This window comes from Ipomoea nil, unplaced genomic scaffold (genome assembly GCF_001879475.1).
Source record: "Ipomoea nil cultivar Tokyo-kokei standard unplaced genomic scaffold, Asagao_1.1 scaffold1361, whole genome shotgun sequence".
NCBI lineage: Eukaryota > Viridiplantae > Streptophyta > Magnoliopsida > Solanales > Convolvulaceae > Ipomoea > Ipomoea nil.
In genome coordinates this window covers 1762214-1883860 of record NW_017617789.1, presented here as the reverse complement: position 1 = coordinate 1883860, position 121647 = coordinate 1762214, and the positions used below count along the sequence as shown (strand labels likewise).

At 33.8% G+C, this 121647-nt stretch overlaps 11 protein-coding genes across 26 annotated transcripts; 4 read left to right on the top strand and 7 right to left on the bottom strand.

Moving 5' to 3' along the window:
- Positions 1 to 8928: 8928 nt before the first annotated feature.
- On the top strand, positions 8929 to 13748 carry LOC109185916 (MLO-like protein 6). The gene is made up of 16 exons (XM_019335898.1): positions 8929 to 9223; positions 9259 to 9389; positions 9525 to 9582; positions 9974 to 10242; positions 10449 to 10565; positions 10788 to 10848; positions 11564 to 11652; positions 11845 to 11919; positions 12004 to 12098; positions 12201 to 12250; positions 12341 to 12381; positions 12485 to 12658; positions 12749 to 12784; positions 12881 to 12948; positions 13133 to 13193; positions 13282 to 13748. The coding sequence occupies exons 2-16, from the start codon at positions 9267 to 9269 to the stop codon at positions 13648 to 13650; spliced, it is 1686 nt and encodes a 561-aa protein (XP_019191443.1). The 5' UTR covers positions 8929 to 9223; positions 9259 to 9266; the 3' UTR covers positions 13651 to 13748.
- A 15101-nt stretch (positions 13749 to 28849) lies between these two features.
- Positions 28850 to 31468, top strand: LOC109185848 (zinc finger protein JACKDAW). Of its 2 annotated transcripts, none has more exons than XM_019335798.1 (3): positions 28850 to 29559; positions 29669 to 30068; positions 30332 to 31468. In XM_019335798.1, exons 1-3 carry the CDS (start codon positions 29439 to 29441, stop codon positions 31224 to 31226), a joined length of 1416 nt encoding a protein of 471 aa, XP_019191343.1. In that variant the 5' UTR covers positions 28850 to 29438; the 3' UTR covers positions 31227 to 31468. The 2 variants fall into 2 exon arrangements, with proteins under 2 accessions (XP_019191343.1, XP_019191342.1); XM_019335797.1 differs by having other exon boundaries at positions 28852 to 29568.
- Positions 31469 to 36024: 4556 nt separating this feature from the next.
- On the top strand, positions 36025 to 39184 carry LOC109185852. 9 transcript variants are annotated; one of them, XM_019335802.1, is made up of 4 exons: positions 37037 to 37442; positions 37704 to 37757; positions 38664 to 38755; positions 38885 to 39184. In XM_019335802.1, the coding sequence occupies exons 1-4, from the start codon at positions 37343 to 37345 to the stop codon at positions 38969 to 38971; spliced, it is 333 nt and encodes a 110-aa protein (XP_019191347.1). In that variant the 5' UTR covers positions 37037 to 37342; the 3' UTR covers positions 38972 to 39184. The 9 variants fall into 9 exon arrangements, 1 of the variants encoding a protein (XP_019191347.1); XR_002055050.1 differs by lacking the exons at positions 37037 to 37442; positions 37704 to 37757 and adding exons at positions 36025 to 36409; positions 36483 to 36658 and having other exon boundaries at positions 38428 to 39184; XR_002055049.1 differs by lacking the exons at positions 37037 to 37442; positions 37704 to 37757 and adding an exon at positions 36025 to 36658 and having other exon boundaries at positions 38428 to 38755.
- A 4587-nt stretch (positions 39185 to 43771) lies between these two features.
- Positions 43772 to 47092, bottom strand: LOC109185847. The gene is made up of 9 exons (XM_019335796.1): positions 46679 to 47092; positions 46633 to 46642; positions 45611 to 46084; positions 45323 to 45497; positions 44941 to 45220; positions 44784 to 44856; positions 44615 to 44705; positions 44426 to 44505; positions 43772 to 44203 (listed from the first exon to the last, which is right to left on the bottom strand). Exons 1-9 carry the CDS (start codon positions 46735 to 46737, stop codon positions 43958 to 43960), a joined length of 1488 nt encoding a protein of 495 aa, XP_019191341.1. The 5' UTR covers positions 46738 to 47092; the 3' UTR covers positions 43772 to 43957.
- Positions 47093 to 63112: 16020 nt separating this feature from the next.
- On the bottom strand, positions 63113 to 75786 carry LOC109185849 (probable E3 ubiquitin-protein ligase LOG2). 2 transcript variants are annotated; one of them, XM_019335800.1, is made up of 4 exons: positions 75641 to 75786; positions 65202 to 65691; positions 63623 to 64121; positions 63113 to 63476 (listed from the first exon to the last, which is right to left on the bottom strand). In XM_019335800.1, the coding sequence occupies exons 2-4, from the start codon at positions 65660 to 65662 to the stop codon at positions 63360 to 63362; spliced, it is 1077 nt and encodes a 358-aa protein (XP_019191345.1). In that variant the 5' UTR covers positions 65663 to 65691; positions 75641 to 75786; the 3' UTR covers positions 63113 to 63359. The 2 variants fall into 2 exon arrangements, with proteins under 2 accessions (XP_019191345.1, XP_019191344.1); XM_019335799.1 differs by lacking the exon at positions 75641 to 75786 and having other exon boundaries at positions 65202 to 65792.
- On the bottom strand, positions 65690 to 68688 carry LOC109185790. Its single transcript, XM_019335738.1, has 9 exons — positions 68512 to 68688; positions 68463 to 68475; positions 67443 to 67916; positions 67155 to 67329; positions 66775 to 67054; positions 66597 to 66669; positions 66428 to 66518; positions 66242 to 66321; positions 65690 to 66016 (listed from the first exon to the last, which is right to left on the bottom strand). Exons 1-9 carry the CDS (start codon positions 68565 to 68567, stop codon positions 65690 to 65692), a joined length of 1569 nt encoding a protein of 522 aa, XP_019191283.1. The 5' UTR covers positions 68568 to 68688.
- On the bottom strand, positions 73039 to 75649 carry LOC109185850 (probable E3 ubiquitin-protein ligase LOG2). The gene is made up of 3 exons (XM_019335801.1): positions 75014 to 75649; positions 73536 to 74034; positions 73039 to 73388 (listed from the first exon to the last, which is right to left on the bottom strand). Exons 1-3 carry the CDS (start codon positions 75469 to 75471, stop codon positions 73272 to 73274), a joined length of 1074 nt encoding a protein of 357 aa, XP_019191346.1. The 5' UTR covers positions 75472 to 75649; the 3' UTR covers positions 73039 to 73271.
- Positions 75787 to 76384: 598 nt separating the features above from the next.
- Positions 76385 to 79582, bottom strand: LOC109185936 (pentatricopeptide repeat-containing protein At5g16420, mitochondrial-like). Of its 6 annotated transcripts, none has more exons than XM_019335927.1 (3): positions 79309 to 79582; positions 78200 to 78286; positions 76385 to 78067 (listed from the first exon to the last, which is right to left on the bottom strand). In XM_019335927.1, the coding sequence occupies exon 3, from the start codon at positions 77962 to 77964 to the stop codon at positions 76465 to 76467; it is 1500 nt and encodes a 499-aa protein (XP_019191472.1). In that variant the 5' UTR covers positions 77965 to 78067; positions 78200 to 78286; positions 79309 to 79582; the 3' UTR covers positions 76385 to 76464. The 6 variants fall into 6 exon arrangements, with proteins under 6 accessions (XP_019191472.1, XP_019191471.1, XP_019191475.1 ...); XM_019335926.1 differs by having other exon boundaries at positions 76385 to 78062; XM_019335930.1 differs by having other exon boundaries at positions 76385 to 78016.
- Positions 79583 to 86310: 6728 nt separating this feature from the next.
- On the bottom strand, positions 86311 to 92700 carry LOC109185789. The gene is made up of 3 exons (XM_019335736.1): positions 92687 to 92700; positions 91586 to 91783; positions 86311 to 86688 (listed from the first exon to the last, which is right to left on the bottom strand). The coding sequence occupies exons 1-3, from the start codon at positions 92698 to 92700 to the stop codon at positions 86535 to 86537; spliced, it is 366 nt and encodes a 121-aa protein (XP_019191281.1). The 3' UTR covers positions 86311 to 86534.
- Positions 92701 to 106877: 14177 nt separating this feature from the next.
- On the top strand, positions 106878 to 109247 carry LOC109185927 (putative serine/threonine-protein kinase). The gene is made up of 6 exons (XM_019335916.1): positions 106878 to 107123; positions 107215 to 107330; positions 107459 to 107675; positions 107780 to 108017; positions 108113 to 108263; positions 108664 to 109247. The coding sequence occupies exons 1-6, from the start codon at positions 107048 to 107050 to the stop codon at positions 109006 to 109008; spliced, it is 1143 nt and encodes a 380-aa protein (XP_019191461.1). The 5' UTR covers positions 106878 to 107047; the 3' UTR covers positions 109009 to 109247.
- Positions 109248 to 113183: 3936 nt separating this feature from the next.
- On the bottom strand, positions 113184 to 116334 carry LOC109185926 (serine/threonine-protein kinase-like protein CCR1). Its single transcript, XM_019335915.1, has one exon. The coding sequence runs from the start codon at positions 116178 to 116180 to the stop codon at positions 113871 to 113873; it is 2310 nt and encodes a 769-aa protein (XP_019191460.1). The 5' UTR covers positions 116181 to 116334; the 3' UTR covers positions 113184 to 113870.
- Between the last annotated feature and the right edge of the window lie 5313 nt (positions 116335 to 121647).

The following is a 121647-nucleotide window of genomic DNA, read 5'->3' as shown; positions in this document are numbered from 1 at the left end:
ATTCATAATTTTCTATACTGTAGATTCATAATTTCTAATTCCTGTACTATAGATTCATAATATGTACTGCGATTGTGAAGAGAGAAACGTTTTTAACAAGTGAAAAATAAAAAAAAAATTAAAACGGCATCATTTTCGTTGAAAACGACGTCGTTGTGGAACTGTACCCACCTTGCAAGGTGGGCACGATTCCACAGCATAATTTGCCCTTCTCAATCGTTATGTTGTGCAACCGTGTGCACTATGCATGGTGCACACGGTTGCAAAACGACGCCGTTTTATTGAAAAAAATCTCGTTCGAATTGTAGTTAACGTCGTTAGGCGGTTTCCTTTCGTATTCAAATAGTAGGATATATCCATAAATTCATAACTATATATCCAAGTATGGAAGGTTACGAGTTCGAGTCTCAGTGGAGGCGTTATTGGTTCTTTGTGTTTCAGTAGGTTGAGAAAGTATATGAACAGATACTACAATGTAATAGGGCCAGTAACATTCAAAAAAAAAAAAAAAAAACCACATATTCATCGTTTCATATCCATATATTCATACTTTCACAACTAGACATTTATAATTAAATAACTCAATATTCAGAATTCTTAAAGTGCTTGTTCACAGAGAACTATATTCATAATTTCAAAAATATATATCCATAACTATATATCCATAACTTCATAACTATATATCCATAACTTTGTAACTATATATTCAGAATTGCATAACTATGTATTCATAATTACACGTCGATTGGAGTTTTTGTATTAATAAATAAATAAATAAATTGATTGTAGTGGCACCGTTACTCCATCATATTAAACGGTGTCGTTTTGCAACCATGTGCACCATGCATGGTGCATACGGTTGCACAACATAATTTGCAATACTTTATATACCCACCGTCACCCCGACCCACATAAAATGATTGTTTTCAAAATTCACCCCACCCCACCAAGTGCAGGTGTTTATTACGAGTATCCACCACTTTTATTTCAAAAAACTAAATAAATAATATTAAAATTACTTGCATATAATAAAATTCATAAAATCACGAGTTATAATAAAATATAAAATAATATAAATATTCTAATATAATATTTCCTCTGTCATATTTTATATTTTGTACTTACTATGGTAAAACTAACTCTTTATTCTTCGTTTATTTTCTTTATTATTTTTCTTATTTTTAAATTTGATTTTTGTGTGTGTGTGTTTAATAGTACTTTTAGTGTAGTTTCTAAATATATAAATTTTGTATATCAATATTAAACTTAATATTAGGAAAAATTGAAATAAAAATAACTCCCGTCAAGCCTCGTTAAACGAACCAAACACATAAAACGGGACAGAGAGAGTAATTGAACTGTTAATTTTTTTTTTTAAAAAATAGTAAAAATCAACAAAAGTTATAGAAATGTTTATAATTAATTACATCCTACTACAGTACTACTTATTGGTCGGTTGGGTGAGGTCTAGGGGGTTTTGCACATGCATAAAATCTGAATCCAACCTGACTCATTGCAAATTTTATTTTTTAAGATTCAACCCGACCCACAAAACTTAACCAATCCATGAATTTTAGGAAAAAAAAAAAAAATCCTTTGTAACAAAATTATCCATTCTTTTCTTTTTTAATATAAAATTGATGTTTAACCTCTCACAACATTTGTTCAATAAATTATGCTGATCTTTGATTGGGATGAGGCTCAAACTTAAAACCTTCTTCAAGAAAAGCAACAATAAGATCATCAAATTAAACCACCAGATATATATTTGGCATTTGGCAATCACTATAATACCTAAGATGACATTATCTCGTCTAACTTTTAAGATGCAATAAATCATTGTGTGCTTTGTATGGTCAGTTTCCTAAGTTTATTTTAGCGTAAGAATTCTCAGAGTTGAGAGAGATCCAAATTCAACGAAGTCGGTGCCATTTATTTTTATATATAACGGCAAGCAATTCTAAATGATTTGGTCGTCGGAGGTTAGACTTTGAAGCCCAGCCATTAATTTCATAACAGACGACGTCAATACTATCAATCATTTTCCGACCATCTTCATCTCCTCCCTCCCGGACCACCATCCAAACGCCGTACAATGTCGAGCAGCTTGAATTGCCGTCTTATTTCTTCTCATTAAATTTGCATTGGAAATGGTGTCATATTGTTATTGTATCAATGGAAATATGTGATCATCGTACCAAGTCTACACCTATCAAGTATCAATATTATTATTTTCAAATTATACACGCAACAAATCTTAGATTATTTTTCGTGTTTAATTAAACTAATTTGAATTGTTTACTTGAAATAAATTCATGGTCTATTTGGTTAAACGTTGTTATTCAGTTTTGGTTCGTTAGATAGAAAGAGATAATTTATAATATCATGCGGTTATATATATTTACACATTATGTCTTAATTTGTTCATGAGCACTACTTTTTACATTTTCTCTTTACTGACCTATCACTTGTGAATTGTGATGAGTTTAGTTAATTCGAGGTCTTTGTAATTAGCATGTAAAAGGTCATAATACGTAGAGTATTTAATGAAGTTAAATGATATGAGATTGTGTATAATTTGCTTACATTATCCTATATATAATAAAGCCATATGGTTCTTGTGAAAATTAAATGGTGATAATTAACATTTAATTTTCACAAGACCATAATAATATTGTTAATTATAATAACAATAACAATAATAATAATTGCAATAATAATAATGATTATAATTTCCACTGACAGTTTCTAATATATATATATATATATATATATATATATATTTATTTATTTATTTATTTATTTATTTATTTATTTATATTTCAATTTCTACTGGCAAATTATTCTGTGAACGATGGTTCACATAATTGTATAGATCATGAATATCAAATACATTTTTAATATATTAAAAATACATTATTTTTATATTGAAAGTACCTTACATACATATATAATGTACCCTTAGTATATTTAAAATATACTTTTTATTGCATGCAACCCCAAAGTTCATAAGTTTGAAATTAATATATGGCATAGCTAGGCGGCCTAATATTTAAGATTGTTGATGTGCATATTGAGGACTACGGAGACAAAGATGCATTATTCGTGGATTCATCGGATACTATCCAACAACACTCTCCAACTTAATTGATGTGAAGTAGGCTTAGTAACATTAAGATTATATTCTCGAATTATTAGTTCTCATCTTTTATTGATTACACACTTAATTCGATAGTATTTGGAAGAAAAAATCAATGTTCGAACTAAGATTGTGATTTTGGTCTTTAAAGATCAATTGTATGTTGCTACATCTGGAGTTAGAAATCTCAAAGGTCTAAAAATTTTGATCCGTGGTGACTCTAAAATTGTAATTCAATTACTATTGTAGTCTACAATTTGTAGTTTACTAAATTCTTAAAAATTTGTAGTATTAAATACTATGTACTAAAATTTTAATATAGTTTAAGATTTGTAGTAATCACCCACCTTAAATATTATTTTAATTGTAAATATATTTATGTTCATAATTTTATCATAGGAATTCACACATAATAATTATTAAATAACAAAAATTTTATATATGAATAAACCTTATATAGGGTATATTTTTATAACATATTTTTCGTGCATCGCACGTGACAAATACTAGTTGAGTACATATGTATGAAACTCAAATTACATTATCTCTATCTCAAATACATACATGAATTAATTAAACATGAATGTAATAATTAGCCAATTATTATTAATTCAACTATAATGAAAAATACGATTGAATTAAACGATAAACCATTACAACGGGTCAAGTATAGAAATTAAGCACAAGGTCTCATCATAGTGTTCATCATAAATTCAAGTATTACAAGTTTAACCTTTAAATATGGAGGTAAAAGCAAAAGACACGATACAAAGAATTAAAAACATTAAGAATGTAACCTTCTATTTTACTAGACGATCTGCGAATTTGACTGTCCATACTTTAGCGAGGCAAGTTGTTTCTGTGTCAGGTTGCGGGGAGTGATTTCACTCTCCTCTTCAATTTCTTGTGAACATTCTTGGCTCTGATTTAATGCATTAAGCGTTTATACCAAAAAAAAAAAAAAAAAAAAAAAAAAAAAAAAAAAAAAAAAAAACATTAAGAATGTGAAGACCCACTTGAGTTGTGTTGAGTCTTTATTGAAGCTCCAACATCCATCCAAATTAAAGATGTGTTATCCATGTGGATGAAGATTCCCAAAGCTGCATTTGATTGTTCCTTGAAGTCTTAAATAAGAGATCGGCAAGTGGCACGACCTTTGGCACGGGTAATGTTAGGTGTACGTGTGTCAATGTTTTATTACTTTTCTTCTAAATTTGCTTTTGAAAATTGACGGCAACACTCTCCTAACACCACCCCCAACACCACCCATGTCAAGGGCGTATCAAGAGTAGTGTCAATGTCCCGAAGGATTTTTCATCTTCTTTTTTGTTGGGAAAACCAAAATCGACACTACATCTAACATGGGGCATGTTGAGGCATATATAGAAACACATATATGCAAATGAAATATTAAGTTGCATTCTCAACATGTGGCCTTCTTTGAGTTGTGAAAAAAAAAAAAAAAAAAAAAAAAAGATCAATGTTGTAATAATTTGCATATATAGAAACACATATATGCAAATGAAATATTAAGCAATTAAGCATCATAAATCAACCAAAACTAAACGAACACAAGTAATATCACCTAGTATTTGGTAGCAAGAATAAGTACATATCAGCATTTATCGAACACCTCATATATAAATCTTTGTTTGGCCCCAAGCAAAACCAAAAATAAGTAATAATTTCAATCAAAATAATAAAACTCAAGAAAATAACAAATAAGGATAAGTCACTTTCATGAGTAACACAAATACAATTAGCATGTGCAACAAGCCCTTCAAACCCTTCTTTGGTAGCAAGAATATAATAAGTGTATATTGGCACTTATCATTTCCCATAACAACTACAACAACAACAACAATAATAATAATAATAATAATAATAATAATAATAATAATAATAATAATATTAATAATAATAATAATAATAATAATAATAATAATAATAATAATAATAATAATAATAATGTGCAGTTAACTAATTAAAATTGGACATTAAATTAGTTTGATATCTAATATTTCAACAATACGGTTTCAGTACCTAAACTTTGAACTAATCGAGATTGGATGGTCATATTAAATAAAGAAAAATAATGAATTGTCGTTAAGCAAGTAGAGTGGCGAAGTGGCAATGCAGTGGATCCACAAGCCGTGCCACTTGATCAACGACGTCGTTTTTCCGAAATCAGAAAAGTTCTCTGTGCAATTATTATGATAAAAGAAAAATGGAAGCTAAACATCGAATCCTTTCGGTTGGGTATGTTACATAGAGTATTTTTAGTACAATTTATCTTTTATATGTGAATTTATTCCGTGCGTATCATCAAGTAGTAATTGTGAATTTCTTTCGTCACCCAGAAAATGTATAGCGGTAGAGAATTAGTTGAATTAAAAAGAGGAAATACTTAATTAATTAATTAGCGTGGGAAGACTAGGTCATCAATTTAATTAATCACCAGTTTAATATACATAGAATTTTTGCTTCTAATATTTGTCTCCTCTATATGTCGTTTGGTTCCTTAATTAGCATTCTGAATTTTCTAAAAATACCACATTCTATCCAACAATTCAATGTTCAAAATGTCATACATATTAACTTTTAGTGTCTTGTTTGTTCCTAACAAATCTTCCCGCACAGCAGTATGAGTCATTTAGCTTGTAATTTTTTATTTTTTTGAGTGACAATTTGGGAAATCTCGCAATCACTATCTGATGACGTGCACTGAATAAATTTCGCTTAGCTCTTATGTAATATTTCACAAATCATACCAAAGTTAAACTGCACTAAAAAGACCCAATGCAATGGGCTTAATCGAGAAGGGATTATTGGTAATAATATTTTTTTAATAAGCTCATAAAGTACTTGCTATTAATATTTGATATAGTTTGGACCGACGACAATAATGTCATTGAGTAACATCTCATTCATTATTTTGTAAGTAAATCAAGTGTGCATGTAAAACAACAGTCATACATAAAATATTTGCGGAATTGCAGGCTGTGATTATAATTATTGCACACATATATTTGACTAATTACTTCTGCATACTACATTAAAAAATTGAATATATATAATTAATTAGTTAGTATGTGATTTACAGAAAACTCCCAGCTGCTATCTAAAGGTACATTTGAGTGAAATTTATGTTGTGATTTTAGGCGCCAATAAAGAAAATCAGTTTAAGTTGTCCATATCTTATCTGTTCAGATAAAAAATGCCAATAGACTGCTTCCAGGGGAAGTCTTATCTATGGCATTATAAATCTATATGTTTCTCTATATTTTATCCATGTGAGATTATTAACATCTTGCAAAAAGATGCTAATCTACTTTAGATTAATTTGGTCGGGCCTATTCGAGAGAAACTCTTCTAGTGACCTTACTACATATACGTGGCATTTTATCTGATCTGTATTATTTTTACACTGAGTACAGTTCTACTATGGAGACTCTCAAGTTCTATTCTATCAATTATATTTATTGACGTGACAACATGAATAGGAAATTTTCATCTTGTGGTTCCAGAAAAAGTTGTTTACATCTAAGATTTATGAGAGAGATCGAAGTAAAAATTGGTAGTATAAGTAATATTTTACCTTTTAACACATTATATAGTATTACCTTACAATCTATATATTTCATAATTATGGAGTACTTGTTCAAACTAATATCTCTGGACTGGCCTTGTTTGACAAATTCAAGAAAAAGAAATCGATTTAGACAGACTTTTGTTGCATAAGATGCATGCTCTTAATTAATTATATATGGTCCAGTTAAAAGAAAAAAAGGGTACAAATTAAATGAATTATTGTGAATGAAAAACCAATTAATTAATTAACTATTGCTTGTCACGATAATCAATCCTTATATTTGTCCACAAGATCGTTGGATTTTATTGCCAAATGCAAAGCTAATTGAATGCAAATTAAATGTATTCATAGGCGATGTTTGATAAAATAGTTAGCATATAGACTAGTTTTGGCTTATTTAACCACTATTAGTTATTTGACTTGGTTTTAAAATCAATATAAGTGTTTGATTAATTAGCTTTTTATACTCCAAAATGCTAAAATTCAAAAAGCTACTCAAAGTAACTTTTTCAATTAGCTTTTTGAGAAAAAAAATATACCAAACAGATATAAGCTAATAGCTAATTTACCAAACATCTTTCTACAATCAGCTAACGTTATCAACTAGTTATACCCCTAATTAATCCAATCAGCTAACAACTAATAGGTATCAGTTAACAGCAGTTTAGTGAGGTTAATTGATCTTTCAGAAATATTATCTCATTGTAGTAATATTTTCTTTTTATTTAATTAATTTATTTATTTATTATAACATGGAAGGGAAAAAAAAAAAAGAAGTATTGAAAATTACATATAACTACTTATATAGGTAATGCCACATTTCCACTCTTATAAATTAATTAGTTAATAATAAATGGTTGATTCCGTGGGGAATATAATTAAAGATATGAAGATAAAACTAAAGGTGGCATGGCCTGGTCATGATGTATACATATACATGTTATAATAATCTAATTTAATAATTTGTATAGGTGTTAATTTTGCATGTGTAAGATCGTCTTATGCGAAACAAATAATATTGTTGTATAAAATTTATATGAAAAAAATAGATGTCTAAATTTTAAAAAGTTATGATTAAACATATTAACTTGTCGATGCAATTAAACTATAGATAATTAATTATCTAAAGGTAACCAGTAAAAAGGTTGATCGATATGTCAATATTTATCTAAAGAAATTTTCTGCATGCTGGATCTTCTACTATTCTATGTTCTTCCCAAAAAATTAATCACACCAGAACGCTTTCGAGGCCGAATCCATTTTGAATTTGATAAATGCAATCTAAAAAATTTTAAGAATACGTAAAAGTCAACCATGACTTCTCTGTGTAATTGGAAGAAGAAGTGCCAAAGTTTGGATATATATATATATATATATATATATATATATATATATATATATATATATTGTCACCTTTTAATATGAGAATCACACTTTACTATTCGGCCATTCTTTTCGAGATTATTATACACACTATTTTTTGTATGTGACGAGAGAAACCTGTAACCACTATTTGATGGTGTAAATGGAGTAAACCTTGTCTTGATACCCTAGCCTACAAAAAACCAACTAGGTCACTTTCACTAAAGGTCAAATTGTAATCTTGTAATTACTAAACCAATGACTTTGTGGTCTAGTACCATGAAGTGACTTTTCCAAATATGAGGTCATAGGTTTGAGCCCTAGTGTGGGTGATATTGACTCTTTGTGTTTCAATAGGTTGAAAACGTAGATATGAACAAATACTAAAGTAGATATGAACAGTATACTAAAATAAGTAGATATGAACAATATACTAAAGTAGATATGCACTCATACTAAAGTAAGGAGATATGAAGAGTATACTAAAGTAGATATGAACATTATACTAAAGTAGATATGAATATATAGTATACTAAAATAAGTAGATATGAACAATATACTAAAGTAGATATGCACTCATACTAAAGTAAGTAAATATGAACAGTATACTAAAGTAGATATGAACAGATATTAAAATACATATAAATTTAAATACATACCAAAGTAGATATGAACAAATACTATACCCGTCTTATTTAACGATTGGACAATTGGGTCATTGGTACAACTCACGGGTCAAACGTCATATGAAACAAATTTTCTGTTATTAATATTCTGAAATTTCCTCGGTTTACATGTTTAAGACCTGTATTATTGTCCACACCCCACCACCTCACCTCCTACGTATATGTCAACAAATACATTAGAATTCCAATTTTTTGGTTGCAGATTATTTGTTATATATCATCTTTATTTTGTCAATACCATATCGACTCCTCCATTTAATTTTCAAACCGCCATACAGTGCATTCCTATTTCCTCCGCCTTATCTTATATATTCTACGTTGTTTCTTGGATGTCTTTCTATTCCCTCACATAATGTTTGTGATCCGATCCCTAGCTACCACCTAGCCAGGTTTCACACAAACAACAACGTAGTATTTCGGCGAAACTAAGGTTGCCGGCGCGGAATATCGATCCGTGTGCATATATAGTTGTACGTGGTCGGAAAAAATGGCTGGCGGAGGTGGTGGTCGTTCCCTTGAAGAAACGCCCACTTGGGCGGTCGCCGCCGTCTGCTTTGTGCTCGTCGCTATATCCATAGTCATAGAATACGTCATTCATTTGATCGGAAAGGTTTAAAAAACACTACTATTTATTTATTTTTAAATTTTTTTACTCACATACATATTTTTAATTTCTTTTCCAATTTCCTCTACTTTTTTGTAGTGTTTAATTTATTTCATTTTTCATTATGTTATAATTGTGCAGTTGCTGCAAAAGAGAAACAAAAAGGCTTTGTATGAAGCCCTGGAAAAGATTAAAGCCGGTGAGTATAGAAAAATCATACTACTTATTTATATATATATATATATATATATATATATATATATATATATATATATATATAAGTATATATAAAATCTTATTTTGTCACATCAAATTGAACATAAATTTGAGTACTGCAAGTAACATGATTTTAATACAAGTTCGACTCCAAACAGCATATTAATTTTTCTTGTTTTGAGTTGATTAGCTATAGTTAATTTAGATTGATTTATTTCTTGTGGTCTTATACTGGTTAAGGTACTGTACACCATCAATCGAGTACTGATTGTGAATTTTCCTAGTCATTAAAAAAAAAAAACATGGAATTTAGTCTACACAACAACTTTGGTTTTTACTAACCACCATCCTCTTTTTCTTGTTGTTTTTTTCAGAGCTTATGTTACTAGGGTTTATATCGCTGCTATTAACAGTAGGGCAATCGACAATATTAAAAATATGCATATCAAAGTCCTTAGGAAACTCATGGCACCCTTGTGATAGACATGAAGAGGAGGACAAGTACGGGGGAGACACCGGCGACGGTGACGGTGACGAAGGAAGAAGAAGAAGGCTGCTTCTGGCGTTCGCCGACGACGAGTATTCAGGCGAGAGTCATCGGCGTATTTTGGCCGGCGGCGGAACTGACAAATGCGCCAAAGAGGTACGTGTGACATGACGTTTTGTTGTTATCCTTAATAGCCTTGAATGCATATATGTTTATCTTAACCTTAATTATATGAATATAAATTAATCAGATATCACTATCATTTTTTATTTAATTATTGAAAAAAAAAATTCCTTGAGAATATAATAAAGTATGAAATTAATAATTGTTTTTAAATAACATATATTATATTATTATTTCAGGGAATGGTTCCATTTATATCGGCAGACGGCATACATCAACTGCACATATTCATATTCGTTTTGGCTCTTTTCCATGTCTTATATTGTATAATCACTTTGGCATTCGGCAGACTAAAGGTCCGTTTATTAATTAGTTACATATGTTAAATTGCAGTACAGAACAGTTAATCCGCAACTGTTGTAAAGGACTTTTCGTAACTGTTGTACATCAGTCGCGGATATTATGGTCACGAAAAGCCTTGAACTTTTAGCGACTGTTGTTAATTAATTTATATATTTATTTTAATTTTGTTTAATTAGTAAACGTAGTTGAATAATTTGGTTTGGAATGGTTATCAGATGAGAAAATGGAAGGCATGGGAATCAGAAACAAAGACCTTGGAATATCAGTTCACACATGGTAATTAACGTAGGATTTACTTATTTTATTTGCCTTGGAAAACACATGCAACCTGTTAACACTTAATTGTCGAATAGGTGGAGCATAATTATCGTATTTAAAGATTACAAATTTAATTCTTTGTCAATACTGTTTGCAAACTATTATATAGGAATATGATTTATCCAGTCTAGCTACACCATTGAGTAGTGAATATTGCGGGTGAGTTTTTCTCATCATCATATATATGGAAAAATAATCAGGAATAGAAAAGTAATAGAAATTTCGTCAAGGAGACATTTTCAACAAAATAAGTTGGAAAATAAAATTTGAAAGGAAGTCAAGTCAAATTTTATTTTTTCTATTTTGGTTGATGTAAAATAAAAAAGAAAACACCTGACATATGAGGTATAATATTAAGAAAGAATAGTAGGCCGGCTAACATAGTTAATAATTTATTTTATGTTATAATAACTAGTCAAATATATATATGGCGCATTACAATATTAAATAAATGCCTAATAAAATCAGTTTGGTTGGTGTGAGTTGCTATAGTCGAAAGTTCGAATACCCTCTTATAAGAAAGAACTAATGTTATTTGTAACTTAGAAAACGACAAATACTGAGAGTAAAATAAGAAAAGAAAAAAAAAAAACTTTAGAGTAAGCATAATATACAAATTATGAGTGATTATGCCAACTAAATTGCTTTAATTTGCTACTCATCTTATTTGCAGATCCAGAAAGATTTAGGTTTGCAAGAGACACCTCATTTGGTAGAAGACACCTTAGTTTTTGGAGTCGTTCTCCCTTTCTTCTTTGGATTGTAAGACACTACTCCAAACTCCAAAACTTCTTTGTTTTTATCATTATTTTAAACATTTCCCAAGACAAAATATTAATTACAATTTTAACTTTTTTTTTTTTCAAATACTGTCAACTGAACTAGTGAGCTAAATTGATTGTGCGGGCAAATTTTAAGTTTGTTGCATGTATTAATTAATGTGGGAAATTGCAGGTGTGTTTCTTTAGACAGTTTGTGAGGTCAGTTCCTAAGGTGGATTATATGACACTACGCCATGGATTTATCATTGTAAGCTCCAAACTTTTCCAGACAGATCAGAACACATCTTTTCTGTCATTACCCTAAATAATATTTTGGTGTTTTTGTTGTTAGGCACATTTAGCTCCACAGAGTCAAATGAATTTCGATTTCCAGCAGTACATTAAGAGATCACTGGAAGAAGATTTCAAAGTTGTGGTAGGAATCAGGTGAAACAACCTTAATCCATCTGTTAATGTATGTATCTCCAGCCTTTCATGTATTAGCAGATAATAATAATAATAACTTTGTTTTCATCATTTCTACACCAGTCCACCAATATGGCTATTTGCAGTAATCTTCCTGCTTTTCAACACTCATGGTAAGAAACCAGCAGCCATTCTCATCTTTCCCATCTTTGTGAATATATGAATTCACTATTTCTGACAGCTCTCCGGCCTATAATCTGCAGGCACGCGTTCCTATCTATGGTTGCCCTTCATCCCACTCGTCGTAAGGGCTCTATATATGCTCGAGAGATGACTCTGGTCTTAAGCTGACAGTGAGACTGCACGTTTATATTTTATATATTATATGCTTGACGTTATCTGTGCAGATCATCTTGCTGGTGGGGACAAAGCTTCAGGTGATAATAACCAAGATGGGGTTGAGGATCCAAGAAAGAGGAGAGGTGGTGAAGGGAACTCCGGTGGTTCAACCGGCCGATGACCTCTTCTGGTTCAACCGCCCTCGCCTTATGCTCTACCTCATTCACTTTGTCCTTTTTCAGGTTCGATCAGACTTTTAGTTAAAACAGAACACGTTTTTCCAATTCTTTGACTGACACATAGTTATTTCGGTGTTGGTTTAACTCTCACAGAATGCATTCCAGCTTGCCTTCTTTGCATGGGCTTGGGTAAGTCAGATCATCACTTGAAACCCAGTGAATATATTTGAAATATGAACAGATTATAGATCCATCTGACTGTGAGTCTTCTGTGCATATTTGCAGTATGAATTTGGGTTGAAATCTTGCTTTCATGAGAAAACAGAAGATTTGGTTATCAGAATCTCAATGGGGTAAGTCCTTTCTGTTGAGCATATAACCATTAATGTGCAATCTAACTATCAGCTTAGGTTTTTAGGTTTTTAGTTAAATGGAGCACATGCTTCAATTTGGTATCAGAGCCAGACCAAAGGTCGTGGGTGTTAAACAAGAAATTCAGTCCATAATAACATCATTCTTGATCTTGTGTTCCCCCAGACTGCTCATTCAAGTTCTCTGCAGTTATGTCACTCTCCCCCTATACGCTTTAGTGACACAGGTGAGATTATATTCCTGGCAATCTGAAGTCTTCTGGTCTGTCTCAACTAAAAGCTTAAACTGATAGTTAAATTACGATTCCAACACAGATGGGCTCGAACATGAAGCCAACCATCTTCAACGAGAGAGTGGCGAAGGCGCTGAAGAGCTGGCACCAGACTGCAAGAAAGCAGCTAAGGCAGAAGCGGCATTCGGGTTCAGTGACGCCATTGTCGAGCAGACCAGGAACTCCATTGCACGGCACGTCTCCCATCCACCTTCTGCAATACTACAAGAGCGAGATCGATAGCGTTGGGGCTTCACCAGCCAGGGACATTGAAGATAACCTGCCATGGTTTAATCAACGCAGAGATAATAATGTTGATCAGCCTGCAGAAGAGAACAGAAATGAACTGCAGCGTGAGATTGAAATGGAATCTGCAGAGTTTTCATTTGAGAACAAGAGGGAGATCAGATGATGATAGCTAGAAATCATTAATTATTATTAGATGTTCCTGAAATCAATTGTGTACAAAATTTGAAATTCCTACTTCGACTACAACCAATATAATAAATCTTTGCCTGATCCATACATACATACATACATACACAAGTTCATACGGCCATCATCCACAATCCTTGTACAAAAATAACATTTTTTTTTATGTCGAGAAAACCCGCAACCATTACCTAGTATTCTGATAAATCATACTTATTGTACCAAATTGTTGGGTAGAGGTTTGGAGGGTCAAGTCTAGCATTTCACCTAAAGAAACATGACGCTAACTATTATGTAAGTATACAAAAATAAAAGTTATACTTTTATATTAGTTAATAGTTATAGCTTTTAAGGTAGTGATACGAGTTTGATAGGTTAGTTTGATTCACTGTCGGTTTTAGCATTTCAAGAATTTTAGTTTGTGATTAATTTGATTCGAAAAGCAATAGTTATTGTGTGGACCATAGTCCACACAACTATGTGGAAGTTATGTGGACTACAATCTAAAAATGATGTTGTTTTGCGTAATTTTTTTTCTTTCACACGACCCATTACAAAATATATTTTTATAACTCATAATGTACATTATTCTAAAGCATAATGTACATTATTTTAACTCATAAAGTACATTATCTTACCTCAAGAGTTTCATTACTCCAATACATAATGTACATTATCTAACACATAAAGTACATTATTCCAACACATAAAATTCAATAACGTCATTTTGGACCACAGTCCTAACGATAATTTGCCTTCTAAAGGTGGTTGGTTAAAATAAATTTTTAATTGAAATATGGCAAATTATTGTGTCGACCATGTCTACATAGCTGTGTGGACCATGAACGCAATATACATTTTAAAGATACTAAAAGTACATTATTTGGGTACTGAATGTACATTATTTGATCATATATTAAAAATCATGTACTTTCAAATAATATATTTTTAGTATATTAAAAATGTACTTTTTATTTATGGTTCAGATAAATGTGTGGACCATGGTCCATGAAATAATGATTGTTGAAATATGTAGCCCCTCCCCCAACACACAAAACTTAGCCCAATGTATATAATATATATTTATCTATATGAATTTAAGTCCAAAATTTATGGTTTAGCGCCTTTGGCCCAATATACTTGTGCAATTATTTTTAACTAATTTCGTTGGAAAATATAACTTTTGAATCTTTGATTAGATGAAATTCGAAATTGTACATTTCGGTTCAATAACCAATTTTAAAAACAAATTATTTGATTAAATGAATGAACAACCCTAATTTTTATGTTATATAGGGTAAAGTTATTGCGATTGGTATTACAGTTTCTATCACAAATTACCCAAGCCATTTTCAGCCATACAATATAGATGCCTTTTATATATAAGAAGAAAAAGATAGAAGGACAACCTTATCCGAGTTGGTCGAGCAGTTAGTTTGATAATTACAAAGTTTTCATATGTTAATTAAAACAAACATTAAAATAATGAAAATGAAAACATACCATATTATATATACTTGCAATTAGGCTTCTTAATATTGTTTGTTTGTGGTTGGATTGTCTCCCTTCTTCCATCATCAGCTTAATCAATTCATATCATGAACATGACACCATATTTAATATTAATTATTGCATTCACACTTCCACATCTAGCTTTCATGTTGTCCTCTGTAAATACAAACACACCATAGACTTGAATGTTTTGGATGAGAACGAATTCGGTTCAACATATAATTTGATTTTTGAGTTGAGACAAAATACATCTTTTGATTTGATATTTGAGGTGCGTTGAGTATATATAATTTAGCTATCAACTTAGTATATGAGGAGAACTATCAGACGACCAATAAAGGCCCTGTTTGGTAAAATGGCTGTTAGCTGATTGTGTTAATTAGAGGGTATAAATAGTTGATAACATTAGCTGATTGTAGAAAAGTGTTTGATAAATTACCTGTTAGCTGATAGCTGTTTGGTATAATTTTTTTTCTCAAAAAGCTAATTGAAAAAGTTGCTTGGAGTAGCTTTTTGAATTTTAGGCTTTTGGAGTTGCAAAAAGTTAATTAACCAAACATTTATATTGATATTTTAACTAAATCAAATAATTAATAGTGGTCAAATAAGCCAAAATTGGCCTATAGGCCAATTTTTTACCAAACAAGGCCAAATCTAATCAAGATAGTTAATTAATTGGTACATGACTAGATGATGTATTATGCAAAATACTTTATACAACTCTAATACAAATATATACAATCATATTTAAAAAAAAAAAAAAAAAAAAAAAAAAAAAAAAAAAGAGACAATCAAAAGTTGTTAGGTTTGACCTCATCAAGAGGCATCAAGGATTCATACCCCAAGATGATCATCCTCCACATGTGTTACCTCACAATGGATATGTAGAATAATACAACCTCAATCTCGTTGGAAATCTTAGATAGATTTAATGATATGCACACACAAATTTCCCTTGTTCACTCTTACTATGATTTCTTATAAATGTCTACGATCATCAAGTAAGTTGTTCTTTAATTCGATATTTTTTATTCCAATTATCTCACAATTTATATATATAAACGAGATGAAGCAAATAAAGATTGACGTTCAGCAGAAAATTAAGAAAACTTCATAATTTATAGTCAGTCAATAATTCTAAATAAAGGAAGACACGTGATAACATTTTGATATTTATTTTAAAGTCATTGATTTTTCCAAATCAGCGGCTAGGATGAATTCTTAATTTTATCATGGACATTGATTTTCATTTGTTCAAAATTATTTACATAAATTATTTATATGTATAAGTAAGCATAGGATCCCATATTGTGTACTTAGACAGCCCCATGTGTGGTTTCTCCCCAAGGAATGGAAATGTTCGGCTTTAGGGGAACGTGCAACTTGTGCATCTTTTCTTCTTTTCAATTATTTTCCATATTTTCTTTAATATATATATATATATATATATATATATATATATATTCATGCAATCATGCAACAAAACCAAAGTCTTTGTCTTTGATTATCTCCAAGAAAAGTGTTATGTTTCTTCTCTGTAATTTTAACACATTTGATGTTCAATCCTACAGAAAAAAAAATTGTCAAAATTTTTTACAATAACATCACATTGTAATGAATAAAATGGTAACTTAATCCGATATGATCCAATGACCCTGTTTGGTAACATAGTTAGCTTATCAGTCAATTTTGACTTATTTGACGACCATTATTAATTAGCTATTTGACTTGGTTAAATAATCAATATGAGTGTTTGATTGATTAGCTTTTTGTAACAATTATTGCTCCAAAATGTTAAAATTCAAAAAGTTGTTCAAAACAGTTTTTTTGATCAACTTTTTTAGAAAGTCATTTTGCGTGTAATCAGACATTAGCTAACTGCTAATTTATCGAATACTTTTCTACAATCAGCTAATGCTATTAACTAGTCAAACTCACTAACCCAATCAGTTAACAACTATCAGCTAACAACTATTTACCAAACAACCACAATATTGATATATACATATTATGACTAATGACATCTAATTTTATTTTAAAAATATTTAATATCCGCCATATCAATTAAAAATTAAAAAAAAAATAATTTGTTCGTGATCGAAACGAAAATAACCTCTAAAACACGTATTATTCTCAATGGAATTTTTGCAGGTGGATAGGGGAGGGAGTATAGATAATTGTCGTTGTCTTTTAGTTATTACACATTATAATACATGGGATTAATAATTATTGTTACCGAAATTGTCGGTCTGTGACAGCTACAAAATATTCAATAATTTTATCTAATCGGTATACACAAATATACATACACAACTTGATTTACTTAATTAAAATCTTCTAGAAATTAATTAAGATAATTATATTACTAATAATTTAATTTAATATTAATCGTAATACTGTATACTTTACCTTGGAAATATGACACTAAAACGCGTTTTAAGGAATGCGATTTTCAACAAAAAATTCCTCTCATCAATATTTTAATTGGAGTTGTTATTGTTTTAAATTAAATAATTGTTAATTCAATAATTAATTAATTAATTATTAATAAGGTACAAAATTTTGACGTGCATTGAGGAAAGACGGAAAGAATCTATGCAACGGATGGGTGCAAGCGATGTCGTATGTGGTCGGATATGATACGATATATAATTATATATTATAATATGTGTTTTGCGTTATTTTATTTATTTATTTATTTATTTATTTATTAAAAATTATAATATATTATCAAGTTGGGAGACTTTGAGTCCCCTTTGCTCTTACGTCTGCATGTGCATGATGATAATACATACACGAATATATATATATATATACATATATGTCAATATATAATATGTATGATTATATTATACTAATAAGTAGTTATTAGTCCAAATGTGGACTACATAAATATATCTTAATATTGTTGTCACTTCTAGTAACCTTATGACAATTTTAATATTATCCTCAAATATCTATATGCTCAAGCTAATATTTGTATCATTTATTTAGAGTCTGTTCAGAAATACGAAAAATATTTTCAGAAAAATGATTTATTTTATGAAAAAATATTTTTATTTTTGAGTATTTGATTAAAAGTTTATAAATAAATACTAAAAAAAAAACAGTGTTCTTTTATTTGGTTAAAAGTAAGAAAATTGTATTTTTCTTTTTGGTTCATTTTTAAAGACATGAACATAAATCTATTATAAAGTTATTTATTATAAAATATGGAGTATTAATTATTTTAATGATGATCATAATTATTATTTATACTGAAATATAATTATAAATTGAAATTTATAATAGTTATAAAAAATTATAATAAAAAGATGTACATAAATAATTTGAATTTGAAACTTATTATAATAAAAATAAAGATATAAATATATAAATATATAAATATAATAATTATAAACTAAAAAATTGAAGATTTTTTTTTTTTTAAAGATGTGGGTCAATTGAGATAATATTTTTATTGTTTGGATTGACTCCGCCCAACTCATTTAATTCAATTGATAAATGTAATAATTATAGACTAGAGAAATAAAAGAAAATTTGTTTTTTTTCTCAAAAAAAAAAAAAAAGAAAAGAAAAAGAAATTTTTTTTTTTTTTTTTAAATAGGGGTTGTTGGTTAGGCAATGATTTTTATTGTTTTGTCTATCCCAACTCACTCCATTTTTGATTGATCATTGATAAACATAATAAGTCTAAACTAAAGAAATATTTGCACAAAAAATATAAATATTTTCTTTTAATCTTAAGTTATGTGTCAGGTCGATCCATAATTTTTATTGTTTGACTCAACTCTAATAAATCTATATTTTAAGTTTTAATTGGGCTAGTCCAATTAAATTCAAATAGATAGTGGGTCTATCCGTCTATTTGATAGCACTCAAAAATAGAGTGAGAGAGCGAAGAAAAAAAAAAGTGTGAAATAGAAATTCGAAAAATGTCTTCTTAATAAAAATTTTGAAAGACATTTTTAATTTGTCAAAATGAATCATTTTTTCTTTGACTATAATAAATATTTATACTGATAGCGAAACATTGAAAATCTTGAAAATAACTTTTAGAGTTTTAATTTATGAGTTTCTAACCAGACTGGTCTTTAAGTAATCGCTCATATTTAAACTCCTTCTCATACTCCAAATCTCTGTCTGGCAACCCCCACCAACAACGTCGAGATAAATGGCTTGCCGAATGATAGTCAAAGACCGTAAGCCCGTCAAGAAGAGGAAAATTATAATAATTCATTATTCAGTTTACGCAAAAATTTGTCTCTTTGTGGATATGTTTGATTGAGCACATCCATATCATATATTTACACGTATAATAGTGGACAAAAAAAGTTATAATGAATTCTGAAAAAAAAAAAAAAAACGTTATAATGAATTGATAAAGTATTGAGTCTTAACCAAGACATCCAACTCATACTTTAATGAGTAGGTGGTAAATTGGTATTTTTAGTAGGTTATAATGTTATATCATCGGATTTAATTTTGTTTCCTATTTTGGTATTTTGGTCAAATACAATGTATCAGACCGAGTAGCCAAAGTTTTTTTAATTTTTTTGAAACCAGTAGCCAAAGTTAATATTAGGTATTAATCTATCTAGGGTTAAAGCTTAATTTTTTATTTGCGGAAAAGTCTTTGCAATCAAAAAATGCATACCAAATGAAGTCAATTTTGTGATCTTAGTCGGCAATCGATTATGAGGTAAACTAGTCTTAGTTGTTCATAGTTGATTGATTTGGGAAGTTAAACTTGGAATTTATATTACTAAGCCAACGGTTAGGATCAAGTGCTTACTACTAGCAACACCAAAAGCACCCAGGACCTGACTTTGATATCACTTTTTAGATCAAGCACTTACCACTACCCAAAAAGTTATAGTTTGTAGTTAAGGTACAACTTTATTTTGTTATATCGCCACCACATTTTCTTGACTCTTTCACTGACATTTGTCCAACAATCTCCCTAGCCACTAATTGTTGGACTCGACCCTTCACCGACCTCCACTCAACACCAACTATTCGACTAACTTGGCTGGAGTTGCCACTAAAATTAAAGTTCTGTCAACTCTAAATGAGAGAATCATTATCGTTTTAATACGTGTTAATTTATTCACAAGACTCGAACTCAAAACAATAGTCGAGATTAAAGGTATATATACTAGGACGATATGGGAGGTGAGATCTGATATGAGGCAAGAGCGGTATATATAGCGGGCCAAATGTCTCCTGATGGCACAGGCAAATGCAATGTCTTCAATAATGGGAGGGGGGGGGGGGGGGGGAGTGGGTGGGGCAGATGGAACAAGAAAGAATAATTCAGTTTGTAGTAAGATCCGATTGCATGGTGCCAAAAGCAGTTGGATTTTATATTCTCATTTTATACACTGTATGTATTGCTATCTACTTACACACACACACACATATATATATATATATATATATATATATATATATATATATATATGCTCTTCTTACATAACTTTATTTTTTTATTGCATAATTATGAACTCTGATATAGCATGGACCACTTCAGGTCAGCAAGCTAAGGATGGATGGATACATCCTGCCTTAGTCCAACTCTAGATTATTGCTAACTGTTTGGTTAGATACATTCTCCTACCCAAAGATGTGGTCCGGTTATTTAGCCGATAAAGAATCATATCGAGAGTAAATCAGTCTAAATTACTCACATATAACTAATCAGCTCAAAACGAAAAGGTCAATGGGCCATTTCTACTTCCTACTAACTAGACTGTTGTTGCCCTACCCGATGCGGTATATGGTAACCTTAGCCAAATGGCCAGTAAAGGACTACACAAAAGATAAATCAGCTTAGGTTACTCATAGTCGATTGGCTCAAACTAAAAATGTCAATAGACCATTTTTATTAACTCTGAGAGTCAAATTTGTGATTACTAAGCTAACAATTCCATCAGCTCCATTCCCTATTGTTCAATCATATCTGTTCCTCATATGTGTTTCTCTGTGCAAGCTACTTTTTGTTAAACTATATATTATAATATCATTGCTTTGCATTCAATTACCTGTCATTGTTTTGGTACTTGAAAGGTTACCTGCCCTGCATGAATTTATTTAGTGCAATCATGAATATATATATATAGAGAGAGTGTATGTTGTGTTGTTTCCACAAAATTAATACTAGCTAATCCGTGTTGATTGAGTTAAATGTGTGAATTTATTGATAATATAATATAGTAATATGTATTATGTATATGCTTTCTTTTTTTTTTTGAAAACTATATGCTTTCGTTTTGGATACAATGGAATTGATGAGAACAAATTAAGAAAAGAACACGTTCTACGAATTTAAGATAAACAGCTTTGACAATATGATCAGGTTCAACTCCTTTGATAGATATTCATAATCCCACGAACACGTTTTATGTGTTTGCCAAAGCGCTATCTCCGATCCCGTGACCTGCTCTATACCAAGGCATCTATTAGGTCAAAAGTTATAACAAATAGTAACAACACATGTCACGACTCACGGGCATAGAATCGATGCAGCGCACAATGCTTGTGCGGCGTCCCAGGCTAGACCAGCTTTACCTACATACGTGTCAAACTTGTTCCACCATGCCATAGGCTCGTCAGTGGAACGACAATAGTTCGTGACCAATTGTGCCTTTTGAATCGCATCAATCCCGGCCCCTTCATAGCCAAGTCCAAGACTAGCCACAGACTCCCCAAACTTAACCACGTCGGCATGCCTGACTAGGTCAGACCTGACTCGGTCATACCTTAGCGTCTAATGCAAAACAACCCCTAACGCTATTGGTGCCCCTTTTACCCATTTGACAAGCTAACCGGTTAGTCCATTCATTCCTTGGGTCTTAACAAGGTCACGAAATGCAATCCATGATAAACATCTCTATTTCTTTATACATGTGTAATGATCCACACCATATTTCAATAGCAAAATGCTATATTCGACTGTCCAAGCCTACACTCTACAACTCACATGTTTGAATTACTCATTGGATTGTAATTAATCTTATAGGAGAGCAGATATTATTGTAATATATTATATTATTATTTAAGGGCATTAGAAAAATACCATTAGGGGTGGTAACATGTCATAAGGACTATAGGTTACTAGAGCTGGTTGGTGTTATATCAAATTCTCAATAATGCATTAATCAACCTATAATTAGGGCTCTACTTCCCATTACAGTACCTTCATTTGTCAAATTATGGCATTTTTTTCCCAGTTTTGGTATCCCAAAACTGCCACCCAATTATTACCCTAAAACAACATTATATTGCTAAACAAATACTCCGTTATTTATTTACGGAGTATTGTTTTTTTACAAAATGGCATCTTCAAATAATCAAGAATTACATGTGACTTTTTTTTTTTGCTGTTACTAAGAAATAATTGCAACTCTTACCGGCTTATATAAAAATTGGTATTAAGATTTTAAATGGGACAAAAAATAAATTGCATTTTTAATCTATAGATTGTGCGGTGTTTGTCCAATTGTTCCTTTTTTGTAAATGTTATTATTTATCCTAACGTCTTTTTACTTGACTCCATCTTCGTTATATCTTGGTCTTAATTTTTAATATTATTATTTTAATAAAAACTAAAATTCCTTATAAAGGTGATAAAGACAAACACGAAAGAAGAGACGTCAAGTAAATGATATAAAAAAGGAAACAACGGGATATACTTGAGTGCAACATTAACAAAAGTGAATAACTAAGAAGTAATGACCAAAATGATTACTTCTGTATTTTTTTTTTCTTTCTTCTCTTAGAGCATCCACATTGATTGGGAAGAATGGGGAGATAATGTAAGAGTGATTAGGAAAGAGAGTGTGGGAGAGGAGAGAAAAAAAAAAAAAGAAAAAACAAAACAAAAAAAAAAAATTAAAAAAAAAAGAAAGTAGTCAGACGCGCCTCCGGGCGCGTGCAGTGCACGCGCCCGGCTTTTGCCCAAGGCTGTGCGCGAACGCGCACAGCCTTGCTTCTTCTTCTTTCTCTTTTTTTTTTTTTTTTTTTTTTTTTTCTGACAATCTCCCTACATTTGCAGGGAGATTATTTTTCAATTATCTCATGTCCACACTAGCTATTATCTCATGAAGGGAAGATTTAATTCTGAATTCTCCCCACAATATCCACAAGTGTGGATGCTCTTAAAAGGTTGAATTCCCTATTTCACGAGCCTCTCACATCTTGGCCCCACAGAATATTTGGAAAGAATTTCAAGGATCCTCGCATCCTGATACGACAAAACATTTAGTAAGATGTACATCATCGGTGACTCAATGACTCAGCAGCATTTGGGAAGAATCCCAAGGACCCCCACATTCAGGCCCGACAAATCATTTGAGAATATGTAAATCATCGGTGGCTCAATAGCTCAGCATACATGGCCAAATGCTGGTGCGGACAATGAATCTGTCCATTTTGAACATAATCTCCACATTCTGACTACCAAAGTTCGAACATTGATCTCTTATTTTCTCAAATACTATCTACTGAACCATTGAGCTAAGCTCGTGCTGATTTTTTTTCTTGAATGTTTCCTAATAAAAGACGTTAACTCTAGTTTTTATTCCTCAATTCTTTTCTTCTTAAAATCTTTATTCCTCGAGCTTAAAATCAATTGGATATAATTCTAGATAACTAACAATGTGACACTAACCTGGAGGGTGTGGTTGAGTGGGAGGAATTCATCCATCCTTAATCAAAGGTTAATGGTTCGATTCTTGGCTTTGAGAATGAAGCAGCCTTAAATCTCCAGGTCAATTCAGCGAGAGTGTTAGTCATTATGTTCGACGGTGAAAACCCTGGATATACACAAAACAAACAATGAAGACACTATTAGTCTTATAATGTCACTTTTAACAATCATGGGATACCTAAACGCGTGAAACGTTATAAGAATGAAGGGTCAAATTTAATCGGTTGTACACTATAGTTGGAAAATTAAAACAAGAATTTACTTTGGTAAAAAAAAGGGAATTACTTGTACCACTAAATGTCACCAAATGATTAATATCAAAAGTAGGAAGCACAGTGAAACGTCACAAAAAGCACATAGGAGCACACGAAGTCACGAACACACCACATTTCAAATGTCTATACGCTTCGTTTACAATAAGGAAAAAATATACTCCATATATCCTATTTTATCTGTTCTACTTATTATTCATTGTTCAAATCAATTCTTTTTTCATTGTTTATTTAGTTGTTTTTAAATTTAATTTGTTATATTTAATAATATTTTTAATATAGTTTCTAAATATATAAGTTTTAACTAATATTAAATTTAAAATTATAAAAAATTAAATTAATAATTATTTCAGTAAAATTTCGTTAACCGAATCAGACATAAAATATGACGGAATCAGACACAAAATAGGACGAAAACGAAAAGAGTATCTATCTACGAATATAGTCATATACTTTGCTTTATACGGTACTAAAATTTAAATTTCTTTTAAAAAAAAATAGCATACGTTACACTGTTACAGTAGGGGGGTGGGACCCAGGCGTTGCAGAAAACAGCACGGTGGACCCCCACGAGGCATCAGGATTCACGGACTACTGCTTTGCTTGGGTGGGGTTGTACGCCCCTCGGGAATGACAACTTTTTTTTCTCTCTCCCCCTGACAACATCGTGGGACCCACGTATAGACCTTGTGGGGTCCAACGTAATTTTATTTGTCCAAAATCTTTTTTAAAGAATATTATTTTATTATTAATAATAATAATTATGGTGTAATCATTTTTGGGGCAGAAGAAAAGAAAGAAAGGAGGTTAGAAAAGGCAACTCACTTTTTACCAATTCGCCTTTTTAGTTTCAATTCTCCAAGTTTCAACCCCAAAAAACTATGCTTTTATGCTTATCAAATCGTCACACGTTTGTCAACCTCTTTTTTATCACTTTCACTCCACTTCTATTTTCATTTTTTAAAATAGTAATTTTGTAAATAATTGAGAGTAAAAAATGACAATAGGTATAATTGAGAGACGAAAGTAACAATTTTTAGAAGTACTTTATTAAACATAAAATTTAATTGTTTATTTTGCTAATAAAATTCCTTCAACTTGGATAGAATAATACATACATACATACCCCATATATGATTGCTTCCCACTGAACTTGAACCATTGTACTGCTGTCTATCATCTAAAACCCCAACCCCCAAGGAATCTTAGGAAAATGCATTATTTTGGTGGTGGGGCGGGTGGGTTTTACATCTGCCGTGTTGGAAAGATTTCGATATCTCTTATATTCTAACAATGTCATAATAAAAAAAGAAAAATAAAAGGACGGTTTCAAAAGAAAGTATTTTCTTTTTTTTTTTTCAATGACTCGATATGACTAAATATCTCCTTTTTTTTTAATAGGAGATATCGAAAATTTTTCGTGTTGAGACCGATAAGTCATCATGATTTGATTTGTGTACAAGTTGGCATAAATATCGTCTTTTTTCCTCTCAAAGGCCTCTTTCATGGACAGTAAGTAGCTAGTGTTTATATGGTCCACTTAATTTGAAAATTGTCCATCCACATCACTTATCCATTCTAAACCTTATTTGTCCCCTTTTCTTTTTGGGAAGTTTTTATTTTTCACACTAAAATTAACGTTACTCTAAACTTTAGATCTGGTCTGGTAATATATCTAATCCATTCTTGGGTTTCCCACTCCAATTTTCTTATTGCTTCCAATTACCATGGTGGAATGAGGAAAAAAAATAATCCAACAACTTGAAGTATTTATAAGAGAGTTGCATTAAGAGGGTTGCTAATGCAACTCTAAGGTGTAAAATGTAAATGGTGTGCTACTACAAGTGTGCTCCAACAAAATTCGAATTAACTTCTTATATAGTATATGGGAGGGTTCAGGCGAGAACATCCTATTGTAAAAAGTGTGAAGACATCCATCTATCTAGGTTGATAAATTGTTGAAAATTGTGAGAAAAGGAAAGATGAGGTGATAATTTCGTAATTATTATAAACTTTTGTTGTGTAATTGGCATTAGATAAGTTTGAGAATATGTTCACTAATAACTAAGAGCATCCTCAATAGTTTGGTTTTTGCACAAATTTTAAGATGGAAGAAGAAATTAAATTCAAAAAAAAAAAAAAAAAAAAAAAACAGAGAGAGAGAGCTATTGTTTAATGCGCTCGGTTGGGCGCTATTGTTTAATGCGCTCGGTTGGACGCTATTGTTTAATGCGCTCGGTTGGGCGCTATTGTGTAGTGGCTGCTTGGCTAGCGTGCACGCGGATCAAGGTAATTTTTTTTTGGTAGGTCCTACTTTGGAGACAAAAACTATGTTCTTCAGCAAGAACTCCAAATCTTCTCTCTCCTTTCTCTCTCTTCTACTCTAGCAAAATCCTCCTAAAAAACCACCCCACAAACTCTATTGTGGTTGCTCTAAGATTGCAGTCAGGTTTATTTACACTATTAGGTGCATGATATGTTACAGTACAACAAACTTGAGTGCACTATTAGTACATCTTAAGTGCACAAGTATTTATCACTTGATGCATTATCAAGATTTATCCCATACACATCCAATGTTTGTTATAATTATGAAAATGTCATCACTTTTTTCTCTGTATTTTTAGCATTATCTATTCGATCATCCCAGATGTTCCCGCCACTTAAACCTACAATGCACTTAAAAGTAACGGCTGCGATACTTTCTCATATATCAAAGACATGTTCTCATTATATATATCTCTCACACACACCAAGAATTCATGTTATTGTTCCAAAATGTTGAATTCCTAATTCAATGACCCCCACATCTTGACCTGATAGAGCATTTGGAAAGATGTAAATTATGGCAACTCAGCTGAACATAGAGATTAGACATTTGATTACTATACGCAGAGTTAATTTTTATGTTAGTGTGTATAGATGCGTAATGGGAATGAGCAAGTAATACAAGATGCTCACTATCAGTGTCAAATACTGTCATCAGCATATATATATATATATATATATATATATATATATATATATATATATGTCGACATTTTCTATGTTAGTATGATTAAATTTAATATGTGTTTTGGTTTCACACCGGAAATTATAGCGATTTTGTGACTAACCAACATGCTTGCCTATGGACAAGTGTTACAATTTGCTTTTATGTCTACTACTAGTTTTGCCTATGAATTTGTTAACATTATTTATTATAACTCCCTATATTTATTGGTTGTCTGAGTAAATTAAGACCATATTTAGTAAAATAGTCAGTAAATTTTAGCTTATTTGACTACTATTATCTATTTGATTTGGTTTAACAATCAATAGGAGTGTTTGATTAATTATTTTTTGGGGAAAATGGCACTTTTTCCCCCTGAGTTATATACCTATAGTATTTTTTCCCCCTAAGTTATTGAAGTGGCTGTTTTCCCCCCTGAAATGTTAAATGGACATATTTACCCTTAAACTAAATATTTAATTTATTTTTTTTCTCCAACAAATTATGACCATAATTTGGTTCAAACTAAACAAACACTATAGCAATCAAACCGAAATATTCCAATTACAATTTAGAATCGAAATTCGATATTTAGAGTTTATTAAAATCGTGAACCGGAACGGACGGTTCATGTTCCGAACTGAAAAAATAAAATACATTTATCGTTGAATTTAGACTATTTTAAAATAAAAAATAAAATTTTAAAATAAAGACGGTTCAAAACCGCGAATCAGATCCGGAACCGCCGGTTCACGGTTCAAGATTCAATTTTTTTGATACATAATTTTAATAAATTGACATTTAAATATTGGGTTCTAGATCTGAATTATAACCGTAAACTATTAATTCGATTGCTTTAGTATCCGGTTCAATTCAAATCGAACCGTGGTCATCCCTACGTATACGCAATAATTTGTTGGAGTAGTAAAATAAATAAAATGTTTACTTTAAGGGTATAAATGTCAATTTAATATATCAGGGGGGAAAAAGCACCACTTTTAGAATAATTGAGGGGGCTAATGTGCTTACCTAAATAATTGAGGGGGCAAAAGTGCTATAAGTATATAACTTAGGGGTAAAAAGTGACATTTTCCCTTATTTTTTTTGTAACAACTTATTACTCTGAAATGCTAAAATTTAAAAAGCTGATCAAATTAGTTTTTTCGATCAACTTTTTGAGAAAGTCATTTTGTATGTAATCAGTTAACAACTAACAACTAATTTACCAAATACTTTTTTACAATCAACTAATACTATCAATTAGTTAAATTCACTAACCCAGTAAGCTAACCATCATTACCAGACACCCCTAAATGAATTTAAAATGGTATATATGAAAATTTGTGAGATATGTATTCGCAATTAAAAGAGTAATTTGATAATTGGATTCATACACATATATATCTACTATTGTGTTTTAATTATCTTCTAAAATTTTCAATCTTAAGTAAAAGCATTTTCAAAAGAAAAAAAAGGCCATAAATATTTTAAAAATTAGAAAATTCAAGTTGTATAGAATTAAATTATGATTGGTCTTGATAAATGGAATTAAGCTCGAAAACCTACAAAAATACATTCTGGTTACAAGCAGGCGAGCAGCATACAGCCAATGCCTACGTATACTTACAAAAACCATTTTCATATTCATATATATATTTGTAGAGAGAGAAGCTATATAAAAAAAAAATGGCTGACCGACCTTGAAAATCAAAAGGGCTAAGATAAAGGTGAAAAGACGTGGAAGATGAAGCTTGTAAGTTAGACAGAGAAACAGGTAGAGAGATATATATAGAGAGAGAGAGAATGGTGTAAGTAAGTTGGTGGTTAGAAAAAGAAAGGAAATATTCTTCTTTAGCTTTCATGTTTTTCTTTTGGTGTTTTCTATTGAAATCAAACAAACACTGAAACACCTCTCTCTCTCTCTCTCTTCCTTCTCAAATCTCTCTCTCTCTCTCTTGTTCTTTCTTGGTGTGTTTGTAGCGAGGATTCAAACACACACACCAGCAGCAGCTTCCTGAGTTGGTGTTTTTTGTGTGTGTAATCTTGTAAGCTTCTGCTTATAATTAGTACTGAGGTTTCTGGGCTTCCTCGTCGTCTTCTTTCGCCACAATCTGAAACTTCTTCTCAGATTTTGAATAACACCCAAGATTTTTTATCTCCTTCTGTTTGGATAAATCACACTCCCTTTTCTTCCCATCTTTGTTTTCTAGCTCCCTCTCTCTGCGCAAAACCCAGTGTTTTACCAGAAACAGAAAAGCTTTAACCTTTAAGCTCATCAAGAAATGATGTCTGGAGATGTGTTCTCAATCCCTTCTTCCCTCAAACCCATCCCTCCTCCTCCTCAAGATCCAAACCCTAACCCTAAGCCCAATCCTTCCTCCAAGAAGAAGAGAAATCTCCCAGGTACACCAGGTATTATATATATGTATATGAATTCATGATTATATGATTGAGTTTGCATGTGAGGAATTTTGTTTTTAAAAAAAGGGTTTTTATTTTTGGGTTTGTTTAGATCCGGATGCGGAAGTTATTGCGCTGTCGCCGAAGACGCTTATGGCGACCAACAGATTCATCTGCGAAATCTGCAACAAGGGTTTCCAGAGGGACCAGAACTTGCAGCTTCACCGGCGGGGGCATAACCTGCCGTGGAAGCTGAAGCAGAGGGCGAAAACGGAGGTGGTGAAGAGGAAGGTGTACATATGCCCGGAGAAGACGTGCGTCCACCATGACCCGTCGCGGGCCCTGGGCGACCTCACCGGAATCAAGAAGCATTTCAGCCGGAAACACGGCGAGAAGAAGTGGAAGTGCGACAAGTGTTCCAAGAAGTACGCTGTTCAGTCGGACTGGAAGGCCCATTCCAAAACCTGTGGGACGAGGGAGTATAAATGTGACTGTGGAACACTCTTTTCCAGGTGGGTTGACTGGGGAGTACTGTTAAATTATTAATTCTTTCATTCATGAATGAATTCATGAATTCATCAGTTCGGTTCGTACTAGGAATTTTTTAAATTTTAAGGATTTTTGTTCTGATGGATGGGAATTTATCAATTTAATGAATTAATTGTTTGTCCGTCTGGTCGGAATTTATTGCTGCCGGCCTGCCTGCTCATCATTATATTATTTATTATGTGTTTGATGCAATAAATGGCCTGAATTTGATGTTTTGATATATCAGGAAAGATAGCTTTATCACCCACAGAGCTTTCTGCGATGCTTTGGCGGAAGAGAGTGCAAGAATCACTTCTGTGGCGGCCAACACTTTGAATTTCAGAAACAACAGTGACAGTTTGATGAATCCGCAGCAAAATCTGCCTCATGGCGGCGGCGGCGGCGGAATTCCCCAGTTTCCGGCGGCTTTTCAGCAGAAACCCAGGCTGTCGCTGTGGTTGGATCAGGCGGCGAATGCGAATTCTCACCACCATCTTCAAATGCCGGCGAATTCGGCTGGGATTTTCGGGGCGGGTTCTGGGTCGTTGCCGGAAATCTTGCAGATGGGGAACTCTCCGATGATGTATGGGTCGTCGCCGATGGAGAGCTTCGGGACGTCGAATCTCTCGCTGTCGCCTCTCGCGCCGCAAGGGCTGCAGGAAACGGAGGGGATGGGGATAAGCAAAGGGATGGCGGAAACGTTAAGCTCCATGTATTCCGACAGCCTCCAAACGTCGTCGAAATCCTCGGCGGGGGGGCCGATGTCGGCCACGGCGCTGCTGCAGAAAGCGGCGCAAATGGGGTCCACGAAGAGCGCGCCGACGGCGTTCTTCGGGAACAGCTTCGGGCTCATGACATCCTCCTCGTCTTCCTCGAACAACAGAAGCGGCGAATTGCAGCACATGGTGTTCCCGAAAGAGTCGGGGTTCGACAGCGGCGCCGCCGCCGCCGCCGAGCATTCGTCGTGTTTAATGCAAAGGCAGCCGCAGGGGGTGTCGTTGAACGGGGTTAACGTTAATGCTCATCATTTGACCAGAGATTTTCTGGGCATGGGGAGTGAAGACGGGCGGCCATTTTTGGCCGAGGAGCTTGCCAAGTTCGCGTCCTCCATGGGTTTGAGCCATTTCAGTAGCGGCCATTAGCCACCGTTTTGAATTGTTTTGTCGTCGTGAAGTGTCGTCATCATCTCCTTCCTATCTTCCATATCCATACCAGCGCAGTCCTAGCTTGTACTTTCTTAATTAGTAGGCCTTACAATAATGTATCGCAACATTATATCATCATCATCATATCCTCTTCAACTCTATCTTAATTCCCATTTTCGTTTGAGGTCAAATCTTGTATGTATAGGTATTCATCAAATGCAATTTGCCGGTTTTCATTTGAGGATAATCGAAATTGGAGTTTAATTCTTTAGAAATCAACCCATATTGTGCAAAAGCAAGTGTTGATTTGAAGTAAACCGAACTCTGATCTCTTCTAACAAGACTACAAGACAACGGGTGAGAAAGAATCGATCCCTTAAAATTGAAGTGTGATTCTTTTAAACTCAACTGATATATGTTGTGCATGAACAGGCTAAGAGTTGATTTATTTGAAATAAATCGACCCCTCTTTCACCAAGATTGCAAGGCCATAGGGCAGGACCACAATAGGGACTATCGAAATTGGACTTTAATTCTTTTGAAATCAACTGATGTTGTACAAAAGCAAGTGTTGATTTGAAATAAATCGACCTCTCTTCTACCAAGACTACAAGACAACGACAGAGAAATAACCTATATGATCCCTCAAAAGTACTGAAGTGTAATTCTTTTAAAATCAACTGATATTATGCAGGAACAAGAGTTGCTTTGAAATAAATCGACCCCTCTTTCACCAAGGTTGCAAGGCAACATGGGCAAGACAACAATAGGGACTACTGGAATTGGAGTTTAATCCTTTTTGAAATCAACTGATATCTTACAACATTGAGTAGTGTTGATTTGATATAAATTGATCCCTCTGTAGTCAAGGCTGCTGGACAGGGGTGGTAAGAACCCTCAAAATTGAAGTGTGATCATTTTGAAATCAAATGATATTGTACAAAAACAAGTGTTCATTTGATATAAACTGACCCCTCTTCAGTCAAGGATGCTGGACAGGGGCAGTAAGAACCCTCAAAACTGAAGTGCGATCCTTTTAAAATCAACTAATATTGTACAAAATATAAGCGTTGATGATTTGAAATAAACCGATCCCCCTCCACCAAGCTAGGTTGCAAGGCCGGCAACCTAGGCAAGGTCAGAGTTTAATGCTTTTGAGTTTTGAAATCAACCGATATCGTACAAAAATAAGTCTTAATTCAAAATAAATCGACCCCTCTTCCATCAAGGCTGCAGGACAGGGCTAGTAAGAACCCTCAAAATTGAAGTGCAATCCTTTTAAAATTAAATTAACAGATATAGTACAACAACAAGTGTTGATTTGAAATAAACCCGACCCCTCCTTCACTAATGTTACATAGAGCAAGAGCGGTGAGCGTCTTGAATTGAATAGCAAATTAGCAATCCTTTTGAAATTGATGGACCAATCCGAATTCAAACTTAATTTTTTCCTATATTCCTACCTTCTTGGCTGTGGGCTATGGCATGGATAGAACATAGTTTCCATAAAAGAAGAGACTAAGTGTTGACACAACTGCAATGTGCCCAAATATGCCGTTGATTGACATTATGAAAATTATATTGTTGTCTAATATTCAGGTACGATGTGTGTCTGATGATCCCTCTCGTGTGTGCTCAGAGGGTTTTGGAAAAACAATGAAACATGCATAGAAACGGCGCAGAAAACTAGGTTATGGAGTTGACTGTGGGTCAAACTTATTTCGTCAACGTTGGTGGGTTTAGAATCTTTTACAAGTATATACTATACTATTTTTTTCTACAGCCTTTAGCCGCAAATACTGCCTTGAAGTAAAGCTTTGTTTGTAAAGCAAACCAGAAAACACAAAAAGGGAAGAAAAAGTCAAAATATGAGTACCCATAAAAGCTTCTTAATTTGCTCAACAAATACATACTTTAATTCTTCTTTGTTAGTTTTTTTATTCGGTAAATGCCATTTTTAATTCTTGTCTGTTGACAATATAATTATTTTTTATTCTTATTTTTGTGAAAACTTGCAACATTGCAAGACGTAACCTCAACATGCCCAGAACAGTACGTGGGTACAATAATACTACAATGTTAGTTATTAATACACAGTAGAATTTTCCTTTTTTCCCAAGATTATTATTATTACGGAGTATTATTATTTTATTTATTTATATTTTTGAGAAAGTAACAATACAATACGATGTCGGACAACCCAACCATGTGATTGGATCAGCAAAACAAAGCAATCAAACCCAATCCCTCTCATCACGCAATTAAATCAGACCATTCTTTTTACTGTCTTTACTCCCTTGTCTTATCTCTTTGTCTTCAATTAGAGTTAATAATATATTCTGGGCAAGAGTTAAACATACGTTATATATATAATATATGGTCCTCGTAACTCGTAAGTCGTGAATGTATGGATTCGACAATTCAGGTAGTCAAATTGGTCAGACAATTCACTTATTGTAACCAGAAACTAAAATTCAAAGTTTAATCCGATCTTCATAGGAGTGGTCTATTAACCTTCTTTGTTTGAGTAAGTTAGCTATAGACAGCCAAGAGTGATTTACCTCATTGTGGCTCTTTATCGGCTAGGGTTTAAGTCAGTTAAGTATGTGGCTGAATTCTTTCATATTAGACTATTTGTTGCAATAGAAAAGGATGGTTTTTACATGGGTAAATAAAATATAGTATAGTCATAGATTATGGCGTTATTATATTATTATTAATTGATTTAAACATAGAAAAATAAAATAGTATGTCTTATAATGTGTGCATGGATCGAAAAGAGAGAAAAAGAATTCATTTAACTGGCTTGGAAGTATTCAGACAGAATGTTAGGTAATCCAAAAATAAAAATATAAAATCCTCGTAAACTGAATTGGTCGTTCAAGAAATTCTAGGAAAAAAGTAGCGTGGCAACCTTGTCTCTCATGCACAGATTAACGTGCTACATTGTGTAATCTTATAATATATGAAAAATTGAGTTTGTACCCATCTAGGTCAAGACAGCAAAATCATATACAACTTATATATTATATAATTAGAGATTTTTTACGATATTAAACAACATAATAACTAATTTTTATCAAATACAATTATGTATTTAGGTTTTATTAAAGAAACGAAATATCTCCGAAGACCAACATCTTAGAAAAAATCTATATAATAATAATAATACGTAATGATAATGTTGTGTTTTAATAATAATAATAATAATAATAATAATAATAATAATAATAATAATAATAATAATAATAATAATAATAATAATAACTTATTAAATATTAGAAAGTGTGGTTTCAAAGGTGACCAATATTTTGGTCTCTTTAAGTGAAAAGGTAATAGACTTTTTGGGTGCACTTTCTGTTGGGGTTTGGGAAGCTCTACTTCAGTAGCTAACTCTTAGTGTTCGTTGTTTAGTGCTTATTTATTAGTTTCAAACAGATACAATATACAAAGTTATTTATTTTATTTAAAAAAAAAACACTTTTTAGAATGTAATTCTTTGTAATTATTGAGATTTTTTTATATAAAAAAAACTTAGAAAATTAAATTAATTTTCATTTGAAAGTTTGTGACTTCTCAATAAAATGCTTTTCATAGAAGTTCTAAATCAAGACTATTGAAAAAGGATTAACAAATTGCATATCATAGTTTATTTCAACTTTTAGGATATCCACATTTCTATTTTTACTTATCTACTTTGATGTATTTCACTTTTTATCAGCAAAGGTAAAAGAGACCGTTGTCACAAATATGACAAAGGTATTGCAGAGGAAATAAATCATAAAATATGTCTCAATGAATTAGGAATCAAGAACGGCTAGAGTGATGCTCACGGGGAATCCAACTTCAAACCTTGCTCAAAGTTTTTGAGACTTATCTTGTTATCGATCGTGTTACCTTCTCAAAAATATAAAGGTTTATTGGTAAACAAAAAGAAATCAAACATTCATGCTTTGTGACAAATATTTCAAAACTCTTAAATTTTAACAATTTTATACCAAAATTTTGTATCATGTGACATTAAATTCAATTATGTATAACAATTTTATCAAACCCTTTAAAATTTGGAAAATTAATTTCAATATTTTTAATTTGTAACACTTATAATTTCTAATTTATAAAAACAAACCCAACTTAAACGGCTTTCTTGAGTTGGTGCACAACTTATTAAAAGAAAAAAACATATTGTATCAAATTGTCTACTTTATACAATTAAAAATGTAAAATTAAACTCTCGAAAAAGCATTCATATAAATATATAAACATTTTAAAACATTATAGCCATTTATTAATACCTAAATCAGAAAATTGAAATTATTTTTAACACTATATATTATAATTAGATATAATTGTTGCATGATAAAAATATTTAATATTAAATTACTATATTTTAAAGATTTAGATATAAATATGATGGTGAATCATTTTCGCTCATTGAAATGGTAAAGCTTGCTCCTTCTCATGTGGATCAAAAGCCCACAAATATTGGGCTCCAAGCCCAAACTCATATCCTGCAATTTAGGCCCAATATACTTTCCTCGATTTAGGTTTAGAGATGGAGACGTTAATTAACGAAGCTTAGTAGTTTGAATTTCGTCGCTGGAGGCGCTTTCTCTTTTCTTATTTATCGGCGCTGATTCATATTTTTTCGCAAATATGAAATCAAAATTACTTGATCACTTTGTTTATAGTTTTTGTGTTTTTTTTCTTTTTTGAAAGGGTTTATAGTTTTTGTTAATTCGGGATTCTACTTTGATATTTGTCCGTTAAGAAAAATGCTTTTTTTTTTTTTTTTGATAAGAGAAAATTGTTTTTCTTTTGCTGTATTTTAATTGAATCTGTGTAGTTATGAGATTAATAACTGAAAGATTATGCTTTTCTGATGGATGCTGTATGGTGGCCAGGATTTTGGCGTCCTAAAACTGTTACTCAGGCAACCCATTTGCTTTTCTTGATATATATATATATTTTTTTGGGTAATTAGGGATAGGGTTTTCGGCTTTTATTTCTTCTTGTTGTTTATCTTGTTCCATTGGTTTTGATCCCGGAATGGAAAGAAAGAGATGTGGGAATACCGGTGATGACAGCAGAAAGGCTTGAGTGACAACAACAAGTATTGCGCTCCCCAGTTTTGGGGGTTGTTGTTTGCTAGGATTAATGTGCCAAAATGCTAATCTGAGGTATATTATAGCTTTGTTTTTGCCTTTCATTTTTTCTTGTTGGATCTCCTGTTCCATGGGTTTTGGTTCCAAGAGGGAAGAAAGAACAATGGAAATGCCGGTGATGACAGTAGAAAGGCATGAGCGGCAACAACAAATGTTGCGCTCCCCAGTTTTGGGGGTTGTTGTTAGCTAGGATTCATGTGCCAAAATGCTAATCTGAGGCATTTGATAGTTTTGGTTTTGATACCCGAGCAGATTGTTTGCCAGGTTGTTGCTAATGTTGCTTTGCGAATTCTTTTGGTCTTTGCCCAAAACAGATTATAATTATTATGAGATAATGGATTTGTGTTTCTCATAGTAAAAACAAAAAGATGATGCCTAGATATTGTGTCTAGTAAGTAAATTCAAACTAGTACTCTGCTGGCTGCTTTTACCATTTATGGAGTAATTTAAAAAACAAATATTAGTTGGTGCTTATTGCTATCTGTCATGTTTTGTTTGGCTTGACATTAGATGAAAAAAATGCGGATAATGCTGCACTTTTTGGGAGTGTTCAACAGAATGTGAAAGTTATGAAATACATTGAAGTGCTTAATGTGGCTATGGAGGTGCCATGGCAAGTGGGGGTCGTACTGAGTGTGCATATCTTTGCGCTGTGCCCCGTCCTTTGTGGGCAAATGACCTTAATGAGCCCTCTGACTGCCTGACCTGGGGTTAGGCGTATGACCCTAACGAGCCCTTGACTGCCTGACCTGGGGTCAGGCGGCGGGATTACACGTTGAGTTTAAGCATATCAATAAGCGATGGAAAAGAAACTTACATGGATTTCCTTAGTAACGTTAAGCGAACCGGGAACAGCCCAGCCTTAGAATCGGACAGTGCCTGCTATGGGTAACGACAGGCCTTGTTTTGTGAACGACCGTGCCTACGTTGGGCGCATGGCAGCGTGCTATGTTTACCTACGATTGGGTGACGACATGGCCTTCTATGGGTGCCAACAGGCTGTGTTGGGAGCGATGCATAGAGCAACCATACTTCATTATTTATGCAGGTTCTAATTCCATTTCATCACTGTACATCATGCAAGGAATTCATGTTCTTATTCTTGTTTTGCCATTCTACTTAGTTTCCTATTTAGTAAGTTTCTAAGCTATTAAAAAACTGACCTGCATTATATGACTAGTACAACTCCATTTTAGCTCCATCATAGGTAGTATACTAGTTTGGCTCCCTGGTCCAGAATCTTATTATTTTATTCACTCAAACTTGGGCTTTCAATGGGGTACTTAGTGCCATTAATACATTATCACAGTGCCAAATGGGAGTGACCAACTACAAATCACGGTACTAGTCTGGCTTCCTGGCCAAGAGTCCTATTATTTATTCACTCAAACTTGGGCTTTCAATGGGGTACTTTGTGTCATTATCACAGTGCCAAACAAGAGTGGCAAACTACAAATCATATAAACCGCCCTTACACCATGAAAGGCAATATGGCAGAAAAGGTCTTTTTCCAGTAAACCTGGTGGCTATGTAAAATCCTATCTGGCTGAAAGGCTGAATCTTAGCTCATTTCCTTCTCTTTCTCCTCCTGCAAGGGGTAAAAAGCCCTAAACAGCCTACTGGCTGGCATTTTACTCTGATAGGATAATTTGACTAAGGGTTAGCTCTTCCTGGGTCATCGCCGGACTTTACAAACATTCTTGTCTCGAATTGCTTTTTTAAGCATATTGAGAGGGCCAGTTGGCATTTTATGGTCAGTCTGTCACTGCGCCAATTGTTGGATGCAATTTGTAAGAGGTGGGATGCGTGATAATTGCTAATAAGGATCGTCATTATGCCACTATATGCTATTTCTCGTGAATTTACAAACTTTCTTGTCCTGCTGCCAATTCATAAGCTGCTAACTTTAACTTTATGTACTCTGAATTTATTTTTGTGATGCAGGAGTACATTAGTTTCTTCGTTCTTTCTAAACATAAATATATTTGAAATTTTATATATTCTTTATATTTACTCTCTAGAAATTCCACCAGCATTCAGATTTGTACCAAAAGTGAAGGAGCTTGTTTAATGATTGCTAATTGCATGCTTATGGTGCTTTAGGGACAGGTACATGGTCGTGTCTTTACACGACCTAACTGATCATGATGTTGCGATAAGGTTCACTCCAAGTTAACTATTTTGGCTTGAAAAATCTACCAAAGAAGCGCAAAAATACAAGCCTCTATTAACTCCTTGAACATAAGCCTTTTGAAATGGGAACAATTTTCCAGAGATGTGAAGCAAAAACCTGACAGAAAGATTGGGAGGGAGCTCTGGCAGACAGCAGACGTGAAATTAGCAGCTGAAAAGGCTCCACAGGTATGCTTTTCCTATTTTCTTCTGAAAATTTTATCATTGCTTGCTTCACGTACTATGCCGACGTAGTAATTCTAAGCTATCACAAAGACCCAGGCAACAACCTATGAAAACATTTCCCACTTGCTTCAGGTTCATGTTGCTTTGACAAAGATTCTGTCGATACATTTGGTTTGGTTACCAGAAGGCTCCAAAAGCTGGTACACCTATTTTGGTTAAAGCCTCAATCAGTGTAAAGCAATGTTTCTTCCATGTTCCTGATTCTATTGTGTATCTGAGGTGACAACACTACCTGATTGGGAATTTGATTTATGGGAAATTATTACACCTTGCCCCACCTTAGAATCTGAATTCATATTGCAATTAGCTCCCTGTCACCTCAAGACAACAATGGGGGTCAGGGAGACATTTGAAAAAGCCTATTTGTTCTTTGTTCCGTGGGTGGAACTAATTCCCCTTTGACAACATAAATAACAGCTATACATTTCTTGTCAAAGCTTTTAGGGGTTGTTTTGGTTTACAGAATGCTAGATTACTTTAGAAATGTTAAATTACTAGGAATGTTACATTCTTGTGTTTGGTTAAAATTTGAGGTATTAGTAAGGATGGAAATAGGCCGAGTTGAGCTGGACTTTAGAAATTTAGGACGTGCTTGTTAGGAAAGCCTAAGCCTGGGTCTAGACTTGGATGTAGCCTTTTGGTTTGGCTCAAGTTTGAGCTTGTATTAACATCGAATCCCGACCCTATTGTTGGAACAAGTCCTAACTGATTTTTTCATCCACTAAACCAATGCCCTAAATGTCCAACCAAGCAATAAAATCAATACTCCAACTAATCACTTTTCCATGGAAATTCAATTCAATTTATTCTCAATTCTTTTTCACAAATGTACTATCTCAACATCAAATTGAAGAATGTACTCTATCTCAACTTGTTGGACAACACATTATTGAGTGTTAAACTCTTGACAAAAGTAGTTCACCGAATTTTTTAAAAAGTGAGCGTTAACTCCTTTGACAGAAAGTAATTCACCGAATTCCCTGAAAAGTGAGTGTTAACTCCTTGATAAAAAATCACCTATTTCTTGAAAAGTTGCTAACAATGATTATACGACAGTGGCAGGTGGCAGTTAACAAACCCCTGGCAGTCACCAAAAGTCGTCGTTTCACATTGCCATTTATATCTCTTAAATATTTCTTAGTATAACGGATCACTTTTGGCTTTTTATCGGGGATCTTTTGACCAGTTTTGTATACATCACAATTAACATAGAATCCCCAACTTATTGTTGGAACAAGTCCTAAGTAATTTTCTCATCCACTAAACCAATGCCCTAAATGTCTAACCAAATAATAAAATCAATATTCCAAGTAATCACTTTTCCATGAAAATTCAATTCAATTTATTCTCAATTTTTTTTTTCAACTGTATTCTTACCTCAAATTCAAATTGAAGAATGTAATCTATCTCAACTAGTTGGACAACACTCTTGAGTATTAAACTCTTTACAAAAGTAGTTCACCGAATTTTCTGAAAAGTGAGAGTTAACTACTTGACAAAAGCAATTCATCGAATTCTCTGAAAAGTGAGCATTAACTCGATAGAAAGTCACCAAATTTTCTGAAAAGCTGCTAACAATGATTATGACAGTGGCAGGTGGCAGTTAACAAACGCATGGAAGCCCCCAAAAGTCGTCGTTTCACATTGCTTTGCCAAATATTTATATATATCTCTTAAATATTAAATATTTCTTAGTATGGCGGATCACTTTTGACGCTTTATCGGGGATCTTTTGACCAGTTTTGTATACATCACAATTAACATCGAATGCCCACCCTATTGTTGGAACAAGTCTTAAGTGATTTTCTCATCCACTAAACCAATGTCCTAAATGTCCAACCAAACAATAAAATCAATATTTCAAGTAATCACTTTTCTATGAAAATTTAATTCCATTTATACTCAATTCTTTTTCACAAATGTACTCTATCTCAACTTCAAATTGAAAAATGTACTCTATCCCAACTAGTTGGACAACACACTATTGAGTGTTAAACTCTTGACAAAAGTAGTTCACCGAATTTTATGAAAAGTGATAGTTAACTCCTTGATAAAAAGTAATTCACCAAATTCTCTGAAAAGTGAGCATTAACTCGATAGAAAGTCATCGAATTTCCTGAAAAGTTGCTAATAATGATTATGACAGTGGCAAGTGGCAGTTAACAAAAAGTCGTCGTTTCACATTGCTTTGCCATTTATATATCTCTTAAATATTTCTTAGTATAACGGATCACTTTTGGCGTTTTATTGGGATCTTTTGACCAGTTTTGTATACATCACAATTAACATCGAATCCCCACCCTATTGTTGGAACAAGTCCTAAGTGATTTTCTCATCCACTAAACCAATGCCCTAAATGTCGAACCAAACAATAAAATCAATATTCCAAGTAATCATTTTTCTATGAAAATTCAATTCAATTTATTTTCAATTCTTTTTCACAAATGTACTATCTGAACTTCAAATTGAAGAATGTACTCTATCTCAACTTGTTGGACAACACACTACTGAGTGTTAAACTCTTGACAAAGTAGTTCACCGGATTTTCTGAAAAGTGAGCATTAACTCCTTGACAAAAAGTAATTCACCGAATTCCTTGAAAAGTGAGCGTTAACTCCTTGATAAAAAGTCACCGAATTTCCTGAAAAGCTGCTAAAATTGATTTTACGACAGTGGCAGGTGGTAGTTAACAAACGCATGGCAACAACCAAAAGTCGTCGTTTAACATTTCTTTACCATTTATATATCTGTTAAATATTTTTTAAGTATAATGGATCACTTTTGGCGCTTTATCGGAGATCTTTTGACTAGTTTTGTATACATCACAATTAACATCGAATCCCCACCCTATTGTTGGAACAAGTCCTAAGTGATTTTCTCATCCACTAAACCAATGCCCTAAATGCCCAATCAAACAATAGAATCAATATTCCAAGTAATCACTTTTCCATGAAAATTCAATTCAATTTATTCTCAATTCTTTTTCACAAATGTACTCTATATCAACATCAAATTGAAGAATGTACTCTATCTCAACTTGTTGGACAACACACTATTAAGTGTTAAACTCTTGACAAAAGTAGTTCACTGGATTTTCTTAAAAGTGAACGTTAACTCCTTGACAGAAAGTAATTCACCGAATTCCCTGAAAAGTGAGCGTTAACTCCTTGATGAAAAGTCACCGATTTCCTGAAAAGCTGCTAGCAATGATTATACGACAGTGGCAGGTGGCAGTTAACAAACGCCTGGCAGTTACCAAAAGTCGTCGTTTCACATTGCCATTTATATCTCTTAAATATTTCTTAGTATAACGGATCACTTTTGGCGCTTTATAGGGGATCTTTTGACCAGTTTTGTATACATCACAATTAACATAGAATCCCCAACTTATTGTTGGAACAAGTCCTAAGTGATTTTCTCATCCACTAAACCAATGCCCTAAATGTCCAACCAAACAATAAAATCAATATTCCAAGTAATCACTTTTCCATGAAAATTCAATTCAATTTATTCTCAATTTTTTTTCCACAAATGTACTCTATCGGAACTTCAAATTGATGAATGTACTCTATCTTAACTTGTTGGACAACACACTATTGAGTGTTAAACTCTTGACAAAAGTAGTTCACCGAATTTTCTGAAAAGTGAGCGTTAACTCCTTGACAAAAAGTAATTCACCGAATTCCCTAAAAAGTCAGTGTTAACTCCTTGATAAAAAGTCACCGAATTCTCTGAAAAGCTGCTAACAGTGATTCTACGACAGTGGCAGGTGGCAGTTAACAAACGCATGAAAGCCACCAAAAGTCGTCGTTTCACATTGCTTTACCATTTATATATCTCTTAAATATTTTTTTACGTTTTTTGAGAATGACTTTGTTCAGGTGGAGGAGAGAATGGAAGAAAAGAAAAAGAATGAGGTTTTCCTGCAAAACTTGAGTTTTTATTAGAAATGTGGGACCCACTAAAATTAAATATCTCTCTGCTTGTTTTGCGTGCGCCGCAAAACAAACTCAAAACAAACTCTCAACGGGCGCGTGCACTCCACATGTCCGCCACGTGTCCACTGGGCGCGTGCACTCCACGTGCTCGCTGGGGGCGCATAAACATGTTTTATTATTATTATTATTTTTAATTTCCTTTTTCATATTTTGTTTTGTTTTTTTTTTTCCATTTTCTATTTCCTTCAATTTTCTCTTTCTTAAAGTAGTTCACCAAATTCCCTGAAAAGTGAGCGTTAACTCCTTGACAAAAATAATTCCCTGAAAAGCTGCTAACAATGAGTCTACAACAGTTGCATGTGGCAGTTAACAAACGCATGACGGACACCAAAAGTCACCGTTTCACATTGCTTTATCATTTATATATCTCTTAAATATTTTGTAATACAACGGATCACTTTTGGCGCTTTATCGGGGACCTTTTGACGATTTTAGAGTGAGGAAAAAATTGCAATGACATTTTTATAATTTTCTCTAATTATAAAGGTATATTTTCTAACAATATACGGTACACTTTGCAACACTATTTTGGTCAGGTGGAAATTCAATTCAATTCATTCTCAATTCTTTTTTATGAACCAAACTGGCGGTTATTGTTTTATGAAGAAGAAAAGCCTACCCTTCTTTAACTATCATAGTTGAGTAAATACCCAAAATGATCCCTCGACTATAGCATAATTTACAAATAAGTCATCGACTATCAAGTTTAGCATATTAAGTTCTCAATTATTCAATTCGTACTCAATACGATCCTCCATGAAGGATAATTTGTGAATTTGGCTAAAATCTTGTTTATTGAACTCAAAGTGCATTTCTTAAACTAAGGAAAAATGAGATTTGACACAAATATGTTAGGTTGGTCACTCTACTATATGCAAATGAAAGAGGGAAGGCATTAACATCCTAGTGCACGTAACCTGCACTTGTCTCCCAATAGAAACTGGAAAGAAAGCAAACCAAATGAAACCAGAAACAACAATTATTTCTCATCACAGTTGTACTTGAGAAGGTGACAACATTTACAAAATTTTTGACTGAAAATTAACCTAACTAAATGACTTTTGTGTGCCCTTCCTTGACCACACCAAAGTCCAAAATAACCCCAACCAAACTATATGCACCAATTGCCTATGTATGCATATAATCTTCACTGTTCTTGACGGGCACGATCAACTCCAGCATTCCCGGTTTCAACATCAACCGGATGCTGATCAGTTTGCGGGGTTGGATTGGACTGTGAAGACTGACTCGGAAGCTCTCCTCCTTGAGAAGTTGGTTGCTGATTCCCCCACCTCCACTTCATAAGCTCGAAAAGAATGGAAGTCGCACACATTACACCACCAAAACCGGCAAAGGTTGCCAGAAGAACTGCCAGAACTGCTTGGATGTGGAGCTGCAAATCCGAACAAAGGGGGTTAATGGTTGCATTAGACAAACCCTTAAGTCCTTAACCATAGCTTTCATATTTTTTGGTCAGGTGTCTAGAGCAGACCCTAACTGTAGGAAACACCTTTAAGCGTTCCTATTTAAACGTTCGTTCAGAGGTTATCAGTCAAGTCAGGTTTAGGTCAAAATTGCAAAGCAAATGACCGAAACATCTTAGTATATATCTTACCAATGAGAAGAAAATGTGTGCGAAAAGAACCACCAACGCGAACTGAGTTGTAGCATACACCCAAGCAAATTGTCTCCTCACTGAAAGCATAAAAGCGGTCCATATTTCACAAAATTTGGATACTAAAAAAAGTGTGAGAAACCGATGCAAAGAATGATGCCTAAATGTAGGAAGAACGAGTTTGAATACCCATAGTAGTCGATGTCATGGATGCAAGGAGACCCAAGATGCAAGAAAACGGAAGAGATATCGCAATGGCACCAGATCCCATTCTCCCGACCTGCGAACATATTTTGAAGAATTATAATCGCCCCTAACCGAGTTTAAAGACGCCACTCCAAAGTTATATTTGGCATACCAAAAGTTGTTCTAGGAAGCAAAAGTAGGCAAGCATGCTGACAATAACAAGAACAGGAACATCCTGCCAAATCCTGAAACGTTTCGAATAAGTTTAATTTCTTGTCAATTATAACGGAGAATATCCATTGTAATGATGAAGGTTTTGATTCACTTGCCTGTATTGGATAGCAGCAGACTGGGGAATTCCAAGTCCTCGGGTTTGAACCCGTAAAAGTGTGACAGGCAAATTTCGAACCTCTTGCCTGCAGATATCGCAGATTTTGTTCCCTTTTATGCTAAACCATTTCACGGCACACTCGGTGTGAGCCAGGGCGAGTTCGCCTTTGCAACTGCATTCCATCTTAAGCGTGTCCACACCCTCCCCGAGTTCAACCAGACATATCCTGCACACCGCATCTTCTTGGGTGATATCTTCGCCCAACTCTTTGCTTCCATCTGAACGAAAAGACTAATGGATTAGAAACATTAAAATACAAAATGTATATCTGCCTGGGAAACTAGAAACCGAGATAGATACTGATTACGAGAATCGATTACCTGCAGCCTCAGCTGGAGCTGCGGCTGATGTTGCTACAGACTGGACCGCAACACAAGGAGTAGAGGGAATGACGCGATATAGGCTCTCTACACAACCAACCTGTCTCGAGCTTCCATCTTTGTTTAAATCCGGGACTGAATTTGATCTGTGAATTGGGTACTCACTCCCGATTTTCTGTTAAACGATAAACAGTATGGGAGTTGAGTGACTCGAGATACTAATTAGTACACAATTAGGCCTTGGGCCAGAGTTATAGATGAGGTAAAAGGTATGAATAGTATACATACCGCTAAGTTAAGTCCTCCATGAGCTGATTCGGGATTCGAGTGTGCAATTGGGGATACTGGCAACGACGATGTTCTATTCATTCTTGGATTGAAAATCCTCGTTACTGAGAGCTGCCTTAGTATCGAAGGCTTTTCTTGCCTCCCCGGGGAACATCCCAGAGCTAGCATTGCAGCTCGTTCAATGTCTGATGTTGTATTCCGGAACTTGAAGTTTAATTTAGGAATGAAGCTTTTCACAGATGACGGTTTACCCCTAGACGACGAATCTGGAGATCCATCGAGCTTACCATGACAAGGGCTCGGTAAAGGAGAAAAGTTTACCCTTTTTGGAGTTGGCGATAGGGGGACGTTTATCCTCAAACAATCATCCGATGAATCTTCTGTCACTCGTTTTGGTATCTCTAAATCCAAGTTTTGCCTTGTTTGATGCACATTCAGAGATGACTCCTCCACAATTTCACTCAATTCATGAATCTACATAGACATTCAAGCACATAATCAATTCAGTAGTAATCAGCTTCTTTATATGAATTCAATACAAAGAATCATAATAAATACACCAGGGCAATATATAAACATCATAGGAGCAAAACACCATGAAATTCTTTGTCAATAAAGACCTATCTGAAACCATTTTTTTTTTCTTGAAATGAAAAGCAAATTGACACAAATTTTTCAAGAACAGTTTTAAAGCTGGTAACTTTACTGGATATTTTCCCAACCCAGATCATAAAAAGTCTTGAAAATGATACCCAGAGAACAGAAAACCAAAAAGGGAGAAAATTGGCACCTGCCCACCTAAAAGCTATTGACCAGAAAACAACAATTCACCAGCAAAAATATGAATTAAAGCAAGAAAACTAAAAAAAAAGCTTAAAAACAAATATAGCTAGATTCATGTGACAGAGAACGAGGAACCAAAATTCACTTAGAAAAGATAATTAAGCAAGAACAGAGACCAAACAAAAGGAAACATATACAAGAATGGTGCTCATATCATATAAAGAGCCCAAAAGAAATACCTTCTGAGGAGGAAGAGGCGGCGGGGGGTTATTGTTGTTAAGGTGATGGGAAGAGTCTTCTTCACCATTCTCCTTCGCCAAAGATTTCTCAATCGCAGCATCCATATTTTATTTACAGAACAAAAAGAATGATAATCAAGAAGCTTCAGTAATGGTGGCTTATATGGGGAGTTCGGCTTATATGTCCATAGCTTAGCGTTTCAACAGAGAGAGAGAGAGAGAGAGAGAGAAGGTGGTTTCAGCTGCCTACAAGTACAACTAACCCATACTGCAGGTACAGCAAGTAAAATAGTCCCATGTTTTCATTTGTTGTCGGTTTCGATGTCTTTCGTCTTTCTCGCTCTCTCTTTCTTTCTAGCTTATCTCAGAAAAGGCGCTAAACTCCTGGTAAGAAACCTATTTTTAGCTTTATCCAATTTTGTGAATACCGTGGATGTTTGGCAATGCTAGAGTAATAAGTCAAATTCTTGCAGATATGATTAATTTCTTTGCCAAGTGAGTAAAATAAGTGTTTGATAAACGACAAATTATATAGCCGATATTAGTCTCAATCTGTTAGAATAAAAAATGCGGGGAATAATATTGTTATAAAATAGTTTAATTAGTCAATTAACTCAAAATAAGTTCATAATTACAAGGACTGAATTTTATAGAACAATTGGGATACATCTTACATTTATCTTCTCACTAACCTTCTGAGTAAAAGCTATAAAGAGTGTTAAATTTGATGTTGAAACTTATATAAAATATAAAATAATGGATTGTATTTTTGTAGTTAAAATAATTAATTTATTCATTAATTGATAAAGCTACACACTTACATCTATCATCACCGTTAATATATATATATATATATATATATATATATATATATATAAACAACTAATAATATACTTTAGGGGCACATGTGAGATAATATGGTAGAATTAAATGATATATTTTATCTCAATTACAATTTTAAATTGATAGTTGAATTGCATATTTATTACTTATATTTAGAGCATCCCCATTACTTGATTTTTTTTTACGTTTTTTGAGAATAACTTTGCTCAGGTGGAGGAGAGAATGGGAGGAAAGAAAAAGAATGAGGTTTTTCTGCAAAACTTGAGTTTTTATTAGAAATGTGGGACCCACTAAAATTAAACATCTCTCTGCTTGTTTTGCGTGCGCGGCAAAACAAACGCTCAACGGGCACGTGCACTCCACATGTCCGTTGAGCGCGTGCACTCCACGTGCCCGCTGGGGGCGCGTAAACATGTTTTATTATTATTTTTTTAATTTTCTTTTTCATATTTTGTTTTGTTTTGTTTTTTTCCATTTTCTATTTCTTCAATTTTCTCTTTCTTAATCACACCTACACAAACTCCTCAAAAATCACACTATTGAGGAAGCCATTATGCTCATTATAGTAGTTCACCAAATTCCCTGAAAAGTGAGCGTTAACTCCTTGACAAAAGTAATTCACCGAATTTCCTGAAAAGCTGCTAACAATGAGTCTACAACAGTTGCATGTGGCAGTTAACAAACGCATGACAGACACCAAAAGTCACCGTTTCACATTGCTTTATCATTTATATATCTCTTCAATATTTTGTAATACAACAGGTCACTTTTGGTGCTTTATCGGGGGACCTTTTGACGATTTTAGAATGAGGAAAAAATTGCAATGACATTTTTATAATTTTCTCTAATTATAAAGGTATATTTTCTAAGAATATACGGTACACTTTGCAACATTATATTTTGGTCAAGTTGAAAGTACAATGCACTTAGAGTTTATTGTATAGTTTTTTTGTTTGATTTAGTGTTTCACTTTTTAGTTTGGTTTTAAGAATTCGCTTTTTATTGCTTAGAGTTTGAATTAATAATTAGGTTTAAGATTTACTCCAGTAGTTTTTTGATTTAGGTTTTTTTTTTTTTTTTTTTTTTTTTTTTTTTTTTTTTGTTTATTCATAAATGCATTCTGTATGGTTAAAAATTGCACTTTTAAAGTTGAAAAAATTATTAGAATGCTAATGTGTTTTTTTTTCAAATTACAAAATATCTGTTAGATTTTTTTTTTTTTTTAAGATAAACAACTATGATTGATTTTTAGGTTTATCCTAAGAATAAATTTTCATGTGAGTGTGGATTAAGAAATGATTTAAAAAGGAAAATGTGACAACACTTTTCATAAATTACTTATTTAAAATGCTTATCCAAATTAGGCCTTTGTTCAATTTTGATTAGACAATGTAGCCTATGACATTGGCATGGGGGAGTGAACAAATTGGCATGGCAACCACCAAAAGTCATTGTTTCACATTACTTTTGACAATTATATTTATATCTCAGAAATATTTTTTAGTGTACCAGATCATTTTTAGCACTTTACTAGATTTTTTGATCATTGTTTTTAGTGTAACGGATGATTTTTAGCGCTTTATCAGGGATCTTTTGACTATTTTTTTTAGTGTAACGGATATCTTTAAGCTCTTTATCAGGGACCTTTTGACCATTTTTTTTAGTGTAACGGATCACTTTTAGCACTTTATCAAGGACCTTTTGACCATTTTTTAGTGTAACGAATCGCTTTTAGCGCTTTACCAGAGACCTTTTGACCATTTCTGTATACGTCGATCATAGTTAATTGTTTATCTTTTGTTTTACCTTTTCCTCTCCGAAGTAGTAACGTATTAGACAAAGAGAAACTCATTTCAATCATTACATGCACAAAAAAGTTATTCCAAATGAGAGGTCACAAATTCGAACTGTAGTGGGGACATTGACTCTTTGTGCTTCAATAGGTTGAGAAAGTATGTATGAACAGATATTACATTGTAATTGAGTCAGTAGTACTAAAAAAAAAGTATTGTGTTATTCAAAAGAAAAGCCTAAGGGTCCGTTTACCAACTTTAAAAAATGAAGGATTTTCCAGAGAAATGGAGAAATTAAGAAGTGAAAAAATAAAAATTGGAGAAATTGTTTACTAAATTTCTTCTTCCAATTGCTTAACTCTTCTCCATTTTCCAACTTCATGTACATTTTTGGAGAAATCCATACCAAATGTCTCCAAAGTCCAAATGGAGGAATGGAGTATAGATGGGTGAATAATAACATGTGTGTGAAGTCAAAGGGTCAATTCTTACTGAGCGTGATGAGTAGGTTTTTTTTTTTTTTTTTTTTTTATTTCTACAATGGTAGAATTGAATGATATATTTTATTTCAATTAAAATTTTAAATTGATACTTGAATTGCTTATTTATTACTTATATTTAGAGCATCCCCATTACTTGATTTTTTATGTTTTTTGAGAATGACTTTGCTCAGGTGGAGGAGAGAATGGGAGGAAAGAAAAAGAATGATGTTTTCCTGCAAAACTTGAGTTTTTATTAGAAATGTGAGACCCACTAAAATTAAACATCTCTCTATTTGTTTTGCGTGCGCGACAAAACAAACGCTCAACGGGTGCGTGCACTCCACATGTCCGCTGGGCACGTGCACTCTACGTGTCCGCTGCGCGCGTGCACTCCACGTGCCCGCTGGGGGCCGTAAACATGTTTTATTTTTATTTTTATTTTTTAAATTTCCTTTTTCATATTTTGTTTTTTTTTTTCCAATTTCTATTTCCTTCAATTTTCTCTTTCTTAATCACACCTATAAAAACTACTCAAAAATCACACTATTGAGGAAGCCATTATGCTCATTATTTATTTGATGGGTCAAGCTACACGTGGACAAATAGTCTCTTTTTTTTATCAAGTGATATAGAGATTTAAACTATAACGTACCCTATCTCAACTAGCTAGTTATGTTGGACTGCACATTACCGAATGTTAACTCTTGACAAAAGTAGTTCACCAAATTCCATGAAAAGTGAGGGTTAACTCCTTGACAAAAGTAATTTCAGAATTTCCTGAAAAGCTGCTAACAATGAGTCTACAACAGTTGCATGTGGCAGTTAACAAACACATGACAGACACCAAAAGTCACCGTTTCACATTGCTTTATCATTTATATATCTCTTAAATATTTTGTAATACAACGGATCACTTTTGGCGCTTTATCGGGGACCTTTGGACCACGTTTGTATACATCACAATTAACATATATCAAACCACCACCTTGTTGTTGGAGCAAGTCCTGCTTCTCATCTACTAAACCAATGTCCTGGATGTCCAACCAAACAATAGAATCAATATTTCAAGTAATCACTTTTCTATGAAAATTCAATTTATTCTCATTTCTTTTTCATGAACCAAATCGACGGTTATTGTTTTATGAAGAAGGAAAGCCTACCAATTTTTAAATATCACTGTTGAGTAAATACCTAAAATGGCCACTCGACTATAGCACAATTCATAAATAAGTTATCGATTATCAAGTTCAGCAAATTAAGTTCTCGACTATTCAATTCCTACTCAATAAGATCCTCAACGAAGGATTGATAAAATTAATAGTCGAAAACTAATTTGTGAATTATGAAATAATCGAGGGACCAATTTAGATATTTACTCATCATTGTTTTATCTTTCTTTCTCCAAATTTGCACTATGCTATTTTATTTGGCTAAAATCTTGTTTATTGAACTCAAAGCCCATTTCTTAAACTAAGCAAAAATGAGATTTGACACAAATATATTAGATTAAGGTTTATTTATAAATGCACTCTGCATGGTTAAAAATTACACTTTTCAAGTTAAAAAAATTACTAGAATGCTAATGTGTTTTTTTTTTTCTTCTCAAATTACAACATATTGGTTAATTTTTTTCAGATAAACAACTATGATTGATTTTTAGTTTTATCCTAAGAATAAATTCTCATGTGAGTGTGGATTAAGATATTTTAAAAAGGAAAATGTAACAACACTTTTGATAAATTACTTATTTAAAATGCTTATCCAAATTAGGCGTTTGTTCAATTTTTTTTTTTTTTTTTTTTTTTTGGGGGGGGGGGGGGGGTGTGAACAAATTGGCATGGCAACCACCAAAAGTCATTTCACATTACTTTGACAATTATATTTATATCTCAGAAATATATATATATATTTTTTTGTAATGGATCGCTCTTAGCGCTTTATCAGAGACCTTTTGACCATTTTTTTAGTGTAACGGATTACTTTTTGCGCTATATCAGGACCTTTTGACCATTTTTTTTAGTGTAACGGATAACTTTAAGCACTTTATCAGAAACTTTTTGACCATTTTATTTAGCGTAACGGATATCTTTTAGCGCTATATCAGCGACATGTTGACCATTTCTGTATACGTCGATCGTAGTTAATTGTTTATATTTTGTTTTACCTTTTCGTATCCGAAGTAGTAATGCTTATCCAAATTAGGCCTTTGTTCAATTTTTATTAGACAATGTAGCCTATGACATTGGCATGAGGGGGGGGGGGGGGGGGGAGGGGGGTTGAACAAATTGGCATGGGAACCACCAAAAGACATTGTTTCACATTACTTTGACAATTATATTTATATCTCAGAAATATTTTTTTTGTGTAACGGATCGCTCTTAGCGCTTTGAGACCTTTTGACCATTTTTTTTAGTGTAACGGATTACTTTTTACGCTATATCGGGACCTTTAGACCATTTTTTTAGTGTAACGGATAACTTTAAACACTTTATCAGAAATTTTTTGACCTTTTTTTTAGCGTAACGGATATCTTTTAGCGCTATATCAGCGACTTTTTACCATTTCTGTATACGTCGATCGTAGTTAATTGTTTATCTTTTGTTTTACCTTTTCGTATCCGAAGTAGTAATGCTTATCCAAATTAGGACTTTGTTCAATTTTGATTAGACAATGTAGCCTATGACATTGGCATGGGGGGGGGGGGGGGGGTGAACAAATTGGCATGGCAACCACCAAAAGTCATTGTTTCACATTACTTTGACAATTATATTTATATCTCAGAAATATTTTTTTTGTGTAACGGATCGCTCTTAGTGCTTTGAGACCTTTTGACCATTTTTTTTAGTGTAACGGATTACTTTTTACGCTATATCGGGACCTTTAGACCATTTTTTTAGTGTAACGGATAACTTTAAACACTTTATCAGAAATTTTTTGACCATTTTTTTAGCGTAACGGATATCTTTTAGCGCTATATCAGCGACCTTTTTACCATTTCTGTATACGTCGATCGTAGTTAATTGTTTATCTTTTGTTTTACCTTTTTGAATCTGAAATAGTAATGCTTATCCAAATTAGGACTTTGTTCAATTTTGATTAGACAATGTAGCCTAACATTGGCGGGGGGGGGGGGGGGGTTGAACAAATTGGCATGGCAACCACCAAAAGTCATTGTTTCACATTACTTTGACAATTATATTTATATCTCAGAAATATATATTTTTCGTAACGGATTGCTCTTAGCGCAGACCTTTTGACCATTTTTTTTAGTGTAACGGATTACTTTTTGCGCTATATCGGGACCTTTTGACCAATTTTTTTAGTGTAACAGATAACTTTAAACACTTTATCATAAACTTTTTGACAATTTGTTTACCGTAACGGATATCTTTTAGCGCTATATCAGCGACCTTTTGACCATTTCTGTATACGTCGATCGTAGTTAATTGTTTATCTTTTGTTTTACCTTTTCGTATCCGAAGTAGTAATGCTTATCCAAATTAGGCCTTTGTTCAATTTTGATTAGACAATGTAGCCTATGACATTGGCATGGGGGAGTGAACAAATTGGCGTGACAACCGCCAATAGTCATTGTTTACATTACTTTTGACAATTATATTTATATCTCAGAATTTTTTTTTTTTTGTGTAACGGATCGCTCTTAGCGCTTTATCAGAGACCTTTTGACCATTTTTTTTAGTGTAACAGATTACTTTTTGCGCTATATCGGGAGCTTTTGACCATTTTTTTAGTGTAACGGATAACTTTAAACACTTTATCAGAAACTTTTTGACCATTTTTTTAGCGTAACGGATATCATTTAGCGGTATATCAGCGACCTTTTTAACATTTCTGTATACGTCGATCGTAGTTAATTATTTATCTTTTGTTTTACCTTTTCGTATCCGAAGTAGTAATGCTTATCCAAATTAGGCCTTTGTTCAATTTTGATTAGACAATGTAGCCTATGACATTGGCATGGGGGAGTGAACAAATTGGCATGACAACCACCAAAAGTCTTTGTTTCACATTACTTTTGACAATTATATTTATCTCAGAAATATTTTTTTTATGTAACGGATCGCTTTTAGCGCTTTACCAGAGTCCTTTTGACCATTTTTTTTAGTGTAACGGATAACTTTTAGCGCTTTATCAGGGACCATTTGACCTTAGGTGCGTGATTTGTGTGCTTAAGGTGCGTCAATTGTTGACATTTAAGGTTTTTCGGCCTAAAGCATTAGGTACGTGATTTTCCTTCTTAAGATGCGTGATTTTTGTGTTGTGTGCTTAAGGTGCGTCAGTTGTTGAAAACTTAAGTACGTCAGTCTAAAGCTTTAATTGCGTGATCTTCCTTCTTAATTAAGGTGCGTGATTTTCCTTCTTAAGGTGCGTGATTTGTGTGATTAAGCTGCGTCGGCCTAAAGCTTTAGGTGCGTGATTTTCCTTCTTAAGGTGCGTCAGTCTAAAACTTTAGGTGCGTTGTTTTTCTTATGGTGCGTCATTATTACAGCTTTTTTCAGTCAACAGTACAATGAATATTTCCAGTTTTGGTTCCCAAATTCAAAATGATCTAATTTAAAAGAAAAAAAAAATGATTGCAATATAATAACAAATGGTGGAGTTGTTATATTTGGAGTAAACATGAAGAAAATGGACACTTTTTTTTTTTTTTTTAATTTCATTGATTTGAGCCGTTGATATATATATATATATATATATATATATATATCTATATATATATATATCTTTTTAATTTTTTTTTGCAATGATATTATTTATGGACATCGTCATTATTATGCTACAATTATATTACATATTTACATGGTTTTGACATGGTAATAACAAGTGTATTATTTTAATTTTCAACATATACACACACATTATTGATTATTTTTCATTTATGAAAATTAAAAAGTGATCTAATATCACCAATAAGCCTAAAGCTAATTTTATTTCTTTAATATTTATATTCATGATATGTACTGTACAAAATTTAATTTGCTAATAAATTAAAGCAAGAATAATGCACTGACATAGTACTCTAATGTACTTATGTACTTAATAATAACGTTTATTATAGCATTATCTAGTCAAACAATTAGCTTTTCAACCACAAACTAAAGTTTTAAGTTTGACTTTTCGTGAAAGTTGTCTTTTGATCATCTTAGTTTGAGTCTATCAGTTATGGACAATTTAAATTGATTTGTGATTCTTTACCAATTAAGATCATAAAACGAGCTTCACTCAAAGCACATATTCATATAGCATATGCGGGTTTTTTCATAAATCAAAACACTAAAATTAAAAATGATGTTTTAAGCATCATTTTCAATTAACTTTTAATTGATTATTATTATTGGCAGGCTTTCATAGAGGCTGGCAATTTATATCCTGCATCACGGCGCGCGTTGCATTGTGCGCCCAAATTAAAAACGACGTCGTTTCAATTTTTTTTTTTTTTTTGAAATTTCGCTTACCCAGTGTTTGGCAGTTAATTTTCTTTAAAAAAAATCTCATGTTTAAAAATGTACATAATGTTATACTAGAATACACATAATTGTATACATGAATGTACATAATTGTATAACAAAATACACATACTTTTTTTTTTTAAAAGATAATACATATAATCTAACATATAATACATAATATACATAAACTTTTAACATAATAAACATCAACTCTTAACATAATATACATAAATTTCCTTTTTCGGATGTATATAATTGTATTAAAAAGATATACATGATTGTATAAAAAATGTACATAATTGTATAAATAAATACACATAATTGTATAAACAAATACACATAATCGCGTCAACTCCCTACATGACTTAGCAAAACGACGTCGTTTTGAGAGGCGCGGAGCGCACAGTGCTATGCGCACCGCAGTGCATGGTATAACGATTATTCATAGAGCTCTTCTCACTTTGGTGGCCACCAACCAAAAGGCCAAAATGCCATTCTATTTTTTAAATTATGTTAGTTAATTATTATAAAAAAAAAATATAATAATAATAATAATAATAATAATAATAATAATAATGTTGTTATCTTTATAAATCATTTTACATGTTCATTGCTAATAATAAATAGTTAATATTATTAAACATTTACCTCTATACAAATATAGCTCATACAAATCACTTTTCAAAACTACTAATTACTAAACAAGGTCATGATATTGTAAATTTAGCTAGTTAAGTTGCCAGCATGGAAGCTTAAAGTTATTATATATTATTATTACTACTCCATATATGAATTGTTTTTTTTTTTTTGCAGAAAAATATAATAAGGAAATTTGAAATTATATTTTCAATACTTTCTCTTTATGAACTCATTATTGTATTTACGTTATATTATAATTATAATTGCAATAAATAAAATGAACCGAAAATTTGATTTTCAATGATTTATTATCTTTGAAATGGTGATCATGCATGTTTACACAAACATATATATCCTTATATATCCAAATAGAATATATATCAAATAAATAGAGTAAATACTCCATCAAGTTTAAAATCGACTAAATTGTGATTCATCATAATTATTAAAAATGTTTTGCTTTTAGTCCTATCATATCGTTGAAAACTAAAAATGACAATAATTTAGTGCTAAATTTAAAAAATCTTCAATAGTTAAAGACCAAATTAAATCTAATTGATTTTAAACATGATGGTTAAAATGAAAAGAAAATAAAATTAACAGTAATGTGATCGAAATTAGAATTATAAGAATTTAAACTAACTATTGACTTCAAATAATAATAATAATAATAATAATAATAATAATAATAATAATAATAATAATAATAATAATAATAATAATAATAATGGTAAATTCTCTACTCATCAATATTTCTACTTTATAAAATAAGTTAAAATCATTGAAAACGTTACAATATGATATAAAATGCGCGTATATAATATAGTTTACTTTGTAAACCATGTGTAATTTCCACTTGCAAGATTTTCCAAATCATTTGTACTCATTAGTTGTAGTGTCATGTGGTTTGAGGTTGACAATCATTCTAAGCATTAAAGAATGGAGTTGAATGTGGCACAAATCATACTTACAACAAGAAATGGACGATGATTAGGATAACGAGGATGTCAAAATCAAAATCAGCCACACATAACTTGCATATGCATTGGGGCATTTGACTTATGGTTGTTATATAACAACCCTTCTAGCCTTCTAGGGCCAACAACCTTATTATGTATTGCGCCATAAAGTACGTACCAAGTACATGAAAAAAAAAAATTAGAAAGTTTGACAAATATTTTAATTTGCATGTTAGCTGTGTAGTTAGATTGCACATTTATGTTTATCAGGTGATGCAGAGATTTGAACTTACAGACTCATGACTTTATGTGTGGATTGTCTTTGATACAAAACTGAATGATATGATTTGTCTTAACTAAAACGTCAAGTCGATAGTTGCACTGCATGCATATTTATGTTTATATATTATGCTCAATAGTCATATATATACACCCGAAGTCATTGTAGAGCGATATATGGTAATGGGATTGGGGGAGATAGGTATAGACATCTCAAATAATTATATTGTTCCAATGGAATGTCGATTTTAATTTCTGTATTAGAGTGGTCGCCATTTATTCAAAAGTTCTAATAAAAATGACTAGTCAAAACAATATTACTCTCTCAAACGCATGATTAATACTCTATTTATCCCTATACTAAATTTTGATGGAGAGTTTTGGTTGCCCTGGAAGGGATGGCCTACAACCCATACTACTTGAAATTAAGTATTCTTTAATAAATTAAATGCTAGCTCCGATCCAAACCTCCCATGACTTTGAACAAATAAAAAAAACATTAGTTAATTATTAACTTAATTAGATCAACCTAATTACCTTTACTTGAAGAATGATTGATTCAACTCTTTAAAAGATAAAATTGTTTATTTATTTATTTAGGAAAAAAAAAAGAGAAAAAGATGACAATTGGAGAAAGTATATATATACTAATATATCATATCATATAAAATATGTAAAGTAATAAAGATTATGTTTGCATATTGTCATCATTTGGGGGACAAGTCACCAAACAAAGAATGTGAATAATATAATGGGAAGTGATTATACTACTTTAGATTCCAAGAGGAAATTGCTGCACTTGCACTACTTTTCTACTTGCCCCCATGAAGTTTTAGATAGAGATGAGACACAAACCCTAAAACATGGGGGGTTTTTAAATATTGTGAAACTTTTTGTGAGATTTTGTCTCTCCTAACATTAATAAACGGGGTTATACAACATATTTACTAGCATAATAACATAAGCACTGGACACTTTTAATTCATATCTTTTTTTTTTTTATCATTAAGGTGAGGAACCGATTATCGAGGTTGGATAGATGTTAAGTTGTTGACAGAGAAATAAGTCAAATTTGCATACATTACACCAACTATTACCTCAACAGTTGACACATGTCAAGACTGATCTAAGCGTTCATCCATAAGTTACCACGTCAAACACATTGGTGGGGGATTCTAGCATTGTGTTCTCTGCTACACTACTATACATAGGGATCTCATCCCATTAGCTTTAAGATCCGCATCTTTACTTTAATTTTCTTATATTATACTAGACCAAATATAGACTTCTAAGCTCAAACTTTATACTCTAATAAATTTGTACTTGGAACTCATTCATCTTAATAAAACATATTGCATTGTTTAATTTTATACAATATAAACTTGACTCTTTGTATATTCTACATAGTACACAGATATCCAATCTAATTAATTACACATTTACACTATCAATATGTGTTCAAATTCCTTCAAATTGTATTTTGGAAATTTTTGAAGAAAAAAAATTAATCTAATTAAAAAGATTTTCTATGTTCGCTTTACTAACTGTAAAATAAAGCTTACTAAATTTTTTTGATAATAATCCAGTGGATGCCCATTTATTTGGTACATGGGATAGAAGTCAACTTAAATTTGTTTAATTAGAAGGGATGTAGACATTTATAACTTTACCATAGTTGCCAATAACGTACAACTTCGTAACGTACTATACGGTGGGCTTCATTGCAATATAGGGAAAATAAACTTTATTTTCTCATTGCAATTTACTTCTCCAGTGAGAAGGCAACCTAGATAGTCGCCTTCTCTATCTGAGATGGCAATTCATCGGCCAACTGTTTTACCTGATCACTTTATTGTCGAAAATGTTAAGGAGTTGGTCAGAATGTTGACCAGAACCCTAGTGACGTGTGATAGCAGAGCAGGTCACTAACTGGTTTTTGGAATTCATTGCACCAAAATACAATGTTGAGGGGTTTAATTGCTACTTTAAAAAGTTTAGGGACCTAATTGACTTTTTAGGTAAAGTTTGATGGCTTATTTGAATTTTTTCTTTATAAAAATTATAATTATAATTATTTTTGTTATTTATATTTAAATTAAACATGTTAACATTTAATTTAATTGATGATTATAAATTTGATTAAAAAAGTAAATAAAGAAGGCTACAGTTGCATATTATAAATTTTAAAAAATTAAATGAAAAAGTTGGCAGTTGAATAGCATACATTTTTATAAAATTAATAACAAATTTAAATAAAAATGTTTTTTAAAAAAAACAATTGTTCAGAACGGCGGCCACTCTGAAACTCTCCAGCAGGGTGAGTCGTGCGCTACAAGTGCAAGTCTTTTTTTTTTTTTTTCCTGACAAAAACATAATTTGCAAGAGTAAATTTTTTTTAAAAAAAATCATCTTCTCCATAAGCTAATCTCCTCAATTTTTTGATTATGCAAAAACTTCAAAAAACCTCTAATGGCCTTGATCTTAGCTGCGGAGCCCGGATTACAAACTGGGGAGGGGCAAGGGGAATAAATTTTTTCTAGATTGAAATTGTGATTATTATGGAAGAAAAAAAAAGCATCATTATAATGATATAATTGTTAGCAAATAATAAGAAGAAAAATTTATGCAAACTAAAAAAAAAAAATCATATTTATTTTTGTACTCCATTTGTCCCATTTTACATACATGGATAATAACTCAAATTATTTATAACTCACTTTTTATAATATTTAATTTATATTATTAGATAAACTTTACGTCTTTAAAAATTATATTCACATTTCTATTTGTTGAATGGAGAACTCCATATTTTTCATATATTTCAGACTTAAAAATACACATATATACTAAGGTAAGGATGAAAATCCAAATCTCTAAGAATATGCACATTAATCTCTAAAATCATGTTAAATATAATCCTACCATGTATAATGTGTAACACTATTAAACAAAAATAATTAAAATTTAAAAATATAAGAAATTGTTTAATAAATTAAGTAAACAAGAAAAATTAAATTCATCAATTAATGCTAAACAAAATTTGTAAATGAGAAATAAAGAGCAATAATAATTGGTGAGAGCTACGATTTATCAATAATTTAATCGCTTTCTAAAAAGATAGTAGTATCACTAAAGTGAATATAATGAGGCATCTATCAAATTTTACTAAGTAATTTTAAAGTTTAATTTAATCTATGATATTAAATATCGAATAATAATATTCTTCCAATTGAATAAATAATAAATTATATTTATGCATATTTGAAATTCCAAATTCTAGTATGACTATTATTTAATATTACTCCCCACACTTAGATCTTGTTTGCCCTCAAGCAAGACAAAACCAAGACAAGTAAATAGAAATGCATGTAAATAAGCTATCTTCCAAAGTTTATGTAAATAGGCTATGCACAAGAAGTCAAAATGTGTTGTTCCTCCCCTTACCTTAGAGATGTGGTGAAGTGAGCGTGACACCCTCAATTAAATCAAAATTTAAGCAAACTAAAAACTCCAAGATTACTCCTTATTTTTTATGGGACGCCTCTCAACATACTTAATCACAAGCAAAAGGGTTGATTCAATTCACAATCTCCAAGGACCTACCAAGCCGAGCCCACTAATGGAAACGATGCATACAGGCTTTCCAAACTTTGTCACATTTGACCCCAAAGACTCATTTAATCAACTGTTATGGTGTGGCACAATGCAAGCCGCTCCACGCGTTTTGACTTAGCGTGAATTTCCCTCTTTCTTCTTATCACCCTAGGACATACCGTCGAGTCAACCGCCTTCACGTAGAGTTTTGCGCTTTTCCTAAGTCTGTGCAATGGTTGCCCGAGTCCTACAAGATGGCTCACCTCATTTTTTTTTTACCTCTCAAGCAAGGATAGCTTAAAGTCTCTTTTAACTTTTTTCATTGACTCTTTTTGCATCCCCTCATGCCTTTTTCATTGGGAGTAGGGAATCACAAAACTCACCATAAAAAATCTCACATTTTGCCTTGTGCCACACCGATAAAATTCATTACATGTCTTAGCACCTTACATTCTACAAACCATCCCATGTACACTCCCATTTCAAAAGATCCTTGACCGGGGTGCATGAAAGTGGTGGATTGAATTTCAAACAAACATGCAAGAAATGTAAACCTAGTTGGGCTCTATGCAAAACTCACAATGGTGTAAGAGGCCATTTCCAAAAATTTTCAACCAATTTAGCTTATAACACCCATTTCACAACAGAACAACAACACACCCAAGAGCTCAAATACACAACCTATTTATTATGAACACAAAACAAAACACACAAGATTATGAATACAAAGAAAACACAAGGTACTCACAACAATCTTAAACCACTGAAACTTAAACCTTGCTTGCCCTCAAGCAAGTCAAAAACAAAGACAAACAACTAGTGTGGGGTTGGGGATAAAATGGGGTGGGGTATGCAACAATGAAACAATCATATGAATGCATGGGGCTATGGTTAAATCATGCAAGAGTAAATGAGTAGAGGGCGTAGGGAACTCCCTTGGAGTGATAGTCGAAAGTAGTACATTCTCTATGCCCATTATATCCGATCATTCAAAGCCTCTTCTCATTTGTGGGGGTGGGGGTGGGGGTGGGAAGGGAGAATCAAAATTTTTATCAATTGTTCAGTCTTGTACTTTAAGTTTTAGAGATAAAACTACTCTGACATGATTTAACCATAGCCCCATTCATATGATTGCTTCATTGTTATAACCTTTCTGCTTATATTTAAGATTTTACTCATTAGATTTAGAATTTATCAATTAATTGTAATATTTTGAATTTGATTAGTACATTGATCGTAATTTATTTTAGGTGATGAAGTAAATCTATAGTCATTATCTAAGGGTATGCACTAAGTAAACTCTACTCATGTGTAATAGTTTACAAAAACACATACACAAGGAAGATAAGTAGCATTAAAAAGGTCATGTGCAACAAGGTAGAAGGTGTTATGACTTATTGAGGAATTGAACATGTAACCTTCCAAGTATTAGTTGATTGTAATTTTTTAAAAAACATATTAGTAAGAATTTATGTTTACAAAATTTTAGGGTGGCCAATATTATATATTTATAAATATCAATATTAATGAATATAATAACTATAAATAAGCAATGCCCGGACAACTAAGCTTTGTTGCATTCAGTACAAAATTACTAATTGGCATGGCATGGGAAAGTTCTCTCCTAAATTTTCACCTGATTTGGCTTATAACCATGAATTAGCTCAATGATACTTCAATTCTCTAGCTCTCTCAAATGGGAGGATAGATACTACATTATAATAAAGTTAGTAATACTCTATATATATATATATATATATATATATATATATATATATATAGTGAGTAACATTACTTGTACAAAAATAATAGTACAATATTCTAATACAGCAATAAAAAAAATCCTGTAACTGCCTAATATTTTTATTTTCAAATTTTTTTTTACTCCGTATAATAAAGAACTAGAAATAAAAACCACTAGAAATTCAAATTTTTTATTGAAAAGACATCATGGCCTGGTTGGTTTGTGAATAATAAAATTATGAGTGGGTAGCATGAACTAAAAAAAAAAAAAAAAAAAAAGATTAACCAGACTTTGTAGTCTAGTGGCATCACATTGCTCTCATATGGGTCATGGAAGATTGTGAGTTCGAGTCTCAGCGGACTCTTTGTGCTTCAGTAAGTTGAAAAAGTAGTTATGAACCCATACTGCATTGCAACAGAGTCAATAGTACTAAAAAAAAAAAAGTAATAAGAGGGAAGAGACCCATGGTATGTCATCAGTAGCACAGCCAATTTTGATCATCATTTATTCACACATTAAGAAAGAAAAATGCTTCAGTGAACATGGAATTGATGGGAAATCATCTGTCCTTTCACACAGAATCATCTGTATTAAATGTGCCACCTGAATATAAACATGCAAAGTTGAAAGTTTAAGGTGGAGATAAAGGCTTTTGTCAAAGGAGATTCTAACAATCTCATGGAAATCATATGTTGAGCATCAAATCAAAATAACAGAAATCGCGTTATATCCAACCATATATCTGTGATCTGATGGGAGATCTAATCTGTGTTCATGGAAGTTAGAAAGCCCCATCTCACCAAAAGAAGAAGAAAACAAGGGAAAAGATCAAGCTGGGTTTGCTGCAAACAGAAAAATAATAATAATAATAATAAACGGAAGAACTTTACAATGAGAAGGCAGCAACAACCCTTCATGTATACTCATTCCTCGGTGTCATTGTTCACCTTGATCTCCAAGAGCCGACCAACTGGCTGTCTGCAAATGGGACACCAGTTCGTTTGAAACCTCAAAACTTTGGCGCACCCACTGCACATACACTGCATCGAGAAAGAATACTATTGTTTCAGATTCGAATGAAATTTTGCAAATAGTTTGTAAGCCAGTGCACTATATAGTTTGGAATCACTTCTTGGGACCTATCAAAGCAGCAAAGAAACAAAGAGGGAAAGCCATTAAAGCTTACCATGTGCCGACAGGGAAGTAAAATAGTGTCCCGAGGTTCAGAAAGGCATATGACACATTCCTTCCCGGTATGACTTTCATCGCATTTGCCTTCAGTTGAATTTCCAATTCCCAATATCTCTTGCAATTCATACTTCATGCCATTGACCCATAAAATTTGCTTAACCACCCTAACGTGATACTCACCTTTCTCCTTTTCAAACACAGCCTGAGTTATCTGCGAGTTCGTGGACACTGAAACTGTGTTTCCATCCACTGACTCACTTTGGTCATCCGGGCACGCCTCTGCCTTAATTGCCAGGGGATATACATCCATTTCCCCCTCCTTTGACAATTCTGATTCCTCGAACATCGAAAGGTCAATGCCAGTTCCGGAGGGTTGTCTAAACTTCTGAGCTAAACCTTGTTGGAATTTAACCGTCAAAGGTGGAAGCAAACTTTCCTTTACAGGACTCAACTGGCAGTCTTCCCCTACTTTTGCAAAGAAAGTGACAATCATTCTGCATATAAAGAAGAAATCAAACTCTTAAGTAAAATCATTGACTAGTCAGGGGATAAGTACACATGCCAAGACTCCATCATGAATATATATATATATATATATATATATATATATATATATATATATATATATATATATATATATATATATATATATATATATATATATATATATATGAAGATCGCAATATATTTGTTTGTGTGAATGATTGGACATCCCCAAAAATAGGTGTTTCATCCTACAACTGGAAGTGAACTTGAAAAGCATAGTACGGATATATAGGCATCCAAACAAAATTGTGCTCATATCGATTTGCAAATGGAACCATTTTCAGGGATACATCACCATATAAGCCTTCCAAACATGGAACTCTCTACTTGATGGTACTAATCTGGCCCCATGTACTATGCAAATCATGATTTGAGAGAGATAATGCTTGAATTAAAACAGTTCATAACTTCTTTGGAATACAATGAGAAAGCAAAACCTTATTCTTGCCCACAAAAGGCGAAATTCCCTTGCCCTCAGGACCCCACACCCCGGCCCGACAAGATAGTGGAGGGATAAATCACGGTAACTCAGTTGCCCTTTAGGGGGGGGGGAGGACTAGTGCCAGGTGCCCACGCACCAAGACTTGATCCTGTTTCCTTGCCTACAATCTACTACCCATGAACAAACTGAGTTGCCCGTTCAGGAAAGGTTGAGCTATAAGGGGAAGCAAATACCACATTCAGAACCTTGCAGACCCCATTCATCAAGATTGTCAATGGCAATAAGGACAAGAAAGAAAGATCCAATCTTTAGGGAAAATTTGAATGTTTAATGTACAAGGATAGACAAAATGACAAAAAAAAAAAAAGGGGAGGGGGGGGGAGACATCAGAACCCTGATAATCATAGAATTCATATCAATCCTGGTAAACGCCAAAACAATAATACCATCATGCTGCTATTTTGTCATTGAATTTCAAATGCATATTGCAATCATGCAGTTCAAACGAGTTTGCAATTAAGGAATTCATTTTTGTTATGATTTGGGGAAAAAAATTCGACAGACAAATTCTGACAAACCCACGCACCTTCCTGCAACAATGGCGTCGAAAGTGAAAGCCACGATGTATTTCCCGGGGTTTTCCTCGTCGGGCTCGATCCGTAACGTCTCCTTCTTGAGATCGAAGTCATTCCGGATAGTCACGGCCTTTTGGTGGTCCACATACGGCGCCGGCGGAGGCACCGTGGGCCCACACGGGTACCGTCCGCTAACCCAATTCGGGTCGACGCGGTGGTGGTGGTGGTCATAGGGGGCCGGCAAGGGCATCGGCACAGGCGGCGGCGGAGGCGGATAGTAACCCCCCGGGTACTGGTAATACGGCGGCGCGTTAGGATACTGGGGAGGGTAAGGCGTTGCCGCCGCGAATAGATACATGTTGGGGCTGATCTCCGGCTGCGGCTGCTGCGGCGGAGGCGCCGGCGGGTGGGCCCTCCGGTGGCTGTTGCTCCTCCGCCAGCCGTTCAGCCCGCTGCTCCCGGCGTTACCCATCTGATCAAAATCCCCCCCTTGTTTCCTCTATAAAAATTCCCAAGAAAAAGCAAAACCCAAACCGAATTTGATGAGCAGAGCACAAAATGGGGAAGCCCAATCTGAAAACAAGAGAAATGAATGGATTATGGGAGAGCGAGAGAGTGAGACATAAACATCAACCGGATGCTGATCAGTTTGCGGGGTTGGATTGGACTGTGAAGACTGACTCGGAAGCTCTCCTCCTTGAGAAGTTGGTTGCTGATTCCCCCACCTCCACTTCATAAGCTCGAAAAGAATGGAAGTCGCACACATTACACCACCAAAACCGGCAAAGGTTGCCAGAAGAACTGCCAGAACTGCTTGGATGTGGAGCTGCAAATCAAGGCAAAGGGGGGTAATGGTTGCTTTAGTGATTAGACAAACCCTTAAGTCCTTAACCATAGCTTTCATATTTCTTGGTCAGGTGTCTTGACCAGACCCTAACTGTAGGAAGCACCTTTAAGCGGTCATATTTAAACGTTCGTTCAGAGGTTATCAGTCCAGCCAGGTTTAGATCAAAATTGCAAAGCAAATGACCGAAACATCTTAGTATCTTACCAATGAGAAGAAGATGTGTGCGAAAAGAACCACCAAAGCAAACTGAGTTGTAGCATACACCCAAGCAAATTTTCTCCTCACTGAAAGCATAAAACCGGTCCATATTTCACAAAATTTGGATACTAAAAGTGTGAGAAACCGATGCAAAGAATGATGCCTAAATGTAGGAAGAACGAGTTTGAATACCCATAGTAGTCGATGTCATGGATGCAAGGAGACCCAAGATGCATGAAAACGGAAGAGATATCGCAATGGCACCAGATCCCATTCTTCCTACCTGCATACATATTTTGAAGAATTATAAGCGCCCCTAACCGACTTTAAAGACACAACTCCAAAGTTATATTTGGCATACCAAAAGTTGTTCTAGGAAGCAAAAGTAGGCAAGCATGCTGACAATAACAAGAACAGGAACATCCTGCCAAATCCTGAAACGTTTCGAATAAGTTTCGTGTCAATTATAAGATAAATGAACTTGAGAACGGTCGAACGGAGAATATCCATTGTAATGACGAAGGTTTTGATTCACTTGCCTGTATTGGATAGCAGCAGACTGGGGAATTCCAAGTCCTCGGGTTTGAACCCGTAAAAGTGTGACAGGCAAATTCCGAACCTCTTGCCTGCAGATATCGCAGATTTTGTTCCCTTTTATGCTAAACCATTTCATGGCACACTCGGTGTGAGCCAGGCCGAGTTCGCCTTTGCAACTGCATTCCATCTTAAGCGTGTCCACACCCTCCCCGAGTTCAACCAGACATATCCTGCACACAGCGTCTTCTTGGGTGATATCTTCGCCCAACTCATTGCTTCCATCTGAACGAAGAGACTAATGGATTAGAAACATCAAAATACAACATATATCTTTGTGGGAAACTAGAAACCGAGATAGATACTGATTACCAGAATCGATTACCTGCAGTGTCAGCTGGAGCTGCGGCTGATGTTGCTACAGACTGGACCGCAACACAAGGAGTAGAGGGAATGACGCGATATAGGCTCTCTACACACCCAACCTGTCTCGTGCTTCCATCTTTGTTTAAATCCGGAACTGAATTTGATCTGTGAATTGGGTACTCACTCCCGATTTTCTATTAAACAATAAACAGTATGGGAGTTGAGTGACTAGAGATACTAATTAGTACACAATTAGGCCTCGGGCCAGAGTTATAGATGAGGTAAAAGGTATGAATAGTATACATACCGCTAAGTTAAGTCCTCCATGAGCTGATTCGGGATTCGAGTGTGCAATTGGAGATACTGGCAACGACGATGTTCTATTCATTCTTGGATTGAAAATCCTCGTTACTGAGAGCTGCCTCAGTATCGAAGGCTTTTCCTGCCTCCCCGGGGAACATCCCAGAGCTAGCATTGCAGCCCGTTCAATGTCTGTTGTTGTATTCCGGAACTTGAAGCTTAATTTAGGAATGAAGCTTTTCACAGATGATGATTTACCCCTAGAGGACGAATCTGGAGATCCATCAAGTTTACCATGACAAGGGCTCGGTAAAGGAGAAAAGTTTACCCTTTTTGGAGTTGGCGATAGGGGTACGTTTATCCTCAAACAATCATCCGATGAATCTTCTGTCACTCGTTTTGGTATCTCTAAATCCAAGTTTTGCCTTGTTTGATGCACATTCAGAGATGACTCCTCCACAATTTCACTCAATTCATGAATCTACATAGACATTCAAGCACATAATCAATTCAATAGTAATCAGCTTCATTCTATGAATTCAATACAAAGAATCATAATAAATACACCAGGGAAATATATAAACATCATAGGAGCAAAACACCATGAAATTCTTTGTCAATAAAGACCTATCTGAAACCATATATTTTTTTCTTGAAATGAAAAGCAAATTGACACAAATTTATCAAGAACAGTTTTAAAGCTGGTAACTTTACTGGATATTTTCCCAACCCAGATCATAAAAAGTCTTGAAAATGATACCCAGAGAACAGAAAACCAAAAAGGAAGAAAATTGGCACCTGCCCACCTAAAAGCTATTGACCAGAAAACAACAATTCACCAGCAAAATTATGAATTAAAACAAGAAAACTAAAAAAGCTTAAAAACAAATATAGCTAGATTCATGTGACAGAGAAAGAGGAACCAAAATTCACTTAGAAAAGATAATTAAGCAAGAACAGAGATCAATATACAGGAATGGTGTTCATATATAACTCTGTACACATGTAAAGAGCCCAAAAGAAATACCTTCTGAGGAGGAAGAGGCGGCGGGGGGTTATTGTTGTTAAGGTGATGGGAAGAGTCTTCATCACCATTCTCCTTCGCCAAAGATTTCCCAATTGCAGCATCCATACTTTATTTACAGAATAAAATGAATGATAATCAAGAAGCTTCAATAATGGTGGCTTAGATGGGGAGTTCGGCTTATATGTCCATAGCTTAGCGTTTCAACAGCCAAACTTCCAGAGAGAGAGTGAGAGAGAGAAGGTGGTTTTGATGAGAATTGAGCTTGGGCAGCTGCCTACAAAAAAGTACAACTAATGTGGAAATGATATATTTTATTTCAATTAAAAGTTTAAATTGACAGTTGAATTGCATATTTATTACTTATATTTAGAGCATCCCCATTACTTGATTTTTTACGTTTTCTTGAGAATGATTTTGCTCAGGTGGATGAGAGAATGGGAGGAAAGAAAAAGAATGAGATTTTCCTGCAAAACTTGAGTTTTTATTAAAAATGTGGGACTCACTAAAATTAAACATCTCTCTGCATGTTTTACGTGCGCCGCAAAACAAACGCTCAACGGGCGCGTGCACTCCACAATCCACATGTCCGCTGGCGCGTGCACTCAACGTGCCCGCGGGGGCGCGTAAACATGTTTTATCTTCTTTTTTTTTTAATTTCCATTTTCATATTTTGTTTTGTTTTTTTTTTTTCCATTTTCTATTTCCTTCAATTTTCTCTTTCTTGACAAAAGTAATTCACCAAATTCCCTGAAAAGTGAGCGGTAATTCCTTTGACAAAAGTAATTTACTGAATTCCCTGAAAAGCTGCTAACAATGAGTCTACAACAGTTGCATGTGGCAGTTAATAAACGCATGACAAACACCAAAAGTCACCGTTTCACATTGCTTTATCATTTATATATCTCTTAAATATTTTGTAATACAACGGATCACTTTTGGCGCTTTATCGTGGACCTTTTGACGATTTTAGAGTGAGGAAAAAATTGCAATGGCATTTTTATAATTTTCTCTAATTATAAAGGTATATTCTCTAACAATATACGGTACACTTTGCAACACTATATTTTGGTCAGGTTGAAAGTACAATGCACTTAGAGTTTATTGTATAGTTTTTTAGTTTGATTTAGTGTTTCACTTTGTAGTTTGGTTTTAAGGGTTCGCTTTTTATTGCTTAGAGTTTGAATTAATAATTAGGTTTAAGATTTACTCCGGTAGTTTTTTGATTTTGGTTTTTTTGGGTTTATTCATAAATGCACTCTATATGGTTAAAAATTGCACTTTTAAAGTTGAAAAAATTATTAGAATACTAATGTGTTTTTTTTTCTCAAATTACAAAATATCTGTTAGATTTTTTTTTCAGATAAACAACTATGATTGATTTTTAGGTTTATCCTAAGAATAAATTTTCATGTGAGTGTGGATTAATAAATAATTTAAAAAGGAAAATGTAACAACACTTTTTATAAATTACTTATTTAAAATGCTTATCCAAATTAGACCTTTGTTCAATTTTGATTAGACAATGTAGCCTATGACATTGGCATGGGGGAGTGAACAAATTGGCTTGGCAACCACCAAAAGTCATTGTTTCACATTACTTTGACAATTATATTTATATCTCAGAAATATTTTTTTAGTGTAACGGATCATTTTTAGCGTTTTATCAGACTTTTTGATCATTGTTTTTATTGTAATGGATGATTTTTAGCGCTTTATCAGGGATCTTTTGATCATTTTTTTAGTGTAACGGATCTCTTTTAGCGCTTTATCAGGGACCTTTTGACCATTTTTTTAGTGTAACGGATCACTTTTAGCACTTTATCAGGGACCTTTTGACCATTTTTTTTAGTGTAACAGATCGCTTTTAGCGCTTTATCAGGGACCTTTTGATCATTTCTGTATACGTCAATCATAGTTAATTGTTTTACATACTTAATCACAAGCAAAAGGGTTGATTCAATTCACAATCTACAAGGACCTATCAAGCCGAACCCACTAATGGAAACGATGCATACAGGGTTTCCAAACTTTGCCACATTTGACCCCAAAGACCCATTTAATCAAGTGTTATGGTGTGACACAATGCAAGCCGCTCCACGCGTTTTGACTTAGCGTGAATTTCCCTCTTTCTTCTTATCACCCTAGGACATACCGTCGAGTCAACCGCCTTCACGTAGAGCTCTGCGCTTTTACTAAGTCCGTGCAATGGTTGCCCGAGTCCTACAAGGTGACTCACCTCATATTTTTTTTACCTCTCAAGCAAGGATAGCTTAAAGTCTCTTTTAACTTTTTTCATTGACTCTTTTTGCATTCCCTCATGCCTTTTTCATTGGGAGTAGGGAATCACAAAACTCACCATAAAAAAAATCTCACCTTTTGCCTTGTGTCACACCGATAAAATTCATTACAAGTCTTGCCACCTTACATTCCACAAACCATCATGTGTATACTCCCATTTCGAGAGATCCTTGACCGAGGTCCATGAAAGTGGTGGATTGAACTTCAAACAAGCATGCAAGAAATGTAAATCTAGTTGGGCTCTATGCAAAACTCACAATGGTGTAAGAGGCCATTTCCAAAAAATTTCAACCAATTTAGTTTATAGCACCCATTTCACAACAAAATGCAAGGTATAATGAACAACAACACACCCAAGAGCTCAAATGCACAACCTATTTATTATGAACACAAAACAAAACACACAACATCATGAACACAAAAAAAGCACAAGGTACTCACAACAATCTCAAACCGCGGAAACTTAAACCTTGCTTGCCCTCAAGCAAGTCCAAACAAAGACAAACAACTAATGTGGGGTTGGGGATAAAATGGGGTGGGGTATGAAAAATGAAACAATCATATGAATGGGGCTATGGTTAAATCATGCAAGAGTAAATGAGTAGAGGGTGTAGGGAACTCCCTTGGAGTGATAGTTGAAAGTAGTACATTCTCCATGCTCGTTATATCTGATCATTCAAAGCCTCTTCTCATTTGCTGGGGAAGGGGTGGGGGGTGGGGGAATCGAAATTTTTATCAATTGTTCAGTCTTGTACTTTAAGTTTTAGAGATAAGACTACGCTGACATGATTTAACCATAGCCCCTCATATGATTGCTTCATTGTTATAATATTTCTGCTTATATTTAAGATTTTACTCATTAAATTTAGAATTTATCAATTAATTGTAATATTTTGAATTTGATTAGTACATTGATCGTAATTTATTTTAGGTGATGAACTAAATCCGTAGTCATTATTTAAGGGTATTCACTAAGTAGGCTCCACTCATGTGTAATAGTTTACAAAACACATAGATAAAAGGTGTTATGATTTATGAGGAATTGAACATGTAACCTTGCAAATATTAGTTGATTGTAATTTTTTTAAAAACATATTAGTAAGAATTTATGTTTTACAAAATTTTAGGGTGGCCAAGATTATATATTTATAAATATTAATATTAATTAATACATATAATAACTAAAAATAAGCAGTGCCCGGACAACTAAGCATGCATTTTTTGTTGCATTCAGTACAAAATTACTAATTGGCATGGGATGGGAAAGTTTTGTCTCCTAAATTTTCACCTGATTTGGCTTATAACCATGAATTAGTTTATCCTACCAATTTTAGAAGAGTAAGTAACGCCAAGTAACCTATAGCTCAATGATACTTCAATTCTCTAGCTCTCTTAAATGGGAGGATAAATACTACATTATAATAAAGTTAGTAATACTCAAAAAAAAAAAATTATATATATATATATATATATATATATATATATATATAGTGAGTAACATTACTCGTACAAAAATAATAGTACAATATTCTAATACAGCAATAAAAAAAATCCTGTAAAATTTAACTTCCATTGAATTTTTTATTTTTTTAAAAAAAATCTATTGAAATTTCATACAAAATTCTAGCTGCCTAATATTTTTATTTTCAAAATTTTTTACTCCGTATAATAAAGAACTAGAAATACAAACCACTAGAAATTCAAAGAAAAGACACCACAACCTGGTTGGTTTGTGAATAATAAAATTATGAGTGGGTAGCATGATCTATTAAAAAAAGGGGGAAAAAAAAACCATTTGAAAATGATCTTGTAGTCTAATGGCATCTCTCATATGGGTCATGGAAGATTGTGGTTCGAGCCTCAACGGAATCTTTGTGCTTCAGTAAGTTGAAAAAGTAATTATGAACAGATACTGCATACTGCATTGTAACAGAGTCAATAATGCTCCAAAAAAAAAATGTAATTTTCTAAAAAATAAAACAAATAAAAACCCACTTTAGACCTCAGATTAAGAGGGAAGAGACCCATGGTATCTCATCAGTAGCACAGCCAATTTTGATCATCATTTGTTCACACATTAAGAAAGAAAAATGCTTTCAGTGAACATGGAATTGATGGGAAATCATCTGTCCTAAGTTTTCAGTCTTTTCAGACAGAATCATCTGTATTAAATGTGCCACTTGAATATAAACATGCAAATTTGAAAGTTTAAGGTGGGAGATGAAGGCTTTTGAGTTTTGTCAAAGGAGATTCTAACAATCTCATGGAAATCATATGCTGAGCATCAAATCAAAATAACAGAAATCGCGTTATATCCAACCATATATCTGTGATCTGATGGGAGATCCAATCTGTTTATGGAAGTTAGAATGCCCCATCTCACCAAAAGAAGAAGAAAACAAGGGAAAAGATCAAGCTGGGTTTGCTGCAAACAGAAAAAAAAATAATAATAATAATAATAAACGGAAGAACTTTACAATGAGAAGGCAGCAACAACCGCTTCATGTATACTCATTCCTCGGTGTCATTGTTGACCTTAATCTCCAAGAGCCGATCAACTGGCTGTCTGCAAATGGGACACCGGTTCGTTTGAAACCTCAAAACTTTGGCGCACCCACTGCACATACACTGCATCGAGAAAGAGAATACTATTGTTTCACATTCGAACGAAATTGGCAAATAGTTTGTAAGCCAGTGCACTATATAGTTCGGAATCACTTTTTGGGACCTATCATAGCAGCAAAGAAACAAAGAGGAAAAGCCGTTAAAGCTTACCATGTGCCGACAGGGAAGTACAGTAGTGTCCCGAGGTTCAGAAAGGCATATGACACATTCCTTCCCGGTATCACTTTCATCGCATTCGCCTTCAGTTGAATTTCCAATTCCGAATATCTCTTGCAATTCATACCTCATGCCATTGACCCATAAAATTTGTTTAACCACCCTAACGTGATACTCACCTTTCTCCTTCTCAAACACAGCCTGAGTTATCTGGGAGTTAGTGGACGCTGAAACCGTGTTTCCATCCACCGACTCACTTTGGTCATCGGGGCACGCCTCGGCCTTAATTGCCAAGGGATAAACATCCATTTCCCCCTCCTTTGACAATTCTGCTTCCTCAAACATCGAAAGGTCAATGCCAGTTCCAGAGGGTTGTCTAAACTTCTGAGCTAAACCTTGTTGAAATTTAACCGTCAAAGGTGGAAGCAAACTTTCCTTTACAGGACTCAACTGGCAGTCTTCACCTTCTTTTGCAAAGAAAGTGACAATCATGCTGCGTATAAAGAAGAAATCAAACTCTTAAGTAAAATCATTGACTAGCCAGGGTATAAGTACACATGCCAAGAGTCCATCATGAATATATATGAAGATCGCAATATATTTGTTTGTGTGAATGATTGGACATCCCCAAAAATAGGCGTTTCATCCTACAACTGGAAGTGAACTTGAAAAGCATAGCAAGGATATATAGGCATCCAAATAAAATTGTGCTCATATCGATTTGCAAATGGAACCGTTTTCAGGGATACATCACCATATAAGCCTTCCAAAACATGGAACTCTCTACTTGATGGTACTAATCTGGCCACACGTACTAAGCAAATCATGAATTGAGAGAGATAATGCTTGAATTAAAACAGTTCATAACTTCTTTGGAATACAATGAGAAAGCAAAACCTTATTCTTGCCCACAAAAGGCGAAATTCCCTCGCCCTCAGGGCCCCACACCCCGACCCGACAAGATAGTGGAAGGATAAATCATGGTAACTCAGTTGCCCATTACGTGGGAGGACTAGTGCCAGGTGCCCACCAAGACTCAATCTTGTTTCCTTGCCCACAATCTACTACCCATGAACAAACTGAGTTGCCCGTGCGGGAAATGTTGAGCCATAAGGGGAACCAAATACCACATTCAGAACCTTGCAGACCCCATTCATCAAGATTGTCAATGGCAATAAGGACAAGAAAGAAAGATCCAATCTTTAGGGAAAATTTGAATGTTTAATGTACAAGGATAGACAAAATGACAAAAATAAAATAAAATGGGGGGACATATCAGAACCCTGATAATCATAGAATTCATATCAATCCTGGTAAACGCCAAAACAATAATACCATCATGCTATTTTGTCATTGAATTTCAAATGCAAATTGTAATCATGCAGTTCAAACGAGTTTGCAATTAAGGAATTCATTTTTGTTATGATTTGGGGAAAAAAATTGGACAGACAAATTCTGACAAACCCACGCACCTTCCTGCAACAGTGGCGTCGAAAGTGAAAGCCACAATGTATTTCCCGGGGTTTTCCTCGTCGGGCTCGATCCGTAACGTCTCCTTCTTGAGATTGACGTCGTTCCGGATAGTCACGGCCTTTTGGTGGTCCACATAAGGCGCCGGCGGAGGCACCGTGGGCCCACACGGGTACCGTCCGCTAACCCAATTCGGGTCGACGCGGTGGTGGTGGTCGTAGGGGGCCGGCAAGGGCATCGGCACAGGCGGCGGCGGAGGCGGATAGTAACCCCCAGGGTACTGGTAATACGGCGGCGCGTTAGGGTACTGGGGAGGGTACGGCGTCGCCGCCGCGAATACGTACATGTTGGGGCTGATCTCCGGCTGCGGCTGCTGCGGCGGAGGCGTCGGCGGGTGGGCTCTCCGGTGGCTGTTGCTCCTCCGCCGGCCGTTCAGCCCGCTGCTCCCGGCGTTACCCATCCGATCAAAATCACACCCTTGTTTCCTCTATAAAAATTCCCAAGAAAAAGCAAAACCCAAACCGAATATGATGAGCAGAGCACAAAATGGGGAAGCCCAATCTGAAAGCAAGAGAAATTAATGGATTATGGGAGAGAGAGAGAGAGAGAGACATAAACAGGAATCTTAGGAGGGACGGACGAAGAAGATGGGATTGGATGGGAGGTTAATGGAATTGCGTAAAACTCCACCTAAAACTCCATCATTCATTCTTGTTTAAAAAAATTAGCTATGAACACCTTTTCTTTTTTCTTTTTCTTCTTTTCTTTTTTAAAATTTATTTATTTTATCCGTCGGGACGAGATAAAGTATATCATTTCCTATACGCAAATCCTTAAGAAAATATAAACAGATAATAGTCTATTTTCTATTATTAAAATAAAAACAAAAACAAAAACAATATAATATATTATTTACAAAAATATTCCCTTTTCTATAATTGATATTCCTAACTTAAATTTTTTCTGAAATTATAATTAATTGATACAACTATATATATACTGTTTTTGTTATATCTAGTACAATTATAATTTTAGTAGTACTAATCATATTCGATACAAACAAATAAGTTATACATAGTTGTACCTAGAACTATTTGTAGTAAATATGAATTTTTTGTGGGTAATTTTTGTTAATGTATCTTTAACCCGAACATGTAAATTTTTTATATTTTATAAATTAAAATTTTGTATGAAGAATTTTTTACATGTGCAAATTGAATGGAATATTAACTTACTCTCCACATCTATGAGACATTTAGAAAGGCATCACGGCGGTAATTGGTGTTGCAAATAATTAATAATGAAACACTTTTAATAAATAATAATTGTATTATTTAAGATAACATTAGGTACAACAAATTTTAAAATATGAAATATGAACCCCAAATTGATATGAAATATTTATTGGCATCATTTGCTTCTAAGATTGTCACAACAAATACTTTTCATCCTTTCATATACGGCTGACTTTCTCCTTAGAAATCTTAAGATTTTTGGTCTCCATCTCCTGGAGAACTCTAATTCCTTCTTGTGCATTACCAATTTTACAAAATCCCTTATAAAGCATGTTATAAGTAAAAGCATTAGGAGTGCACCCCTTCTCCACCATGTCATCCCATAGCCTCCCCGCGTCTAATATCTCGCCTTTCTCGCACATTCCTGCAATTAGCATGTTATACATCAACACGCTGGGCACCGAGCCTCTCTCGAGCTCGTCGAACAATTTCTTTGCTTCCCAGATTTTGCCCTCCTTACATAGCCAATGTATAAGCGTGCTTGATATTGTAGTATCCGGGGTGCAATTCTTTATCAACAATTTCTTCCATAGATCACATGCCTCTTGGACCTTCCCTGCTTCACACATGGCATCAATCACCCTACAACAAAGGGTTTCACTTGGTACATACCTGTTCTCGAGCATATCGTTGAGTAAGCTCACGGCTTCACCTGACTTCTTCCCCTCACACAAAGCCTCGATCATCACTGCATAAGTTACATCGTTTGGTTTCACCCCATTCTCCTCCATCTCATCCATCACCTTAACCGCATTCATCAATTGCCCTGTCTTAACAAAACCGTCCATCAAAATAGTATATGTTATTGCATCCGGCAACCATCCTCTATCAAGGGTCTCGTTAAACATTCTCTTGGCACCCACCATATCACCTCTAAGCACATATCCACCTAGAATGGTGGTGTAACTAACAACATTTGGAACTATGCCCATTGCAGGCATTTCATCTAAAATTCTAACTGCACCGTCAGTGTCACCTTTCTTACACAAAGCCTTTAACAAAATATTACAAGTGAACACATTAGGCACAATATCCAACTTGTTTCTACAAATCTTAAACAAGCCATGGACCAAATCATACTCTTTGTTATTAACCAAAGCATTCAACAGGGTATTAAAAGACTTCACCGACCTTTCAATTCCGACGCCCTTGATTTTCAAGAAAGTCTTGATGGCCTGCTTGGGTTTACTTGCAATACCATAATATTTAATGACAGTGAGAAACAGATTTTCAGAGCAAGTTATGTTAGTTTGTTGTAATTCAGCCAAAAGGGTCTCAACAGAATCAAAGGCACGAGCTCGACAAAGCTTGAGGATGATGGAGTAATATGTATGATAATTATGGGAAAAACCAGGGTGGTATTTACCGGCGTGGTAGAAGATATGGAGGGCCAGGTTTGGGTCAAGTTGGCGGGATATGAGAGATATGAGACGTTTATGGGTCAGATAGCGTGGCCAAGCTTGGATTGGTGGTGTGACGGTGTAAGACCGAAGCAGGTCCCTCTTGGTTTTGATGGCAGAGAGGTGGTGGTAGGACGGGTGGGCCTTGAAGGGGTCTTCATGTTGGGCAGCAGTACAAATAGTGGCAAAGCTGATGTGGTTGGCGATTGCAGCAACTGCCGGGTAGAGGCAGGGGCAGGAAATCCGAGGCGTCAACATGGGCTGCCGACCGTGCAAGGAGTTACAGATTATGGCCTCTCTAGTCTACTAACTGCACATTGCAATAACAAGTGGGCTTTGTCAATTTGACAATTCACCTGCTCTAGTCAAGGTAACAAATTATCATCATTTACCAATAATAGATTTTGCAGGAGAACTTTGTTGACAAGTACTATGAAAAATGAAAACCAGTCAAGATTTCATTAGTAAAGCTAAATAAGTGTGCATGGTGTACCTTAATTTGTAGGTGTAGAACAAAAGAATATCTGATGAGGTTTTTCCTATCCTCCTCCTCTTGATCAATTTTCAGCAAATGCTAACCCTGTACCAGTGTACCACATTCTGTTAATTAACATAGACAATAAGTTGTACTCAAAAACTAAAAACAAATATAAAGGGAATACATTTCAGTCAACATATTGCATCAGATTGTTCACTGGCTCAAAATTCAGCTCACCTCAGTAGCTATACACAGCCTTATTTACTTACCTACTATAATTGTTGAATAATAAGCATATCATATCTCTCAAGAGGGTGAAATGAACCATTATCCATTTTTTCCTACACGGGAGAAAGGTTTTAGCTAATATTTTACAGATTATTACTTAAGCTTGTTAACAGAGGAAATCTCGTGCCAAAAAGTAATAAATTTTCACTAATAAAGTGGCAATACCACCCCCTTCCTATTTGATTCTGAAATCTGAATCACAAAACAGTGTTCTCAATACACAGTTACCAGCACTACTGCTATTTACCATTCTTTTATCTGTATCTTAAGTAATTCAACCTTTTAATGTGAGATTGGACAGAAATCTTCCCCTTAAATGATGCACTTGTTTGGATTGCACTGAGACTATTAAAAATTTACAATACCTCATCACTTTGCAAGTAATGATTTAGTTATCTATTTATTTTTTACTAAATCCTTCTTATTACTAATTTATTATTAACAAAAAACTCTCCTTTTATTGTCTTTTTTGAATTAAAATCTCTACTTTTGAACTATGCTGCCATGCCTACTTTTTGAAAAACCGACCATTGGTTTCCGTCCGTTATATCGGTAACCAAAAACCCTAAAGATTAACAAATTATTCAACAATTAATAGTTAAAAACTCCAATGTGCAATATAATTCCAAATATTTCGAACCAACTGTACAAAAATTTACATAAAATATTTCAAACACACAGTACAAAAAAGATTACATAAAATTCATAGTAACACACTATCCAAACACATTAAAATTTCAAATATTAATGAAAAATTAAAGCAATGGCAGCATTATAATGTATGAAATCCCTTTTGATTTTAATATGTAAAAAATAAAAAATTACCTTAAAATTACAATGCTTGGCTGAGGGGTGTCGGTGCGAGGCTGTAGAGCGAGGCCGGAGGACCGTCGTGGCGTCGTGCGTCGCGCAAAACCGGAGAAGTGGAGAACCATCGTGCGCCGTGCAGAACCGGAGAACCGTCGAGCAAGAGACCGGAGAACTGAAGAACGTCGCGCGTCGCGGAGACCGGAGAAGCAGAACTGCAGTCTGCAGAAGGCTGTGAGAGTGTGATTGCCGCGAAGAACCCAGAACAAGAGGGAATGAATTATGAATGGCAGAAAATCTGGGATTAGGGGGATTAGCCGATTAGGGGATTTAGGGCTATTTTATCAAAAAAAAAAAAAAAAAAAAAAAGGTGGAGGGGTGTGGGCGCAAATTATGCCATGGAATCGTGTTCACCGAGAATGGTGAACACAAGGCAAAACGACGTTATTTTTAGGTAAAAAAAAAAAAAAAAAAAATTGCGGATGTGGAGTTAACGGCGCGCGTTTGATCAAATTATGAATTTTCTGTTATGAGATTATGAATTTTATAAAAATTCATAATCGCATAACAGAAAATTCATAATCTCACAACTGAAAATTCATAATCTCATAACAGAAAATTCATAATCTTATAACAGAAAATTCATAATCTCATGGTTCCAAAGTGAATGTGTAGGCATGGTTCCAAAGTGAATGTGCAGGCATGGATTCATAATTTATGAATGTCCGTGATTTCGGACGGGAATGTGTAGGCATGGTTCCAAAGTGAATGTGCAGGCATGAATTCATAATTTATGAATGTCCGAAATCTTTGTTCACCTCAAATTAAAGTGAAACTGCAAAATGTGAAAATAAAGAAGAAAAGTCACGCAATTAATTAAAAATAATAATAATAATAAGATAACGGTGTACTAACACCGTTGGAACCGTGTTCACCATGAATGGTGAACACGGTTCCATGGCATAACGTCTAGGGGTGTGGGTGGGGGAGCATTTAGCGCAAATTATATCGTCCACCTCGGTGACCGATCGTGAACCGCGCATCAAAACGATGTCGTTTGGTTTAATGAAAAGAAACAGAATCTTTGCAAAAAATAACTCTGTTCTTCAGTTTCATTTTGTATACACTGTAGTTTTAGTTCAACACAACTACAGTTTCATTTTGATATAACTACAATTTCATTCAATATTTATACACTCAAATAGTCAAATATGTGAAAATGTTATTTAATTTCATTTTATATACACTACAGTTTCATTAAAACACAACTACGTGATCATTTCAATATAATTACAGCTTCATTGTACAATATACACTCAAATATATGAAATATTATTCAGTTTCATTTTATATATACTGCAGTTTCATTTCACCACAACTACAGTATCATTTTGATATAACTGTAGTTTCATTTGATAATATAAAAATAATACGTGAGACAGTGTTGGTTTAGACACACTGTAATGTCACTCCATTATAACTACAAAAACGGTGTCGTTTTGACACGCAGTGCATAATCGATTATGCACTGCGGTGCACGATATAACGACTGAGCATTTAGGGCTATGCACTTTTCGTTTTCTATTTTGTATTGGGCATTTGGGCTATTGGATATTTGGGTGGGCATGGGTTATTGGGTTTTGGCAAAATGAAATACAGTGTTGGACTATTGGTCCATTGGAGATATATATATATATATATATATATATATATATATATATATATATATATATATATAAAATTCAGTCCCGTGCTAAATCTGAGCCATTGATTTTACTTAAATCAACGTCTAGAATTACTAAAAAAAAATAAAAACTTGATAATTTTTGCCTCTAGGTCAAATTTAAGGTACGTGATTTTTTTGTTTAAGGTGCATGAGTTTTGTGCTTAAAGTGAGTGGATTGTGTGTTTAATGTAAGTAACTGTGAAACTTAAGGTGCGTGGTTTTCCTTATGAAGGTGCGTGATTTTTGTGTTTAAAGTGTGTGGGTTTTGTGCTTAAGGTGCGTGGGTTTTGTGCAAAGAATTTTTATATTGGATAAAAATAAAGACAATATAACTAATGAAATTATTTCTCTTATTTAATTTATTTATAATGAATAATTTTTTTTTGAATAAAGACATTGTAGACACATAATTCTAAATTAAAGAAATACATATGTATTTTTTTTTTTTGTTGTAGCTACTAAATTATTATTTATAATTTAATAAGAGTAAAATATAGTACTAATTATGCCAATTTTGATTGGGATGTGGTTCGAACCTAAGACCTTTCTTATTGAAATCAATGAGTAAGTTAACGGTGAACCAACAGAAATTAACGGAAAAGATAATATTTAACGGAAAAGTTAACGGATAATCATATTCATTAAGGATAAATTAGAAAATGTCAAGGAAAAATTAAAATTTGATCAATCTGAGCCATTCATTTGATTAAAAAATTTGACCGTCATTTTTTCTACTCATTATAGGTCAAAACTCTCTTGGAGTCTTTTATATATATACTAGTTTTTTAATTTTTACGCGCATTGCGCGGGTGGTATAATGCCCAATGTTTTTTTTTTTTAAATAAGTACTTTAAAGTATATCAAGACAAGATTATATTGATATTGTTCATGCATAGATAATTGAATGTTAAATTTGCCTATTTAAATAAGCAATTCTAAATTTACAATTGCAATATAATATAGTCAAGATTTATTATAATTGTCAATAAAATAATTGTATAACTATGGTAGAAACCAAATACGGGACATAAGGGAGAGCAAATAAAAATTAGGGCATAAAATATTAAATATATATTAATATTGAAGAGCTAACTGCGGATTACCAAACAAAGACATTGCTAGATAATTTCTCACTTCAAATTGTTGTGATTTGAATACTCTTTTTGTCAATAAATCCCTCAAGTAGTTAATAATTATATATATATTTTTTATTTTTTTTAAACTATTATTATTATTATTATTATTATTATTATTATTATTATTATTATTATTATTATTATTATTATTATTATTATTATTATTATTATTATTATACCCTTAGGTCATTTTACATGTTAATCTAAACAACTAATTTTTTCAAATATCTTTTTAGCAACCGTTGATATAATTCGCTGGTCAAATTTGCTAATATAATCCGCTAACAGCTGATTGTCAAACAAGGACATTGCGAGGTAGTTCTCACTTCAATTTGTTGTGTGATTTGAATACTCTCTTTGTGAACAAATTAAATCCCTCAATAAGTAGTTAATATGATTGACTTTATTATTATTTTTTAAATTTTTTCATGTTATTAATAAAATACATGGTAAATAAATATATAACATTATTTTGTATTATACCATTATTTTTATATTGGAGAAAAATAAATACAATATATCTAATGAAATTATTTCTCTTATTTAATTTATTGATAATGAATAATTTTTTTTTTAATAAAGACATTGTTCTAAATTAAAGAAATGCATATGTATTATTTTTGTTGTAACTACTACATTATTATTTAATTTAATAAGAGTAAAATAGATTACTAATTACGCCAACTTTGATTGGGATGGGGTTCGAACCTAAGATCTTTCTTATTGAAATCAATGAGTAAGTTAACGGTGAACTAACAGAAATTAACGGAAAAGATAATATTTAACGGAAAAGTTAACGGATAATCATATTCATTAAGGATAAATTAGTAAATCTTAAAGAAAAATTAAAATCTGATCAATCTGAGCCATTCATTTGATTAAAAAATTTGACCGCCATTTTTCTACCCATTATAGGCCTATCTCCCTTGGGCTCTTATTAGTATAGTAGATATATATATATATATATATATATATATATATATATATTAGATAGAAATAAAGATTATTTGAATTTGAAATAACTAATTTAATTATATAGCTAATGTATTTAAATAAAATTTTTAAATAAAACGACAGGCAATATTTATCGAAAATCTCCAGTTCTCCACCAAAAACTTATTCATTTGAAAAAATTATTTAGGTAAGATTATGTTTATTTTACATCTAATTTTTCCTTTTTACCTTTTTATATATGTGTGATTTGACTCATTTGCACCCCTATCCATGGACTCTTTGAGCTTTGTTGCATGACACCGCGAACCAACAGTTGGCACCTTACACTGATAGTGTACAAATGAGCAAAAGCGTGGACCCAAGATTATTATAAAAACGGACTCTTCGAAGCAGGGCATACCCTCTACTTCACTCTGGTGTGTGTTTGGTTCATAGGTTTACACATTAGGAATGTAAATCAAAATCATAGTTATTGTTTGGTACTTTGACTGACAACTTTTTAAAACACAATTATGAATTTTGATTAACACTTCAAGTAAAAATTTCATTCTTAATTAAAAATAGTATCATTCCATCTTATTAGTAATCTATATGAGTTTTGATTAACACTTCAAGTAAAAATTTCATTCTTAATTAAAAATAGTATCATTCCATCTTATTGGTAATCTAACTTTAAAGTTTGAATAAGTACTTTTAGATTTTTGTTTTGATTTTTTTTTGTTCATATTGTACGCTCTAGGCATCACAATATTAACCACGCAGGCTCCTCAGCCCATTCATCCTCAGCTCCTCTCTTCGGTGTGTAACCCAAGTATTCATTGTCGTATACAATAAGTCAGAAACTACTTATCCCTTTGCTGAATTATAAACACATCTTTAGTGTGTAATTATTAATTTGTATCTGTCAAGCACATTGTGCTCATATCGCATGTAGTGACTCTCTTATATGGGAAATTATGAGATCAAACCTCAGTGAAGGCGGTGTTGACTCTTTGCACTTCAATAAGTTAAGAAAGTATGTTATATACTACAATATAATAGAGTCAGTATTAGTGTACTCAAAAAAATCTAGACTAGAATTCACCATGCGTATTATGAATTCTGATTAGTGATTAGACTATGTAAATGTCGTTAACATATTAATTATATGCATATATATAAATAAACTCAAGGTCCACAATGTGCACGTTGAATGCGTGATTCGGTCTACAATGCACATATTGGACATGCGTTCACGGTATAAGGTAATAAATTTTTACAAAAACAAAAGAATAAAAAAAAAAGTTAAAATAATAATTAATAATTAGTTAATCAATTCATAATTCAAAATTGATATTATGGAATATAATTTGATTGCCGGTCTCCTTCACATCAGACCAACAATTGGTTACATAAATGGAAAACAGACTATGATTCATCAAAGATATAATTAATTATTATATATAATATAATAAAATTGCCTGCTGCAAAAGGCAGAGAAAAGTCAATGATTACTCAAACGCTAACTCAAATGAATACTACGTATGGATATAAATAAAAATACATTAATAATATATTTAAAAATACATTATTTACGGAGCAAATACCAATTTTAGTCTCACAAATATTAACAGAATAATAATTTTGGTCCATATATTTAATTCCTACCAATTTTCATCAACGACTATTGTTTTAGTGCCAAAGTTCATCACATTGATAACTCATCCGTTTAAGACATGTTGAAATCTTAAAATTGTAAGAGTATTTTCACCCTTTTAAACTTAAGATCCCGATTTGAGCATGAATAAAGGGATTTAAGTCCTAAGATCGATCTCAATTCGACGTTTTCATCCTCATCCTACCTTAATTTGAGGAGGAGATTTGCGAATTAGGATCGATCTTATGGCTTAAATCCATTTATTTATGTTCAAATTGGGATCTTTATTTAAAAAAGATGAAAATGCCCTAATAATTTCATATTTCGGCATGTCTTAAACGAAGGGATAACCGACGTGATGAATTTTGTCACTAAAATAATTGTTGTGGATGAAAATTGGTACTAAAATAATAGTCGTGGATGAAAATTGGTAGGAATTAAACATGTGGACTAAAATTGTTATTTTACTAATACTCGTGGGATAAAAATTGGTATTTACTCTTATTTAAGTACAGAAAGTATATTATTTTATTTTATATATAATAATCAAATAATATTGGTTCTTTTTAAAAAGTGTAAGTTTATTCAAGTTGAATTGAATTCTTTTATATATCATATTAGAAGTTTTTATATATAGAACTGCTTCAACATTTCAAATTAAAAATTATGATCCGCTTAGAAATTCAAAATAAAATAAAATAAAATAAAATAAAAAGAAAGAATTTTTAAAGTAAAAAATAATCATTCTATTCAAATTAAAGGAAAAAATTATTCATTTTAGCAATATCCCATCTCCCATGCTCAGCTCACCCACTGGCATAGTGGCAAATGTAGTTAGCAAGTGCAAGCGTTAGATGTAAATGCATGCAGTGATAAGTCTAGGTCGCTCATATTTATAGATCAAAGAACAAAATAGAGTTACTGATATACATGTTGGCAAGGAAATCATTGAAGTATAATATATTGAAGTGTGTTATCTCTGCCTTAACCGAAGTATGATATTCTCGAGCTCTGAACAATGACTTCGTGAGTGTCCATTTGGCTCGTGCAGTCATTAGAGATAGTTGGGGTTTCCCCCTTCATTCGAAAAAAAAAAATGTTTTAAAAAGGATTGAATAATTGTAACAACTTTTTAAAAGTCATTGATAGTACAATAATGACGAAAGATGACAACTTCTGGTGACCAAAACTGAAGGTTCTAGTGACAATTTTAATTTTGTTATTACTAAATATACAATTTCTTGTAGTGTGTGATTTGAATTAGTATAAATATATCACAACGTTCTTAAGGTTGTGTATGGTTGTATGCACGTATGCACTTACAATGACGAAAAGTTTGCTACGCGCTTAGTTTCTGATAAAAGACATTGTTTCCGACCACTTATGGGATCCACACAATTGCTTATTTGTATCGCCGACAACCAATCAATATTACTAATCACTTTTTTTTATCATTGTCAAACAAATTTGATTAGTAGCCCCCCAAAGGGTTACGGAACGGGTGGAGCTCTTATATAATTTGCGAGCTACTATACAATAATAATATAATTTACCCAATTTAAATTTTCGGATAATGACAACAAATTTATCTCATCACAAACAAAATAATAATAATAAACAAATAATCAATTAGCAGTCCTAGCTATGTTTGGCTTATATAGCTTAAAAGTTAATTTAAATGCTTAAAAGTTAATAGCTATTAGCTTATTTTGAAACGCTATATATGTTTTACAAAAAAAAAAAAAAAAAAAAAGTTTAGAACTTAGGATGTGCTTGAAAAATCCGAAAAATGATTTCCGGAAATCATTTTTCAGGTTCCCTGTATTTGGTAAGCAAAGGAAAACTTGAGTCAACGGAAAATATTTTCTGAGTACACTGTGCGACCTTCAGTAGCTCAGTCTTCATCTTCAGCACAACCTTCTTCATCTTCGGCATGAACTTTTGGCACTCTGGTCCGCTGAAAATGAGACGGAAACCATAATGCCAAATTTCTGGTCGATGAAAACAATCAACATGGTTTCCGTGCAGAAACCAAAGATTTGTTATAGTTTCCGTGCAAAAAACCAGAGATCTATTCTGATTTTCACCAAAAATTAATGAAGTTTTCGTTTCGTTTTGTTTTTTAATATTGCTTGATTTTTTTAATATTGTAGTATTATATTTAAAATTGTTTTATTATTATTATTATAAATATTGTTATATCATAAATAAAATAAATAAAATATTTAATTATACAATTCTGCTTATTTTCCACAAAATGAACAAAACACATTGATGATTTTGTTGGAACAGGGTGCACCATAAACCGGGTATATAGGTACATAATCGGGGTAGGAAAATAGTAGCTTTATTACATGGGATGCTAGGCCCTAAAATAGTACGGAGTACATACAAAGCCCGAGACATTGGTCCAAAGAATACCTAAATAATATACAAGCTATAGACCTAATAATAAAATAGGGCCCAAAGTGGCAGCCCGAATAATAAATAATACAAGATATAACCCTGTTTCTGAATAATAAATAAATAATACAAGTTATAACTCTAATAATGAAATAGAAACAATAATGTTACTATTAGGAATTGAACCTTGGCGTGTCAATAAGAGAGAGATGACTTAGACCAATGGACCAAAAAGGCTTTGGTAGTGAGCTAAGGGCTGCCTTTTAAGGGGGGGGGGGGGGGGGGGATGATGCCTATTTATATTGTTGAAGGGCTCACGGATGGTTGACAAATGGACGGCATCGGGAGCCTATACTTTGGCACTCCCATGCATAAGTAGAGCTTCCTATACTTTAATATAATAGATCTTGAATAGCTTGGTCGTTTGAAACTTGTCGTTGTTATAAATGGGAGGTTGTGGGTTGGATGCCCCTTTATAACACTTCTTATAATATTTTGCTCCAAGCTTCCATATTTTCTTAGCCCAATAGATTTTCATTATTCTTATTGGGCTGACACTTCACCATAAAGATGGAATGTGGGTCGACACTTCACCATAAAGATGGACACCCCCACTTGGACGGTTGGACCAAGACTTTTCTAATAAAATGGACCTCCAGGTCCCATGTTCCCATCATAAATTTTGAAAATGTTTTTTTTTTTTTAATTTAAAAAATGACTCATTTTTCAAAAAACATTTGCCAGAAGTCATTTTTCAGGTTTCCAAACACAACTTTATTTGTAAATTAAAATAACCTATAAGCTCTACCAATGATTTGTTGCATTTGATTTTGATACGTCTCCTAGCTTTTTGGCATATTCTTCTAACGGTAAGTATGTTACCGGAAATATAACAAAAGAATAACGAATTATATTGATTCAGTATTTCAATACAGAATATTCAGCGTGTCCTCTACTAAGCTAGGAGTGCTCTACTTATACGGAGTCCCTAACGGTAACATCATAATGAGGAGCTGAGCATTCATTTCTCTTTCTTCAAAGCGTGCAGTAAATGACCTGCAGTAATATTTCCACCCGTTGGAATTCTGTCTGTTGGAGTCTTTTACCGTTGTTCTCTCTGTTGCACCCGGGTGAGATATTTGTTGGTGATTCGGGTCGGGTGCTTGACCCATTACTCAGTCCCTTCCCATATAATGCTTCTAAATTTTCAGCATCTATACACTTGTAGAAGAACAAACATCGTTTCCTTTTGTTTTCTTCAATTTCTGGTTTCCACTGGACAATGGGGAACTTAGCATGTGATAGATGTTTATACACGATGTCGTCACATCCCAATTCATTCCATCTCCTACAGCTTAATCTGGTATTGAGGAGATCATCTCATGAATGAGCAGAGACTCTTGCAAGAATCTCGACAACCAATTCTTGAAGAAGAGAATGAATAGAAGACGGAACAACATTATTAATTGTTTTGGCGTCGTCGGTTCTCCTCATCTTCCATTCCTATTTGTGTCCTAATCCTATTCCCAGGGAGGACGCCGCAGAAGGAAGAGGAGTAGAACCGACGTCGCCAAAACAACTAATAATGTTGTTCCGTCTTCTATTCATTCTCTTCCTCAAGAATTGGTCGTCGAGATTCTTGCAAGGGTCTCTGCTCATTCATGGGATGATCTCCTCAATGCCAGATTAAGCTGTAGGAGATGGAATGAATTGGGCGGTGACAACTTCGTGTATAAACATATATCACTTGCTAAACTCCCCATCGTCCAGTGGAAACAGGAAATTGAAGAAAACAAAAGGAAAAGATGATTGTTCTTCCACAAGTGTATAGATGCTAGAAATTTAGAAGCATTATATACGAAGGGATTGAGTAATGGGTCAAGCACCCGACCCGAACTACCAACAAATATCTGACCTTGGTGCAACAGAGAGAACAACGCTAAAAGACTCCAACAGACAGAATTCCAACGGGTGGAAATATTACTATGGGTCATTTACTGCGAGCATTGAAGAAAGAGAAAAGAATGCTCAACTCCTCATTATACCTCATTATGATGTTACCGTTGGGGACTCAGTATAAGCAGAGCTCTCCTAGCTTAAGAGAGGAGTGGTGGACACGCTGAATATTCTGTACTGAAATACTGAAGCAATACAATTCGTTATTCTTATATTATATTTCCGGTAACATACTTACCGTCACCTTCGATTCCATTGTCTTTTTATTTGTCATATTGGATTGAACCCTAAGGGCATCCACAACTCTTCTTCCCTGATCTCCCTTTATGTAGGCCTTTAATCGAAATGACATCATTTTTATCTTCATATTTGAACGGATTTTGAAGGTTAATTTTCTCATTTTCTATAACTCTACACATCTACTAATCTATTTCAAGTACACAATTCATACTCTTAATATACACAATTTCATAAACAAGACACAAAAACTCATAACACAATATACATACACATGTTATATACGGAGTATTTACTTATTTTCAAATTTGATTTAGGTATATAATTTATGTTCTATAAGCACATAATTTAACAACACAATACATAAATTTATATCATAATGCACAAAGTATGTTGTGTGTTACGCAACTACTAATCTATTTCAGACACATATATAATTCATACTCTTAAGGTACAGAATTTCAAATATGATTTAGATAGAGAATTATGTTTTATAGGCACAAAATTTCACAACACAATACATAAATTCATAACATAAGACACACAATATGTTCTGTGTTACGAAACTACTAATTTGTTCCAGCTACAGAATTCATACTCTTAAAATACAGAATTTTATAACATAAGATATAAAAATTCATAATACAAGACAGATACATATGCTTTATAGCAACAAAAAAAAAAATTGTAATGTAAATTGGACAACAAAACGATCGATGTCAAAATTAAAAAAAAAAATCTCATTCGAAAAGGATGTTGTTGGACCAGGGTCTATAAATATAAGGATTGCTATGGACCCTAGCCAACAAGAATTGAATTGTTCAAAATAACAAAGTGGAAGGTGACTATAATCCAAAAGGAATCCCCCAATGTCCAAGGAAGAATATGGAAATTTTGGAATTCCAAAAATAGTTATATTTTAAATGTAGAAAGTTTTGTCCGCTAGCTCTTTACTATCAAGTCAGTTCTTCAATCAGAAGATGCAAATAATGATTAGTTTATGAAATTTTCATGTGTACAAGTTTATATTCTAATGCGTAACGGGAACGTGGTCCTGCTTGAAATAGAGATAGTGGGTGAATGCTCCAAGTTGAGAAATAAACAAAATATTAACTCTATAAATTAGTGTGGAAATTATTAGCCAAGCACCTTGTACTCAGATGGCATGTAGTAACATTTTTCATGTGGAAGGTCATGAGATTGAGCCTTAGTGGAGACGTTGTTGACTCTGTGTGTTTCATTAGATTGAGAAAGTATGTTTGATGCGAGTCAGTAGCGTTAAAAAAAGTGCGAAAATTATTAATTAACGATTAGATAAATAATATAATTTGACAAAGTTGAAAAATCTTGTTATAAAAAAGAATAGTGTGGAAATGGGTCATGTAAAGCATTTTGTTACATAAAATAAGAAAATACGTATTGTATTTAGATTAAATTTTTATATGATGTGATTTAAGATAAATGTTGAAAGTTATTACTTATAATTTTTTAAGCCAAACTCGATAAAATTAATGTGCTAGTCTATGAGGAATTCCAGATTGACTACTACCAACTGGTTAGGCTAACACCTCGAGACCAAGATATCTTGTTCTATTTTGAGGGGTCACAATAAGACAGTAAATTATTGCTACTAAAGGATAAAAGTAGTGATAGAAAACCAAGTAAGTTATTGCCTTTAAATGACAAAAGTAAAATCGAACAAGAATGATCCAAAAGATCTCACATCCTATCCTATATATAAAAAAGCCAAACAGATTTGGTGTAAACTCCCGCTCAAAGTTTTGGAGATTTTTTTCCCTTTTAAATTTTTTTACTTTGAAATTATTACCTATAAAAAAATATTGGATTTGACATTACGTGTAGCCTTTTATTGCTATTGCTTTAGTCTACTGTTCCCTCATTATATATATATATATATATATATATATATATATATATATACACACACACACACACAAAATCGAATTAATCAAATATTTAAGTCCTATATTTCTCCTTTTAACAAATATTCAAATTAATTTTTTGAAAAAATATTTTCTGTAATTTTGTATATGAAATAAAACTCAACTGTGCCCTCATTATATATATATACACACACACACACACAAAACTGGATTAATCAAATATTTAAATCCTATATTTCCCCTTAACAATTGTTGAAATTAATTTTTGTAAACAATATTTTCCATAATTTTGTATATGAAAAAAAATTCAACTATGTTAATAAATCTGGAAAAATGTATAAAATTGAAGATTACCTTATGGCAAAATAGTTGATCTGAAGAACGAATTTGCACGCGGAGGAAGAGAGAGCGAAGAACCAGAAGATCCTTGGACGATGAACCGTGGGATCATTGGGCGGAGTACCGTAATAGCCGAGGGCGTAGGCCGAGAGCCGGAGGAGCGTGAATGCCGGAGAAGGAAGAAAACGTAGAGATATGCATTTGAGTGAGAAGCTACGCAATAGGTATATATAGGATATATAAGGGTTGCGTCTAGGGTTAGTTATTTGGGTTGGGTTGGGTTTTGTTTTGTTTTGTTTTTTTTTTTCTTTTAGTTTTTAGTTTTGGGCCGAGTTTTGGCTAGATGAATAAGGACTTTGATTTTAAATGTTAAATAAATGGGCCGAATAATTAAGTTGATTGTTATATTTGATAAACAATATTTATGCAGTGGAACCATGTTCACAATGCGCATGGTGAACACGAGATAAATTCATAATTTTTAAACTCTAGATTTATAACATTTATACTGTAGATTCATAATTTTTATACTGTAGATTCATAATTTATGTACTGCGAAGACGGAATAATGCGATTGCGAAGAGACAAACGTCGTTACCAACAAATGAAAAAAAAATGAATCTACATCATCGAAATTATTAATCTACCCCTGTGTTCACCATGCGCATGGTGAAAACGTTTCCACAGCATAATTTGCGTTTGATAAATTAGCCAATTATTATTGCATGTTCTACATAATTGTGTGGATCATAAATAAAAAATATATTTTTAATATACTAAGGGTACATTATTTATGTACGTAAGGTATATTTTTTGAAAGTACATTTTTAATATATTAAGGGTACATTATTTTATATAATATACTTTTAGTACAAAAATAATGTACTTTTAATATATTAAAAATGTACTTGGTATTGATGATTCACACAATAATTTGCCTAAATTAGCTGGGTTTAACTACATAAATTTACACATGTAATTATTCTTGTTTTTCTTTTAAATTTTATATTTATATAAGTTATAATTTATGTAATATAATTATTATTCCATCTAATTTTTTAGTTTTATGTTTATAAAAGTTTAAAATTTTTTAGTTTTATATTTATAATAATTTACAAATTGTGAGGCATGCTGGATTTTTTTAAGAAATTAGTATTTAATCATGGTTAGTTATATATAGATATCTTTTCTAAAGAAATAATGGTTAGTTACAAACTTTTTAATAATTTATAATTTTGATTAGTTTTTTAATAATTTAAAAAGAAATGTTTAATAATTTATAATTTTGATTTTTTTTTGTATGTTATTGATTAACTTTTTATAATCAAAATAACGATTGATATGAGACCATAATATTACGCTTAAATTTTTTATATCGTGCATCGCACGGCTAAAATACTAGTAACATTTTAATACGAGAATCATATATTTCACTAACTCATTCATCTCTTTTTAGCAAAAAAAAACAAATAAAAATAAAAATATAATAATTATTGTTCAGCCATTAGCCAAAAAAGGGACAACACACGATGATGAATTGATGACTATTCGATTCCAGGAATCTACCTAAGCCGGGTCTTCGTCTTAAAAGTCAACTTTGAATTACATTAAATTTTATTTTTCTCCAAATTTAGGGAAAACAAAAGGGAAACAAACAAATTAAAATAATTTTTTGTAAAAAAAATTAAATTGCAAGAAAAACTGAAAATGATTGTATTAGTAATTACTGTTTGAAATTAAAGAATATTAATTATTAATTATATTTTTTTTAGTGTTACTGACTCTATTACAATTTAGTATATGTTCATAAACTACTTTCTCAACCTACTGAAGTATAAAGAGTCAATGCCGCCTCCACAGAGGCTCGAACCCGTTAAAACAATCACAATAGTTTGTCAGAAGTAAAATCAAAAAAAAAAAAAATTGCTAACTTTCTCTAAAATCAAAGAAGTAAAATCAACCCATATGCTGTAGGGTTGGGGTGTGGGGGACTTTAAGATTGTGGTTCAACCTTTTGGAAGAAAGAAGTAAAATCAAAATTGGGTAAAAGAAGGAAAATGGAATTTTGTAAATATTTAATTATTAAATAGCCATACTTAACTGGTTAACTACGTATGATGTAAGAAATGAAACATGAATTTCAAAGAACAATGCTCATTTAATTTGTTCTCTCCCTCATCTCTCTCTCTCTCTATATATACACACAAAATCTGGTATTCATACTTCTCTTTCTTTGTTTCTGTTAAACATCTTTCTCACCTTTCACACCCTATATCCAGTACACCAAATTGGTGCCAAGAAAGAAGCTAAGAAGATTGAAGATTGAAACTAACATCACAGAAATATGAAGTTTTCTTGCCCAGTTTTGAAGTGTTTCGGCTCTGCACCAGAAAGGTAGAGGAGAGAGAAAGCCGACATGGTAAAAACACACTTCAAATTAGAACTCCCTTTTGTTAATTTCTGTCAGGTTTTTTTGAAGCAAATAAGGTTAAAGAAGCTGCGAATGAGGTTTTAATGTCTGGGTATGAAACAGGAGAAGGAAACGGGGAGAGATTTCGGATATTTTCATACGAGGAGCTGAGATCTGCGACTCAAGGTTTCAGATCATCCTGCAAGATTGGGGTGAGGGGATTTGGCATTGTGTACAAGGTGATTGAGACACGGTTTTCATCATTATTGATGGGTTTTGTCTGAAATGCTGCATTGATTTTGTTTCTCCATAGAACACGTACGGATGATGATGAGGTTTTAACTCATTTTTCCGGTTTCGTGTATTTGGTAAGCAAAGTAAAAATTTGAGTCTACGGAAAATAAGGTTTGGTGAAAGAAAAATGAGCTTATTTTTTTGGAAAAATAACTTCGCCCTCTTTTTTTGTGGAGAAGTCATTTTTTGAGTACACTGTGCGACCTTCAGTACCTCAGTCTTCATCTTCAGCACAGCCTTCTTCATCTTCGGCAGGGGCGGAGCCACCTTCTACCAAAAGAAATGTAATTTTGTGTTAGTAATGACACTTAGTATAGTGTAGCATGGGCATTGGTGCCCATTTGGCAGCTTGGCCCCTCCCCAGAAATTAAAAAAAAAAAAAAAGATTTTATTAGTATTATAGTAATAGGTTATTTTGTGCCCCCCACCCCTCCCTCCACACCAAATATTCAATCGTTATGCTGTGGAACTGTGTCCACCTTGTAAAGTGGACACGGTTCTATGTTCATAATTACTGAATTATATGTTCATAATTATAAAATTTTTTGAACTATATATTCATAATTATGAACAGTTTTAGAACCGTGTCCATCTTGCAAGGTGGACACAGTTCCACAGCATAATTTGTCCCAAATATTCTCCCTTCAACTCTCGAAGAAAGCTTTCAGAGCACGCAACAAGTATTATCTTCAATTATAATACTCAAACCATCCAAATTTTAAACCTGCAAACTAGAAACGCAGTACACAACAACATATAATCTTCAATTTTTCACTTGCAAGTCTATAGGTAATTTTTTATTTCTTTTTTATTCTTTGAATTTTTTTATGAATTATTCTTTATTAGAAATGGATTCATCAGTCCTCACAACAACAACCGTTCTGAACTCGGGCTAAATGCCTAAATGGCTAAATCTTCTCTTTCGTTTCCTCAGTTGACGACGGCAACTGCAGTGAACTCGAGAATCGGCCCCCCGCACCAAGAAATCCTGGCTCCACCCCTGATCTTCGGCATGAACTTTTGACACTCAGGTCCGCTGAAAACGAGACGAAAACCATAATGCCAAATTTCTGGCCGCTGAAATCAATGTACCTGGTTTCCATGCAGAAACCAAAGATTTGTTCTAGTTTTTGCGCAAAAAACCAGAGATCTATTCTGGTTTCCACCGAAAATCAATGAAGTTTTCGTTTTGTTTTGTTTTTTTAATATTGCTTGATTTTTTAATATTGTAGTATTATATTTAAAATTGTTTTTGTATTATTATTATTATAAATATTGTTATATTATAAATAAAATATTTAATTATACAATTCTGCTTATTTTTCACAAAATGGACAAAACATATTGATGATTTTGTTGGAACCGGGTGCACCATAAACCGGGTATATAGGTACAGAAATTGGGATGGGGGGTGCTAGGCCCTAAAATAGTACGTATAATGCCCGGGACATTGGCCCAAAGAATACATAAATAATACAAGCTATAGCCCTAATAATAAAATAGGGCACAAGTGACGGCTCGAATAATAAATAATACAAGTTATAACCCTAATAATAAAATAAATAAAAACAATAACGTTACTATTAGGAATTGAACCTTGGCGTGTCAATAAGGAAGAGATGACTTACACCAATAGACCAAAAAAGATTTAGTAGTGAGCTAAGGGCTGTCTTTTAAAGGGATGGAATAATGCCTATTTATATTGTTGAAGTGCTCACGGATGGTTGACAAATGGACGGCATCGGGTAGCCTATACTTTGCTTCCAACGCACTCCCATGCATAAGTAGAACTTCCTATACTTTAAGTCTTTAATATAATCAATCTTGAATAGCTTGGTTGTTTGAAACTTGTGTTGTTATAAATGGGAGGTTGTGGGTTCAATACCCCTTTATATTACTTCTTATAATATTTTGCTCCAAGCTTCCTTATTTTCTTATCCCAATAGATTTCCATTATTCTTATTGGGCTGACACTTCACCATAAAGATGAACACCCCCGCTTGGACAATTGGACCAAGACTTTTCTAATAAAATGGACCTCCAGGTCTCATGTTTCCATCACACATTTTGAATATATATATATATATATATATATATATATATATATATATAGAAAGACTCACTTTACAGAAAACATTTGCCAGAAGTCATTTTTCATGTTCCAAACACAATCTTATTTGTAAATTAAAATAAGCTATAAGCTCTACCAAACCATATTGATCTGTTGCCTTTATTCTGGTATGTCTCCTAGCTTTTTGGCATATCATTCTAACAGTAAGTATGTTATTATCGAAAATATAATATAAGAATAATGAATTGTATTGCTTCAGTATTTCAGTACAGAATATTCAGTGCGTCCTCTGCTAAGCTAGGAGAGCTTTACTTATACTGAGTCCCTAAGGGCATTCTCAATAGTTGGGGATTTTACTCCAGATTTTTGTGAACCCCAACATCCATCTCATCATTCACTATCTCACTCAATCACAAAATCTCTTCTTCCCATTAATTTTAAGCTTTTCACAACTTTTTGTGAACCCACCATTTTATCTCCATATTTTAATTAATTATTTATTTATTTGATTTATAAATTTATAATTTTATAATAAACATAAATGAATGAATATACGTAAATATGGATATAGTGCTATGAATGAACATACGTAAATATGCGTATAACATATCTATAGATATAAATTTAATTTAATTAATAAATATATTAATAAATATAAATTTAATAACAATAATTAACTTTTTAAAAACAAGAATTTTAAAAAGTTAAATTTAAAAAACAAAATTAACAAGAAGTTGGCTGGCCGTTGCATGGTTTTAAAATCTATACTATATATAAAAACAAAATCCTGAAATTTTAACTTCCCGCCCAATTCCTAAAAAATCTCTCTTCCTATAAAATATATTGATTCTACTTTCCATTCGTACAATAATTCTGCGTTAAAATTCTACTCTAATATTATAAATTATTGTAATACAATCTATACTATATATAAAAACAAAATCCTCAAATTTTAACTTCCCGCCCAATTCCTAAAAAATCTTTCTTCCTAATAAAATATATTGATTTCTACTCTCCATTCGTACAATAATTCTGCGTTAAAATTTTATTCTAATATTATAAAATAATGTAATCCAATCTATACTATTTATAAAACCAAAATCCTCAAATTTTAACTTCCCGCCCAATTCCTAAAAAATCTCTCTTCCTAATAAAATATATTGATTTCTACTTTCTCATTCGTACAATAATTCTGCGTTAAAATTTTATTCTAATATTATAAAATAGTGTAATACAATCTATACTATATATAAAAACAAAATCCTCAAATTTTAACTTCCCGCCCAATTCCTAAAAAATCTCTCTTCCTAATAAAATATATTGATTTCTACTTTCTCATTCGTACAATAATTCTGCGTTAAAATTCTATTCTAATATTATAAAATAGTGTAATACAATCTATACTATATATAAAAACAAAATTCTCAAATTTTAACTTTCCGCCCAATTCCTAAAAAATCTCTCTTCCTAATAAAATATATTGATTTCTACTTTCCCCATTCGTACAATAATTCTGCGTCAAAATTCTATTCTAATATTATAAAATAGTGTAATACAATCTATACTATATATAAAAACAAAATCCTCAAATTTTAACTTCCCGCCCAATTCCTAAAAAATCTCTCTTACTAATAAAATATATTGATTTCTACTTTCCAATTCGTACAATAATTCTGCGTTAAAATTTTAATCTAATATTATAAAATAGTGTATTACAATCTATACTATATATAAAAACAAAATCCTCAAATTTTAACTTTCCGCCCAATTCCTAAAAAATCTCTCTTCCTATAAAATATATTGATTTCTACTTTCACATTCGTACAATAATTATGTGTTAAAATTCTATTCTAATATTATAAAATAGTGTAATACAATCTATACTATATATAAAAACAAAATCTTGAAATTTTAACGTCCCGCCCAATTCCTAAAAAATCTCTCTTCCTAATAAAATATATTGATTTCTACAATAATTCTGGGTTAAAATTTTATTGGAATTAATTTCACTTTTGGTCCCACGATTTTTGATGTTCTATCACTTTTGGTGCACAACTTTAAATTTTTTTAATTTTGGTGCCTAACTTTGTTATTTTTATCAGTTTTGGTCCTTCCAGCCAAATTGAAGGTAAAATATTTCTGGATTTTATATTTTAGGGGCAAAATCGTCATCCCATGGAAAGATCTTCAATATTTAAACAAAAGAAAAACCATATTAAGAGGAAAAAAAGAGTTTGCCAATGGTCGAAACTATAAATCCCATAGATCTGTCTAGTTTCTGCCTGTCTTCCACATTATTCTCATCATCAAACACATATAGATATGATTTTACAGGATGATTTTGTTTAGATATTGAAGATGTTGCCTTGGGATGATGATTTTACCCCTAACAATATAAAATCCAGCAACATTTCGCTGTCAAATTCGCCAAAAGGACCAAAACTGATAAAAATAACAAAGTTAGGCACCAGAATTAAAAAAATTTAAAGTTGTGCACCAAAAGTGATAGAACATCAAAAGTCGTGGGACCAAAAGTGAAATTAATTCAATTTTATTGTAATATTATAAAATTGTTTAATACTATTCCTATTCTAATCTATATCTATTTTATATATCAGTGTTGCAAAAATCGTGTCGCTGGCCGCGGCGAGGAAGGCCGGAATCGGCCTCCTCACCGGCCGCCTCGTCGGCTGAACCGGCCTTTAATTTTTTTGTTTTTTTTTTTAAGTTGTAAAGTGTCAAAAGTTCGGCACGGCATAACTTTTGACTCCGTTGTCCATTTTGGACAAATGTTTTTTTGAAATCGCGTATTTTTTCGAGAGTTAATGCCATTTTTGGTCCTAGACTTATTGGGGCATTGACACTTTTCATCCTCCATAATAAAAATTGCCACTTAGTAGCCACTGTTATTGATCGTTGGATAGTTTTGATCCCCCGTCAATGACGCCGTTTGTTGACCGTGAATTAGAAGGGTTTTTCTGTCTTTTTATGTTCTAATCCTTGTATTTCTCCATCCATTGGTCACTGCTACATCCATTTCTTCAAACTGAGGTTATCAGCTTCAGTCCTTTCTAACATTAAGAAACCATCTTCACCCAACTAATAATCACGAATTTTACATTTGACATGAATCTTAAGATGATGGAAACAAGTGCAGTTGGAATAGAAAGGGCGTTAGTCCATGCCTGTGGAAATTTTGTCGAGCATAAAGCATAACTAGAAAAGTCTGGAATATCACCCAACCCCTCCCTTAACCTTTCTGCATCAACTATAATAGGTATGCCCCTACTCTTTGCCTCCTGCACTACAATCAAAGCAGTCCCATGCAGCCTTCCATCTAAGTAGACAATATTTACTCCAAGCACTGAAGACAATTTTGATTTGGGTATGTAAACCCTCAGATATCATGGGTGGATATCCTGGAGTGAAAATGCACGTGCGAGTTTTTTTTTTTTTTTTTGTTTTTTGTTTTTTTTTTTTTTGTTGTCAACAATGACATATGTGAATGGTGAGTTTCCTCCTTTGGACACCACTATAAAAGATGTATCAACACCATCCCTTTCAAGCTCATCAAGTATTCTTTCGCCATGCGAGTCATCAACAACCTTAGATATGATCATTGGATTAAGACCAAGACGAATTTTATCATCCGGGTTTTATCAAAGCATTGCCAGTATTACCACCTCCTTGAACCTCAAAGCTGGTGCTCCGAATTTTATCATCCGGGTTGGGGAATGAAGCTACAACAGCCAGGAAGTCAACACCGGCCATTCCAACACCTCAGACAATGCGATTTTTGGGGAGCGGCGGATTCCACATTTTCAGCTTGAAACTTCAATGAATTTCAGGTAGAATAACAGAGTTTTTGAGGTTTTGCACCAAGTAGTTGTGATCAGAGAGAGAGAGAGAGAGAGAGAGAGAGAGAGAGATGGGAAGGATATTTGTGGTCAATATGGAAGGGAGGACTTACAGGTGCAAATTCTACATCACGTCATCTACAACTACAACTGCTATTTACCATAGGAGGGTTCGCCGACCTGCTGCCCTTTCTGCTTCGCCGGAACCAAAAACCACCGGTGAAGGCCCCAACCTCGCCGGATCTGTTGCTGCACCGCCAGATCTGCCTTACTGGTCCGTCGTCGGAAGGAGTTACTGCCTCGTATGCTCGCCGCCGTACCCACAACTCGCCGGAGAAGAACCTCGCTGCTACTCACTACCGACGGTTACTACTTAGCCACCAAGTCTCGCCATCTCGCCTCACAGGAGTCACAGCAGCGCTGGTCTAAACAATATTAGAAGAATAAGACAGAAAAGCCCTTCTAATTCACGGTCGACAAACAGCTTCATTGACGGAGGATCAAAACTGTCCAACGACCAATAACAGTGTCTACTAAGTGGCAATTTTTATTATGGAGGATGAAAAGTGTCAATGCCTCAATAAGTCTAGGACCAAAAATGACATTAACTCCGGAATACAATACAAGAATATTTAATTATGGTTATATTATTATTGTGCCTCACGACCATTATATACTAACAGTACTTGAAAAGAAACTAATAATAATAATATAATAATAATAATTCCTTCAAAAAAAAATATGATAATAATAATAATAATAATAATATAAGTGGTAATAATAATATCTAAAAGTAATTAAGTGTTAATAACAATAGTAAGAATATTAACGTAAGAGTTGTAACATAGAATAAATTGTAATAATTAATAACTATAGTCTAAGATTAAATTTGGAATTGTGAGGAAATATAAACGACCTCTGGTGAAATTAACTCTTAAATAATTATATATCGATTTAAATATTCTTAATATATTACAACAATTCCATTCCGTGCATCGCACGGGTGAAAATACTAGTAAAAACTAAAAAAGAAAAAATAGTTTTCAATTGAGAGTGGCCACAACCGGCGGCCACTCTCAATCACCTACCTTTTCTATTTTTTTTTTTTTTTTAATTTTTTTTTTAAAGTTCTGACAACTTTGGGGGTTTTGCTGGAGAAAAATTTCTCCAAAAATGCAACACCCCCAATTGTTAAAATCTCATTAGATAAAATTTCTTGGTCCAAAATCTTTGTAAAATTTCTCTTTTGGGGATGCCCTAACGGTAACATCATAATGAGGCATAATGAGGAGCTGATGCACATTCATTTCTCTTTCTTCAATGCACGCAGTAATATTTCTACCCGTTGGAGTCTTTTACCGTTGTTCTCTCTGTTACACCCGGGTTAGGTATTTGTTGGTGGTCCAGGTCGGGTTCTTGGCCCATTACTCAATCCCTTCCTATATAATGCTTCTAAATTTCCACATCTATACTCTTGTGGAAGAACAAACATCTTTTCGTTTTGTTTTCTTCAATTTCTGGTTTCCACTGGACAGTGGGGAGCTTATCAAGTGATATATGTTTATACACGAAGTCGTCACCGCCCAATTCATCCCATCTCCTACAACTTAATCTAGCATTCAGGAGATCATCCCATGAATGAGCAGAGACCCTTGCAAGAATCTCGACGACCAATTCTTGAGGAAGAGAATGAATAGAAAACGAAACAACATTATTAGTTGTTTTGGCGGCGTCGGTTCTCATCCTCTTCCTTCTGCGGCGTCCTCCTTGGTAATAGGATTAGGAAACAATAGGAATAGGAAACAAATTATGGAAGCTTAGCTGGATTTCTAATTTCGTTTAGGTAACAATATAATGCTTCCAAATTAATTGTTTTTTATCGTTAGGTCATGGCGCGCGGTGCATGTATTTAGATTTTTAAATTTATTTGAAGTTTCCAGCCCTAATGAATTCAAATTCTGAGCTAATTATTTCCATTCCTATTTGTTTTGTAATCCTATTCCCAGGGAGGATGCCGCAGAAGGAAGTGGAGGAGAACCGACGCCGCAAAAACAACTAACAATGTTGTTCCGTCTTCTATTCATTCTCTTCCTCAAGAATTGGTCGTCGAGATTCTTGCAAGGGTTTCTGCTCATTCATGGGATGATCTCCTAAATGCCAGATTAAGCTGTAGGAGATGGAATGAATTGGGCGGTGAAGGCTTTGTGTATAAACATATATCACTTGCTAAGCTCCCCATCGTCCAGTGGAAACCAGAAATTGAAGAAAACAAAAGGAAATGATTTTTGTTCTCCCACAAGTGTATAGATGCTGGATATTTAGAAGCATTATAGAGGTGCTTGGCCCTTACTCCCATAAGTGTTACACCCGGGTCAGGTATTTGTTGGTGGTTCGGGTCGGGTGCTTGGTCCATTACTCAGTCCCTTCCTATATAATGCTTCTAAATTTCCACATCTATACACTTGTGGAAGAACAAACATCTTTTCCTTTTGTTTTCTTCAATTTCTGGTTTCCACTCGACGATGGGGAGCTTAGCAAGTGATATATGTTTATACACGAACTCGTCACCGCCCAATTCATTCCATCTCCTACAACTTAATCTGGCATTGAGGAGATCATCCCATGAATGAGCAGAGACCCTTGCAAGAATCTCGACGACCAATTCTTGAGGAAGAGAATGAATAGAAAACGAAACAACATTATTAGTTATTTTGGCGGCGTCGGTTCTCATCCTCTTCCTTCTACGGCGTCCTCCTTGGTAATAGGATTAGGAAACAATAGGAATAGGAAACAAATAAAGGAAGCTAAGCTGGATTTCTAATTTCGTTTAGGTAACAAAATAATGCTTCCAAATTAATTGTTTGTTGCCGTTAGGTCATGGCGCGCGGTGCATGTATTTAGATTTTTTTAATTTATTTGAAGTTCACAGCCCTAATGTATTCAAATTCTTAGCTAATGATTTCCATTCCTATTTGTTTCGTAATCGTATTCCTAGGGAGGATGTTGCAGAAGGAAGTGGAGGAATCGACGCTGCCAAAACAACTAATAATGTTGTTCCGTCTTCTATTCATTCTCTTCCTCAAGAATTGGTCGATGAGATTCTTGCAAGGGTTTCTGCTCATTCATGGGATGATCTCCTAAATGCCAGATTAAGTTGTAAGAGATGGAATAAATTGGGCGGTGACGACTTCGTGTATAAACATATATCACTTGCTAAGCTCCCCATCGTCCAGTGGAAACCAGAAATTGAAGAAAACAAAAGGAAAAGATGTTTGTTCTCCCACAAGTGTATAGATGCTGGAAATTTAGAAGCATTATATAGGTGCTTGGCCCATTACTCCCATAAGTGTTACACCCGGGTCAGGTATTTGTTGGTGATTTGGGTCGGGTGCTTGGCCCATTACTCAGTCCTTACCTATATAATGCTTCTAAATTTCCAAATCTATACACTTGTGGAAGAACAAACATCTTTTCGTTTTGTTTTCTTCAATTTTCGTTTTCCACTGGACGATGGGGAGCTTAGCAAGTGATATATGTTTATACACGAAGTCGTCACCGCCCAATTCATTCCATCTCCTACAGCTTAATCTAGCATTGAGGAGATCATCCCATGAATGAGCAGAGACCCTTGCAAGAATCTCGATGACCAATTCCTGAGGAAGAGAATGAATAGAAGACGGAACAACATTATTAGTTGTTTTGGCGGCGTCGGTTCTCATCCTCTTCCTTCTGCGGCGTCCTCCTTGGTAATAGGATTAGGAAACAATAGGAATAGGAAACAAATTAAGGAAGCTAAGCTGGATTTCTAATTTCGTTTATGAAACAATATAATGCTTCCAAATTAATTGTTTGTTGCCGTAAGGTCATGGCGCGTTGTGCATGTATTTAGATTTTTTTAATTTATTTGAAGTTCCCAGCCCTAATGTATTCAAATTCTGAGCTAATGATTTCCATTCCTATTTGTTTCGTGATCCTATTCCCAAGGAGGATGTCGCAGAAGGAAGTGGAGGAGAACCGACGCCGCCAAAACAACTAATAATGTTGTTTCGTCTTCTATTCATTCTCTTCCTCAAGAATTGGTCATCGAGATTCTTGTAAAGGTCTCTGCTCATTCATGGATGATCTCCTAAATGCCAGATTAAGTTGTAGGAGATGGAATGAATTGGGCGGTGACGACTTCGTGTATAAACATATATCACTTGCTAAGCTCCCCATCGTCCAGTGGAACCAGAAATTGAAGAAAACAAAAGGAAAAGATGTTTGTTCTTCCACAAGTGTATAGATGTTGGAAATTTAGAAGCATTATATAGGAAGGGGTTGAGTAATGGGTCAAGCACCCTACCCGAACCACCAATAAATACTTGACTCGGGTGCAACAGAGAGAACAACGGTAAAAGACTTCAATGGGTGAAAACATTACTACGGGTCATTTACTGCTCGCTTTGAAGAAAGAGAAATGAATGCTCATCAGCTCCTCATTATGCCTCATTATGATGTTACCTTTAGGGACTCAGTATAAGTAGAGCTCTCCTAGCTTAGCAGAGCACACGCTGAATATTCTGTACTGAAATACTGAAGCAATACAATTCGTTATTCTTATATTATATTTCCGGTAACATACTTAACGTCACCTTCGATTCCATTTGTCTTTTTATTTGTCATATTGGATTGAACCCTAAAGGCATCCACAACTCTTCTTCCCTGATCTCCCTTTATGTGGGCCTTTAATCGAAACAACATCGTTTTCATCTTCATATTTGTACGGATTTTACAGTTTAATTTTCTCATTGTCTATGTCTCTACACATCTACTAATCTATTTCAAATACACAATTCATACTCTTAATATACACAATTTCATAACACAAGACACAAAAACTCATAATACAATACACATACACATGTTATATACGGAGTACTTACTTATTTTCAAATTTGATTTAGAAATATAATTTATGTTCTATAGGCACATAATTTAACAACACAATACATAAATTCATAACATAATACACAAAGTATGTTGTGTGTTACGCAACTACTAATCTATTTCGGATACATATATAATTCATATTCTTAAGGTACAGAATGTCATAGCACAAGACATATACACAATTACACATGTTATATATTTAATGTTCAAATATGATTTAGATAGAGAATTATGTTTTATTGGCACAAAATTTCACAGCATAATACATAAATTCATAACATAGGACACAATATGTTGTGTGTTACAAAACAACTATTAATTTGTTCCAACTACAGAATTCATACTTTTAAAGTACAGCTTTTTATAACACAAGATATAAAAATTCACAACACAAGGCACATTTGCATGCTTTATAACAAAAAATAAAAATAAAATTGTAACGTAAATTGGACAACCAAACGATCGTTGTCAAAATTAAATAAATTATCGTTCAAAAACGATGTTGTAAGACTAGGATTTACAATGCATTATGAATCAATTAGTCCACAATATAAGGGTTGCTATGGACCCTAGCCAACAAGAATTGAATTGTTCAAAATAACAAAGAGGAAGGTGATAAAGAAGAAGGGTAGCTATAATCTAGAAGGAATCCCCCAAATGCCCAAGGAAGAATATGGAAATTTTGGAATTCCAAATAATGATCATTAGTTTATGAAATTTGTCTGTGTCAACTTTATATTCAAATGTGTAACGGGAACATGGTCCGACTTAAAATAGAGATAGTGGATGAGTGCTCCAAGTTGAGAAATTTTAACTCTATAAATTAGTGTTGTAATTATTAATTAATGATTAAATGATTAGATAAATAATATAATTTGACAAAGTTGAAAAATCTTGTTATAGAAAAAGAATAGTGTGGAAATGGATCATGGAAAGCATTTTGTTACATAAAATTAAAAAATACGTATTGTATTTAGATTAAATTTTTATATGATGTAACTTAAGATAAATGTTGAAAGTTATTACTTATAATTTTTTGAGTCAAACTCGATAAAATTAATGTGCTAGTCTATGAGGAATTTCAAATTGACTACTACCAATTGGTTAGGCTAACACTTCGAGATCAGATTACTTAATCACATAACCTTTTGATATGAGAATCATATATTCTACTAACTCATTCGTCCTTTTTTAACAAAAAAAAACAAAAAAAAATATAAATATAATAATTATTGTTCAGCCATTAGCAAAAAAAACAAAAACAAAAATAGAAAAAAAGACAACACACAGTGATGAATTGATGACTCTATTGATTCCAAGAATCTACCTAAGCCGGGTCTTCGTCTTAAAAGTCAACTTTGAATTACATTAAATTCTATTTTTCTCCAAATTTATGGAACAAACAAATTAATTTTAAAAAAAAAAAATCTGTTGAAAAAGAAAACTGCATGAAAAACTGAAAAAAATAATGGTGTTAGTAATTACTGTTTGAAATTAAAGAATATTATCCGAACACGTTAATTATAAAACAATTTACTGACAGTTTGACAGAAGCAAAATTTAAAAAAAAAAAAATGCCAATTCTCTTAAATCGAAGAAGTAAAATCAAAATTGGGTAAAAGAAGGAATATGGAATTTTGTAAATATTTAATTATTAAATAGTCATACGTAACTGGTTAACTACGTATGATGTAAAGTAATGTAACATGAATTTCAAAGAACATTGCTCATTTAATTTGTTCTCTCCCTCCTCTCTCTCTCTCTATATATACACACAAAATCTGGTATTCATTCGACTTCTATTTCTTTGTTTCTGTTAAACATCTTTCTTACCTTTCATACCCTATCCAGTACACCAAATTGGCGCCAAGAAAGAAGCTAAGAAGATTGAAGATTGAAACTAACATCACAGAAATATGAAGTTTTCTTGCCCAGTTTTGAAGTGTTTCGGCTCTGCATCAGAAAGGTCAGAAGAGAGAGAAAGCCGACATGGTAAAAACACACTTCAAATTAGAACTCCCTTTTGTTAATTTCTGTCTGGTTTTTGAAGCAAATGAGGTTTTATTGTCTGGGTATGAAACAGGAGAAGGAAACGGGGAGAGATTTCGGATATTTTCTTACGAGGAGCTGAGATCTGCGACTCAAGGGTTCAGATCATCCTGCAAGATTGGGGAGGGGGGATTTGGCATTGTGTACAAGGTGATTGAGACATCATTATTAATTCATTATCCACTTGCAGGTTGGAGCAATTTTATAATGTTTCTCCATAGAACACGGATGATGATTGACAGACAACCTTGATTTTCTGGGTTTTTTGTCATCTGCAGGGTCGACTTCGAGACGGAAGTTTCGTGGCTGTTAAGGTTCTGTCGGTCGAGCTGGGATCGTTGCGTGGGGAGAGGGAGTTCATCTCGGAGATTTCTGCATTGTCTGATATCAAACATGAGAATTTGGTCCGGCTCCGAGGATGTTGTGTTGACGGCGACCACAGGCTTCTAGTCTATGATTATGTGGAAAACAATAACCTCATTCACTGCTTTCTTGGTATTTATTCTTAATTTTTCGATTCCCGTCTCAACTAAAAGTATAAACTGGTAGGTTTGATACTAAATTGAAGGAGAAATGGTAATGGAATTTAAGAATTGCAGGGGCAGAGCAAAGCAGGATGAGGTTCAGGTGGGGACAGAGGAAAGAGATAGCTTTAGGTATAGCGAGGGGGCTATGCTATCTACACGAAGACTTGAATCCGCACATTGTTCATCGCGATGTCAAAGCCAGCAACGTTCTTCTCGATCAAAATTTTGTACCGAAACTCTCAGATTTTGGTCTGGCAAGGCTATTCAGAGACAACACTTCCCACATTAGTACCGGTGTCGCAGGAACATTGTAAGTCATTTCACAATTAATGTTCCTTTTCTTGTGTTTTATGTATGCTCCTCATCTCTTGCTAATGGCTCTCCTTCAACCATTTATGCCTAAAGAGGTTATCTTTCTCCGGAATATGCTCTCAGCGGACATTTAACCCGAAAGTCAGATGTTTATAGCTTTGGAGTACTATTGCTAGAGCTGATCAACGGTGGGCCTATAGTCACCTTCGATATGGAATGGGGAGAAATTTTCTTAGTTAACAAGGTAACATTATTACTAGGACTTTTTTCATATTTAGAGAGACACACGTATTTGTAGTGTTAAATTACAAAATCTTTAATTGGTCTCTATACCACAACTTGATTAGTTGACTAATTCCAAAAAAAATTAATAGTTCTACTTTGTGGATAGATGCTAGCACATGACCCAATCTGTACTTTGGGATTGAATTTTTTATTATTTTTACAAAACATTTACTTTGACATTTGTGTGTAGTCTTTATCAAATAGGATATCATATTTATATAGTTTTGACTTTGGGTAAAAAAAAAAAAAAAAAAAACCTCAAAATGGCAAAATTACAAGCTCTACAATAGGTCCACATCATTGAATTGGGCCAATCAACGAGCGCGTGACAATAGTGACAGTGGCATGCATTATTGCAGGCGTGGGAGCTGCACAACGCGGAGCGGCTGACGGAGCTAGTTGACCCGTTACTGGACGGAGATTTTCCAGTGGAGGAAGGCGGCCGGTTGTTGAAACTCGGCCTCCTATGCGTGCAAGAAACGGCCAGTCTCCGGCCAAAGATGTCGGCGGTGATGAAGATAATGATGAGCAACGAGGATTCCATGGAGGGCATAGAGATCACAAGGCCTGGGATTGTGGCCGACTTGAGAGATGTAAAGATTGGCAACAAAACTTCATCGCAGAGCTTTTTCTCTAACCGGCCATCGACTAGCATGAGCCCTTCAAGCCCATTTCACGGAGGGATTAGAAGAACTTTTTCTTAATCTTGATCGTTACCGCCATTGTTAGCTAGATTAGTGCAGACATGTTTCCGATTTTATAGGATGAATGTTAGTTCAGATTCTTGGGCTAGCTAGAACCCTGATTCTTTTGTTTTTTGTTGTTTTTGGATAAATAGAAATGATTTAAGAAATTTTAGTACGAGAAAGAGATGATATTTTTGTAAATAAAATATAAAGTAACAATTTTTTTTTAGTATCTGTACAAATTTCACTATTATTTAGATTATGCGTAATGTGTTGAAGTATTGGATTGAGAGGAAGTTGATAAGGATCAAATTCGTGAGAGTTTTTTGCACTTTTAGTCCCACGACTATAATGACACTGGCAGAATTGATCCACGACTTTTGAACCTTGCAATTTTAGTCCACGACTATTATTTTTTTCACAAAAATGGTCCTTCCGGCCACTTTTCCATCAAAATTTCACCGGAAAAAAAAAATTCTCCATTTTTAGCCGGGTTAAAATTGACATTTTACTTATCTCAAAAAAGTAAAAGAAAAAAATTGATATTTGACTACATACAATATTACTGGGCTACATACTACTGCCCCAGGCGGCGGAGTTCCTGGAGCAGGCAGGGCTGTCAGTAAGTGGCGAAGCGGCCGTGGCGTTCCCCGGGCTAGTTGGGTTATCCGGCAGCAGCATTGGAGTGGTACATGTACTCCGCTGCCTGGGGCAGTAGTATATAGCCCAGTAATATTGTATGTAGTCAAATATCAATTTTTTTCTTTTAATTTTTTGAGATAAGTAAAATGTCAATTTTAATCTGACTAAAAATAGTGAATTTTTTTTTTCCGGTGAAATTGACGGAAAAGCGGTCGGAAGGACCATTTTTGCAAAAAAAATCAATAGTCGTGGACTAAAATTGTAAGGTTCAAAAGTCATGGATCAATTCTGCCAGTACCACTATAGTCGTGGGACTAAAAGTGCAAAAAACTCAAATTCGTGATATTCAATGCAAGAATTATGTTTATAATATTAATTATTGGATTAGTTTTGAAATGCCAAATTTCAACTGTCTTGTCCTGTCAAATAATACTGGCAGTACAGTTTATCTATCTTTGTCTTGAGAACAAATGAAGATGGTGTGACAAAAGGATATATCTAACATGTACAATATTGTCCGTTGTCAACCTCGTCTTGTTGTCACAAAATAGAAAATGATAATATCATAAATAAAGAAGGTGATAAGAAATATCATTCCATCAAAATATCATCATATCAATAATTTTCAGTTTTTAATTTAAGACATGATTTATAGGGGTTGGTTAAGATACTATATATTCCTGTAATGAGTAAAACTACAAAGTACATCCGGTGATACGTAAAAGTACACTCAAAATGATTACACTTTTATATATCAATGCTTGGTAAAATTTTATAACTTTTGCGCAGCACTTTTAACATTTAAAATTTTGTAATATTTATCAAATTGTCACTATATTTTTCTCCTTGCATTAGAGATGATGATCATCCCACATCAATGACTTGCATTAATTGATTTTTTTTTTATACCTTAAGCATTGTTCTCACCTGATCGTATATATATAGAGGTTCAAATAATAACATTGTTATTCTATTAAAAAAAAAGTGAGGACCAAGCACAACTGCTCATTAAGGTTGATGGTTTTTTTTTTTTTTTTTAATATGATTATTTTTATAATGAAAGTTTGCAATATTTATTAAACAGACTACGCCCATTTTCTCTTTATTTTCCAACGGCCCTTACTGTTAATGGATGGATAAGATCCCTCCTCACCTTTTACTAGACTCTGGGAGTATATTACCATTTAAACTATCCCCTATATATAATCAAATGAAAATAATCCATTCAGGTGATAAGTGTGGACAAATTAAATTAATTAAAAAATGCAGTGACTAATTTACTCGAAATAAAATTAACGAATTTACCAATAACCAATAAACATGAATATGCTAATAACTTTGTGGTCTAGTGACATGAATTGACTCCTCCAAATGATAAGTCATGAGTTTGAGCCAAATACTATATTGTAACAGAGTCAATAGTACTCAAAAAAAAAAAAAAAAAAAAAAAACATGAATATGATATTTGACTAGGTAATGGTGCGGCAAATATAAGTAGTGTATTTGAAAGATACTCCGTAGTAAATTTATAAATGCAAAACAAATTAAAGAGGTCGTCATTTCAAACCCAATTAACAAATAAATGTTTGAATCCAAGAGTCGGACCACTTGGTCAATTGACCAGGAACCAAAGGACCATACTGGCCATGTGAGGACTTGTTCTTATGCAAGAATATAATATAATAAAATGGAGAAAGATCTATCAGACCTGAATAAATTTATTTTCTACTGTACTTTTTATACTCTACTAGATTTTTTGAAAGACAAACTTGTATGTTGACTCTTTGTGGTTAATTAGTTGACGCTTAATTAACTACAACCATATATAATTTCGAAGTTGGAACAATTCAACCTCTATTTTTTTCGGGTGTACTCATGGTTTCCATCGTGGGACACAGTGACTAATTTCCTCGCTGTATTGTAGGCGACACCCTTTATGAGTAGGTGAAAGGGCTGACCTGGAGATTTAAGACTGCTTCATACTCAAAGATCAGCTGACCTGGAAATTTAAGACTGTTTCATACCCAAAGATCGAACCTTTGACCCTTGGTTAAGGATGAATGAATCACTTCCACTAAACCACACTCTCAGATTGGAACAGTTTTGATCGAAAACCCTCGATTTTTTTACCATTTTGGGTGGTGGTTGAAAATGGGAGGATCTCCAAGGGTTTGCATGCCTGACTCCTTGCATGCCATTTGAAGATGCCAACAGTTTTTGGTGGAACATTGCAGATGGCATACAGGGAGCCAGGCATGTCCATGCACCAGAAGCATATACATACCTTAGATTCTTTGCAGATTCTCTCTCTCTATATATATATATATAATATTACACCTCCATTTCACAGATAATGCTACTGTATATACTGATTTGTAAGCATGGAAACTCAGTAGTTTGCTAAATCAAGAAATGGTGAAGATATATGCATAGCAGATGAGAGATTTCACCACAGATTTTATACATAAGAAATCACAGAAAAGGAAGGTGATTAGCTGCAAATGCATACTAGTATGAATTCTAAAAAGATTCAGAGGGCCCCCCATATTTTCTCTCTTTTTCAATCACCTTTTGGAAAAAAAAAAAACCATCTTTTGAGTTGTCGGTATAAAAGCCAAATAAATGTAGAAACTGCAGACCTGAAACAGTCTCTTGCCTTTATTTTTTCCCTACTTTTTTCTCCACAATGAGAGCAAATAATCAAGGCCCTGGCAGGTTCCTGAGTCAGAGTGGAAGAGGGAATCTATGGTGATACTGATAAAGCTATTGCCATTGAAATGAGACAGTGACACAAGGATGGGGCCATATTTCATGAAACATCCTTTATGGTTCGTCTTCCTTCCAGGATCATGTTTATTAAGCAAAGGTTCTTTACATTCTTTCGAACTGGGCAAAGACTAAGGAACTTGCCAAGTTGGTCCATCTTCATGGTTTATGTTGGGTTGAGACTGGTTAAGGGACAAGTCCAACAATTGGTGGTTAGAGGATTGCTGGGCGAAGATTGGTGAAGGGCCAAGTCCAGCATTAGCCTCTTGAAAATGTAATGGCTGTATATAAGGAAATAAAGTTACGCCTTAGTGATAAGTGCTTTATTTTAACAAGTGATATCAGAATCAAGTCACGGGTACAGATTACAGTTTTCTTGAGGCTTAAGTGATCCAAGAACACTTCAACCCTTTTTTTGTGTGACTAAACAGAGCCATTGTCTCCGGTTTTCTACAATGTTTTATGTTTAGGTTTGGCCTCATATGCTCCTGAGTTCAGTCTGATATGGCTCCTATGAGTTCTTGTGTCTAGGGTTATTTCTCCATGTCCTAGCAGATTACATCTGCAGACACATGCATAACGGCAATCCCAGCCAAGTTAGTCAGGCTGTTAACTTGATAATCACAAGATTACAAGTTTGATCCCCAGCGGAAGTTATCTGTTGGTCTTCTTGGTTTGAACCGGTTAGTTATGGGTAACATAGGCGGGTTTACCTCATTATGGCCCTTTGCTGGCTAGGATCACAAGGCAGGATTATCCAGTTACCCTATGCACACGCTCGGGTAGTGGGTTATGGGTTTCACTCGTCACTAAAAAAAAAGATGGTTTTTTTCTTAAAGATGAAGTTTTGATTTCAATACCTTCAAACTTGGCTGCACATGGTGCAAACAGTAGGAAAAAGCATTCAAGAATCAATGTATGCAACTGGGAATCAATGCCCTTTGATTTTATATTCACACCAGTCCAAACAACATGGTTAGTTTCTCAGTTTTATATGCATGTAATGACAAATCTATGCTTCTTTTTCTTTCTTAATCTTTTCTCCTACCTACTTTTTCCCTTAAACAAATCTTGATCCAGTAAAGATCCACCATGAAGCTGTTTGGAAGCCTTTATGACATGGCTAATGCTATAATGACATACAATTTTCCATTTGATTATATCAATTGATTCCCAGTTATACAGTGTATGAGAAATATGCACAAGAACATAAAAGGCCGGGAAAGGGCAAGTTGAAGCAACACAAAATCTGTTTCATCATCAGACAAGAACAGCTGAAGAATTTATTTCTTGAATGTGGTGAAAGTGTATAATAATAAGCATATAATGTACAGGCACAGCTCATAAGAAATGTACAGTTGCAGAAGAGCACTACTCACCGAAATTCGCTATCTCTGAATTTGTGTTTGTGGAACGATTCGAATGCACCAAAGAATAATTTAAGAACTGGACATGATGAAAACTGAGAAGAGCTATAATATCAATCCTTCCTTCACTAGCTGCTCCAAAGAAAGTGCCAAATCAGACATGTCGGGCCTTAGACTGGGATCTTCCCTCAGGGAAAGCTCTACCATATCGGCAAGTTTAAGTAGAGGCTCGACGTTTCTAGGAAGAGCAACGAATTGATCAATGATGGCAGCTGCTTTGCCTTGTTTTATAAGAGGCATTGCCCATTCAACTATACTGGGAGGCACACAGTCCCTGTCGTAAGCTTTCCTGCCACTAAGAATTTCGAGCAGCACAATCCCAAAGCTGTAAACATCAGTTTTCATGTCTCCACTGTGGTCCTTCTCGGTGGGAGTTAGCAGCCCGAAATCTGCGATTCGGGCGCCCCAATCAGCATCCAAAAGGATATTTGAACTCTTCAAATCATGGTGAACGATAGGGGGCGAGACTTCTTTGTGAAGGTACTCGAGCCCCTTTGCAGCCTGCATTGCAATCTTCAGCCTAAGGCTCCAATTCAGAGGAGAAAGGCCTCCGTGGAGGTGGTCGTGGAGAGTCCCGTGAGGCATGTACTCGTAAACGAGGATCCTTTCTCCCATCTCTGCACAATAGCCTAGGAGATTAACGATATTGCTATGGCGTACGTTGCATAGGATCTCTAACTCCATCTCGAATTCCCGGCTATTGGTGTGTATGATTGTAGCAGCATTAGCCCTCTTCACCGCTACTTGCCTCCCGTCTGGAAGAATGGCTTTGTAGACAAAGCCATAGCTTCCCCTACCGAGCTCGTTAAACTCCTTGAACCCATTAGTGGCATCTTTAAGCTCCGAAAGCCTGAAAACCTGAGCTGCTCCAGGACATGGCGCCCCGGAGGGAGGAGGATGAGGATCATTGTTGGCATCGGTTCCCTGCTCGGGCTTACGAATACACGAGGCTCCCCTCCTCCTTTTCCCATCTTCGTTCTTGGTTGCCTTTAACCGGGATATTAAGCACAAGGCAATAAAGATCAGCAAGAACCCGAGAGCAGAGCAGCCAACGATAAGCACCAGCTGAGGCAACTCGAGCCTGTGGTTATTGTGCATCCCCCGAGAAGATTGAAGCCTGCAAACATCCCAACACGAGCTGTTCTGGCAGAGAGAGCAAGGCGTGCAAACTCTATCCGCGTTCTCGGTGCAAGGGCTAGAAGGGAAGAACCCTTCGGAACAGTTGAGCCCACAAGGCAGACAAATCATCAGATCGTTCCTCACACACAAGCTCGTCAAATCTGGCTCGTTGAGAAGGCTGGCATTGAAGGAAAACCGGGCTTCACCACACGAATCAGGCGTGCATAGCCCCGGGCTGCACAGCTGCAATGGAGGGTCATAAGCAAACTGTGATGACACATTGGTAAACCAGCAATCAAGAACCAAATCACCTTCCCTTATCCCACAAGTGACAAAATCAGAAGAGGCAATTGCAAGAAAACCAGATCCTTTCGGGATCAATGATGAGTTGTAGTTCCCCCAGCACTCAATCCCATGATTGTCCTCTCGAATCCCACAAAAGTGCTTCACACCAGCAGCCAAGGACACAAAGGGAATCCCCACTGGAGGGATGCCAAAAGAGTCATTAGCCCCCCAACATTTAACCATCTTGGAAACCTCAGAAACTCCACAGATAGAATCTACACTTGCAGTCAAAGAATAGAAGTTCTCCGATACACCGGAAACTTCCAAGTCGACAGAATTCGGGCCCCAACACACTATGCCACCTTCTCTAACACCACCACAACTGAATCCATCTCCGGCAACAAGCTTTGTCATAACAAGTGTACTAACATTCTGGTCATAAAACAGAGCACTCTGCCTCCAGGTCAGACCAGTAGAATTCAATTTCCTAACAATGTCCCAACAATCAACACTGCCCCAATCGCTTTCCGAATAATAAGCCCCCCTAATAGCACAGACATGGCTTTTCCCGGCAGCAATATGGGAATAAGCATTGGATTTAAAGATGGAAGGAACAAGATCAGAGCTTGGCGATCCGGTGGAGTCCCAGCAATATGCCTGCGAAGTGTTCGCCATTATGCCGCAGAGAAATCCGCCCCCACCGGTGAGAGCAGCCATGGGAGGGAGATTGATAGGAAAGCTAGATGGGTTTGCTGCTGCTGCTGGGACTGAAGAGTTAGTCTTGTCGCCCCAGCAAATGACCTGCTGCTTGCCACTGGCATCAATGGCGCAGAAGAAGCCATTGCCGCCCAAAGTGGCGGAGATGGGCCCCATTGATCCGAACCCAGATGCGGATTTGAGCAGGGAAAGGAGGAGGAAGACGAAAGGGAGACGGGGGAAGAAGTCTTTCATGGTTACTGTTCTTGGTGATTGGATCAGTGAAGAAGAACACAGTCATGGAGTAGAAGAAAAAGGAAGAAGATGAAGATGGAGGAGAAAAGTTGGTGTCGGGTGGAGTGCGTTTGTATGGGTTTTGAGATTGGAGGTGTGCGTACTTGCTGAGCTGATGATGAGGAAGAGACAACGTGGGCGGAGCCATTTTTACAGTTTTCTGGTGGACCGTTACAACTCTGAACTTATTGCTGTTAAAATTCTCGTCAACTTTACCATATCCCACATGGAATATTGCTGTTAAAATTCTCGTCAACTTTACCATATCCCACATGGAAAAACCATTAAACACATGCCATATTACTACTTCACCACAAAAGGCAAAATTTTCTCACGGCAGACCCCCAAACCCCGATCTAACATGATAATAAAATGATAAATTACGGTGATCCAACAACCCATTAGAGAGGTCCAGTGTCAGGTGAAACTCTCGCACTTACTACTAAAGAAATATGATTTGGTATCCATATATTTATACGAAATAATGACTTCAGTATCTTAATTAATTATTAACTCTGTAATTTTTCACATGACAGTTTTGGTCACTTGACAACAGTCACGGTTACAAGTTTGGCTCTCATCGGGAGTAGTCTATTGGTATTTTTGATTATAACCTGTTAGCTATGGACAATTTAGACTAATTTACCTCTTTGTGATCGTTTGGTTGTTAGAGTCACAATGCAGGATTTACCCAGTGTACGCTCTCGGATAGCAATTACAAGTTTTCCTTGTCACTCAAAAATTCATAGAGACAAAGGTGTAATTTACAATCCTAAACAACTTGATTAAACCCTAATACTACATGAACTCTCAAATTGTACTTCCATTTTCTACTTCATATGACATGGCATGCCTGATTGCTTAATTTAGTAGGGGGTCATGATGTTTATCCATTCATTTTTTCTTCCTCCAATCAAATTTGAACATAAATGAGAGTAAAATTTGGGAATATGATTTTGAGAGTACATTAAATATTGGTCAAGAAATCAAAATCTTAAAAATTGTTACCTTGTAATAACATGGACTAAAACTACCACCTCCTACAAAATTTAAAGGTCAATAATATTTATAATAATTGATAAATTGAAATCGCAATTTCAAGACAAAATCTTATTTTGAATATTGTTTTCCTAGGTAGAAATTTAGGTAAAGGGAGAATCTTTAAATTAAGCTAAACTTTATGACTTCACACTACATGAATCAACCAGCTCATATGCCAAGCAAAAAGGATTTTATTAGAAAAAAGCTCTTCATTAAAATATTACAACCATCCCATGCATTAATGGTTAAAAAGACCATGGTACAAAAAATAAAATTAAAATTAATAAACAAATCCAAGAAGACATTATAAAAAGTAGTGAAGGCTAGTACCAATAATAATGAGCTAATGATTCAATGCACATCACAACTTAGTCCAAACATTAACATTAAAAAGAGAAAAAGCAAGTGTGATCAAGTATATATAATACTAAACCAACTTTCTCTTTTTTAATATATAAATAATAAATAATATATATATACACACACACATATATATACATCCATACTAATTCAGATTTGACTTAAGTTTTACATGAAGGCTTGGCCTAGAACACTTTAATATAACACATACATACAAAAGTCAATCAATCAACCTTATAATTTTAATAGAAGGCGACTTATTAATTAGTCAAAACTTCTGAGTTACACTTCTTTTATTTTCTCTTTACTATCTTGACATATTTTGATTTATTAAAAAAAAAAAAGTCATAATTTTTATTCATTTTTTGACACAAAATTGATCAGAATATGTGATGGGAGTTTTATTTTTTAAGAATACACTTGCCATTTTTTGTGTGACAAATTGTAAAAGTTTTTTTTTTTTTTTTTTTTTTTTGAGTGACAAGAAATCCACAACTAATACAACTATTATTTAAATATGTGTGCTTGATAAATCACATTTTTTACATAATAGCCTGAAAAATATACCAGATAAGTAAAATACACTAGAAAAGATTAAAGATAGGCCGGAACTCAATAATAATGGTGAGCATAGCATATATAATTATATATAATAAAATTTCAATAATGGGGGTTAGATAGGTAGGGAGGGAGGGTGGTCCAGTTGGCATAGGCACCAACTCGCAAGGAAATGAAATAATAATTTGGCATTTATGTAAAAATTGATGGCAGTATGCTTGGGTTGACAGGTGCATGTTTATATCAAATCTGGAGAAAGAACGTAATAGAATTGATGGCAGTTGCAGGAGTTTGATCAAGTACCCCCTCCTAATACTATTTTGTACTTGTTTCCATCTTTTTACCAAATTAGCATCATAATTGCACCCATTTTTGTGTCTCCCAATCACATCTTGTCTTCTCCTTTGATTAGCTTTCTATATCGTCCGCACGAATTTAACTTAATGATTTAATAGACAATATTTAGAGGAAGAAACCAATGTTCAAACCTTAGATGTCACAGTGTAAGAATTATGATTTGTCGGGCCGGAATGTGGGGAGTTGAGGATTCAACCTTTTGAGAGAAGAAGGAAGCTTTTTATACCATTTAAAAGGGTAATTATTATTGCATTGAAAAATGATAATTGTACTTTAATTATGTAAAATGTTTATAACATATTTTAGTGTTATTGAAAACAATTTTACTATACATACTTCTAGATTTTACTCTATTACATGTCAGGTCATCATATGGTCATACTAAAAGTGTTTACATCAAAAGTAGAGTGTAGAGTAAAAGTTGAGAATGGACTTTGGGAGTAGATGTAACATTTTTCTATTGAAAACAAAGAGAAAAGTTTGTGATCAATTTATTTTTTTAAAAAATATTTTTTAGACCAATCTAGATATATCACGTTACTAATGATATTATAGGGTAAAAAGTAAAAATATATGTAATATTACTCTTATTACTCCATGATTGTGCTATGTTTCATGTTTTATTATTATTATTATTATTATTATTATTATTATTATTATTATTATTACTTTGCATGGGACTACTAAATGTTGACTAACTGCGGAATAATCATTAATTAATTAAGAGAACATTATAACCTATGCATTGAATGTTATAGTTATATATCATCTATGACCTAATATAAAAATGAAACGTAAATCAAAATTAAGTATTTGAGCATAATACCAAACTCATCACAAACCCATTTATCAATTATCACTATTATATTTATCAAAACATTTTAACAAAATAAATAAATAAAAATAAACACTTTAAAATTAATTTCTAATCATAATTTATAATAATTGACATCTCTAAAGTTTAATTCAAGCGAGTTGTGATGGGAGAAAGAAAAACAATGAAAGGTTTGTTAGGGAGCAGAGAGTATTGATTTAATAGATGAAAAGTCTCACTTAAGATTTACTTTCTTGCGACAAACATGAGAGGTTTGGATATAACTTGAGCTCCTTATGCACATAAATATGCATTTTGGTATTGAGTCTTGAAGTTAGATCGGTTGAATTTACCTCTTCATGAATTTTGAGTGTGCTCATAAAGTTCAGAGCAAAGTCGAAAACTAGAATCATTAAAAAAAATCAACGAAATGAAAATATTATGTGAACTCTTATTCTTTATATCCAATTTTAGTCCATATTTAAAATATTGATGTAAATACTTTTACTGAGGTTTATAAGAAAATAACTTATTAATATTTACTATATTATTGAATAAAATTAAGGAAGTAAAAATTGAGAGTAGTAGAATGCCTTGGATTACATGGGTGAAAAGTACAGGTCAACAGGATATGGCATATGGGCATATTTTAACAGAAAGGGAGAGTCCTAGAAATTCGCGACTTGTAATCACGTGGATGCCCCGTCAGCATGTTTGGCTACACATTCACATTTTTGCAATTCTGGGTATGGTCAACCCTCACCCGGTCATCCCCCCACCCCCCACACCACCCCCCCTCTCCCTTAATTTACATCCAAACAACTGTGTATGTCTACCTCGGTCAAACATTAATTAAGGGTCAGTCCTCAGTCCAACTCTTTTTTGACGATATGTATTGCCCCCTTTTGATATTTGTGGGGACTCTTAATACTCCCTGCCCAATTAAACGCTCCCTGTAACATCAGTTTAAGATCTAATAATAATATTTGCAACCCGCCTTAACGTGATAGGATCAAATTATATGATTGCAAAATTGAATGTCTATATCAATCAAAGTGTTTAATGCCACCCATTACATGTTTGCCCACAAACATCAGATGGTCCCAATTTCAGAAATCATGTTTTATGGCTAGAGTATCAATTTCAAATCAACTTTTCATCCACAGTTGGAAAAGAAAGGGCAAATCCCTAATACTTTTGCACTTTTTATAGCATTTCCTTCTCCAGACAATTACAAATGACCTTTTTGTGTGGACTACTGTGTGATAATAAATTTTTTCTTGATCCTGCACATTTTGCTCCCATCCCGCCTTAACATCCGTTAATGAGTTTTCTCCTAATCCTACGCATTTTGCTCCATCCTACCCCACTTAGCACCTGCACCCACCAAGCGAGAACGACCCTCCTTGGCAAGTTCTTGAGGTAAGATTTCCTCTAGAATCCATTTGAAACGTAAATAGTGGTAAACTTTCTGAATTCAGAATTTTTTAAAACAAAAGTTTTAATAACGACACGACTAACAATCAATGAATATGACTCATTATAACAACTAACTACAGCACCTAGAATGACCAACAACCTTTACAAAAAATACTAACCTATAAACCCCACCAATTTTGTTTTCATTCATGGCCAAACTTATAATCAATGATACTATTTTAATACACGAGAGGAAATTAAAATCGGTTAGGTTGTCTTTATTTTAATGTATGATTAACCTGAGCAGATAGTGGTCATAGCCGCCCAAGCTCAATGGCCATCTCTTATTGTAACCACTCAAAACAAGTGGGAATTTAATCATCATGGAGTGGATGCTGGGGTCTGAATATCTCATGTAGATTGGTTTTTGGGGATTGGATATGGAGATTAAGGAAAATCATAGAAAAATCACTTAATGTCCAACTTGTTCTGCCCTTAATTAAACCAGCTGCATGTGATCTGTCTGGAAGAAAATTTGCAAAAACACCTACTCTGGAATCTTCTAATAGTAGTTCATGCATTTCTGTCTCTATTGATATTCCACAAAAATATTACATTACTATGTGCATATGACTTTAAGATCACCAGTATCTAGTGCTAATATCTTAATAAAATGAAGCTGGCAAGGGCTTAGCTCAATGGTTCAGTAGACAATATTTAGAAGAAGAGACCAAGATTCGAACCTTGACGACCACAGTGTGGGGATTATGCCTAAAGTGGGCAGATCTCTTGTCGTCCTATTTGTTGAGCCATTGAACCACAGTGATATACATCCTTCCAAATACTCAGTCGGATCCTTAGGGTTGGGGATTCAACCTT

Bases quoted from the DNA above. Each gene is read 5' to 3' on its own strand.
- LOC109185916 (XM_019335898.1), top strand. From the start codon at position 9,267: ATGGCTGGCGGAGGTGGTGGTCGTTCCCTTGAAGAAACGCCCACTTGG. The intron at 10,243-10,448 runs GTACGTGTGACA...TTATTATTTCAG, and splicing joins CTGACAAATGCGCCAAAGAG to GGAATGGTTCCATTTATATC. The intron at 12,659-12,748 runs GTTCGATCAGAC...TAACTCTCACAG, and splicing joins TTCACTTTGTCCTTTTTCAG to AATGCATTCCAGCTTGCCTT.
- LOC109185848 (XM_019335797.1), top strand. From the start codon at position 29,439: ATGATGTCTGGAGATGTGTTCTCAATCCCTTCTTCCCTCAAACCCATC. The intron at 29,569-29,668 runs GTATTATATATA...GGGTTTGTTTAG, and splicing joins AAATCTCCCAGGTACACCAG to ATCCGGATGCGGAAGTTATT. The intron at 30,069-30,331 runs GTGGGTTGACTG...TTGATATATCAG, and splicing joins TGTGGAACACTCTTTTCCAG to GAAAGATAGCTTTATCACCC.
- LOC109185852 (XM_019335802.1), top strand. From the start codon at position 37,343: ATGTTTACCTACGATTGGGTGACGACATGGCCTTCTATGGGTGCCAAC. The intron at 37,758-38,663 runs AAGAGTCCTATT...GGGAACAATTTT, and splicing joins ACTAGTCTGGCTTCCTGGCC to CCAGAGATGTGAAGCAAAAA. The intron at 38,756-38,884 runs GTATGCTTTTCC...CACTTGCTTCAG, and splicing joins CAGCTGAAAAGGCTCCACAG to GTTCATGTTGCTTTGACAAA.
- LOC109185847 (XM_019335796.1), bottom strand. From the start codon at position 46,737: ATGGATGCTGCGATTGAGAAATCTTTGGCGAAGGAGAATGGTGAAGAA. The intron at 44,706-44,783 runs GTATGCCAAATA...ATATGTTCGCAG, and splicing joins GCTTCCTAGAACAACTTTTG to GTCGGGAGAATGGGATCTGG. The intron at 44,204-44,425 runs GTAAGATATATA...TCGGATTTGCAG, and splicing joins CACACATTTTCTTCTCATTG to CTCCACATCCAAGCAGTTCT.
- LOC109185849 (XM_019335800.1), bottom strand. From the start codon at position 65,662: ATGGGTAACGCCGGGAGCAGCGGGCTGAACGGCTGGCGGAGGAGCAAC. The intron at 64,122-65,201 runs GTGCGTGGGTTT...CTTTATATGCAG, and splicing joins GACGCCATTGTTGCAGGAAG to AATGATTGTCACTTTCTTTG. The intron at 63,477-63,622 runs GTAAGCTTTAAT...TTCTCGATGCAG, and splicing joins TACTTCCCTGTCGGCACATG to TGTATGTGCAGTGGGTGCGC.
- LOC109185790 (XM_019335738.1), bottom strand. From the start codon at position 68,567: ATGGATGCTGCAATTGGGAAATCTTTGGCGAAGGAGAATGGTGATGAA. The intron at 67,055-67,154 runs GTAATCGATTCT...CTCTTCGTTCAG, and splicing joins AGCTCCAGCTGACACTGCAG to ATGGAAGCAATGAGTTGGGC. The intron at 66,322-66,427 runs GTATTCAAACTC...TTATGCTTTCAG, and splicing joins CATGACATCGACTACTATGG to TGAGGAGAAAATTTGCTTGG.
- LOC109185850 (XM_019335801.1), bottom strand. From the start codon at position 75,471: ATGGGTAACGCCGGGAGCAGCGGGCTGAACGGCCGGCGGAGGAGCAAC. The intron at 74,035-75,013 runs GTGCGTGGGTTT...CTTTATACGCAG, and splicing joins GACGCCACTGTTGCAGGAAG to CATGATTGTCACTTTCTTTG. The intron at 73,389-73,535 runs GTAAGCTTTAAC...TTCTCGATGCAG, and splicing joins TACTTCCCTGTCGGCACATG to TGTATGTGCAGTGGGTGCGC.
- LOC109185936 (XM_019335927.1), bottom strand. From the start codon at position 77,964: ATGTTGACGCCTCGGATTTCCTGCCCCTGCCTCTACCCGGCAGTTGCT.
- LOC109185789 (XM_019335736.1), bottom strand. The intron at 86,689-91,585 runs GTAATCTTCAAT...TCTCATTTTCAG, and splicing joins ATCAACTATTTTGCCATAAG to CGGACCAGAGTGCCAAAAGT.
- LOC109185927 (XM_019335916.1), top strand. From the start codon at position 107,048: ATGAAGTTTTCTTGCCCAGTTTTGAAGTGTTTCGGCTCTGCATCAGAA. The intron at 107,331-107,458 runs GTGATTGAGACA...TGTCATCTGCAG, and splicing joins GATTTGGCATTGTGTACAAG to GGTCGACTTCGAGACGGAAG. The intron at 108,264-108,663 runs GTAACATTATTA...GCATTATTGCAG, and splicing joins AAATTTTCTTAGTTAACAAG to GCGTGGGAGCTGCACAACGC.
- LOC109185926 (XM_019335915.1), bottom strand. From the start codon at position 116,180: ATGAAAGACTTCTTCCCCCGTCTCCCTTTCGTCTTCCTCCTCCTTTCC.